At 37.9% G+C, this 144,179-nt stretch overlaps 1 protein-coding gene and 1 pseudogene across 3 annotated transcripts; one reads left to right on the top strand and one right to left on the bottom strand.

The window, feature by feature from the left end:
• Positions 1 to 6,779: 6,779 nt before the first annotated feature.
• LOC123391503 lies at positions 6,780 to 6,910 on the bottom strand (annotated as a pseudogene).
• A 59,973-nt stretch (positions 6,911 to 66,883) lies between these two features.
• On the top strand, positions 66,884 to 138,988 carry LRP12 (LDL receptor related protein 12). Of its 3 annotated transcripts, XM_004768833.3 has the most exons (8): positions 66,884 to 67,097; positions 99,153 to 99,209; positions 118,172 to 118,307; positions 127,828 to 128,030; positions 129,740 to 130,844; positions 132,619 to 132,751; positions 136,685 to 137,551; positions 138,274 to 138,988. In XM_004768833.3, the coding sequence occupies exons 1-7, from the start codon at positions 67,019 to 67,021 to the stop codon at positions 137,549 to 137,551; spliced, it is 2,580 nt and encodes an 859-aa protein (XP_004768890.1). In that variant the 5' UTR covers positions 66,884 to 67,018; the 3' UTR covers positions 138,274 to 138,988. The 3 variants fall into 3 exon arrangements, with proteins under 3 accessions (XP_004768890.1, XP_004768889.1, XP_004768891.1); XM_004768832.3 differs by having other exon boundaries at positions 136,685 to 138,988; XM_004768834.3 differs by lacking the exon at positions 99,153 to 99,209 and having other exon boundaries at positions 136,685 to 138,988.
• The last annotated feature ends 5,191 nt before the right edge of the window (positions 138,989 to 144,179 follow it).

The following is a 144,179-nucleotide window of genomic DNA, read 5'->3' as shown; positions in this document are numbered from 1 at the left end:
TGTGTCACTAGAATAGATTCAAATTGTGAATGATATTTTATTTTAGAGGAAAACTTGAACTTTTATTCTTATGAACAGTAGAGAAGCACGAAAAAGTTTTAATCAGATAAAACACATATCACATCGTCTCGTAATTTTCTGTGTTTGAGTCTGTGTCCCCGCTAGACTTGTCATAAGGGCCTTCATGTCATAGAGGCTTTATAAAGTTAAGTGAATCTTGCATTGTGTTAATAAATTGTTGGTTTTTAAGATAACTTGGTCAGCCACACAAACCATGGATTTAACTAGGGGTCAGTTGGAAGGCAAGGAGACCATGTGGAAAACTTTTATTTGTGCAGTTATGGCATAATGAGAGACTGAGCAAAACCATATCAATAAGAACCAAAATGGGAAGCCACCTAAGCACTGTGGTGAAATGGGCCACCAATCACTTCACTGATTGAACTTATAAAATCCTGTGAATAGGTGGGAAGAAAATCTTCCAGGGTGGGATAATATAGTGCCAGCTACCCAGCTTCTGGAGGGGAGGGCACTTACCTGTCCTACCACCACCTCCTTGGATGCCCCATAATCTTGTTTGGGGCCAAGGCTGCCAAACTCCTCATAAACTAATTGATACACACAAGTCTTCCTTGAACTTGAAGCTGTGTCCCTTGCCATGACCCCATTTTTCATCAAACACTTTTGTATAATCACATCGCTTCGATATGAAGTCTATCTGAACTGTTGAAATTCAAACAATGTCTTTTCCTGGTCTGACAATGATGACTTCCAACATCAGCAAAATTCCATAGTAGCAATAGCAGCGATAATATTAGGCCAAAAAAAAAAAAAAAAAAGCTTCTAAATAAGAGAAAGGCTGTGACAACACGTGGAGAAAGTAGATGAGAAGCTACGGAGAGGGCTTGGGCACATTTAAGTACCATGCTTTATAGCCAGAGCAGGAACCCCTGATGGCCCAAAGCACTAAGGAATAAATGAAACCATTGCAAGGAAAGTGCTTAGAGAATATAATAGACCAATATTAAAAACCATTACGAAGGGGAAACTGCCCTCTTACTACCATACTATTAGTACTATATATTTATAAAGATGAACAACAATTGTTCTTTACCTGATTCTTGGAAGCAGCTTTTAAAACAAAAGCAGTGGAAACATTTAAAGAAAAAAAAAAAAATGATGCTACTTTCCACCTCTAGAGTTCTTCCTGTGGACTTGAATTGTTCTCGGTTAAAACTTGTTTCCTCTCCAAACTCAAACCAGGCATAGAAGCAACTATTTTTGCCTCACCATCCTTAGCTCAAAGGGTCTCAAAATTATACCGACACCATATATCTTGCCGATGACGGGATATTCCTAAGTGTGAAAATACTCAAACGTTAAGAAGTGAATGTCTTTCCATTTTAAGCACAAACATGATTAATTCTCACATCACATCCTCACAAACAAAAGCACAATCAATATTAGACCACTGTGCTGAGACAGAGGCAAACATTTGAAAAATCATCAAGCTATGAGCAGAAAGAAGAAACTGAGAGAAAATAGCTGGTCTTGGCGGGAGATGAGTTTGACCTTGGACAATGTTTCCTTTTGAAGGAAGGAAAGCCCTCGTATCCGGGTAAATTGACTTTCCTCCTTCACTATTCGGTTTTAGGCAAGAGTACAACAAAATACAGAATAAAAGTTGAAATGCTTAACACCTACAAAAATGTGTTTTTAGTTTGCATTTTGAGAAATTAAATAAGCCAGAGCACTGCAAAACAGTTCCATTCAGATCTGCAACTTCTATGGAGGCCTGTCCCAACAGAAGTTCCCATTCATCCCTTGTTCCTGGGGTCTACAGCCTGGCATTGCCCTTGTTGGAACCACACTCATAACGATTCACAGGAAACAAGACATCTTCATATTTAAAACTTAAAACTCACCAACCTAAATATGTACACTGTGACAATCATGACAGTTCCTTAAGTTGATGAATAAAAACAGGAGTATACATCTGTTCTAATTGGCATTTCTATTTCACCCAACTCATTTGTGGGACCTGATGATCTGTGGTTTGCCAGCAGATTGACATACCAGAGACTGGGCCAGGGTGACACTGAATAACCTTCCCTTGAAGGAATCGGCAGCACATTCAGTTTGAACAAAAGTCCAGAAACACATGAACAGATTTTCTTACGAAGACCCAGCAGAAAAGCATATTGTTTCTCATTGCTTATTAGCATCGAACCATAATGATGCCTTTAATGATTGTTTTGGTGAAAGGATCACATTGATCAGCCCACACATTGGTCGTGAATTTTTTGTTTCGCCAGTGAATCGGTTAATATGGAAATGTTCTTTCATTTAAGTAGCTCGATGTCAACAGTGTCCTTTTAAAAATACCAACCATTCATACAGATCATCTCTCTCTTTCCCCCTTTCACACATGCGTGCACACACACACACACTTAAATGTTCTGTGTGTCTGTGTATGTATGTGTGAGAAAGATTTATTTCTGAATGAGAAGGGGGTGTGACAATGAATTCGAGATGTCAAACAAGTGGTGGGATATTTGGCCCTGGAGTCAAAGTGAGAGGTTCAGTATAGAGACAGAGGTATGGAAGTCATCTGTATATAAACAATTGAAGATGTATCTGTAAGGACCTATTTACAAGAGGCTTCCATTAAGGTTAAACAATAACTTGTTGTTTAAAAACTGTCCCTGCTCCCCTTCCCCAGGGGACTTACTTAAAAACAAGTCCTGGAAACCAGCCCCAGGTAACAAAGCTCAAATACAAGGGTGGGTCAGACCAGGTGGAGACGTACGATCAGTGGGGGGATGCATACTGTCTCCAGTTACGAAGGAGTACGGGCCCCGCCCTTTGGGCACCTTTTGGGAGCCAATTCTGACAAAGGTGATAGGCTGGTTCAAATGTCTACTAGGGTAAATTGTAATTCGATTGGTCACCTAGCATGACTGTGCAGCTTTCTCTGTGTGTTACAGTTTCATTGGCCACCTGTGTGTGGCCAGGCCCAACCACATGGCCTTTGCCCTTAAAAGCTAGTCTGTGAAATAGAGAAAGGTTGCCCTCTCTGTAAGAGGTGTAGCCCTGGCCTGTCAGTTTGATTCTTGATGCCTGGTACAAAATAAAGCTTTGCTTGACCTTTGCTGTATATCAGTCTAGCTCCTTTAATTACGGACCCATTTTTTGGGGGGGGCATAACAATGTCAGTGAGTTAAATCATAAATGGAAGAGAGAGTACCTTGGTGAGTGCCATTATTCTATATTTTGTGCTTATTTTAAATAAATGAATTCAGTTAACGATCTAGTGAGCATTCATTTTTTGTTTTCTCTTGGGAGGAGGGGAGGTGGTTCATGTGTTTTTGTTTTTGCCTGCCCAGTAGCCAATCTCATTTGGGGATCAGGTGGGATAACACTTTCCCTTCCCTTGGTGAGCACACCTGCTGACTCCAACCTGTGCCGTAAAAGTCAGTCCAAAGATTTGCCATCAGGAAAGATAACCCACTTTTATCTGTAGCTGCTAAGCTGGAGGGCTGTTGCTCAATCTCACCTTCTCTGCCCCTTGCCTAGGGATGATGTTAACAGAGAAGGAGGAAGTTCAGAGAGCTGAAGAGAGGCCTTCCTCTGAGAGACCTCCATTTGGTCTATCAGATCAAGTTGTGCTCAAAGTTGAACTACCTCTGGACTTTTAACTTATAACTGAAAATTTTCTGATTAATGTACATACTTGTGGAAAGAGTCAGTATCAGAATAGGAGGAAAATGAATGTTCTATCATAAATTCATAGCTGTTTAAAGAATGAAACAAAATGCAAGATTTCCACAAATTATTAGTGTATGGTTTTGTTTGTTTGCTTACTCAAGTCTTCCTCAGATCAGAACGATAAAGACACAAACGTTCAGAATTGTGGAGGAGTGACAGAAGATGGCATCTTCCAAGAGAAACAAAGGAAACAATGAACTGGTGATCTACTGTAAAGGCCCTACCTTTCTAAAAATGACTGCCTTTTAGGGCTGCCATCAGCAAGCAGACAATCATGGTTGGTCAACTTCTCCCCAAATCTTTAAGACTTACTTAAAATATATATGGAATTTTTTTTTGCAATTGTCAAATTCTCAGTTAACATATTTCTCCATCTCAAGCTATCAATCTACATAACCTCTCAGGCAAAATTCATACACTATTTGAAAAGTAAAGTAATAGATAAGAAATTTGAACTTTTTTGGTGGTTATAATATGTAGTAAATGCTCAGAAGAGAAACATCAACTTGGTTTCACAGGCCCTGACAACAATTTAGAACCATTAGAACCCAGAAAAACAATTGCTGTTATACAATGAGCCCTACTGTGTGCCAGACACCATGCCAAGTCCCAAGTTTAATCCCCAAACACTAAGGATGTATGCATTATCCTTAACCCATTATACAAGTATGAAAAATGAGACTCGGATAAATTGAGTGATTTTCCTAGATCATAGAACAGTGATATTATATTATCTAATATATTATATTAGATATCATAACATCTATTATCTATATAATATCTATTATCTATATAATTATCTATTATCTATATAATACCTATTATCTAATATAATATAATATTATGACTAATATGATGATATTAGTCATATCATCATATGCTAAATCCTAGACCAATGTTCTTAACCACTGTGTTATATTGCCTCTAGTGAACATGTCTTCCTGAGGGACTGTGAGATGACCACTTTTGCTACCCGGACTTGATCTGCAAAGCTTTCCCCAGGCCCTAGGCAAACAACAGGAAACAGGGGAAGAGATATTTAGAAGGTTTTCCAAGCCCTTAAATTATTGGAGCTTAAGACATTGCAAAAAGGGAGTGAAGAGCTCAGAATGCATCCCATAGAGTACAGTGTCACATCTTTACTTGAGCACATATTATATGATACAAGAATGAGTTATTCACTAGTTTTCTGCCCTATGTGAAGTACTGCAAGAGAGCCTGTACTCTATTCATCTCAGAATCCCTTGAACTTGGCTAAAGAGCCCACACAAAGGAATTTAATATAGTTTTGTTGACTAAATGTATATACCCATAAGAGATCCCTCTGTACAGTGTGCGTGGCTGATTCCCCTAAAACAAGGGGGAGTCAGTGGAAATTTTCCTCACCATGAGGCCCCAAGAACAGACCTCTCAGGCAGTCAAAGCTATGATACCATGTGGTTTTGAGTAAGTTTACTTATCTTCTGCAATGCCAAATGAATCAAATTTTTTTAGATTAGGAAAATAAGACCTGTTCACTGTAGGAAACAAAAATTTAAAAAATGAAGAATTTTTAAATCACCCATAATCTTACTAACCAGAAAAAGGCATAGTTAACATTTAGTGTTTTTCCTTATAATCTTCTTTATATACACATACATACAATGATATATTTATCCTTTGAAACTTATTATTTTCTCTTAACGTTATATTATGAGCATTTTTCATATGTTCACAAAATAATTGGAAACAATTTTAGTAACTGCATTAAATTCTATCATGCAGTGCCTCAAAACACATTTAATCTCTCAGCAACAATAACAATCAACATTTATTGAAAAATCTACCTATGTACAAGGCACCAGTGCTAAGCTCTGGAGTGATATGTTGAAGATATTATGTGCTTAGAGATTATAGTTCCCCCTTGTTGAACATTTTGGTGGTTTGTGATGTTTTACTGCTTTAAGAAATAGTCTGATGACTGTCTTTCTTAAAAATCTTTCTGAAAGATTTTTAATAATTGTAATCTAAGTCAATAAGGCATACATTTTTCATCACAAGTACATAGTTTCCTACATATGTATGTTGGTTTGTGTATGTTAAATGTGTAAGCATATAAATATATATATGTATATATATATGAATTTTAAAATGGCATTACCTCTATGAAATAATATCAGCTATTTCTACATAAAATATATTCTTATTTTTCTATCCTATAATAGTCTGGTCTTTTAAAATTTCTTTTTCAAAATGACTGGTCTTGACCTATGACACTGATTTAGTCCACTAATGAGTAAGGGTCTGCAGTGAAAACCACTGTCTTAAAGCATGGTGAAGCACCATAGTTTCACTAGAGGACCTGATAAGGACTCCAGCACCTACAAAGCATAGAACTCTATTATTAGCTATGGAGGAAGCATGGAGCTTTCTGGGGGGGGGGGGAACTTCAGCAAAATTTTTTAAAAGCTGCTGTTAAAGTTGTTACCATCCGCCGAAGAAGCCACTAGAAGCAGTGGCTGCTATCTCTTGAAGCTGTCACAGATAATAGGATCAACTGAAGGGAGGAGCCCAAAGGGAGGAGTCCTTGCCAAGAAGAATATGGCCGGGAGCCTTCAGCATCAGGTCCTTCTCTGCTGAGAGACATTGCCTAGAGTAGCTGAGGCATCCCTGACACCATCTGAGGTTAACAGGATGGAGGGATTTAAATGCCTAGAAACCGTTAGCTTTCTTTCTCTATACAGACCTCGTCATCTTTGAAATGAGGACAATTTTGAGTTTCTCAACACAGTTGTCACCAGGAGGAAGAATAACAATTCTCTGTCTGGAGATCCAATAGGGTTAGAGGCCCAGGAAACCATAGAGACACTGAGCTGTCATCCTTTTGATTTCCTGTGCCCACAAAGGGGGTAAAGGGGCTGCAATGTGTAGTGAGAGTCTCACAGTGAATACAATGGTGAGCAGTTGGCTGCTTTAACTAGCAGAAGAAGGAGGGGCAGTGGGTGAGTAAGGACTATCGGAGGGGATGGTGGGCTCAATATTTCAGGGAGAGCTAAATATTTTAGGGTCTGAAACAAAAGGATGAAGAGTATAGAGTTTCTATTAGCGATAATCGCTCCTCGGATAAACCTCATTGGCTACGATACTGCCACTGCGCAAAGCTTGAGTATAGAGTTTCTAAAGTCAGACACCTAGAGTGACCAACTGTCCTGTTTTGCCTGGGCCTGCCTTCCTTTTAACACTGAAATCCTACAGCCCGGGAAACCCCTCAGCCTTGAAAAACTAGGACAACTGGTCACCCTGAGTTTGACTCCAGTTAGTTTGCAGCTTACTAACCGTGTGACCTACTTACTCAACATCTCTGAGTCATTTGCTCAGCATCTATGTGCTTCTGTTTCCTCATCTATAAAATGGAGGTAACAGTGCTTACCTACCACCAATCAAAGGCGGTCATAAGTACTTTTTAGTAGTTCTTGTCCCACACAGATGCCTCAGAGCCTGCCCTAATCACAGCAACAGCTAAGAAAAGAATACAGAAAGCAGACTGAGGGAGATATCTTTAGGGAGGACGAGGTGCAGAGGTATGGGAGGACTCAGGCTCTAGCACCCACAGCAGCCCCTTGCACTCCTTATAAGTTAAGAATGAGTTGGGCAATACAAAATGGCCAGCAAGTCAACTTCCAAAAACATAGGAAGACCAAAGTTTGTAAAAATAAGAATAAATGTATTTTTTTAAAGACTTATTTATTTATTTATTTATTTATTTATGAGAGAGAGTGCACATGAGTGAGGGGAGGGGCAAAGGGAGCTAATCTCAAGCAGACTCCCTGATGAGGGGGCGTGGCGCCATCACAGGACCCAGGAGATCTTGACCTGAACAGAAACTGAGGTGCACGCTCAATGGACAGAGGCCCCCCAGGAGCCTCAAGAGTAAGTTAATTACAATTTTAAACCCATGCCCAAAATCTGTGACAAATGAGCAAACTATCCAACTTGTTTTGCCTTAAAAATAGAACAAAATTTATGGATAATTTCATGAGATGTCATCTGTCAAGTACAAAGAAAGTGATCTTATTCCAAGGGAGATATTATAGACAATTCACATTTGTCTTTCTCATGGTGGAGGTAGTTTCTTGCCTTGCTTAGACTTAGAGAGCCAGCTATTTTTTATCCGAATAGTTTCACTCTCAGATTTATATGCTCCAACCATATTAATGACCCTTGTTTTCATTACTGAGATAGGCCATATCCAAGCCTCTGAATGTCTCTACTTCTACCTCTTACTACAAATGTTTCTATACTGTGACTATAAAAATGATTTAAAACCAGTCCCAACTTCCTAAGATATTTAGAACATTCTCTCAAAGTCTTATGCCCCAACTTTTCAGAGGTGTGGTTTGAGAAGGATTCTTTAAGGATGATGTCAAAAGAAGCTATGGCATCAATTTATGAAGGGTTAATAGTGGTGAAATGTAAGCCATTACACAAAGACTATGGTCAGGGATGAAGGCTGAGAAGATTCAATGAAGAGAAAAAGTGAAACTATCAGCCACTCTATGGCCAAGAGATTTTCCAGATCAATGGTGCACGACTCCTAGGAAATGAATTAGGATATTAAACTATACCTGAGGCAAGATATGAAAAGAATAGAAATAACATTTTAACAGGAACCCTGGAAGAACATCAAATTTAGGGAAAAATAAAACTTCGCAACTAAAAAATTCCCAAGCATAATACTTCAAGTAAAGGAAATCATCTTTTGCCCTTCCTTCTACATGCCAGGCACTGGATTAGCCACTCTCCTTACAGGAATTTGAAGAAATAGTTATTAGAACCCATATTAAATCTTCAGAGGATTAAAAAAAAAATGACTGATGTTTACACAGGTTTTAAAAACTGTTGGGCTTTGAACCCAAATTGGTCTGTCTCCAAAATATGTATATAATTCAAAGTTACAATCCGTTAAGATCAGCTCTTTTCAAAAACTGATTTGTGTAAGACTTGTAATTTTCAGCAATTGAGTATGATGATTCAAAATTTGATTTTTTTTCTGAGCTCCTAAACCAAGTTCCGGCAACATCCCTCAGGCACATCTCAGGCTGTGAGGAGTCATTCATAGCAGGTAAACCTGATTTCCCAACAGGTTACAGGCCACATCAGAATGAGGTGTCAAATCTTCACCAATTAGACAGTGAGTATCAACTTTGGGAAGAGTCAGCCTGATTTGCATCTCTTCCCCACGAGCTGTGGGACCTAGCCAAGTCCCATACTCCAAGCGTCAATTTCCTCAGCTGAAAAACGAGGATAATAGTAGCATCTACTTCTAGTTGTGTTTGAAGATGAAATTAAATGGTATTAAAATAATTAGCAGGGTGCCTGGTGAATTGTAGATTGCTTTCTGGATCGGTATGGAGCTCATTTGCAGGGATCTGGAAGTTAGGTCATTTTCGAAGCAATCCGCAAATATACTACATTGAAACAGAAATCCCCGGGATTAACTCAGGTCGATTTAATCACAGGAGTTATGAGTAACCACTGAAGTTGCTGGGCTTCACACAAACCAGCAAAGGCTGCTGTAGGGGACCTAGATAAACATCTCTTCATGTTGGGACTTGGGCACTCGGTTAGAGAGAACAAGCTAATTATACCCCCCGAGTGGGCTGAGCTGGAAGGACAACACAGCAGCTGGCACACAGGGGGCTGCCAAATATCTTGTCTGTTACTGGAGCTGCCAGCATCTTGCCCTTGCCAATCCCACCATGTAAGGTGTCCTTTACCTTAGTCTATCTACATCCTGAAGAATATGCAATAATTCATCTGGACACTGTTCTAGGAAGTGGGGATGCAGTGGTGAATAAGACAAAAAGACAGTTGTCCTAAGCAACTCCCATTCCAGTTAGGGGTCCAAAGGAATAAAAAAAGGTGATTCAGGAATCTCGTCAATAACACTGTATTAACTTTCTCGGGTGGCAGATGGTAACTACCCTTATCATGGTGAGCATTTTGTAACGTATATAAATGTCGAGTCACTGCGTTATGCTCTTGAATAAAATATTGTATGCCAACTATATTTCTAAATATTTTTTAAAAATAAGATTTTGCTTCCTTTTTTTAAAAGGTTTTATTTGAGAGAGAGAGAACACAAGCAGGGGGAGGGGTAGAAGGAGAGGGAAAAGCAGACTCCCCACTGAGCAGGGACTCTAACTTGGGGCTCAAGCCCATGACCTGGATCATGACCTGAGTTGAAGGCAGACACTTAACCAACTGAGCCACCCAGGCGCCCCCCCCCCAAAATGTGATTTTGAATAGCAGTAAAAGTTATGAAGGAAATGAAGGAGGACATTGGGATAGAGGACATTGGGATAGAGCGATGGGAGTCATCTAGAATCATCTAGAGTCATCTAAGAAGGCCGATCTGAGCGATAACAACTGAACTGAGACCCAAATGCTTTCGAAAGAGAACAGTAATACAGGAAGAAAGGGAAGGTAAGCATGAACAAGTTCAAATTACACAGAAACAGCTATACAAGACCCCGGAGTAACTCAGAGATAGTTATAGGATTATAAAATAAGTGCATTTAAATATATTCGTAATGAATCATATCACAGATGGCAAGTTGACCACAATGGTGTGTCCAGTTGTGAAGTATTTTGTCTAGACGTAGCACCTGTCTGTCTAGTATTTCCTTCTATTTCTGTTAAAGGCCAAAATACTGTCCTTGAGGGAAAAGGACTTTGACATCTATAAACCTCTATATTCTTATCTGTAGAATGGCAATAACAAGGCCTCGAGGTATCCCGTGGGCTTGTGGTGAGGATTAAAAAAGAAAGTGTGTGCAAAATACCTAGCCCACAGGAAGTCAGTCAACAGCAGTAGCCATCTTCAGAGCCTATGCTTCTAATCCTGGAAAAAACGACAAATTTGTGTGGCTTTGAAAAGACATAGGAGAAACTCAGAGTAATGGTTTTTTAATGTTTCCATGTGGATTTTTTTCCCTAAAAGCTTAAATATCTGAGATCTTTATATTAACAAAAATATAAGAACCATAGGACCAAATTAAAAAAAAAAAAAAAAGAAATCAGATGAACATCAGAGGGTCAGCAAAGAATGGGGAAAATTTAAAAACAAAACAAAACAGTGACATCATGCCTCCAGAAAAAAGAATGCAAATCCCAGAAGAATTTTTTTAAGATTTTATTTATTCATTAGAGAGAGAGAGAGAGGGAAAGAGAGAGAGAGCAGGAGGAGGAGCAGAGGGAGAGAGACAAGCAGACTTCAGGCTGAGCACTGAGCCCGATGCAGGGCTTGATCTCAGGACCCCGTGATCATGACCTGAGTGGAAAGCAAAAGTCAGATGCTTAATCGACTGAGCCACCCAGGTGCCCCAATCACAGAAGGATCATGATGCTGTCTCGCATCCAAGAAAAGCACCATGTTCCCAATCACAGAGTCTCATAGGACTTGTTCCTGAAAGATGGATCAACAGGCCTTACTAGAAAAACTAACAGGCCTAGATTCATGTTTTCCCACATACAGCATTACTTTCCATCTCCTTCGGATTCCATCAATTTGGATGTTTTGTGAGCAGAAACATTATGACAGAGGATTGCGGTGGTTATTTTTCATTCATTCCACAACCACCCATGGAGCCCCTCTTCTGTGTTAGGTTGTATTCAGGGCTCTGAGGTCAGGAGGGCACAGCTTCAGGATGTTCAAGATGTGAGCTCCCAACGGAATGATATCAGCTTACACAGTGCTTGTGCATGAGTTCCTGAGTGAGTTGCGAAATCAGGAGAAGCAGAAGGTTACACCATTGTTGGAAAGTTAGGAGTGAATTAGCATATTCCCTTTGGAGTGTGAAAAAGGGAATAAGAAGCCTGGTTAATTCTTGGCCTCCCAGAGGAGCTTTGAGGAAACTAGTCAGTTATCTAACAACTTAACATTTTTCAATGCTGTTTAACATTCAACGACTGTAAATGAGAGCCAGCCCAGACTACTACTTAGTAAAACTAACAGAGCACTACCGACAAAGAGTTATGGTTTTAACATCATCAAAGCATGCATTTACAACAAAAATAAAAATCAAATGAAAAGAAAAAATGCAATTTGGGGCCTAGCAAATATTTTGGTATCATCTATAATTCACATTACATAAGCTTTAAAAACATTGAGGATATCAAAAAGCAAAACACCCACTCAATAGTGAAATCGATACAGCATATACCGTTTCAACATTATGCATTACAAATGCTTTAGCTTTCTTTGCACTGTCTTAGTGTCTGCATTTTCAATGGTTGTATTCTCACCCTGAGTCAGAGTTATGCATTTTTTCCCCAATTAATCCTTGGTAAACAGCAATTTCCCATTGTTACCACATATTTTGCTCAAATAAATCTAAACTCTGGTCTCTACTAAAAATGTACCTTCTTGGGGAGAAATGGAGTCTTATGGGCAAGAGATGTAACAAAAAGATTTATTCCAAGTTTGAAGGAGGGAGTCATTTTCACAAAAACATAACAGGTAATTTCCGAATCTTTATTTTTAACTAAGTCAATTTCATAGAACTTTAAGACAAAAACTGGAATTCCATGTGTCAAGTACATTTGATTTAGTATATGGTATTTCACTTGGTCTTTAACGATGGAAGAAGTATCGCTGTCCCCATTTTACAAATGACAAAACCAAAATGTTGAGTGGTTAAGAGGAGTTTTCTAGGTCATCTAACCAGAATTCAAATCCAAATTCAAATTCAAATTCATATCTACGTATAGTGTTCAATGTCACTCTACTCATATAGCCTGTGGCTTCTTTTCAAATCCCATGTGATGGCACTATGTCCGCCATTTTCTACCCCCATTGTCTACCTAGTTTGTTCTGTAGAATAAAGAATTAGAAGGGACTCTATAAATAATCTGGTTAACCATCTGACCTCAGATGAATTTATGGCATTTATCTTCAATGCTCAAAGGTAATAATAATACACTGGAGATTGCTATCTTCTTTCTGCTACATAGTATATCATTTTAAACATTGGAAGGAATATTGTAATGTTTTAGCTCAGGATTCTTTTTATCTCAATTGTGCACAGAAACTACATTCATTTCTCATATTTGATATTTGGCTTTTTAGCAATTTAGAGGAATCTTCAGTTCAGTAGCATTGAGTTTAGTTTTGGACTTCAAAAACTTCAGGAACCCATCAAATTTTGTCAGAAATCTTTTGACTGCAAGTGACAGAAATAAAACAGAAAGTGGCTTAAGCAAAACAATGCATTTAATGACCCATGCAACTAAAATAGTCCAGAGGCAATGTGACTTCAGGCAGAGCCTGGCTAAATGGGCCCTTCCCATATCTTGGCAGAATGACCATCAACACCTCCAGGCTTATGTTCTACCAGTTTAAATAACCATAGCAGAAGGAGAATGTCTCTTTCCTCATAGTTTCAGTGAAAGCCCTGGGATAAAATATCATTGGATCAGTTCACTACTGAACTAAGTGCAGTGACTAACAACTAAAATATGCTGATTGCCTAGACTTGGGTCACCAGCTCATCCAGCGGACTTGAGTGGGAGTTAGAGGGGGTTCCAAAAGGAAACCGAGAGAGTTTTTTAGAAAGGAAAATGGATTTTTAGCAGACAAAAAATAGCAAGTATGTGAGCTGCCTGGTTCTTAACTTTTATCGTTGTCACGTCATTGATTTTTGTTCATTTGTTTGCTGTTAGCAAGCAACAGAAATTCATAAAATACTTTCCTGAGAAGTACCTTCTTGTTCTCAGTACATTAGGGTCAATTCAGTCTAATCAGTTCAAGAGATACTTGGTATAGCTTTCAAGCAATGAATGCCCAATTATAAACATTGATAATGCCAACCTCTGAATGGTTCCCAATGTCTGTGGTCCTCTAAGTGATAGACGCAACCACTTCCTACCCAATAACCAAAGGAATCAATGGGCAAAAGAGTTTCCAGGGGTATGGGTTCAACATCCGAAGATTCAACATCAGAGTCTGGTTTTGGCTTTGGCCTCTTTCCTGGCCTGGGTCATAACTCAAGTATGCTTGACTGGGGATCATTTTGAGTCTTTATGAAAATAGATCAATAGACCAGAACTAGGTAGAGAGGGTAGCTTGAAATAGAAATCCAAGAAGAGGTAATTCAGGAAGTCAGCCCCACATCAAGACATTCTGGGCACTGGTGTTATTTGAAGTTAGGCAAATGGCAGACTCAAAGTATCCTATAGTTTTTCGAACCAACTACCCAAGAAAACTCTTGGCAGGAGATTACAGGAAATGAGGACATAGATTTAGATATAGTTACAGATCCAATGTGACCGCTGGACCGCTACTTAGGAAGGCAAGGTATTCATGGCACCCTGGAGACTGGGTTTACAACTGTCAATTCATTTCACGCATACCTGCTAATGTACCTTCTGTCACGGGAAAAATTCAGCAGTCTTCAAAATGCCAACAAACATTGTATATGTATATGACATGTGCCGCCCACTAAACCAAGACTTTGACCTGCAAGATAGGTGAAGAAACTGAGACCCATGAAGATAAAATAATTTATACCAAGTCAAAGAATTGGTCAGCATCAGGGCCAGAATTTGAAAGTAGGTCTGTGTGATCTAGAGAACCTAAACCTCTCCCAGGGATCCTTGCTTCCCTGCTGCCCAACCCTGTGGCTGGGTCCTTGCTTCTTTCTAACACTTGTCCCCAATGCCAACCACCTGCTTACTATTTTACTGGGTCTCCAAATTCCTCTGCTCCTGAATTCCCTCTTCTTGGGCTCAGCCTGAGGCCTCTCTGGTGCCACCAGCTCTGACCACTGCTATTCTGAGAGATTCCTCATTCCATGACTTACCATCTGTACCAGATGTTCTCCTAGAACCCACAGCTGGATTTCTTCTCCTGCTCACCTCCCACCTGGGTGGGCTCTCTAGATTCTAGCGTCTCACAGTCTCTCCTATCTTGCTGAAGTCAATGAAATTAACCTTTACCTAGTTCCAAGATGTTCACTGTATTGCCCTGGTGGCTTAATGGATATGTTTATCAACAGGGAAAAAAAAAAAAAGTCTTGAGGTTTTCTTTATAGTAAAAAGCTTCAACTTTAGGCTTTTGATCTACAAATGTAAAGTGTGAACGCCAGTGTAAGAAGATAAGATAGTGACCTATGTAACTTAAAAATATATTCTGTTATTGAAAAAAAAATCCAAGGGAAGAGAAGTACCACAGCTACTCTGGAGAGAAGCCTAGCAATAGAAAGAAATTTGACAGACACAAGGCCTTTAACCCCTCAGCCCTGCTTCTGGGACTCTTCAGAGACAAAAGCTTTAGTACCTAAGGATATAAACAAGGGTATTTGTTACAGCACTGGGGAAGTTGGCAAACACAACAGCCAACATAGGGGAAGAGTTGAATAAATTACAGCACATTCAGGCTAAGAATGCAGCCCTTTAAAAGAATGAGCTACATCAATAAATATTAAGCTCCCTTAGACCAGTCCGACCCTGCAATAATCACACACCCCCCCCCACTGACCAGCACACAGACGCCATGGGCCATCCCTGAATGTCCTTCACCCAATCTCACCCTGACCAAACTCCACTCAGTTCTAAATTCCTGGCTCATCCCCCATCTTGGATCCTATCCTTGGCTCTTTGACCTCCAGTGCTTGGTCATCCTGTGACTTAACTCTCAGTGCTGTCCAAGGGACTCGAAAGGCAGCCCTTCCAAAGAATGAGTTATATCTCTAAACCCTGAGCTACAACAAAGTCTCAGATATTGTAGACAAGTTATATTACAGGATCTCATATTGGGAAAAATAAACCATGGCCACAGATATAGATACAGATATAGATATAAATACATTTAGATATTTGTACAAGATTATAAAAGTTGTTGGAAAAATATTTTTTTTGCATCATATTATTTTCACTGACAACCTCAGATGGTGAGAATGGGAATGGATATGTGATGAAGGCATATCACTCTATTTTCTAAAATTTAGAAACCTTTCTTTCGAAAGTTAATTAATCATGTAATTAATATGATGGTTTGGGGAGAGGATTTTAAAAACAAACTTTTAAAAGAAATATATACATAATATATATATGTTATATATGTAAGATATATATATATATATATATATATATATATATATATGAGAAAGGAATCATAATGAAAAACACATTCTAGTACTTCAGGGACATAGTTCTCCTGTGTGGATGCCATCCTCCTCCCGCTTCCGGGAGGACAAGTCAAGAATACAACATAAATGGTGTTTTCTGGAGTCAGAAAATGCAGCAGTCTAGGATTAATCATTGTAGGTAAAGGAAGGGCAAGGAAAAGCAAGGAGAGGTGCATCTACAGAGTGTGATGAGTCTGGAACACCCAAAGAAGGGAGAGAAGGCGAGGCTGTACAGGAAAGTATATCAAGCTTGGCTTTTGCTAGCAGATTTTAACATGTTTTTCTCCAAGAGAGACATGGCAGATAACATTTTCACTCACAACACACACCTATAGACACCCCACAGTTTGATGAAGCCTAGCTCTAGAATAATTCATACATGTTTTGCTAATAACTATCAGCACATTAAGAAATATAGTAGCTCATGAAGTATTTTAACATACCCAGGTTACATTTATGTATATATAACCCAGGTTATATATATGTATATATTTTAGCAGACCTCAGGTTATATGTAATTTTTTAAGACCTACTTGTAACCTGTACCTGTCATTTCCATGAAAGAAAACACCCTCAAATGCAAAAGAAACTAACAAAAGATGAATTGGAGAGTCAATCTGCTCTAATTCATATTGGAAAAAAAACCTCCAGCACTTTATTGTAAGCAACAAATTGCATGAGACACATCTAAATGTAAGTGCACACACCTTGTTGATTGCAACAAGGCAAAATGTTGTTAGTTCCACATTGAAGAGCTTTACAGCAAATAGTGGAGTTTGAGCAGAAATCTAAGTATGTTTTAGAAAATCCCCTCTAACAATAGTGAAGAGAACAACATGTATCCTGACCAAGTTCCAGACTGACACTCCAACCACCATTGATGTACCCATCGACCAAAAACATGGCCCAGGGACCATCCATGTATGTTCCTCATGGAACATATATATCCACAACAGGATAGCACCCTGACCTAGCTCTATCCAACTCCAAATTCCTCAATCATCTCTCAGCTGTGACCCCTCTAGCTTTGGTATATGGATGCTTCAATATTTATCTCCCCACAGTCCCCAATGAACTCAGATTTCAACATGCCTATTTATTTCCTCCATTTCTAAACCACCCTTGGCAGGCAAGTCTGTTGCTCTCACTTTCTCATTCTCTGTTCCCACCACTGGCCCCTTGATGGAAATCTCAACTGGCCAAGACCCTGACCCTCCCTAAGGAAGTAGCTGGAAATGGTAAATTAAGGGAAGTGGAAACTGTAGGGGGGGGGGGAACACACACACAAAAAAAAACAAAGAAAACTGATAAGAGCAAAATTACAAGAATTCCAACCATAGATGATGAGGAATGAACACAACTTGGAAATGTAGCACACACAAAAAAGAGCTAAGTTGACAATGACTGATTCTGTGCTAAGAAATGAACTGTGAACTGTGAAAAGTTTAGTAAACTGCTAACTCGGGCAATACACACCATACACACACCATACACACACACACACACAAGATAAATAACATAAAATAAACTTTTGGTATTAACTCCAGTCCCTCCACACTTGGAACTTACTGGAGGGGAAAAAAAATCCTTTAGCCACGCATGCGTTTAAAATATGATTCTGATATATTCTTCTTTTATCTTGCTTGCCTCCATTAGAAGGAACAATTTCTGGTTTCGGGGCTTTTACAGTCGTTGTAGAAAATTCTCTCCCTGCATGCAATTGCTCAAGTTGAAACTCAGCACAGTATCTTAGGGGTCACAAATCAACCTCAGTGTGCTTTATAGGGCCATCTTTTTCTTTTAGCTCAAATTGTATCTTAAAAAGCATCCCAACTTGATGGGTATTATGCTTGGTGGCAATAAAGACACCAATATCTTAACTTGCAGCCTGCTTCGCACTTTTATAGGGCCCTCCCGGTCTCTGTTTACATTTTTGTTATTTGCTTGGCTCCTGTGTACATTTCAGTTTACTATCGCTGATATTTTCATAGCTTTACCTATATATCTTCCTATCTGCTGGTACTTTTTGTAGACAATATGGGGTTTAAAGTGGTTTCACTGGCTCCAGTATTCATGCCCCAAAGGTGTCTACTGCTTTTGCTGCACGGTAGCTAGAAAGTCTTTTTCCCTTTGCCCCATCTTGCCTCCCTCCATCTGCTTTTCTCCCTCCTTTATGCCTTCCCACACCATAACCAAGGATTTCAAAGAATTCAGCCCAAGTACTACCTGAAAAGTACCCCCCTAGAGTACCAAAGCCATGACACCCCCTCACTTGCCTGGGTGCTGGGCAGCCAACTCGCGGAGGCACATGACCTAGTAAGACCTCCCATCTACAAAGCCTGAAGGAAGCTATTTTTCAGACAGGCCAATTCACTACAACGTTGGAAAAGTCTTTCACCCAGCTCAGTCTGATTCTAAATCACATGTCTGTGCAGGATGAGACACATTTCTAATCAAGCATCTAATCTCATTGTATCACACACAAACCATCAGCATCACTAATTGCTTTTATATCACTTGTCCTCAGACATAACCTGTTTTTTTTTTTTTCCCAATTCCCAATGTTTTACATCTTTCTACTTAAGCAAAAGAAAATGTATCGGAACTAATATTTTTAGTTTGGGTGAGGGTGGATAGCTACTTTTCACTCTGACAATTACCTTACTCTCCCAGTAACAAATGTAATAATCGTAAAAATCAAAATTAATAAACTGTGGCTGCAAACCTAATGACTAGTCATTAGCCACATTAATTTCCCTATGTGCCAAACTAGCCATGTTGTTATTTGCTGATGACGCTGACTGAAACGGGCTGCATTAAGATGACCATCTGCTCAGTTTGATTTGATAAGTGGAATTAAGACAGGAAGCAGTCAGTTTATAGCCTGTACGACTTAAACTTATGTAACAGAAGGTAAATGATCTTTCATTTGAGGGACTGAACAGAATGTTCTCCAAGGATATAACTTAAATTAATGCTTGTTCCCATAACAATTTAAAGCAGATTTTTCATTCGGATCGCTTTGTCTCCAGTGGACATAATGAAAGCTGAATATTCACACTTTTGTGACCCATACGTTCAACGGTTGCATTTTATCACCCTTTCATGCTTCATCTGTGAGAAGAAGCAACAAATATTATATAAGATTTTCAAGGCCAATTAGGTTATTCAATAATTATTTTTACTTTCTGTTCCCTGTAGACCCTTGATGGTAACTTGTTTATAGAGCTTCCCATTGATTATGGTATTAAAGAATTCTTTGGGGGTGCCTGGGCGGCTCAGTGGGTTAAAGCCTCTGCCTTCAGCTCAGGTCATGATCTCAGGGTCCTGTGATCAAGCCCCGCATCCAGCCTGCTGTTCAGGAGGGAGCCTGCTTCCCTTCTCTCTGCCTGCCTCTCTGCCTACTTGTGATCTCTGTCTGTCAAATAAATAAATAAAATCTTAAAAAGAATTCTTTGGTTCTTTCATGGCAAGAGTGGACTATCCCCAGTTTTTAATATGGACGGCCATCCTCCTTCGAGCTCTTTAAATAGATTGTCAGTAGTCATTCTGGCAGAAATGGGATGTAACAGCACTAGGAACTAACTGGAAATAGCCGCTTTGCTGAACCAAACAATATAGAGCTCTCAAAATCAAAACATTGGACGAGATGTGCTACTGTTCATAATGCATTGTTCCAGGAGATATGATGAATTCTTAGATGCTGTATATATGTGTATATAGATTTTCACTATTTATATGGTTTTACTTCTTAGCTAGTTATAATTTTTCTAGAGCTTTAAAAATTATGTCTTTTTCCACTTTTATGGGTAATTCCCTATTATTGCCTCCAAGAGTAATCAAATTATTTTTATCACTTCTTCCAAGTCATTAAAAAGGACATCTAATGTAAGTGGCCTCATAATAATAATCCCACTAGCGTTCTCCTAGATAACCCCTTGCTCTCTCAATACACAACAGGACCATGTTTCATTATGTTTTATGTTCCTTGCCCCCACCCCCAACACCAATCCATTTTCCACACAGCAGTTCAGAGCAATCTTTTAAAATGTGTCACTCCTCAGCTTAAACCCTTTATGGGCCTCCCATTATTTTTAGGAGAAAGTCCAAAATCTTTAACTTTCGGAAAGGGCCTCCCGGAGCCTGTCCTTCCCTGCCTCCCCAGCCTCCCTTCACGCCAGTTCCTGTCTCATGTACTAGTCTAGAAACTTGGGCCCCCTTTCAGTTTTTAAAACATACCAAAGTCCGCTTCACCTGAGGGTCTTTCCAAATCCATGGAGAATGGAGACCGTATCCCAAGGCTTAAGTTTTATTAGCAGCACATTTATTTTCTCCTCTTCCCTGTGAATTTCTCTTTAACAGGTAATACAATTTAGGTTATTTTTTGCTGTCTCCCCAGTTTGACTGTGAGCTCTATCTATGAGAGGTGGCCTCTGTCATATCTACCAGAATAGCCTTTTGTACGTATCACAGCATTCAGTGAATATTTGCAGGAGTGAGTATTTTAATAATAAGCTTACTGAATCATTTAGCATTTCCCTGTAGGCTTTTTATGAGACTGACGTGCTACCTACTGTGCTAATGAGGCACCTTCCCTGTAGGCTTTTTAAAAAGATTTTATTTATTTATTTATTTACTTATTTACTTATTTATCTGAGAGAGAGAATGGGAGCAAGGGGAGCAGCAAAAGGATAGAGGGAGGAAGAGAATATCCAGAAGACTCTACTGAGCATAGAGCCTGATGCGGAACTCGATTCCAGAACCTTGAGATCATGACCTGAGCCAAAACCAAGAGTCGATACTTAACCAACTGAGCCACCCAGGCATACCCTCCCCCCCCATAGACTTTTTTTAAAAAGACAAAAAAAAAATTGTTTTGGTGACAGTAGCGAAGTTCTATTTCAGAAAAACCTAGCTTTCTCTTTTTGAGTCATCTTAGTAGAAAGTGCCCCCCAGATTGACACCATAGAGAGAACACATATGTGACATAAAAGCAGGGGGATATTTCTATTATACTTGAAATTTTTGAGTTTTGGCCCTATCCGAAGGAAACTGTCTAGTTCTCTCGCGCACCTGCCTACATACGTGACAGATTCCATTAGGTCATCTTTCATCGCTCATGAGGTTGTGAAGGACATAATAGTTTGTACAGTCTTTGAGCATAAAAATACTACTAAGTAAAACAGAACTGCATCTATTGATGAATGAGTAAATGTTTAACAGGCAGCTGGTGTTGGGAGTGGGGAGGTGTGACCTGTACACTTGCGGGTTTATGTGATGGAAATAGCCCCACCCTGGCTAATTTCAAACTGTGCCTAATACGTGACTTGCAAAACTCCTGAACACTTAACAGTTGGCTCTATGAGGCCAAATGAGCGTCTCTGGCACACCACTGGCTAGATCATTTCACGAAATTAGCCACACACAAGTGTGTGGGATACGGACTGAATTAGTTAAATTCACTTTTCAAAAGATACGTTCTGTGCAACCTAACATGGAAGAAGAGAAAAGAAAAATAACTTGTAGGTACAAAGAACATATTCTGTCAGTCTACTATGATAAAGTTTATTTTGCAATCACTTGATTTCCTCATCTTCCTCCCATCGAGAATTCACCCCAAGGCAATTTCCCAGCTTAGACCCACGTGTTTCACTTTATTCTAAACCTACAAATAGTCAGATTGCAAGTGTTAAATATCACAAAGACACTCTCCTTCTAGTTATTAGGAACAACAGCTTAGCATTCTCTATTCCTCTCCCCCGCCCCCCCACTTAATGTCTTGCTATAATCCATTCATTATGGAGCTATGCGGGTGCTTACCATGAGTCACTTACTGGGCAAATGGGCCCTGGGATTCAGACAGACACAATCCTGTCTTCAACGAGCTCACAGCCTGATAAGGAGATAGACCGGGACAATCTTAGGCAGAAAGTCCTAAGACGAGGTAATCACGGGGGCTTAGGGAATACACAGAATGTGTATGTCATGTCCCCAACATCGAAGATGCCAGCACTTAGCCTGGACTTGAAGAAGGACTAGGAACTGACTATGGAAGAAAGATGGGGAAGGGAAGAGGAAGAACAAGTGCAAAGTTACGTGGGGGGAAGGTGCACAATGTGTGGTTGTGAGAGCTGTAACTGAGCCACAGAGTGGAAGGAGGGCGGGAGGAATCCTGAGGCTGCAGTGATGGGGGTGGCCTGGGAGGGGCTTCATAAAGATCCTTGAGGGCCATACAAATGAGCTTGGTTTTTATAAGGAAAATGCCTTAGGGAGCACTGAAGGCTCTTAAGTGAGTAAGTGATGGGACTGATGCTTTAGAAAGATTATTCAAGCTATAGGGAGGACACTGGGTTGGAATGGGGGAAGAGGGAGGGGAGAGACCACCTACTGGGGCAAGGTCCTCGGTCCAATAACCAACTCTTTCTCCTCCACCTTTTTCCCCTGAGTTCTCTGCTCACCGAATTCTCTGCAGCTCCCAAGTCGCTGCTTTTTATATTGAAACATGGTGCCATTCCGTTGTCTCCTTCGGTCCCTAATTCTCTGTTGGGCCTAAAACATGATTCTCTAAAAACATTATTCAACAGGGGTCAGCATTTTGCATCACGAACTTCGAAGAGGGAAAAGGTACAGGCTTAACACAGTAAAAGGATCAGAAGCCCAGCACAAACTGAAGCTTTACCAAAAGAGTATCCTGGCTTTCCTGGTTATCTACTGCTAGATCACGAACCACCCCAGACTGAGTGGTGTCAGACCACAACAGTCATCATCCTTATTATCTCTCGTGGTTCTGCAGACTGACTAGATTCAGCTAGCCAACTGTAGGCCCAACACTCTCATGTGGTTGCAGTCAAATCAGTGACAAAGGGTAGTGACACCTCAAAACCCTCCTCACTCATGGCTGGTGGTTGTTGCTGACTGTTGGTCAGGATCTCAGTAAGAGCTGTCAACTGGGCCGCTTTGTGTGGCCTGAACTTCTTTTGAACGTGGTGCTGGATTCCAAAGTGAAAGTTCCAAGAGAGAAAGTCAGGCCTATTCTAACGTAGCCAAGTTATTCACATAGTGTCCCTTCCACCACATTCTGTTCTTCAGAAGTGAGCCCCTGTGGTCACTCCTTATGCGAGGACAGAAGAATTAGCATCTGCCTCTTGACATGAGAAGTATCAAAGAATATGCAGACATCTTTTAAAACTCTCCCAATCCCTTTCGTGGTTTTGACCAACGCAAGGGATATCCATTTTCATTTTGGTGAATCCAGCAGAAAGTAGCAAAATAAAACCATAACCAATAATTTCTAGAGTACATTGAAAAAGGAGCAAAACCTCTTTTCCATTTCCTCTGAGAGACATTTCAGATGTCATCATCAAGACTTCTCAGTCTTGAGAGATTTGACTGAAAGATAAACACAAAAGCAGAGACTGCAACGGGTCAGAAAGTTTCCTCTCAAGAAGCAAACATCTAGGGGACAGTACGAAGGGAATCCAAGACTGTTCCCTTAACACTATGGAAGAAGGGCTCATTCAATTTCCAAAGTGAGAAGAATCACAGAGTGGCAGCAGAAACCTCTCACTTTGAGGCATATACATATGTGTAACAAGTAGTTGTCACTGCAGGCTATGTATTAAATAAGTCTCAAAGTGATCCTTTTATCACCTCACAAAGGTGATAAATAAGGCCTCCAACTACCCTGTATATAGTTACCTGGGACCCAGAGTGAACAAAAGAAGGTAAGAGTCTTCCCTAACAGAATTTTTTCCTAACAAGATGTGTTTATGGGGCGCCTGGGTGGCTCAGTGGGTTAAGCCGCTGCCTTCCGCTCAGGTCATGATCTCAGGGTCCTGGGATCGAGTCCCGCATCGGGCTCTCTGCTCAGCAGGGAGCCTGCTTCCTCCTCTCTCTCTCTCTGCCTGCCTCTCTGCCTACTTGTGATCTCTCTCTGTCAAATAAATAAATAAAATCTTAAAAAAAAAAAAAAAAGATGTGTTTCTGTCCAGGTGTGATACACTTTTCACGTCCACCTTATAAGATGAGGACTATCTGAATTCACACAGCTTGCAAGTAGGTTAGACTAAGTAATTTACATTACCTAAATACTCAACAGTTTTTTTTTTCTTTTTTTAATTCTCAATAGAAGAGCAAAAAAGGGAACACACTAGTTACGAATGTTAAGAAAAAGCTGATGGGAGCTATTACTTCTACTTGATTTTGACAGGACCATTGGGAAATGAGAAAACACTTCTTATCCTTTTGTAGGTTGCCCTGTTTCTCAGTGCGTTCTTCAAATAAAGTGATCTGGGTTCAAAGAATAGAAAGAGAAACTATTTCCTAAATTCAGCAATACTTGGTAACCCTATATTTATTGATCTGGTAGTGATCGTTTTGACAAATGCTTCTCAAATTTTAAAGCTCATAAGAATCATCTGCAGTGGTTTATTAAAAATTTTCCCTTATACCATCACAGAAATTCTGATTCAATAGTAAGTTTGAGATGAGAATGAAATTTTGTCTGAGTACCTGCTGTGTGCCAATTCTGTGTGCTCATCTAGATGGATACAACCATGGACAAGATAAAATCTTTGCGGCGCTAACATTCTAGACAGGGAGACAGAAAATAAACAAACATGAAATAATTTCAGACAATGAAGTGCTATTAAAGGAAAATAAACTTTCTAAGTAGGTATGGAGTACTGAGAGATGTTTATTTTAAATGGCGTTGCCTTTATTGTTTATTATAAAGTAACATGTAAAGAGAAAACAGTAAAATACAAAACGTGTAAAACAGAAAGTATAAGTCCCTTGAAAGATAAAAATGACTAAATTTTACCACTTTTTTGTGCTTCTTCTTAAGAAGAAAATGATAGGAAATGTTTGAACACAATCATGCAGAGATCCCGGGATTCATTTATTCATTTAACAAATATTTACTGAACAGGTACTATATGCAAGTCACAGTTCTGGGAGCAGGGGACAAAGCAGTGAGGGAGACAAAGATGCTGCTGTCTCACTGTTTAGAGTCTTTTCAGTGATATAGAAATGAAAGTATGAAATAAATAACATAATTTCAGACTGCAAAAAATGTTATAAGAAAAGATTAAGCATGGATCAAGTAATGTGCAAGTTTGGGTCTAAGGGGTGTGAGATACCAATGGAACCAAGACTGAAAAGATTTTCAAAATGAAGACTTAGCTACCTTATAAGATGAGGAGTACTTGAAATTCTTGCAGCTTTGCAAGAAGATTGGATAATGGAACTTACAAACCTAAACACCCAACAGTGTCAGCTGCCCCTGGTTTTCTCACCCCGATAGACAGTCTTGTCCTTGGGAGTTGATCAGAAACTGGGAAGACCCCTGGGGCACCTGGGTCAAAAGAAAAGTTTTGAAGAGACGCAGTGGAAAAGGTGACTGAGAATCAAGATAGGAATTAAGAGACTGCTGAAAAGCAGAAAAGTTCTGGAAAGCATCTCCAACCCTGACTTTGGTCCTAGCTCCTGCCCCATCTCTCTGAATTATTCCTATCTGATCTCACAGCGACTCCATTCCACCCTCCACACTACAACTAGATGATGTGTCTTAGTGTGGGTCTTTATTCACCCAACAGGCTAATATTTCCCTGAGCTCTTCCAATCTGGAAACACCTGGCCATCAGCCCTGGGGAAATTTTTTAAAATAATTCTCTGATAGTTGCCTCCTTTCCATTTAATAAACTATTTTTACTATGAAATATGACATCAATTAACAACAGCGCTTATGATGTAACACATATTTTATAAGTAACAGTCTCTGTGTCCACAACTCGGGTGAAGAATTAGAACATTAGCAGCTTGTTAGAAGCCTGGGAAGGCTAATCAGATAGGTCTGTCAGGGAAGGCTTCTCTGAGAGAGAACATTGGATGAGAGATCTGATTTAAACTTGAAGATCTGGGAGGGATGGCATTCCAGACAAGAAGAATAATAATAGTAAGTTTTCTTAAATGGGAGAAATCTTGACATGTTCCAAGAACCACAAGAAAGTCCATAAGACTAGAGCAGAGTGAATGAGAAGTGTGTAGAAGATAAGTTCAGACATAGGTCCAGGCAGATCATGGGGCGTCAAAAACCATGATAGAAAGTTTAGATTTTATTTTAAATATAATAGAGACCACTAGAAGATTCTGAATAGGAGATTATACAATCTGATACACCCTTTAAAATTATCATTTCAAATCATTATCTGGGAAATTGACAGAAAATGCAATGGAGGAGCAAGGAGACCAGTCAGGAAGCTCTTTCGATAAACTAGACTACTGATGGCTAAGGGTGAGAATTATGGATGAATAGTGATTGGATCCTAGATCTTTTATAAGATAAACCGATAGGATTTGCTGATGAATTGGCTATGGGTTATATGAAAAACAAAAGAGGAAGGTCAAGATGGCTTTAAGAATCTGAACCTGTGCAATTAAATGCTTGGTGGTACCATTGGCTTGAATCGGGGCACCCTGGGGAAGGAGCATATTTAAGAGAAGACATAGGTAGAAAAGTTAAGGTTCAAATGTGTCTTAGATATTCAAGTGGAGATTTTGAAGAGGCAATCAAATATTAAAGATTGGCATTCAGAGGAAAGATCAAAGGGGCTCAATAGTGAGAATGTTCACCCAGGAAGTGAAACTAGATTGAGACAGCAGGGGGGAAAGCCCTTTGGTTCTCCACAGTTTACAAATAAGGAAAAGAGGGGGAAACAATGGAAAATAAACCGATGCAGTAGAAGAAAAACAAAGTCATCTCATTATCTCTGAAAACCGTGAAGGAAGATATTTGAGACTAAGAAAGTGATCGACCAGGGTGAAAGGCAGCTGAGAAAGTAAGAATTGACCATTGGGTTTGACAAGACTGAGGTTGTTAATAACATTAGTAATCCTAAAAAGATCAGTTTCTTGGAGTAGTGGGAACAAAAGCCTGATTAAAGCTGTCTAGGGAAAGAGTGAGACGAGAAAGCATACAGAGTTTTTCAAGGGGTTTTGCTAAAAAGGCGAACAGACATATAGGTCAGTAGCTACATGGGAAGAAGGGGTCTAGAGGTTATTTTAAGTCTTGAGCTAATACAACATGTTTGTATACTGAATAGACAGAGAGAATTTGTTGACGCAAGAGATTTCAGGGATAATTGTGAGGCACAGTCCTTGGGTGGGTTAGAAGGGACAAGACCCAGTACACAAGTGGAAGAATTGCCTTACATGGTAACAAGGACAGTTCATCCATCAGTAGCAGGAGGAAAGGCCCAAGAATACATATTTTTCACGACCCTATGTAATTCTGATATGGGTGGACCCAAACACATTTGGAGAAATACTAATTTAGATAAGCACTTCTCATACAAGGAAGGAAAGAAAATAGATTCATGCACGTGTCGACATGAGAACAGGAAGACAAAAGAGATATGAAAAGGATAAAAGGACTCCACAAAGGACCTCTCCACTTTAGGGCAACCTGGACTGTTGGCATCACCCCTAAAATGGAGATGCGACTCAAAAGCAGGAAAGGGTACAATGAGGTTTTGCTCCCACCCCTCAAATTCTATAGACAGCACATTCCAGCCCTCTGCCCGTCATCACCTGCTCCTAGAACAGTGCCAAATCCCTTCCCATTGCTCCAGACCAGCAATGCTTAACATTCTTGTGGTCACTGACTGAACTGAAGATCTAATAAAAGCTTTATACCTTCTTCCCAGAAAAATGTTACACAGTCACTAGAGCTTTTTATTTGCAAGCTACAGACCACTTTGTTTAAGCAAAAATAACCTATGAAAGCGTATGAAGGAGTTACAGATACAAAGGAGAAGATGATAAATTGACTTTAAGAATAGGAATCAGGCAATTCTAAAGGGTCCCAGGAATAGGAATTGCTTGGAGCACCTCTGCCAAAATGGATACACTCCAGACGATTTCAGTCTTGTATTACCTGGTTCATGATTTAAATCCCAAAAGTGACTATTTAATTAACTTAACATGGGTCATATGCCTAGACCTGGGCTGGAGATGTATGAGCACCTTTATTAATAGCCTACCGGAGTGTATCCAATGAGGAAGAACTTATAGTCCAAAAACCAATTAGTGTGATGCTATTATTAAAAGAATGTGGAATGCAGCATACTAGAGTACCAAAAAAAAAAAAAAAAAAAAAAGAATGTTTCAGCCACACATAAATACAAAATTTTATGTGTTTTGAAAGGTTCACAGACACTCCGAAACCCATATATGCATCTTCTGGGATTCTTGCATCCACCAATGAAAGAACCCTTAGTATAAATATAGCTAATGTATATTTTTTGTTATCACCTCACTGGATGCTTAGGTTATTGTGGAGAAGAAAAGAAAGTATTGCCTTCCCTTTCCCATCTCCTCTTAGTCGTCCCAGTTTTAAAAGGTTGCATTGTTACCCTCCTGAAAAAGAAAGATCACATTTAATCAGTGGCAAAGCATTATTCTAGCCCCACTAATACAGGAAAAGAGCTCAAGCTCTCAAACAAGAAGATCTGGGTTTGAATCTTGTTCCTACAAATTACAGACTAAGAGAATCTCAACTTGAGACCCTCTTTGAGCTTGAGGTCCTTGTCCATAAATTTACCTACTTGCCTCAAAAGATTTTGTGAGGCTCATTAAATATAGAACACAATTGGTGATCTATAAAGTTATGGACAAATTTTAGATATAATCTACATACATACATACATATGTATAAATGATAGATGATAGATAGATAGAGAGATGATAGATGATAGATAGAGTATTTCATTGGTGGTCAAACCTGATTAATAGTAGAAATATCTGGGAATATTTTTTTAATTCAAATTCTCAGTTTTCTTCCTAGACCTATAAAGTGAACATCTCCCGGGGTGGAGATACGTATCCATGTATAGATGAAAAGCCAGAATTATTCATAGTGCTCTCCTGTGTGTTTATGATTCTGAAAAGTCAATATTGCTTACTCTTTGTGAGACCATCTAGACTTTGACTGGATAAAGAAATATACTATTAACTTCTTTCACACCATAACATATAGCCAATCACATAGAGAATCCAACAACCTCACTGAAGAAGTGCCAGTGTAGCAATAACTTACTTAGAACAAATTCTCCTCTCATTTATATGCTAAGAACCATTAAAGTACGATTTTACAGCTCGTGAACATTTTATGCACCATCGATTTATGAGTATGGCTATTTCCACAGTTTCCAAACTTTGCAGAGAATCTACAGCTTCCTGCCGTGTTTTAATATGGAGGTGAAGTAATGTATTCCTCAGTTGGGGGGAAATGAGAGAAATTAATAAGAATGTAAAATAGAAAATAATTGTGCTGGGCTTAGCCATAACAACATTCTTTAACATCAGATGTGGCTTTCTAATGAAGGTACGAGAATTAATTTTTTTTCTTCAATCTTTAAGGGTAAAGAAATAGCAAAGTATTTAAAAACCAAGAAAGGAGCACTGATTTCTGCCCTGCGACCATCTACTAAACAGAAGGCCATCTTAGAGATGCTAATATGGAGTCAAGAATACGATAAGTCAAGATGCTGATCCTTGTTAATCAATGAGCTTATTGTTAATCAATAAAAATATTTCAAGTTTTAACATCTTTAAAAAAACTGACTAAAAGTATAAATTAATAAATAAAAATACCTCTTTGCATAACTAGGATACCCCCCCTTATAGATAGAGGTATAAAAGAGCCTCCAGGACTGCATCATACAACAACAAAACCTCCTCACCAGAGATTGGAAAGAGTTCAGTCTCTCCTCTTCCTGGATCCTCCTTCCCTGAATGTTCAAAAATCCCCCAAGACTGCTTTCTGGAATTCAAAGTTGCAACTGATCTACTCTTAAATCACACAGAAGCCAGAACTCCCTTCAGGCTGATAGAAACCCAGTAGTAATGAAGGTTGGAATTCTCCAGAAGTTGACACAATGCCGCTTTGCCTGCGTCATCGAAATAGCACACTGGCCCCTAATCTCACTAATTGCTGATGCTGTCATTGGTACCAGAATTCATAGTCACCACCCATAGAGACAGAAAGGGCCACTCCTGGTGGCTCTCCCCCTGTTGCTAGAGCCTGGATGATCCCAGGATGACCCGGGGGAGCTGTTGAAACACAGAATGCTATCTCAGAGATGTCGATTCAATAGGTCTAGAGTGGGACCCAACAACATGCATTTCTAAGCAGTTTCCAGGTGATTCTGACACTGCTGTTTTGTGGAAGTCTGTACTTGGAGAAGCTGCCAGATTTTCTATTTGTTTCTGCCGTTGCTTCTCTAAGGACATAAACCCTTGCTGGTCCATCCCAAAGCAAGACGTTTGGGCTGAACCACCATCATGGTGGGGACTCCTGGCCGAACTGCACTAGGTTCTTCTTGGAGTAAGGGAGGAAGATGCTTCTCTGGCCTGACTTCCCTGAATAGCAGGGAAAATCGGCCACTCAGACACCTTTCCAGACCCAAGTCTGTTACCTGGATGTAGGTATGGAGAGGTTCTGATGTATACTGCCTCACAGACTCTAGAAAACTCATGGTTCTTTCACAATCGGTTTTGTCACCCAAGCTGGTCCTCTGTGTTAAGGCTTTCTACCTTCTATAGTAATTTTTCTCATGATTTTCTCATTGACATTTTTATGCCTACTCTGCCACTGGGCCTTACTTGGGAGCCTCAGTTAAGTTTTTGTAACATTGACTTTTGTGGCATCTCAGTCCCTTCCCTCCTAGAGGATTGCAGGTTAGCTCACCTTGGTCATAACAACCTTTAGGATCCCTGTTTGAGGTGCCAAAAAGAGACACATATGACTAAGGGCTGTTAATAGATTTTATCAATTTGGGTGATAAACTCTATTTAATAATACAGCACATTTTTTATGTGTGAAGATAATGTGCACATGCACATACACAAGAAAAAAGAAATTACAGATTTTATAGTAGAACAAAGAAAAAACATGCACAGTTTTCCTTTGTAATGAGATTGCTGTACACCTAGCAAGCATTCCATGCGGAATAGTGGATTAAGCATTAAGTTATTCAGGAATCAATACAATGCTGGTAACATTGTATAATACATCCCAACTCCTGACACTTAGTGGTAAGCATTGTGATGTTAGCACAAATATGAGCCTCATTACCAAGTAGATAAGTAGACAGGTAAATCTTTTTTTACAATTGTTGACCTTTATTATTTCAGCATGGTATTTTATTATATATACACCCCAAGTAGGTTTGGAAAAAATATTAATAATAACAAAACCCTTCCATTCCAGCCAACATTTCCTTATTTGATATGTATAGAGTTTTAAATGCATAAAATGGCAAAATTTGCTCAAGGTTATTCACTACCAGTGTTTACTCCATTATGTGCCTTAAGGCATTCTCAGCATAAAGGATATCATACAAAATATTAGTTTCTATTTCTGTTGTTAATCTAACAGCCAGAACACCTTCTGATATGGTTTAAGGTAAGAATAAATCAATCTTCAACGTCTTCCACAGATAAATAACAATGAAGTAGCAAATAAAAAATTAATAAAGTATAAGACTATTCTTTTACAGATAAAAATCATATGTGTATTTAATAATCTAAACACATAAATACAACATAAAAATATCATTAATAATTTTTTAAAATTGCACCTTCATAATTATTTTCTTTTTTTAATATATGAAGAGTAAGCTTTGGTTTGTTTTCATTCTTTTGTATAAGTAGTACACATTTATGCAGGGTTTTGCTTTTATGAATTTTTTTCTCCTGTAAAAGATAACAAATAGTTATATGCACAAAATAACAACCAAGAAGTACCGCAGAGGGAAGACCTATCTAACTGTAATTCAGGTCAATGCAGACTATCAGGATAGGGTATCACCCTGCAAGTCAACAGACAATATCAGACCCCAAGAGCTTCCTACCTCTCTGTTTTTGAGCGCTAACCCCCTCTCCTCCATAGGTAACTACTATTCTGACCTTGAAAGTAATCACCTCCCTGCCACCTAAGCTTGCACCCCCTAAAGCCTGAAGTTTAACTTTGCCTCCTTTTTTATCTTTACAGAGATGGAACTACGTACCACATATTCTTTTGTGTCCGGCTTCTTGCACTTAACATTGCGTTTGTGACATTCCTCCATGATGAGTTTGTAGATGTAAGTCATTCATTTTCATTGGTTTTCATTGCTGTAAATTATTCCATTGTATAAGGTGACACAATTTATTCATGCATTCTATTGAAGGTGGACATTTGGGTTGTTTAGAGTTTGCAGCCGTCAAAGTGCAAAACACTGTAGGTGTTTGGAGGAATATATTTTTCAGTAAATCAACAGCAGAATGTACAACAGGTCCCAGCACCATGCCTTGAATATCGAGAGCTGTGAGGCTAGCACAAATGGAAGCATCATTACAAAGGATGTAAATAGACAGATAATCCTTGTACACAATTTTTGGCACAAACAGGATAGAATTTCTGTTGAGCATACACCTGGGTGAGGGATTTCTGAGTCACAGAGCATGTGTCTTCAACTTTGCTAGACTATAACAAAGTCTGGTATTAGTAAACACTTTCACCAGCATTAAAAATGTATTCTTCTTCTTCCTCTTCCTCCAAGTCTCAACTCAAATTTTATCTCTTTGTGCATCTTTTCCTGGCCATTGTAGTTAAAGTAGCTGTCCTGGTTAAAGTACTCAACCCCCTTACTCTTTAGACCATTAATCTACTTTATTTTCTTCAAGCCACTTCACACCATCTGAAGTCACTTTACCTGCTTCTGCTCCCCTCCACTGGGAAGTCAACTCCATGAGTCAAAGACTTTTTCTTGCCCATGACTGGCACATAATGTCTGGAACATAATAGACTCTTGATAAATATTTGTTGAGGGAATAGTTGGGAACTTCCTGTGAATCATAAATATTCACAATAATGCCAGTAGAAAATACTTTATAGAGTATATACTTTGAATCTCCTCTTTGCAAGAAACAATGCTTCTTGAATAAGAGTTTCATGCTCCATATAATATATTTAACAGCCAGTGTTTGGGAAAATAATGATCCATTTAGATTTTTCTGTAATCTGGCCATTGTGACGGGTTGAATAATTTTTCTGGTATCGTGAACACAAGTGGACACCAGCATTTCATATCCACTGTGAGAAAACAGGTACCTATGAATCAAGGCTTCTTATTTTTTTAAGTACAGTCTATAATAATCAATTGACAAGCTTGTTATAAATAATAATGCATGGTTTCTCGAGGAATCGAGCATGTAATTGATTCTCTGATCTGAAGAAGCTATATAGGTCTGTGATGTTTTGATATCTATGGAATCCCTTAACCATCTTTATTATTTTGCTTTTAACTAGCACTTGGAATAAAGTTTCATGAATCTTTATCGTGCATCTGGCCTCTCTTGAATAGAGAAGTAGTAGTGTGTGACTCTTGGAATATGCTCAGCCCTTATCTTTGCATTTCTACTGTAAGGTCACAGTGACAAATACCCAGGGAGGTAGCCAATCATGAGCTCCTTCTGTATCCAGACCCAACCCCAAGTAAATTCAAATACTTGAGGAAGGCAAGGAGGTATTAGGTTGTAAGCAAAAGAAAAAAAAAAAAAGTACAACAGGCTATCCCATAAGTCCCAAATCACCAAATTCTAACATGGCCACCTAATAGATGTATTTATGTTCTAAGTTCTTGACTGGTTCATAGTTTCTTCTTTTTAAGGAGAGCTGACCATACGACCTTGCTACCCTGGCCACAGTTAATTGGAACAAGGCTGGGTGCCTGACTGAAGGGAGATTGAAGGCAAGCCAGAGCATGAAAAATGGCATGAGACCTCTGCTAGCCCAGCTACTCTACTTGGGAAAGTGACTAACTGAGTAAGTTAGATTATTTCTCTTAGAGACTAAATGTAGGGCATACGCAGCGTTAGAGGAAGATGGGGGAAACATGCTGGAACATGAGATTTTATTACATAACTTGCAAAATATAAATCACAGTTTTATTTCTTCTATAATCCTGCAAATATTCAAACTACTCATGAAGATCAACAATAAGAACAAATGAAAACGATGAGCATTATCTTGTGCCAAGATCTACCAACCACTGACTCATGCATAACCTTGTGCACCAACTTTTGCCTGGACAATGACACAATTATCCGTTGGGAATATAGGTAGAGCAGACAGAAATCCAGAGAAAAGGTTGGGAGCATGAGCCATGAGGCAGTAGAAACAGGTAAGGTAGTAGAAACCATGACTCAGCAAAAATGAGGAGGTGGAACGTAGGAGATTAGAGAATACAAATTGTAAGAGCTGAAGAGATTGTGACTGAGAATATAAAGGCAGTCGTAATGGTGAGCTATTAAGATAAGCAACAATACTGCTAAAGAGACAAAAACAATCATCAGAATCACACTGAATCACAAAAGTTCATTTCTGTGAAGGCTGATGGTGCCGGTATGGTGTTTATTGGTCTTCCTTTCATTACAAATTCAGTATGCACAACCATCACTTGAGATGTGAAACAAAAATCTACTACCTCCAACTCCAGGAAGTTTCTGATCTAATAGATTAAGGGCATGACCCCGGAATCTTCATCTTCTCTATCTGAGCCTGATATCCCAATGAATCGCCCCTTAAGAAACATTAAGGTAAACTTAGATTGTAAACATCCCTTGAAATTGGAAAGAAAAATCTACCTAGTATAGATCCCATGTGTGACTTCAATTTTGCAAACATAGTCCTGAGTTGGAGCACCTAAAACGCATTGCTGTATTGGTTTTATAATTATCGTCTCATTAAATCTTACTGCTAGAAATGCTACATTGCAAGCATTTCAAGATAAAAGTCCCTTCCCATCTTGATCTCAACAGACTATGCCAAGCTTGTCTTCCTCTGTTCCCTCAAAGAACTCTTGCTCCAGCTAAACTCACTGACTCCCAAACACGGAGCACAATTTTTTTCACATCTAAACCCACACATATCCCCACATACCATATCCTACTCTTCGAAAAATGGTGAGGAAATGCCCTACATTTCCATGCTTTTTGCCATTTCCCAGTCAAATCATTTCAAGAACTTAGAGCATAAATATATCTTTCTAGGTTTTGCCTACATGGAATATTGAGTGAAGACAGTGTTGAGTCCCACAAAACTGAGTTTGGGGGTTGGAATGGAAACTAGAACTTCCTGCTGGAGACAGTCCAACAGGCCCAGAATCAAGACAATAGTTAAGCCAAAATCCGCTGGTAAATACATTTTAACACTAGAGAAAGCAGGCCCAAAGACCAATGCAGAAGCTGGTGGCAGCAATCAAGGCAGAGTCAGAGATAGAAGGGTAGAATAGGCAGAAATAGAGTACAAGTAAGAAAGTCTTGGGTAATTTCAGGCTAAATGGCACAAACACCCCTGGGTAGCTGTGACTTGATCCATGGGCTCATGGGTACACAGTAAATGATTCAAGCCAGATTAACAGTCCTTCTGTGTTAACCCATCTCCTAACAGCCTGTCTACTTAGATCCTCATGGGGCTGGGAGTCTGCCAAGATGGGCTTTGGCCAAATACCAGTGCTATTTGGGACAGAATTTCCTTATGCCATTTGACTGGTACCACCTACTTGTGGATCAATGTCTTAATACCCTCATCTGTAAAATGGGAATTATAATATAACTAATCTACAAAGTAGTGAGGATTAAAGAATTAAGAGATAATGGATATGTGCCTGGCACTTAGCAAGCGCCCCAAAATTGTTAATTTTTGTTGACTCCATTGTTGTTGCTGTGTGTCATGTTGCTGTAATTAACTAGCATCTAAGTACAAAGGATCTTTGCATCTTTCTTCTTTATGCTGGATCTCTTACTACTGATTTTTCTCAAGACCATGTTATTATATATTGTGTGTTTGTTTCCCTCTAGACGCTCTAGCACAAACTGAAATTCCTACCAGCAACTTCCCTGTCTGATCTTGGTGTTCATTCCATAATCTGAATACTTGTGTTCCCCAAAACTAGTATGTTGAAATCTTGATGCCCCTAATGATAATGATGGTATTAGGAGGTAGGGTTTTGGGAAGTGAACCTTCATGAATGAGAGTAATGACTTCATAAAAGAGAGATGCCCAAGAGAACTCCCTCACCCCATCTACCATTTGAGGACGGTACAACCCATATCTCACAATGATGTGAGAAGTCCACAACCCAGAAAAAGACCCTCATCCTACTCTTGGCATCCCAGTCTCAGAGGACCCAGTCTCCAGAAATGTGAGAAGTTAATTTCTGCTGTGTATAAGCTACCTAGTGTGCTGTATTTTGTTATAGCAGCCCAAATGGACTAATACAGTCTACTACCCACTACTACATCATAGCATTTCCTATCCCACCAGGTAATAGGTCATTCATGCTTTATGTCTCCTTCTCCCTTCCCAGACACTTTTGAAGGCTTAACTAAAATACTTTCTTTTTCATAAAACCTTACATTTACCCAAAGAGTTCTCCCCACTTTCGGAAATGACTACTGTGTGTAGTCTACATAATTACTGCCAATTAATGACTTACCACCTCCTGAAATCTTTTTGAGGAGTTTCTTGAATTGTATTTAAGTCATGTATTGTTATTTAATGAATCACACATCAGCCTTGTGTTCGCAATAAGGTAGTACTCTCCTTGATGGCAACAACTATATCTTATTCACCTTTGTACACCCCACAGCTAAGCACATTGCTTTGCATAGAGCTCGATAAATATATGCGATTTGATTTGAAATGCTTAAGTTAGAATACCATAAAAGACTACACCATTCCACACTCTGAGGAAGTCATTAAGATTTAAAGAGGCCATTAAGGACTAATCCTGTAACTGAGAGAAGAGTAAATTGCTTACTTTTAGGCAGATGTGCTAACTTTCAAGGCCACTAAGGTTCTATTTAAGCAATTTACTGTAAGTAAATTACTAAATGGATCCAGGTAGCTCCAAAAGGTTAATACCTGTCACTTCCTCTTATAAGGTAAGCTGTGTCTTTTCCTTGCCCTGAACAACTCAACCAAGTACATCTACTGTTTACAAGATATTGAAAATTATATTTACACAGAATAACTGTTTGGACTGAACTTGCTGGTATCCAGGTGCCACTGACTTGCTAGGATATTGACATCATTTTTCCCTCCCTCTTACCTTATAGCCTAAAATGCTCATGTGTAACATGGGAGAACAGAAAAAAAAAAAAAGAAAGAATTAATTCAATTGCACTCCCTGTTAGATGATGCTGGAACTGCACTCAGGAATAGGGAGAGAGATTTAAAACCTTTCTATGGAAACAACATACCTGCTTCAGGGAACTGCCATCCTAGTTGAGTGTGTAGGGACCGGGAGGGGAGTGAGCTAGAAAACACATGAGCAATTACATACAACGTGGTACATCCTATTACAGGGATGCTTGCAAGGAAAAGTAAGGAGTCCTTCCAGCTTCAGGGGAGAAGTGTGAGCAATGGATATTTGAGCCTTGCCTTAAGAGGTTATCAGGAGTTCTCCAGGGGAGACAAGAGGACAAAAGGCATCCCAAAAAGAGAAGAGTGGGTGAACAAAGAAATGACTTGACTGGGAAACAGCAAGAAGCATGGAAATGCAGGGCAGAAGAGATCTTAAATGTACTTTTTTAAAAAAAATATTTTATTTATTTACTTATTTGAGAGACAGCACTTGTCCAGGGGTCCGTGCGCAAGCAGAGAGGCACAGAAGGAGAGGGAAAGGGGAGAGAAAGACAGAAAGAATCCCAAGCACAGCCTCTGCTGAGCTCAGAGCCTGTGCAGGATGGGGGTGTGGAGGATGGGGGAGTGGGTGGGGAGTTGGGTAAAGGGGTTCGGAAGGGGATGTCCCATCCTGACATCATGACCCGAGCAGAAACCAAGAGTCCAACTCTCAACCAACTGAGCCACCCATATGCCCCTCTTAGATGTACTTTTTTTTTAAATTTTATTTTATTTTATTAAAAGATTTTATTTATTTATTTGACAGAGAGAAATCACAAGTAGATGGAGAGGCAGGCAGAGAGAGAGAGAGAGAGAGAGGGAAGCAGGATCCCTGCCGAGCAGAGAGCCTGATGTGGGACTCGATCCCAGGACGCTGAGATCATGACCTGAGCCGAAGGCAGCAGCTTAACCCACTGAGCCACCCAGGCGCCCCCTCTGAAGATGTACTTTAAGCTAAGTTCTGAATTTCATAGACCAAAAAACAAAAATGAAAATGAGATCAAGGGATGTTGGGTGACATTTTGTCACTAATGATGAAGAATCAAAGCAAATCTTGAACCTTCATCTATCTGACATATGTCAAGAATTGTGCTTAGCCTACCTTGATAAATGCGTACTTAGTAGATATCCAGTAAAAGAAGGAGGATTGGGAAGTGAAGCCTGTCCCAACTGGAAGTTCCCACCACTTGTGTTTATTTGCTCATTCACTCTCTCAACAAATACTTATCGGCATCAACCATGTGCCAAGTACTCTACTAAGAGGTAGAAAGCTAGGACTGCAGCAGTGACCAAGAGGGACATAACCAGGATTTCTCCAGAGTAACAAAGGAGTGGAGGATAATGCACAGGCAAGGAGGCAGTTGGAATGGGGTGTCAGAGTTGTGGTAGGGGAAACAGAATGTGCTATGGAAACACAAAGCACTTGGGAGAAACCTGGAGGTTGAAAGAAGTTAGTAAGTGTCCCATGACGTAATAATGACACATATAAGGCCCAAAGACATACAAGCAGCTACAAATTTAGAGAGCACAGCATACATAAGGAAAATTAAAATATGTTGTATACATATTTTATATATATGTATACATTTATATATATATATATATATATATATATATATATATACATATACATACATATACATAGAAAGTATGGAAGTACGGTGCTCCCACACCACCCTTTGACCCACTCATCTTTCAAGATGCCAATGGGGCCTCTCTTCCCTGACACCCTCAAAACCAGGTCCCCTTAGCTCCATCAGCTTTCTTCCCTGCAGACTGCAATTGCTGATTTGCCATCTGGCTTTCACACCAAACTGCCCTTTGGGAGAGAGCAGGTACGATCACCTGTCAAGGTTACCTTAGGGGGTAACTAATGGGATGTTCACAAATGCAAATCAATGAAGAATCTTGAGGTGGGGAGATAATCCCCGATGATCCAAGCCCTAAATGCCATCCCAGACGCCCTTAGCAGAGAGGTGCAGAGGGAGATTTGAGTACAGACAGAAGAGAAAAAGGCCATGCGACCAAGGGGCAGAGCTTTGAGTGATGCAGCCACAAAGCAAGGAAAACCAGCAGCTGCCAGAAGTTGAAAGGTGAGGAGCAGATCCTCCCCTGGAGACTTCAGAGGGAGTGCAGCCTTGCTGACACCAGGATTTCAGCCCAGTAATGACGACTTTGGACTTGCTGCCTGTAAAACGGGGAGAGAACAATTTCTGTCATTTTAAGCCACCAAGTTTGTGTAATTACTAATAGCTGCCATATATTAACACAAATACTAATACGCATCTTTTCCCATAAGGATTGTTTTGAGTCCTTTACCAATTAGTTCCTTTGTTTTTTTTTTTTTATCACAAAACTTGGACTCTTTCTTTCTTTAAGATATTATTTATATATTTCAGATATAGTGCAAGTAAGAGAGAGAACAAGAGTAGGGGAGGGGAGCAGAGACAGAGGGGAAGCAAGTTCTCTACTGAGCAGGGAGCCCAACACCAGGCTGCATCCCACAATCCTGGGATCACAACCGGAGCTGAAGGCAGATGCTTAGCTGACTGAGCCACCCAGGTGCCTCAGACTCTTTTTTTTTTTTTAATGATTTTTTAATTTATTTATTTGTCAGGCAGATATTACAAGTGGGCAGAGAGGCAGGCAGAGAGAGAGGAGGAAGCAGACTCCCTGCTGAGCGGAGAGCCAGATGTGGGGCTCGATCCCCGGACTCTGGGATCATGACCCGAGCCAAAGGCAGAGGCCTTAACCCACTGAGCCACCCAGGCGCCCCCCTCAGACTCTTTAATTAGATCATTTTTTAAACCTAAGTGTAGTTGGACCTAATCTTAATTTCATTTTAGGTGTACAACACAGCGATCCAACAATTGTATTTGTGATGCTGTGCCCACCGCAAGCGTAGCTACCCTCTGTCATTACACAAACGCTATTACAGTATCACTAACTATGCTCCCTATACTGGACCTTCTATCCCCATGATTTAACACATCCCATAACAGCAATTAATTCCTTTAGATAGATTCCTAGAAACAGAATTTTGGGTCAAAATATACGCCATCTTTTTAAGCTTGATGCAGATTACTAAACTGATCTCCAAAACCCATTTATATGAACACCAATAACGTAAGGGAATGTCTATTCACTATACCCTCTTTGTCACTAAGCATTTTCATTAATTCTAATGTAGGCTATTTGAAATGCAAAAAATAGTATTTCAATCTTGTTTTAATTTACATTCCTTTGGTTGCTCATGAAGACAAATTCTTTGTGATATTTATCAGTCTTATTTCTTTGGTATGTGTGAAGTTAATTTTTTAAGAGATTTTTGTGTATATTCCTCCCATGATAAAGGTATTTTGTTAAGTTTGCTAAAAATACTTTTCTTACTCTATGGTTTGCCAGTTTATCTAGGTTGGATTTAGGTGTGGGTGGTTTATTTATTTATTTTTTATTTATTTATTTTATTTATTTATTTTTTGATTGTTGTTGTTTTTTAAAGATTTTATTTATTTATTTGACAGACAGAGATCACAAAAAGGCAGAGGCAGGCGGCGGGGTGGGGGGGGGAGCAGGTTTCCTGCTGAGCAGAAAGCCTGACACGGGGGTCGATCCCAGGACCCCAGGATCATGACCTGAGCCGAAGGCAGAGGCTTAACCCACTGAGCCACCCAGGCACCCATAGGTGTGTGTTTTTTTTTTTTAAGAGACTGTGCAAAACTTTTATCTAAAGGACTAAGACAAAGTTTTTTATTTTTTTCCTTGGTGCTTTCTTTTGCTTCTAAACTTAGAAAGTTCTGCCTTTCTACAACCCAGATAAGAAGCTAATTCTATTTTCTTCTAGATGATCTATGGGTTGGCTCTAACTATTCTCTCTGCCTGATATTCACTTTTGGGTGCGAATGTATGCTGTGCAGTGAATAATTAAATCGATTGTCTTCACAGTACAACGATGCCAATCGTTGCACCATTTCCTGAGTTGACCCGCTTGTTCCCCTACAGCTTTGTAAGGCCTCTTTCGTCACCTATTCCGTTCTCTTGTATAATGGTACCGGTTTCGGATCTCTACAGTGTGATTCTCTGATCCTACCATCTATTACAATGTCATTCCCATACAGTTGTAAACTCTGCATTTTGAAATTTCTCAAAATGGTAGGTCTTATCCCCATCCATATTACATTTTTTTGAGGTGTCCCTTTACTTTTTTTAACCTTTCAATAACCTTTCAAAAAGTGTTTTAACATAATACATAATCTTTTAAAACGAATTTACTCCAGAGCTCTCTCCACAGCAGAAGGCATAGACACAGATCCATAAGTGTTTATAAATAGAACTATTATTAATAATTCTAAAGAATAACCAAAAATAAAGGCCACTTTTTCTCTATTTAGTGTCTGTGTTATTATAAAGTAGTTTTTTATCCTGCCAGTTAAAAAGGAACTATGTCCAGGAATTGTAGCCAATCTTCTTTTAGTGAACAAAATTATTGCTTCCACCCATCCTTCCTTGCTTCCATTCTCCACACACCCTCCCTCCCTCCCCAGACACACACACACACACACACACACTTGCTAAGCGACATATTTTTAAAAACATTAAGACATACGATTCAAAGAGTGGTCCTCAGAGTAAGCTGAACAGACCCAAAGTTTTTTTGTTTTTTTTTTAACTATGATGATTTTTTTTAAGATTTTATTTGTCAGAGAGAGAGCACAAGCAGGGGGAGCTGCAGGTAGAGGAGGAAGCAGGCTCCCTACTGAGCAAGGAGTCCGATACAGGGCTCCATCCCAGGATCCTGAGATCATGACCTGAACCAAAAGCAGATGCTCAACTGACTGAGCCACTCAGGCACCTCCAGACCTAGATTTTTTTATAGGGCTCTTTAAGTTCCCCCAAACTGCTGAGCTGTACTTGACTTGTAAGACCTGAAACCACATACATGTTATAAAAATTAGGTCAGTAGTGAGCTTTGACTAGTACGAGAAACCACTCACTTCCACATATTACTAAGCATCACTGTAACTTTCAAAATATCACTATACAACCTTGCTTATTAGAGGGAGCTAATCTTCTCGGCGCTTCCTTTTCATCTTTGCTGTGCATGAACAAAGATCTCCCTTAGGGATCACCTATTTATGTAGTTAAATGTTATTAATTCTATATCCATTTGTACCTTCGATGAGCAAAGTCCTGGGAATATAACAATTAGGAAGACATAGATCCAGCCATGAAGAAGCTTAGACATAGCAAGGGAAGTCGACAAGTAAACAACTACAATGGAAACCTGAGATAACCCCTCTCTTCCTTCAAATGGAGTCAGCAAAAGTTTTTTTTTTAATTTTTTATTTTTTATAAACATATATTTTTATCCCCATGGGTACAGGTCTATGAATCACCAGGTTTACACACTTCACAGCACTCACCAAAGCACATACCCTCCCCAATGTCCATAATCAGGAGCATAAGGCAGGGTAGAAACTACAAGAATCCCTTCTCCTAACCCTATTTCATGTTCTTTGAAATGATGACTGGCAATTCTTATAACAACATAATAAGATGAAAATTAAAACAGTAGACTACGGGAGCACAGAGGGGATATTTAAACCCTGCCCTAAAGAATAGTAGGAGGGTTTTTTAATTTAAAAAATTTTAAATGTTTAAAAAAAAACACAAAAATTATTTTTTAAAAAGAGCAAGTAGGAGTTTTGTTTTGTTTTAAGATTTTATTTATTTATTTGACAGACAGATCACAAGTAGGCAGAGAGGCAGGCAGAGAGAGAGAGAGAGGGAAGTAGGCTCCCGCTGAGCAGAGAGCCTGATGTGGGGCTCGATCCCAGGACCCTGAGATCACCACCTGAGCCAAAAGCAGAGGCTTAACCTACTGAGCCACCCAGGTGCCTGGAGTTTTTTTTAATGTGGAAAAATGAAGGGCGGCATTTCAGGAAAATGGGACATAAGGATGAGAGAACATGGAATATTCTGGGAAAAGAAACTGCTTTCCCTTAGCAAGTGTAAAATTTTAGTTATATACCTATGTGAAAAAGATAAAATATAATACGGGGGTCAAGTCTTAAAAAGTAAGTTGGAGACATTGTAAAAAAAAATCTTCAAATGCATTTGGTTTCCATAAATTAAACAAGAAAGATGACTTCTTAACCCAGTCTTTTCCAACAGTTAAAAGTGCCACCACTCCACTTAAACTATTATTGTCAAGACCACACAACCACCATGTTGCAGACAAGTTGGTTTTTTTTAATAGTTTATTTATTTATGTGACACAGAGAAAGCACAAGCAAGGGTAGAAGCAGATGAAGAGGGAGAAGCAGGCTCTCTGTTGAGCAAGGAGCCCAACGTGTGGCTCAATCCCAGGGCCCTGGGATCATGACCTGAGCAGAAGGCAGATGCTTAACCGACCGAACCACCCAGGTACCCCAATATTTATTATAAAGTGTTAGAAGAAATGGGGCACCTGGCTGGCTCAGTGGGAAGAGCATGCCACTCTTGATCTCTGGGTTGTGAGCTTGTGAGTTACACTTTGGGTGTAGAGGTTACTTAAAAATGAAATCATAAAATAAATAAATAAAGCATTAAAAGAAAGAATGCTGGTGGAACATACGGCAGTTTGATCAAAGAGGATCAAGACTTGTGGCAGCTGTGCTAAAGGGGTTGTTCCTCAGTTAAACCAAGAAATACTGAGGGTCTGAAGGAACAAATTAGCCCTGGTATATTGATTATAGGATTATTTAAAACATATAAAGGAGAGAAATCTGTGATGAAGGAGGGAAGGAAGGAAGGAAGGAAGGAAAAGACTGTAAGTGACCAGAAACTAAGGGTTGAATTTTCCGGAAAACGTACGAGCAAGTTACATAAGGAGAGTAGCTTCAGTTTTTGTAGTTCTTAAAGACTATAGCATAAGAATGTCTGTAAGCAGACTTTGGGATTTGCCTTATGACACCAACACTCACACAACTGAGAGAATTAAACCTGATAATTAAGGCTGGCAATCAGGGTTTTTCAGCTCTTGTGGATTTAATAACCCTTAATTTGCAAATGCTTGTGCAGAAAGACTGCATCTTCAAAAAAATAAAAAACATGAAAACATAATTAATAAACAAACACCGTCGTTTGATTAAATATCAGAGGAAGAATAAAAACCTGAAGAAAACACTCCAATGATTCAGCATATCCTAATAAAACAATAAGGAAAATGTGGACCAGAATGCTTTGCAGAATGCTTTGGAGAATTCTGGGAAGAACTGGGCTTGTGCCAAATCTCACTCCTTCCTCAAGAGTTCTAAGGAAGATATGTTGTTCTAGACGAACTCTCTATCTAGGTTCCTCAACCCATTTCTTCCCATCTCCCCTGATAACTTGCTATAAAAGTTATTTCTTCTTCTGGGATTTCAATATCATCTCTCTTGTTTCATTAGAGGCCTAGACAAGTTCAAGTTCCTGTTTAAAAATACACACCCTTTGGCTTTTAATTCCCCACTAGCAACTCTTGTCCCTTCTGCGTAAGCTACTCCAAAGAATAGTCTTTCTTCCCTTACCAAGTCTTCAGTGAACTGTAAACCAAGATTCTGCACTTTCTACTCCCCTGACACACCTCTGGCAAAGGTCATCGATGACAGCCTAACCCACTGCTCTCTTTTTGTTCAACATCTTGAACTCTCTGAATCACCCGACCATGTTGACATCACCCTGCTTGAAACAACTGTTCCTTGGTTAACAGAAAATAGCTCTCTTGAATCCCATGCTTCTAATCTTTTCACTCAATCTTGGTGGTTTTTTTTTTTCCCCCAGATCTCCTTCCTTCCCAGTCCTCTAATGTTGATAATTGTCAAGAATTCTTTGGCCTGGAGCATCTTAGTCTCTATTTACTGATAGAGCATTTATCCACTTTTCAGGAACATTTTAAGGATAACCTTCTCCGTGGAGATTTCTTCACCTTCCCAACCCCATGAAACGGATGACTTACCTTCCTACTCCCCTTGCATTCTGTGCTGATACATGTCACGCCACCGCAAACACTTCACTGTACCTGAAACTCATTCTGCCATATTCTAAGTTCCTCTAACTCTATTTAGGCTCCTTAATGTTGGAATTGAAATTTACTCACCATTCTACTCTCAGCACAGTCACCATGTGCAGCATATAGTCGACAAGAAAACAGGATTGATGAATGAGTGAGTAGCTCTTACACTGTCAGGAAAATAAACCACTATGCCAAAAGACAGTCAGTCCCTCTTGTCTAAAAATGGTAGTAATATAGCACATTAAAAATTGACCACATCAACACTCAACCCTACCTCAAAATTTAATTCTGCTTCAAACTACAACCCTAATTGTAATAATAATAATGAAATATTAAATACCCACTGAATAATGTATTCCAAGGCAGATAGATGGCATGGGTTTTCACAGTGGCCTGGAGATATGCTGTACAATCCACTAAGACACTTCCACTAAATGCAACCCCTCTCCTCCTGCTCTCTGCAGAAACCGTGTGTCCCTGCTGACCTTTGGGAGTTCCCTCAGGCTGAAGTTACACACCTGTGGGCCCTGAGCCATCCAGATGCTGCTGGTGAGCACAAAGCAAAGAGTAGGAGCAGCTCTGGTTTCCATCGATGCCCTGTGCTTTCGAAGGCAGCCTTGGTCTGCGGGCAAATTCACAATGGGGTTCTATGGAAGACGTTATCCTGTGCTCACATCCTGGCCTTACTTTCTTTTAACTTCCTCTTCCTTCCTGAATCTAGCCTGACTACCTGAATCTGACACATCTCTTCCTCTGGCCTTTTGTTCTGTCTCAGAGTTAATTCCAGGAGGACGTATACCGCATTCTACAAGGAAAGGAAGACAGCAGGCCAAATAAGGGGGAATTCACTGAAATTTGGCAGGAATAACAGAACAGAGCTAGCCATGGTGTTCCCAATGGCAGAGGCCAGAGACGAGGATGATGAAGAGTTACTCAGTTCCATCTCAGATATGGTTCCTGGGAATCAAAGATTACCTTACTCGAGGGGTGAATTTGCTGGGTAGAGCTTCAGAAGTAGAGAAGGGAGAGTAGCCATGTTAAAATTAGAGGCAAGATATTGTAGGAAGTGGCCTAGCTCCCAAGAACAGGCAGGGGTGGAGTCATGCAGGAAGCCCACTGTCAGACTCCCAAGCCTGTGCTCAGGGGACACGTACCGTGGGCCGTCAAAGGTATTGGTGAAGATCGGCACCTAGAATGTCAGACGAGGTGACTGTTCACACTGCTGTTAGTATCTCACACTCGACCCCAGAAAGTCATAAGCCACTTTTCCCTCCAATACTTACCTTAATTGGTTCAAATTTCACCCTCTGAAGAAGCTTTTCCTACTCTTCAAACCCTGCAACTTCATCGTGCTCACCTTCCGTGGGAAGTTTTCAAAAGATGTTGATGAACTACTGTAGTTTTTCCTAAGGAATTCCACTGCAAATCTTTCTTGTGCAGAGAATTTTCTGATACGCTCAGCATTTATCCAGTATATTTAAGTAATAACTATGATTTTGAAATGTCCTTATTCTGGGGTGACCCCATTTTGCTTTGTTTTGATGATAAGCTCTGGCATTCTCTCTGGACAGGACTTCTCAGCGTCCTCAATGGACCTCTCTTCCTCCACTTGACCTTGAACTCTTCGAATTCCAATGCTGACCCTCCTCACACTCTGAAGAGTTGGGATATGATGTTTTATCAGAGGCTTAATGAAGTTCTTAAATACTGTTTCTTAACCTGCTAAATATCCAGAGTGATCCATTCCAACACCTTTCTTCCTAACATGCTGATGCAGTAGTCGCTGTGCTTTGTTTCCTATAAATATACACCATAAATCCCACATAAAATCCATTTTATTAGTTTATTTGATAAAACAAAGAGAAACATTTATAGGATGAATGACCTTACTAAAAAATAAATATCCAGGATGCCTGGGTGGCTCAGTTGGTTAAGCAGCTGCCTTCGGCTCAGGTCATGATCCCAGCATCCTGGGATCGAGTCCCACATCGGGCTCCTTGCTCCGCAGGGAGCCTACTTCTCCCTCTGACTCTGCCTTCCACTCTGTCTGCCTGTGCTCATGCTCGCTCGCTCTCTGACAAATAAATAAATAAAATCTTTAAAAAAAAATCATTAAAAATAAATAAATAAATAGATAAATAAATATCCTACTGTAAGAACCGCATAAGGAAACAAAACAGCATTTAGAATTTTGTCATACTTACACAAAAGACACGCACAGGCATTTTGAAGGAACTTAGAAGAGATCAACAAGAACTTTGTTCACTTTGGTCATATTTTTTATTTAGAATTTAAAATAATTGATTCCACATAGAAACTGCAAGATCGGAGATTTTAAAATACATTCCATGTTATATCTATATCTATATCAATAATACTCGGTATAAATTTAGCAACACAGAATCCTTCAACTGCATTAATATTTTACCAGACTGATCAATTCCTTTTCTAAAAAAATTGCTTATAATATTTGGAGAGTTTTAAAATTGAAATCTGAACTCCCATAAGAGTATACATTTGTTATTTTTCCTTTGTCTCACTTTGTTGTGATTGCTCTATATGACATGAGCATGAATGGATGCAAATTTCCGTGGCCGCTGGAAATTGCAGCACATCACCCAGGTAATGAGGACTGAGATCAAGTCCTGCCTGAATGGTAATTTTTTTTTTATTGCTGAAGCTTATTGTTGTTAGTAAACAGTTACACTAAAGTGTTATACCTATCTCTAAAAAGAAAAAGTCTTAGACAAATTTGGAGTTCAGGAATGGACTCTCTTAGGTTCTTAAATTTGGGGTTACAAACTTCATAGCATTATACTGATGAAGTTATTATTGCTTGCATTTCAAATGTTGAAAATCACTGACCAAAGTGATTTGCCTGCTAAACATGGAGACAAGAGAACAAAAAAGATGTGGACTTAAAGACTTATACTTGTTTTACAGATTAAAAAATATCTTTGCAGTTGCTAGTGACATTTGTTTCCAAAGAGCAATTCATTTTCTGATTTCTGCATGCTTAGTTGGACTGTTTTATTACTGTTTCTCAATGGTCCACAGTTACCCTTCATGGTGTGAAACGGGTCTTCCGTGTTCTCAATGTTCCCTCTGCACCCCTTACTTGCATTTGCTTTGCTAAGGTTTTACACATAATGCTTAGAGTTCTCCTTACATAACTCTGACATCTTCCAAGACCCCTCAAGAATGCTATTTTTTTTTTAAGATTTTATTTATTTATCAGACAGAGATCACAAATAGGCAGAGGGGTAGGGGGGAAGCAGGCTCCCCGCCAAGCAGAGAGCCCGATGCCGTGCTCAATCCCAGGACCCTGGGATCATGACCTGAGCTGAAGGCAGAGGCTTTAACCAACTGAGCCACCCAGGCTCCCCAAGAACGCTTGTTTTTTAAAAGTAACAATCTGAGGGGTTTGAAGTGGCGGGAGGGGGTGGGAGGTCAGGGTACCAGGTGGTGGGTATTATAGAGGGCACCGATTGCATGGAGCATTGGGTGTGGTGAAAAAATAATGAATACCGTTATGCTGAAAATTAAAAAAAAAAAAAAAAACCTAAAAAAAAGAAAAAAAAGTAATTTTTATATAACTCCTGTTAAAGCCATGAAATTTGGACAGAATTTGGTAAATTTTGGAAATCTGCCACCTTTGAAAACAAAGACATCATCAATATCTCTGAATCTCACTTTCTTCATCTGTAAAATGGGAATCATATCAACATCTCCTTTACTTATCCAACATCCACTAATACCTGGTTGTTTGAATGGGCATGTTACTTAACCTCGCTGTGCCTCTACTTCCACTTTTACAAAGTAAGGGTAGTCATACAACCCACCTCGGGTTTAAAATTAAATGAGATAATACATGCCAAATGTATAAAACAGTTACACGGTAATTGTGTGATTTCTGAGAAGATAAGATGAATGAGTATAGGCCATATGACAGAGTAGAAAGAGGAAGGGCTCCATAGTTCAACAAACTTAAATTCAAATCCTGCCCTTTCATTTATTTGCTGTGATATCTTACATAAGGCACTCTACTTCTCTAAGCATCAGTTACCTCTATTGTAAAATCCAAAATTATGAATATTAACAATAACATGCATAAAGAGTAGAGGAAATATTCAAGATGCAGTGGTTATTATAAGATTAAATGAAAGTAATTTGCAAAATATATCATTACTCAAGTAGCATTTGTAAGATATTAGTAATATCAGAGACATGTGAAATCTCTGTCTCAATCTTTACCAGAAAGAGTAGGAAGACAGCTTATTTCAAAGAAACAGGGGGATGCCTGGGTGACTCAATTGGTTAAGTGTCTGACTCTTGATTTAGGTTCAGGTCATGATCTCAGGGTTGTGAAATCAAGCCTCGGGTCAGGCCCTGCATTGGGTGTGGAGCCCGCTTAAGATGGTCTCTCCCCTCCCATAAATAAATAAATATATATATATATATATATATATATATATATAAATTTAAAAATAAAGAAACAGAAAAACAACAATAACATCAGTGAAATGTAACAAATCTCCGACCATACAAAATAATGGAATGTGTCTGCAGAATTCACAAAATGGAGAGAAAGGTCATTGAACTCACAGCTACAGTCGTCTATTTGGTAGGTTTGCCAAATAGCAACTGGTAAGTTACACATAGATTTTGCTCTAAGAAAGTCAGACTTAGTCAATGGGTGGTCTTCATCGTAATCATGACAAACCTATTATTACGCAGAACTAAAAAGAGAAATATGCATACAGAATAACATAATTCCAAAAAGTCAGGATGCTAACTTCTGGTTGGCCTAGTCTGACATGCTAGGCTAGGATAGAGATTATATAGTGAGATACCCAGTCCTCTTTGCCATAGTAAAGTTGGTGGAATAAGACCTCACTTTAGAAATGGCCCATCAGGAGCACTTGGGTGGCTCATTCGGTTAGCATCTGCCTTCAGCTCAGGTCGTGATCCCAGCGTCATGGGATCAAGCCCCATGTCGGGCTCCCCATTCAATGGGGAGTCTGCTTTCCCTTCTGTACCTTTGCCCCCACCTGTGTTCCCTCTGTCCCTTTCAAGTAAATAAATAAAATCTTAAAAAAAAAAAAAAGAAAGAAAGAAAAATAAATGTCCCATCAATCAGTGCATGATAGAATTCATGGTGATATAGAAAAACTGCTCATGATCATTACCATTATTGCTATTATTGAAATCAAATGCCCAGTATTCACATGACGCTTGTCACATGACACTTTTCTAAGGCAAATTTTATATTTTAAAAACAGTTAGTAGGGAAAATACAAAAATACATATTCAATAAAAATAAACATAAAGGATTATTTTGTTCTATTCCATGGGACATATATCTTATTGAATGTTTTATAGTTGAAAAGACATGAGATAAAGTGCTCCATGAGGTAAGTATATCTAGTATATTGGCCAGAATGTCAATGACCACAGCGGTCATGCCCTAACTGGCTCTAACATTTGAAGACCGTGGGATGCCTACCTCCTGGGTTACCATGATTCCCGATTCTAGACCCAGTCCCATTCTTATGGAGACAGTAAAACTCTCTAGTTAAGTAGCTAATTGAGCCAGCACTGAGACAAACTGAAAGTTGCATGGGTGTCCTCCTTGTTCCCCATGGCTGCCTCCATACCATTTGTCCTCTCCCCTCCACTCCCTGTCCTTGGCACACTGATTCTTATCTCTTCAGACTACCACTGTGATGGCTAATTTGGTAAATATGGTTTATCAGGGATGGTTAATTTTGTTAATTCAGACTATACTACTGTGATATGTCAACTTGGTTAGGCGTGGTATCCAGATATTTGGTCTAACACCAGTCTAGACATTGCTGTGAAGGTATTTTTTAGATAAAATTAACATTTAAAACAGAATTTGAGTAAAGCAGATTTTACTCTTCATAATGTGAGTGGGCCTCATCTAATCAGTTGAAGGCCTTAAGAACAATGATGAAGTTCCCCTAGGATGAGGGAATTCTGCCTCTGGACTGTCTTTGGACTCAAGTCACAATATCAACTCTCCTTGGATCCCTAGCCAGCCAGCCCACCTTGTAGATTGATTCTCAAACATGCCAGTCCCCATAATCACATGAACCATTGCTTAAAATCTCTCTTTCTCTCCCTCTGTGTGAGAGGAGAGAGTGGTGATATGATTTTATATACATATACATATATTTATGTATATATAACAGATACACATGTAACAGAATATTAGAACATATAACAGAATACATATATATAACAGATATACATATAACAGAATATATATCTATATATATCTGGGTTATACATATATATATATATATATATTCCATTACTCTGGAGAACCAGGACTAATATGCCCTGCCAGGGGCCTATGATTAGGTCACATGTAATTCTCTTTAAAACCAATCAATTCAGATCCTTATCTCCGCTTATCTCAATAACACATTTACTTCAATAGAAAGCCTCTTCCTCACTCCCTGCCACAAAATAAGTCAAGAGCTCCAGTAGGCTGGAGAATGTGTCCTCCCTCAGCTGAGGACTTTGTTTCCTATTTCACTGAGAAAATAGAAGCAACAAGAAGAGAAGTTCTCAAACTCCTACCCCCACAACCTACCCATCTATCTGCTATGGGCCCACATTCCCCGCTTTCCTTCCAGTGTACTCCGGTGTGAGAGCAACCCCTCCACTTACCCCCTCTTTTGCCTCATCAAGTTTCCCTCATCCCTTTAGGCTCAATGACATCAGCATAGAAGTATGCTGTCACTTTTCCCATCTTAAAAAATGAGTTTTAAAAACCTTTCTAATTCCGCATCCCTTTTACCTCATATCTCGAACATCTCGATTCTCTGTTCCCCCTCACAACAATGTTCCTCAAAAGAGTTTCTGCACTCACGGTCTCCCATTCCTCTCTTTCTATTCTTTTTAGATCCACTCCCTTCTGCTTTTCATCCCTACCATGCCTTTGAATCTAATCCTGTCAGGGTCACCAAAGACCTTCCTGTTACAACTCTAATGGTCAAAGCTCAATCATCATTTTTCCTGACTTACTAGCAGCTTTTGTCAGTTCACTGTTTTCTTCAACTTGAAACTCTTTCTCTTGGTTTTCAGGATACTGACGTCTTCATGGTCTTCTTCCATTGGCTGCTCCTTCTCAATTTCCTGTTGTTGATTCCTCTTCCTTTCCAAAATGAGAAGGACCCCAAGACCCAAAGGCCCTCTCTTCCTTATTTTTCCGACTTCCTTTGTAATTTCATTGAGCCTTGGGACCTGGCCCACTTCACTCTTCCCTCAGACATCCATGTGCCTCACTCTCACCTCTTTTCAGTCTTGGCTGAAATGTTGTCACCTTCTCAGTAGGACTTTCACTGTATAAAGTGGAGCCTTCCTTTCCCTCACTCTTAGATCTGATAATCTGTTGTCTTGAGACCTCAAGAGCTTCCTGGGTAAAATCTGAAATGAGGCCCCTGTACATGGAGGTCAAGGAGAGATCAAAGTGAGAAACATCACTCTTGATAGTGGGTGACATGGGAACTTATATATGAGGCTTGTCTTGGGCAGCAGCAAGACAAAGAAGTTTATATAGAGGCCTTAACTGGGTCCAGTCATATATTCAGGCCAGATGGTCTGAATACAACTTACTCTTTCAAGACTGTGTCCTTGAAAGGGCCACTAGTGTGGCAATAGTAAACAGAATGTATTTTCCAAGGATGAGGAAGGGGAACGGGTGAGGAGCCTCTGAATGCCCAGATCCAGCTCTCTGGTCAACCATCATGTCCTCATGATGACCTGCTCCAACACAGTCTTTATCTCACCTTTTCTTCCTATTTATTATTCTTTATAACATATATCATGATGTCAAATATCACATTAGCTCATCTGTTTTATTTGATGTTCTCTTCCACTAAAATCTGCATTTCATAAGAACAAGAACTGGGGCCTTCTTTGTTTATTGCTTTGTGCCCAGAGCCTAAAACATTTGTCACATCACAGGTGCTCAGTATGCTTGCTGAATGAATGATCTTGTCTAGCTTTGTTAGATAGAGAAACTAAGATTCCTTGTTCGGTTTTCCTACAAATTGAGGTCTTCAAAATCTGTTGCTAGACTTCCCTCATTCTGAACATGCTCCTGCCACCTCCTTAATTGCCTGCCATCTGGATTATACTAAAAATGTACACCTTTTCTGCATGAACAGGCTCTTCTGAACATTTTACTAACAGTGCTCATCTCTGTCCTGAAGTGGGAGAGTCATTGGTCTGTTCAAGGAACAGCAACGTGGCCAGTGTAACTGGTTGGAACAGACTGAGCCAGGAAGACGGTAGAAGGTGATGAGGTCAAAGTGGGAACCAAGGAGCGTAGAGGGAAGATAGAGATCAAGTAGTGGCTTGGATAACTTGGAAAGACTTGAGCTTTTTCTCAGAGTGAGTCGAGAAGTCCTCACACATTATTGAGTAGGTGTAACGTGATCTGATGTGTTTTTAAAAATTCACTCCAGCTGCTGGTTGAAAATAAATCACTATCAAAGTTCGCTTAATGTTTCTGTACCTCATTTGCAAAACCAGCAAGCTGCATTAGAGATTCTTTTAGGTGGCTTCAACTTTTAAGAAATCATACAAATATGAGTGAAAAAGGATTTTTTAAAAAATCCTTAGCTTAATTAAATATTTTGTGATTGGTGGCAAATAATTAAATCAGTGGCATAACTTGACACTACTTTTTAAAATAAGTGCTTGGCAACAGTTAATTCATGGTGAACTAGGCTGCTCACCAAAGTGCCCTTCAAATTCTCAGACTCTCCTATTTGCCATGACCTCACAGATATTTTCACATATCCCCACTGAAACTTGGCTTGGAGAGTGCCTAAAAGGAAAAATGGCAGAGATTCATCAGATGCAAGATTTATGGTGAGTCAAATTTGGACAAAACTAATCAAGTCTTGGCATGGGAATGTGAAGTACAAAGATGTGTTGTTTTCCTGATAATACTTTTTTAAAAATGCAAATGCTGCTTGACTAACCAGACCAAACTACCTCAGATATTCAAGATTTTTCTGCATTTGATTGACTCTCAGTGTAAGAAAGGGCCATGTGTATTAGTGAAGGTTCTCCAGAGAAAGTGAATTAATAGGATAGCTGGCTAGGTAGCCCAATATTTATTTAAAGCAATTGTCTCATGATTGTGGGGGCTGAAAATCCAGAATCTGTAGAGCAGGCCTATGGGCTAAAAATTCAGGCAAGAACTGTTATCCAAATTCCACAGGGCAGCAGGATGAAACTCAGGCAGGGTTTCTAAGTTGCAATCTTGAGGAAAATTCCTTTCTCAAGAAATCTCAGTCTTTCTCCTAAAACCTTCAATTGATTGGACAAGGCTCTCCAACTTTACAGAGGAAAATCTGCTCTAGTCCAAGTTTACTGATTTAAATATTAATTACATACAAAACAAATAGCCTCGTGGCAACATCTAGGCTTGTGTTTGACCAAATATTTGGCACCATAGCCTACCCAAGTTGACATATAACATTAACTATTACACCATGTTAATCTTTAGTTCAAGGCTCTTTTACATAGTAAGAACTCAGTAAATGCTGAACTAAGTAATACTAATTCTTAGCCAACACAGATTATCCAACTTACTTGAAATTTTGCCTGCTATTCCAATTATATAGTCCTTCACTTCTCTCTTTTTGCTGGAAACAAAAGAAAGAGCCATGATTCAAAGTTCTATTATTAAATTTATACATGAGAACGATCAGTATTATTATTGAGGAAGGAAAGGGCAAATTTTCTTCTATTTCTCCATCCCTATGTTGTTAATAATATCAGTTATATTTGAGAATTGCTAAGGTAAAATCCCTAGACTGGGTTCATCGAATAAACGGGAAAAACAACCTGATAATGCCCAAAAGTGTTCTAAATGAAGTTGAACTTTCAATGTTAGAAGTGATTAAATGTATTTTCATGGGACTTGAAGCCTTCTTCTCCTCACAGCTGGAACCATAGATTTCTACATACCAGAGTTTCTTAGAAAAATATTTTCCTTAAGAGGAACTTAAGGGGGGGTTGGAACACACCATTGGAAACACAACCATTTCATCTCAGAATACACCATTTGCCTACATTGCTTTTGTCAGCTCTTACCCTGTGCCCTGGTACTAGGAATACCTGCAAAATACCCTTCTTGAACATCCAGTCTAACTCAAAGCTGATTATATATTTTTAGCCTAACTGGCACCCTAGTTAGGTATTCTTGTGATATTGGAGCCCTGTTTTGTTCTTGTTAGACTTCCCTTCCTTCCAGGGCAGAGATGGGACACCTGCTTCTGGATAACTAAGGCTGGAGTTGCCCGCTCAGGATCCCCTGCCTGCTTGGATTTTCCAGTCCCCAACTGCTGGACTCCTGGTTCCAGTTGTGTGCTACACACCTTCCGGAATATTCCTCCTGGCCCAGCCCTTCCAGCTGAGGCTACTTGTCCAGGATAAGACCTTCTCCCAGCTGCCATATGTTTCACATGCCATGCTTTTCCCATGAGATTGGACTTCCTTTTTGGAAACCAGTCCCTCTTTCGTCCCCCACCTCCACCCAAGTGTGAGGTCTAATTCTAGGTCCCCATTGCTCCCAGAAGGCCTGTCCTCCACAAGAATTCACAGAGTATTAGTACCCCGTACAATTGGGCCTGAGTTTTCTCACCTGTAAAATTAGGAGATTGGACTAGAAACGACCCTTTCAGCTCCGACAGTCTTATGATTCTATAAATGCCTTTCCTATTTAATGGTCCTTGACAGCACCTCAGAGAAAATAAAATCACACTAGGTCCTGAGTAGATTATTTTTATTCTGACATTTCTATGCCTAGCTCTCTTTTCTGGTGATAAGTTTCTCATCTTTGAATAATGCTTCTATTTCTCAGAGAGTACTTTTCCTTAAATACTATAGTTATTATTCGTTCACCCAATTTATTCTAGTCAGACCATTCAGGGATGTGATAAAGACTTTCCTTCTGTGTTTCTTACACAACACAAATTGAATCTACATGGAAGACATTGCTAATCTCCTGCTTCTGGTCCCTGGGACCTTGCCATGGAACTTCCTGCCCAGGATCCACACATGCCTCTGGTACTGGGCCTTTGCTGGGGAGAATTTGTTTTGGCTGGTCCACTTCTTTCTCTCTTTTGCAAAAGGAATACTTTAACACGATGTGTTTATTAGGAACCTTGTTCCCTAAGGCTTAAGTGTAAATAGAGGATTAAGAGCATAACTAATTTACATGAGATACAAACATATCCATGAAAGCATAACACATTTTAAATGATACACTGAGAAAATGTTAATCTGGCTTCCCACTGCATATCAGAATAGGCAAATCCTGTTGTCATTTACCTTCGCTTTTAGAAACAAAGTTCAGAACAATAAAATTTTTCACTCACTGAGCTATTCCTTATTCCCAAGCAAAGAACTTGAGCAGAGACTGTTGTAAGAAATGCAGTATCTGTGCCACATGCATAAACTGAACCTCAAAGAATGATTAATGGGATTGTTTCCCTTTCCCTAACAACTGAATTAAATTAAAAGCATGATCAAGCTACTTGGCTGTACAAAAGTCAGTCATTAATATTGCTTTTAAAAAAATTCAACAGGAAACAGCGGATTCAGTGGACATGGACACATGGCCTCTGTAGAGTTGAACTTGTCTGTCCCAAACCACATTTGAAGTTATTCCAATAGCTCTGAGCAAAATAGTGACAGGGTAATTGGCATTAAACAAGATAAAGGATATGTGTTCTTTGGCTATTATGTTAGCAACTAAGTACATTGAAATAGTATCAGCCAAAAATATAATTTCCAAAAAGAACATTACTGATATAATAAATGTTTGTGACCTTTATACCTTCTAAAGGTTTAGTATGGCTCCAGGAGGAAAAATGAGGCATTCTTGCACAGCCATATCTTCTACCTCAGGCAAGGATTGCCTTGTGGTAAGAGGTCACCTGAGATGGGCATTGGGAAAACTTCCCTGGCCCCAAATCTCTCCCCCATCCACTGACACTCCACCCTGAAATGTCTGCTTCAGATGTTTAACATTTTCTCCCGTGTACTCCTGGCAGAGAAACCATTTTTGGCTTCAAGATGGGTTCGCTTATGAAGGTGTTTCCTGAGAGTCATTTCTGATGCAAAAGATGAGGGTCAGAAAGCAGGAATCTGAGGTCAGAGGAAGAGAATGTGAGTAAGGCTGGAAAGGAAGAGGGGAAATAATGAGGAAATATTGGGTGAGGAAGAGAAACTCTGTCCCTTCAACACTGGGGCCCAAGCTGGACTTGGAAATTAAGTTGAAATTCAAAATGGATAATACTGTGACATAACGGTCTGAGGCAGGGAAATGCTAAAATACTTGATGAAGTAAGAAAAGAATATATGGGTCACCAAAAATTCATCTTGGATCTAAATTAAAGGCCTGTGGAAGCCTTCGGATATGTATGTTAGACTTTCTTGCAGCCAATTCTATTCGTTTCTCTTCACATCTTGACCTTTTATTACTTGCTCTCTTTGACATTGACACTCTTTGTCTTGCCTTTATCCTTTTTTTTTTTTTTAAGATTTTATTTATTTGACACAGAGAGAGAGAGAAAGAGAAAGCACAAGTAGGCAGAGAGGCAGGTGGGGGGGTGGGGGGGAGAAGCAGGCTCCCTGCTGAGCAGAGAGCCTGATTCGGGACTCCATCCCAGGACCCTGAGATCATGACTTGAGTCCAAGGCAGATGCTTACCCCACTGAGCCACCCGGGCGCTCCCTCCTTTATCCCTAACATATTCTTTGCTTGGTTTCTGTGACATTAGGCTTTTCTGCACCTCCTCCTACCCTCTGGCCATTTGTTTTCCCTCTACTACCTCTATTCCCTGAAATACTGATGCTTTTCATATTCTCTACAGGAAAACTCATCCTCTCCAAAAGCAATCCTATCGATGCTGTTAGTTTTCTATCTTGAGCCCATTTTTCTCCTCTGGGATATATGGCATATCCAACTGTGCATTGGACTTCTCTACCCGAATGTGCTGGCCCAAAGTTATACTCCCCTGATTCTTTGTCCTCTTTTCCCCATCTCACTCCCTCTCCCATATTTCCTGTCGCAGGGAAAGATGCTACCATCCAGGTGCTTAAACTTCAAATCTGGGAGTCATAGATGTTCATCTTCCAAACAACTATTGATTGCATTGATTAACTCCTTTCCATTCCTACGGCCAGTAAACACTCACCAGTCCATCTCATTCCTCAATGCTCTAATATCCTCCTGACTTGTCTCCAAATTCCCTCCCCAGCCCATTCCAGGCTCCATCAGAAGGGGAACGTGACTCCTCTGCTCACAATTCTTTCAAGACTCCCCATCTCTTGCATTTTACAGAATAAAACCTACACATACAGGCATGTCATTTAAGACCTCCTATGATATAATTTATGATTATATGTTTATTTCTTGCCTATCCCCAACACACGCACACACACACACACACAGTTTTATGTGAACAACACCAAACTATTTACATTCCCATATCACACCTTACTTTCCTCTCCCGTTTTTACTTGATATTTTTTGTCTGGAACCTTTTTCTGTCACCCCTGGCCTACCTCCTTTTTTATTGTCAATCTGTTGCTAATGCTTCCTTCCTCAAATCAAGTACTTTTCTCTGTGAGGAAAAAATACTTCTCCAACTCTCCCCTGTGGTATATCTTCTGCGTGTATACCTCTCCATGGCAGGTACCATGTTTGTGCCCATGTTTCCAGTCCCAGCACCTGGAAAAATGACTGGCACATATTAGGTGCTCAGTAAATATTTATTTAATAAATATTGTTACTTAATGTAAGTGTTTACTTATATTTATTGATATATATATTGGTAGATATATAAGCGTTACTTATGTTTATTGGTTTATCTGTTTCTCCCCTAGATTATAAGCTCCTTTGTATCTACAATGACTAGCCTGACAGAGTAGAAGCTCCCCCATTAAATAATTGAGCTAGGTAATGTGAACTTCCACATTTCACAATCTTTTGAATATTTTAAGTATTCAGAAATATGAAGTGAATTATTATGAAAATCCCAACAATATTCTAGTTAATTCTTAAAGAATTGATTTTAATTTGCTGAATTTAATCAATTTCAGCAAATTCATATTAATGCAGAGAACATTGAAAATAGCAAATGATAAATAATAAAAATAACTTACTTTGGAATCCGGAAGTTGCAAAGTGCTCTTTGTACTTACATTTTAAGGATTTTATTTTATTTCTCTAAGTAATCTCAACACCCAGTGTGGAGCTTGAGCTCACAACCTTGGGATCAAGAGTCAAAACTCTATCCACTGAGCCAGCCAGGCACCACTGTACTTGCATTTTAATATGGGAGGGACGGAGGACCCAGACATTCATGATCTCTTTAACAAATCTTGAATTCATACTGTGAAGTTCTCACCATCTGGGTTTCCTTCTCTGCCCTCTCTGATCCTGACTTCATGCTGGGCACTGATTTCATCACTTAGACTAACTCAGCTTAACTTCATAGATAATAGAATTGGAATCCAGGTGTTAGCTTACAGTTTCCTAAAGAAGAAAGTTTTGAAAAGCCTTCTTTTCTGAGGGTTTCTGCTGAGATGGAGAACAAAGGTCCTGTTTAATAATAAAATAAGTAGTGCCCAATTTACAGATATTACAAGGCTGGTTGAGGCCATTAACTACCCATTTAACCTGTGGTATACCAGAAATATTAAACATTGGCAATAAAATTGTACAAAACTATGGCCTCAACACCAGAATAGTTTTCCAAAACCTTACTAAGTAGTAGCTTGAACATGGGCACACAAGGTGATATGGTCTTCATCCTGCAGAGAGGGTTATTGGCTCTTCCTAGAAGATGAAGAATTAATGGTTCGCTCTATTTGTGTGTGGGCTCCGACACAAGCAGCCTTCTCTGCAGACCACATGGGCACTAATGTCACAGCAATTATTGGTTCTCTGTATTGCCCTGACAGCTTTGCTTCTTCTTTTCCCTGGGAATCTGTTTCATTCTTCAACTCCCTTATTCATTCACTCAATACATATTTACTGAGCATCTACCGGGGGCTGGAACTTCTTCTAGGGGCTAAGGATACAGCAGTGAACAAAACAGACAAAAGTCCCTGTCCCGCTGGACCTTTCTCTTCTTTTCTTTATCCACCTCCTTCAATGAAAAAGGGAGCAACCGAATATGCTAGTTTACTCTTCTGGTTAGCAAATGCACAGCAGTCCCTAGGCCATAGATGGCATGAGCGAATTCAAAGTAGCTCCCCCATCTTCAGAGATGGGTCTGTGTGTCTCAATTCTTAATATGCTTTCCCTGAGTTAATGAGGAGTGCCCCTGAGGCAGCTTGCCAAAACCGGTTTAAAGCCTGGACTAAAGGGAACAGATTAACTGCTCTGATGAGGGTGAAAAACACTGAGAACAGACTTTCTGGAAGACATCATCCACTGAATAGAGAGAAAGGAAGAGATTGGGAAAGAATAAATGGGCATGGCAGGCGGCCTGATTCTCTCTACTCTGCCTGTGTGAGGCCACAAGGAAAAAAAAAAAAGGGGGCAAAATGTCCTAAGGAGCCTGACGCCTACATATCCTCCTAGCCCCAGGAGTACTGCAGGTTAGCGCTGCTGGGAATCTCATCCAGAGACAGCAAAGTCAGCACAGCCTGCTGTGGGACTGCGTCCTCTTTCTCATTCACAGGCCAGCAGAAGCAGCTTCCGTGGAACTAGTTCGCTATCTGCTAATTGCCAGTAATGGCCCGTAAGTCCCACATTGAAAGGGCTAAAAGTATCTTATAAAAATTTGCACAGATGAGAATGTATAAATTGGTGTCTCCCCCTCCATCTGCACTTAAGCAGAGCTAATAATAAACCGGGAAAAAAAAGTTTTGGTGACCGGAGTTAAGTGACCTGGTGACCAGAACCAACGGACATAATGTTCCAAGATGCTTAACTCTTCTTCAGTTACTTAATTCATTTCATTGAGTACGAGAATACGATTTTTATACTGAAATGCTTTTTGACACTATTTCTCTCACGTCCCCTGCTGTGCAAGTGAGGCAGTAGACCACAGGAATCGAAAGGATTAGACTGTTCTTTACCATCACAGCAAGTACATATTCAAAATGCAAACCCACCTGGGTATTTCCAAGGAGAATATTCTTCTCATGATGAAGCTGGAGTAACCTATTCTTTAGTAGAAACGACCTCTGTTTTCATGGCCTGATAACTGAGCAGTTTCATATGATTTGATGTATTCTTCGGGATCAGAAAAATCTGTCATAGATCTTTTCTAAAGATTAGGACAATAAGCAACCTAAGGTTCTCTGATCTTCAAAGGAAACTGTAAATAATGATTACAAGGTCACTGAAAAAAAAATTAGTACAAGCATAAAAAAGCCAGGCTTATGCTTTATCTAACTGATACTCACTTGAGGTTTTCTAAAATTCAAGGAAATAAAACTTTAAAAAAGTGACTTTTCTTTTTAAAAAGAAATGAAGAGGCTTATATCTAACTTAAACTAAAGGTAGTATCAGCTACTTTCAAGAAATAAAAGGAAGAGAGAGACTAACTCTATAGACTTTATTTTAAATTGTATGATATGAGAAAATAAGCATTTTCTTTTGTTATGTCAGTTATAGTTTTAATATCAGTAGCTGCCATTTCTGAGTACTGACTAAGAGCCAGACATTGTATTAAGTGCTTTACCTAGAATATGGTAGAATGATTAAGAGTGTGTGCTCTGGAGTTAGATGGTCTGAGTTTTTTTTTTTTTTAATTTTTTAAAGATTTTATTATTTATTTGTCAGAGAGAGAGGAGCAAGAGTGAGCACAGGCAGACAGAGTGGCAGGCAGAGGCAGGCTCCCTGCCAAGCAAGGAGCCCGATGTGGGACTCGATCCCAGAACCCTGGGATCATAACCTGAGCTGAAGGCAGCTGCTTAACCAACTGAGCCACCCAGGTGTCCCATGATGGTCTGAGTTTAAATGCTGATCATTTACTACCGGTGTGATCTCTGAGAACACTACTGAACTTCTCTGTGACTGTTTACTCATTGGGAAAAAAAAGGATAATACAGTCTCAACATCACAGGATTCCCTGAGGACCAAATGCAGAGCATAAAACGTATATTGTGTGTAAGCCCTCAATATATATGAGCAACTATTATTATCCTGTCTAAGGCATATCATAATTTAATGACACCCCATTTCCCCCCTGATTTTGTAGGTGGGAATAAGAGACATTAAAAGGCTAGGTTACTCGACCAAAGTTAAGTCAGCTCTGTTAAACTCTTAAGACATAAATTTTAGCAACTACAGTCTACTACAAATACACTGGGAGACTGAAAATCCTTTTTGGACTTGGGCAAAATTTAAACAAATAAGTTATATATGTCTGAAATTAAGCAATAAAGAGCCATTGGGTTGCTAACACAATTGCCAAATTCACTTCTGGGGGCGCCTAGAGGTTAAGATTCCATTCCATTCCATGTGCATTTCCAGTTCACGACCTCAATCAGTCATAGGTAGAACTTAACACATGGAAGTACATTTGGAAATCTAGCAGTTAAACAGCAACAAAAATGCTCTGAGCATTTATAAGTTCCAACGTCTGTAGTTAATTCCCCCTTCGCTCTCTTTTTCTTGATAGGGACAACTGTTACATATGCCTACAAGAGATAGATGTTGTTAGTACTAGAAATTCATGCATGCTCTACAGTTGTTTGCAATTAAGAAGTTGGGTTTATGACGGCAAAACTAAATCTGTGTGGAATGGGGCTCTTTAATTCGGAGCCAAGATTACGTCTTTGACTACTTGGTACAATGCTGGGTATGCTGTCAGAGCAAGGAACATAATAAATAATAACCACAATAAATGTGCTTGAGAACTGGTAGAGAAGTTGCCTAGATTGATGGATCTCATTTGCTATCCTATATTACACAACTCCAATGGAAATTACAATTTGCTTGTAAAGATATCTCATTTATTTAACTTCAAGTTGAAAAATTTTTCTTTCCCTTTTAGTTATATGTGTTCATCAAGTTTGTTTTTCTTTTTTAAACATAATATTCCTTTGAGGAGGAGTTAAAAGATTTAGCTTTGCTGGCGACACGCCAAGCAGAAAAACCATGATAATAAGTTTTCTTTCCAATAAAAGATGATGCTCAGAGTGGTAGACTTAAATCCCCAGTCTAACCTCACAGTGTTGATGAGATTTTCAAATGCTACTAAATGCAGCAGGGTCTACACCAGGAAGGAAGGAGTTTTTATTGGTGACAAGAGTGAAAATTAAACCATCATATATGGTGTTAACCAAACAAGGAGGAAAAGGAAGATTAAAATCAAAACGAAAGGATTATTTAAAGGTGTGTCTCCATAAAACGAAGAATTGTGGCCCTTTTCAGAATATGACGGGAAAAAGAAATGGTCCATGTACTTCTCCACTCCTGAGGGCATGCCTTGAGTTTGAGAACCATTGGGAAAGCAATTAAGAGGCAACTCAAATAGCTGTTTCATTCAATTTGTCTTAAACTTTTTGTAGTGGTTGACACAGCCCTTTAAGAATCTCCCGAATATAAGGAAACTTCTGCCTATAAAAAGACATGAGCACAACATTTTAGTACAATTTTAGGAGGGTTAAGAGACCCCTTGAAGCCCACCTGTGGATGCAGGGACCCAGGTTAAGAACCATATCTCAGGAGCATGCTGTATGCTCTATGGGATGCAGATCAGAACCCTGGCCAAGCCAAGCCAGCAGTCCAACTGCAAAAGAACTGTTACCAATACTTACCACTTTATACAGTGTTTATAGATTTTTTTTTAAATTTTATTTATTCAGCATAGAGAGAGATCACAAGTAGGCAGAGAGGCAGGCAGAGAGAGAGGGGGAAGCAGACTCCCCACTGTGCAGAGAGCCTAACACAGCGCTGGATCCCAGGGCCCTGAAATCATGACTTGAGCCCAAGGCAGAGGCTCAACCCACTGAGCCATCCAGGTGCCCTTGTTTATAGATTTGTAAATGCTTTTTTTGTATATGAGTTATTTGACATATTAGCCCAGTAGACATTTAGATGCCTGGTTAGATAGATTAGGTAAGAAAAGGTAATTTTGAATAACTTTCTGCCCTGTGTTGCTTACCAAATGTCTGATATTCTATCAGAATTAGATTCTGTACAAATAAAAATGTTCCTTCTTGAAACATAAATATCTTTGGCTGGTGATTATTGAAGCACGCAGCCTCTAATATCTCAGAATGGGTATTTATTAATTCTTTGCAATGAGAAACAAAATACTTAGGTTTTGAAGCTATTAAGATAGACACCTAGATCAACATTCTCAAAGCTTTATCTGAGAACCCTGGAAAGGTACATGAGATTCTCCCTTTGCCAATTATGTATCTGTGTGAGTCTGAATCTTCCTCATATACTTCAACCAAAACAACATATTGTAACAGATTGGATGCAGAAGCAGATATGAAAATCCAGCTGTCCTCTGTTAAGCCAGGAGATTTACAAAGATGGAAACAATGCCACACTTTTCACCAATTTTTTGTTTTGTTTTGGAAAACAGAGCTAACTTATGATGAATTTTTTAATTTTAAATCAATTCACAAATATTTTAAACTTTTGCTTTAATTTGTAAATGGTAAATATCCCTAGATACGATCTATGTAAACCAAAGCTCTTTGGATTTCTCGCCAAATATTAAGTGTTTTCAAATGGACCCTAAGACCAGTTTGAGAACTTGGCAAGTCCCAGAAGACAGGTTTGGGTGGATGAGCAAGTGTAGGGGTGGGAGGGGTATGAGTGCATCTGTGAAGGGACTGGTGACACTGTATGTTGCATCTTGGGGATATTGCTCCTTGACTGGTACTTCAAAGTGGAGAGGAGAGGTTGCAGTCTAGTCTCTCTTCATGGTGTTTGTGGCCCATCCTAAGCATAGTCATCATGACAACACAATTTCTAGAAAAAGATCTGAAGAAACAAGAAAATAGAGTCTAGAATCCTAAAACTAGGTAAAACAACTGCAGGTTGTTTAATGAGAAAGTGAAGCTGCTCCTTTTTCTCCAATGAGAACGGAAAACATTGTTTTGGAGTTTGGTCGTTCTTTGTTTTTTCTTTATGTCAGCTGATACAAAATTTATTAATTATTGGATATCCTATTGTTTGCTAATAAACTCTCCATCTTTTGAAATACTATTTCCTATAAAAAATAAAAAAATTTAAAAAAGAAAAAAAGAAAAAGAAATACTATTTCCTGGGGGAAAAATCTTAAAGGGGACAATTCGGTAGGGGATAGAGGCAAAGCCTAAATGTACCTTCCAAAAGGTGTATCTTAAAATTTATCATTTACCTGTATTACGCATTAAGCATTGTGCTACAGAGTTTGTGATATAGAGGAAACAGTCTTGAATTTGGAATAAGAAAAATGGTTTCAAACCACTTATTTGCTATATTGTTATGGGTAATTTAACCTGAGTCTCATTTTCTTATTTATAAAATGTGGATAATAATGTTTACCTCACAAGGTTGTTAGGGATTACAAAGAGATAACCTGTCGATGGGACAGCATAGTGCATTGTAGGTCTTCAGTGAATAGCCAGGAGGGTGCACGTAAAACCCAGTAAGGGAGATAAGATGTGTAGACACACACTTTAAAAATAGACGGCGGAAGGTCAGGCGTGCCAGTATCACTACAAAAGTATTTAGAAAGTGCTTCGGAGTGCTAAAGGAAGGAGGCGTTTCACTTGCGGAGATGGGGGAAGGTGCTTAGCGAAATTAGGAAGCGCAGAAAGACGTGCCCCCTCTCCAGCCGCGCCCCCAGGCCGATTTCCCACAGCCCTTCCGCTCCCCGCCCGCCCCCGGCATGTCAAACTGCCTCCCGCGGCTTCTGGAGGAGCACCGCACTCTAGCCTTTCTGGACTCACGCCAGGCACCTTGACCGTGGGTGTCCAGCACCAGAACGGCGGCACGCGTGCACACTGGCCGGGCGGACGGCGGCAGCACTAACTGGCACCTACCCCCCACCCCCCCAGTTCCGTGCCGATTTTAAGCGGAGGCACGCAGGGGTAAAGGAGAGGATGTCCCAAGTTCCTAGACTCCGCTCACTCTCTCTCCCCGCAAGCACAGCCGCCCTCAGCCTCCCAACTAGTCCTCACACCACCCGCAGGGGATAGCAAGGAGGCCTCGGACTGCAGCGGAGCTCCGCTGCGGGCCCCCGCTCCCCCAGCTCTCGGGAACCTCGCAGCCGGCGTTTGCGTGCTCGCTCATCGATTGGCACTGCCTTACTCCTCCGGCTCCAGTCGCGGGGAAACGGGCCCCGAAACTGGGAAAGTCCGGAGGAGCGCGGGGCGGGAACCAAGGCAGGCGGGCCAGGTGATTACCGATCGCATGGATGAGCGCGGGTCCCGGCTGGCGCTCCGTCTGGCGGGTGGCGGCGCCGGCTAGCCTGTGCGGTGCGAGGCCGGAGTCGCGCTTCCGCCGCCCCCCTCGCCTCGCGCCGGTGTGCGCTCAACCAGCCCCTGCCCCCGGGAAGGCCGCCCGGCGCAGGGCTCTCGCGCCGCCCGGGGTGGGAGCTGGCGCGCTGCTGAGGGAGGGCCGGAGGGAGGGAGCGCGGGCGGGCGGGCGGCGGCGGCGGCGGCCCCTCCCCTCCCCCTCCCGCCGCCGCGGAGCGCGCAGGGAGCAGCCGGGGGCTCGGTGGCGGCGGCGTCTGGCCCCAGCTCCTCCTCCTCCTCCATCTCCTCCTCGCTCCCTCCATCTGCCGTGGTTATGGCCAGTCGCTGGAGCACAAAAGAGTCTCCGCGGTGGAGGTCTGCGTTGGTCTTGCTTTTCCTCGCCGGAGTGTACGGTAAGTGTCCGCGTCCCTGCGCCCCGCTGACCGAACAAAGCTGGGGCGACCCTGGGCCCCGAGGCCTCCAGGGCAAGGGGTTCCCCGCGAGAACCGGGGAGAGACCCCGGCCGCCGGCGGGACAAAGACCCGGCGAGGGCTGGATGCCCCGAGGGGTGTCCACAAGGGAAGATGCTTTCGTCCACTCACCATCTCCGGACCCTAGGGGTTGTCTGAGAGGGGTTTGGGCGTCCCGGCCGGAGCGAGTCCCGGTGGAGCGAGGGGGTGGCGGGCGCACTTTCCCGACCTGGGCTGGAGGGCCCCTTGCACAATCCACACACACAAAGATGTATGACTGTGTGAGAAGGAAGAGGAGGTCGCCCTCGCCGTGGTCGGGACGGTCCTGCCGCCCCCGACCCTGCCGGCGTCGGGAAGTTCTCTCCCCAGAGAAATTCCCACCGTACCCAATCCCCCATCTTCTCCACTCCCTGCAAAAGCAGCCCGCTGCTCTCTCTTCCCACTCCTGCCCCTCGGAGGCCGAGGCTCCGTGGATCCCGGGCGTGCTGAATCCTGTCCCTTCCCCAGAAGCAGCACGCGGGAGAAGGCCAGAAAATAGTTTCCAGCCCCACCTCAGTCTCTCCCTTAGGGCGTAGATGTCTGCCGTGACTCCGAGTTCATTTGTCATTTCATCCATCATTGGCCGCTAATGTTGTCACTGTTGCTTCGTACCAGTCTGTGGATTGCGTTGCATGTACTCCTTCGAGGTTCAGAGACGGCTGAAGCCTGTCTGCGAGGACTAAGCTTTCCATTACCACAGGGTCTATACTAGAGCTAAATGGAATTAATTAGCAAGAGCATTCATTGTTTTGAGACTTGAGTTCCACTTCTGACTTCACCGATCTTAGTTTTTGAGCGAAACACGTTGAAAAGGTGTCTCAGTGAACACAGTTAACCTTTACTCTTTAGAATGGGGTTTTGATATCTTCAGAAGGAAATAATTAGAAGTTACCCTTTTCACTTAGAAAACGTCTAAGTCCTTTGCCACAAACCCTCCATCCACTCATGGTGTGGTGATGGGAATTAAGTCAGCACGTGATTCACCAGCAAGCATTACTTCTTTTGAAAGAATTTATCTGTGGAACTGAATGATGGTAACTTTGAAAACCTGAGAAATTACAGTCAATGTATTTAATGAACATAAATTAACACTTACTGACAACCAAAAAATAGTTTTTCAGTGTGATTCAAAATTGTACTGCTTGCTGCCTGACCTGATTAACATATTATTTTTGTTTGTTCAGGGTAGAGAAAGGTTTAGTCCACATTCAGTGTGATCATTGCCAGTGGTATGCTTGTGTGTGATCAGAAAACCCTGTGCATGACTTTTGAGTGTTAGTTGCATCAAGTGGCTGGGATCCCTACTTGCCTGATGACTTGTGGGTTTGGGTCTACACCAGAGATCAATAAGCTATTATGTTGTTTAGTCTAGCCTGAAGGTGGGTATAATTCTGCTCTAGGTTTGGTGTAATGGCCCAGAAGAGAGAAGAAGGCAAGAAGGCATCTTTAATCTAGGGTGATTCGAAGTGTCCTGCTTTGTCCTGTGCTACAGTCAAAATTGAATCTTATGATGTCTGATCAGAATGAATAAGTAAATGAGCTCTTTTAGCTCTTTCATTAAAACCTGTGTCATTAGTGTTTGAACTAGAAGTCTTTTTGCCTCCAGGGATAAGAAGCTGTGAACCCCGTAATTTGTCTTGGTACATTTTTTTGTACTTGTACACAAAATGACTTTCTGGTAGGTACTTACCAAAGATTTATCTTTTTGGAATTTGTGTTCAGTGAGGAATTGTTAGGAGGCAAAGAATGAAACTTCTCTTCCAGCCCTGGGGGGACTTTGTAATAAAACTAGCAAGTAATTGTGCCATGGTTGATGTCTGAAGCCACAGCAAGTTTCAAAGTATAAGAAAAAAGGAGGTAGTGAGGCAGGCAGAACATTAAACTATGTGAGCAGAGATAAAAGGTACCCTTCACCCTGCAACCAGAGAAATTCTCTTTATAGCTGCACTTTTGTCCTCTTCTGTCTCTCCAGCCAAATGTGGGTTTATATGAGAGAGGGGAAAAAACCTATAACAATGTAGGAGATGTGCTTCTATAACAGTAGTGGGGTTTCTTTAACTGGAATATGCACTAGTTGTGAGGACTGGTAGAAGCGTCCTGACAAATATTCATTACCTTAGACCTTTAGAACAGATACTAGCTATAATTTATGAAACTGTCCCTTATGCACCAAAAAGTGTTATTCTTTTTAAATGGCCTCAAAAATAATTAGAAATCTTCGTTAAACAACTTAGTATTCAAGGGTGCCTGGGTGGGTCAGTCAGTTAGGCTTTAGATTCTCGATTTCAGGTCAGGTTACGATGTCAGGACCAGGAATCAAGCCCCACATTGGGCTCTGTGCTTAGTACAGAGTTTGCTTGTCCCTCGCCCTCTGCTCCCAGTCCCCACGTTTGGGCTTGCGTGTATGCACTCTCTCTCCCTCAAATAAAACTAAGGAACAACAGCCAAGTGTTCATAGTAACACTTAACATAGACTGAGTGAAAAAATGCAGGTTGGCCAATATTTAGGCACTTCCAATCCTAACTCTTCACAGAATGACTCTTAATTCATTAATGGCAATATTAAATGGCAACAAGTTCTGTCTTGAATCTTGGAATCTTTCATACATCTTTTTAAAAGATTCTGTTTATTCTGGTGTTCATGTTCTTCACATGGCCATTTCAGTGGTCTATGTACGTGACTATTAAATGTGATCATTTTAGTAAAATAGTGTGACTTTCACACTTCCACATTGCTGAATGTCAAAGCTTTATGTGAAATCAAATTGTGATATGAAATATAGTTAATATTTTTTAGAAGTTGTTGTTCAAGAACCAATAATTACCTTTCAAGAGCTGCTGTATCTTAGCTCCTGTGACTTAACTATTGTGCCTAAGAGTTAGTAGAAAGTAGAAGTTGACCTCTGCTTTTGAAAGTTTGAAAGGATAAAAACATTAGTGGGAGGATCTATGAACTCGCTTGGGCATTGTTTTAGGCCTCCTGTAAGAGAAGGTGTTTCTTCCCATCTCACATGGGGGTGTCTGGCTTTTGCAAGTGCATGGAGATTTCCAAAATAGTCTCCTGGTCAACAGAAGGTGTTGGTTGGTTGGCTCATCTCCGAGCCCATAAGTTGGTGATCGTAATAGTTCCAGTTGCTTATCCTTTTCCACTTCCGTTTGTCTCCCAGTTCATTGCTTTCTGACTTTTTTTTTTTTTTTTTTGGCTGAAATCCACCCTTAAAATACATTTTATGTTACTCCCAGTATACAGAACAAAACAAAGATTATGAAATAATACTCTTACTACCTGTGATGAACTCCAACATTTTATGTTCTATTTATCCCTCCTTCTCACCCTTCCTTTCTTCATTTGCTGGTTAAACTCATTAGTTTTGGACCCACTAATAGATTGCAGTTCTTAGTTTGAAAAACACTGCCCCAGATGAGACCTTCAAATGTAATTTGAAATGTTTGTGGTATTGAAATGTTTGTGGTATATATATGTGTGTGTGTATATATGCACACACACACATACATATATATATATATATATATATACCACATATATATATGCACACACACACACACACACATATATATATATGATCATTTTACAATAGCCTTGGAGAGTTGCAGATGGTTAGTTTCTGGCCACTTGGTGCCAGAGCATTTGATAGCAGTTAAGAACTCTTCCTGGCATGCACTGACTGGACTGTGATAAAATTCTTCTTTAAACTGGTATTCAGCTAATTATAGTCAAAAGTCTTTGCTATACACAGTACTGTTCTAGAGGTTGTGATAACATAAAATATTCTTTTTATTCTTGCATTTTATATCTAATAGTGAAGCCTTTCCCCATGAATTTTATGGAACATTCAGCAGCATTTTATAAATTTCCAGTTTAAGGATAGACTAGAAGTTCCAATTTTAGAAAGGTTGTAGAAATAACTGGAACATGAGAAAAAAATCTAAACCAGATTCCAATTACTTCTAAAAAAGTCAAGCTTGATTACATAAAATATGTTGAATAAAACTGAATTAATTGCTTAACATAAACCCTTCTTTGGGTTTAGAATCTAAATTATATCCATATCCTGATGACACTATGAAGGTACACAGCACATTCTATAAAATTCTAAGCGGTTATCAGGCAGAAAATATTAAATGTCCGCTTTCACAGGGCTAGCTACATTCTAGGAAGAATATGGAGGAGATTTGAATGATGTCTGATAAATGATTTAGAAGGTTCCTAGAAAGTAAAATCTCTGACAAACACATAAAAGTGATGTCAGGCTGAAAAGTGAGCAGCAGTTAAAGAGAATGGAAAGAAAGGACTGACTTTTGTGGTTAGACAATTTAAAGCTTATCAAGAAATTAAGGGAACAGTGAAACCTTTTTGTGTTTCTGATCTGAGGTGTTTTTGTAGTTGAAATTTTTTCTTTTTTTTTTTCCTTACCTTTTATCAGTGCTGTTACAGTTTAAAGAATGAAAGGTAAAAGAGGGGGTAAATAGATATAGAGGAGATTTACATAGATTTAAGCAAACAGAAAATGTTTTTATTCTAGAATGAGTTTTAATCTTGTTCTTGCTGCTAGTCTTTATAAGTAAATGATGGTTGTTCTGAATTTGGGAGTTGAAGTTGAGTAATGACCTATAATTTCCAAGGTTACCTTTCCCTCCTGTTTCTTCTGTTTTTCTCCTCACCCTCCCCTACCACCACTGTTTTTGGGGGGAAGAGTGAGTGATAGATATACACTACTTTTTCCCATTTTCTAAAGCACAGGATTAAATTCTGTTACCAATCTATCTGCTCAGTTACATGTCATTATGCTTTCTAGCAATATGTAACAATAGGTGTATATATAGACCTATCTCTATATTTTTAGTTTCAATACTGAATTACCCTAAGGAATTCTCACTGTCTAAGCTATAGAAGGAAGGGAAGAAAACTAACATCTATTAAATTAAGTGCAGATACTGTGCTTGGTCTGTATTCATTGCCAGTTAATCTTTAGTGGGTCCCATTTGGCAATCTTATAAGGTATTTGTCCCTTTTCTATAGAAGAAAAAATCTGAAGCTCAGAAAGGTTGTGACTTATCTAAGATCAAACCACTAGGAAGCAGTAGAACCAGGATTGCAACCTAATCCTGTCTCTTCACTCATTCATTCTGTTCGCAGATGTTCATTGAGCACTTGATTTTATCTGGCACTCTGTAAGGCACAATAACCTGATGAACGTCATAAGGTTGACAGTCTAGTGAGTAAGTTATAATAATAAGAAACCGATAAGGGGCACAGATAGTGAATAACAGACACAGGGTGATTAGAGGAAGACTTCTTTGTAGAGTCATTTGTAAGACCTAAGTGATGGCTAACCATATTATGATTGGGAAAAGAGAGCCTTGCCCTTGGGAACCATGGAAACATGTGAAAGACCCAGAATCAGGAAAGTGTTGATGTGGAAGAGCTGGTGTGTCACAGGTAAATGAGTAGACCAGTGCAGCTGGAGCACAGTGGTCATACAGGAGAGTGGCAAGATGAGCCATGTTAGGCGGGAAGGAGCTCAGGGCTTTGGAAACCATGGAAAAGAGTTTGGATTTATTTAAGTGTAACTATACAGGGAATTTAAGTGCTCACAATAGGATTTATGGGTTGAAAACAGTCACTTTTGCCCACTGTGTGGAGGATTGTTGTGAAGTAGACAAGAATAGATATGGGATGATCAGGTTTGGGCTGTGATCCAGGTGAGAGACACGGGAACTTGGACCAAGGTAGTAGTCATAGTGTGGACAGAAGAGTATGGATTGCCTTTTTGATAGAAAAGAAAGGGATGTTTCCTCTCGTCACAACAGGGAAGGGAGAAAATACTGGTGCCAGTGTACTTAGGTCTATTAAGTTTCAGGGTGGGAAGCTGGAGCTTTCCCAAAGTACTACGGCATGGAATCAGGGGAGAGTGATGAGAAGGGAGGAGAGGTAGAGGGTGATTTGCTTCTATAATTCAGTGGAGGACTTTAGACCCTTAGGAATGTAAGTTTCTGTTATTGAAGCTAGAAAAGGGAAAGCCAAGAACACTCAATGCAAGAAGGAATATTGTGTTGAACAGCTGTACAACGCGTGACAAGAATGAGGATTTCGGTTATAAGGGGAGAGGCTTAACGAGAGTCCTGTGGAGAACTCGGTTCTAAGGACTGTCATTTTTGTCGGTGAAATAAGTATAGAATGTAACTTTCTACAGTGTTCTAAGAGTATTTCAGGCAAAAGGAACAGGTAGAATAGACGTTAGATGCTTTATATTAAGTGGTCAATTAAAATGCTTTATATCTTAGAAGCGACAAGGGTGTATTGGTAGATTAGAAAGTTTCTGAAAAGTTTAGAAAAAGCAAGTGACCTTTTTACCTTTATTCCCCTGGATTGCATAGTTTATTTACAGAAGATACAACTTTAGAAGGTCCTGAAACCTCAAAATAAATGAAGCTGACAGAAGAGTTATCTAGTTGACTCTTAAATATGTGATAACTGACTGCCCTACTAGTATCAATTTAATGAAGAATTGAAATTGTTTTACACTCACATCCATTCCACTCAATGAGAGTAACTTGATATCTACCTTTAATTCACTTATATTTCCATTTCTAGAGAAATGGGGAATGGTGCTAATCTTTTAATATTGAATTGATTAAATGGAGCACAGTACCATGTTTAGTAGTTGGGATTTACCTTTTAAACATAAGTAAGAAAGTAAGCCTTTTCTTATCTGACTTAATTTCATTGATTATTAAAGCATTATTTAGGTTTTAGGTTAGTAAGTTGGGGAAGGTGAATCTTTGTATCCAGTATATTCTAAAATAGAATTCAATTCCTTGAATTAATACCTGTTCTAGTGACACTAGAATCTTTTACCAAGACTAAGAATACAGAACACCTTTACAGAAAAATGCCTTGCTTAAATCCTCAGAATATCTGTGAAGTAAGTGTAGTGGAAGCTGCATTTGAGAAGTGATTTTGCCTAAGGCTCACATCTCTCTACTGCTGTTCTCTTTATATAGAGCCCCATCATTTTGTTGTTGTTGTTGTGTTTTGTTTACATTGTTGTAACAGCTCCCAACTAATCTTCACTCTAGTCTTGTCCAGATTCAGTTACATATATGACAGCAGTCAGAGTGGCTTTTCTAAAGTACAGGTATAAATATGTAATTTTTTCGCTTAAAACCCAACAGTAGTGCCCTGTTCCTAAAACACAGGCATAACTCACTAGGCCCATTATGATCTGACTAGTTTTTCCTTTGTCTCGTTACTTCCCTTTACCACTCCCCTATCCTCTACTATGTCTCTGCTATACTAAACATATTTCTCTTATCTCCTGGCCTTTGCACACACTGTATCTTCTGCCTGGCTTTACCTTCCTTTTTGTATCACTTTCTTTGTTAGGCTAACTGCTGTCTGTCCTTTGGCCTTCCTTTAGTTGTTACCTCCTTTGGGCAGTCTTCCTTAAAAGGTGCCCCCTCAGGAGCATCTCAGACTTCCTTTTTTTTTTTTTTTTTAAGATTTTATTATTTATTTATTTATTTGACAGAAAAAGAGAGAGAGAGAGAGATCACAGGTAGGCAGAGAGACAGGCAGAGAGAGAGGAGGAAGCAGGCTCCCCGCTGAGCAGAGAGCCCGATGCAGGGGCTCCATCCCAAGACCCTGGGATCATGACCCAAACGAACCAAAGGCAGAGGCTTTAATCCACTGAGCCACCCACGTGACTCGCATCTCAGACTTCTTATATATAACAGTATTGGTATTGGTCTGTTTTACTTCTATTTCCCCATGTAGCAGCACTGTCCAAAATACATAATGTGAGCTTCAAATGGAAGTCATGTACATAGTTTCAAGTTTTCTAGTAGCCATATTTTAAAAAAAAGAGACAAGTGTCATTAATGTAAATTTTTTAACTCACTAGTGTATATCTAAAATACTGTCATTTTGACATGTAATCAATAGAAAATAATTACTGAGATATTCTGCAGTGTTTTTATATTAAGTCTTCAAAATCCAGTATAAACTTTATACCTATAGCCCATCTTAGACTCACCACATCTCAAATGCTTAATAGCCACTTTGGAAAACAGTATCTGTTAAAAGTTGAATGTAAACATGCCCTGTGATCTAGCGGTTCTACTCCAAGGTATAAACTCAACAAAAGTGGGGACATAATGTGTACCAAAAGACATGTACAAGATTATTTATAGCATCCTTATTTGTTATTGTCCGAGATGAGAAACAGCCCCTCTGTCCATCCCCAGTAGAAATGGATGAATTGATTATGGCGTATTAGCATAAGGGAACACTGCGCAGCTGTAGTCTTCAAACTTTGAGGTCTCAGGTCACCACAATGAAATTTAAAATGACAGTAGGAAAGCCATTATGTGTTACCATAAATAACATACATTAAATAAAAATATGTAAAATGATAACTATATTTTCCCAGACAAAAATTAGTGAGAAGAGAGGCACTACTATGCATTTTTGCAAATTAATGTCTGGTTTCATAGAAGACCACTGATTTCTCATGTCTGTATCTGCAGTGTCTGTTGTGACATGTTCTGCTTGAAGTATAGGAAGAAGTCTTGCCTCACGTAAATGGGTTACTGTAAAAGGAGAAGTATTTTAATAGCCTTTTCAGATAAATGTGAATATTCTTTGATTCTGCACCAGAACTTGACAGGTACTTGTTGTTGTTGTTTTTAAGTTTAGTTGCAACATGGAATCTGAAACCATATCCCAGTGAACTTTATTCTGTTAAACCCTGAAAGGATCTTGGAGATTCCCAGAAATCAACTGACCACATTTTGAGAATAACTTGCTTATAAAGTAATGAAAAAGAACCAATGACTTGTATTGTGGTAACATGGGTGGATTTCACATGTTGAGCAAAAGAAGTCAGACACAAAATTATAAGGTACTGTATGGTTACAATCCAAGAAGTTAGAATACAAGGTGAGTTGTTACCTATTGGCAAGAAGCAGGGGACGTTGTGATTGAGAGGATTGTTTAGTAGGGTAGCTTCTGGGCTGCTGGTCATGTGCTGTTTATTGACATTAGTGGTAATTTACACGGATAAAGTGAGTTTTCTGGTGATGGCTCATTGAACTGTAAACTTTCAATTAGTGCAATTATGTATATGTCTCAATTAAAAGTTAAGTAATAAAATTCTTTAAAAGTAAAACAGTATTCCCTAGTAATATCTATGGAAGATTTTCTGATCATTTATATTCTCTCTTGTGTTCGGCTTTTTGCTTTTGTTTGATTTTTTTTTTCCTTTGGGTTTGATAGTTAAAAACTGTTTTATAACTTTGTACTTTGGAAAATTCCAAACATATCCGAAAGTAGAGAAACTAATGTAATTAACTTGATATACCCAATATCCAGATTCATCAAATTATCATTAAATGTCCAGCCTTGTTTTATTTAGACTTGTACTCACTCCCTAAACACGAATGATTCTGAAGCAAATCCAGACATCTAATTTATTCATATTTTACTGTGTATCTTTAAGATGTAAGGACTTAAAAAACCTCAATACCATTATCGTACTTAGAACATTAATAATTCCTAATTACCATCAAATATCTATCTGTGTACATATGGCCCTGGTTGTCATATAAACATGAATTTTTAGACACTGAATCAGGATCCAGATAAGGTCTATACTCTGCAGTTGTTGATATTTATTAGATCTTTAATTTAATGGTTCCTGAACTCCATTTTTCTTTTTCTTTTTTTTTAAAGTGTGATATTTGCTATAGGTTTCTGTTATTTTTAATCAAATTAGATATTTTCAATTCCTATATTAATAAGTTTTTGAGAATAAGTATTTAATTTTGTCACATAAGTTTTTTCATTTCCAGGGTGATCATAAGGTATTTATGAGAGCAAGAGGTATGCAAGTGAAACCTACCTAGCACAGGGCCAGAAAATACCTAAATATGTGAGTTCCTTTATCCATGAATGGAATAAATTACATTCATGTGATTCCTAATGTTCAGCTATTTTTACATTTATGTAATAAGCCATAGCAAGTTGGTATGATGTATTTTATTTTAATCTGCTGGACTACATTTAGTAATTTTTTTAGACTTTGTGTTTATATTCATGAAATCAATACATTGTCCTAAATTTTTTCCTCCCTCCACTTCTTTTTTTTCTCTCTGCTATAAACTAACCTCCCCTCTCTTCCTGTCTGATTATCAGATCTAATCCCTAATCTGTTAGTACTTTAAGATGTACTTGTAAACTCTTTTGTTTTTGTTGATTTCAGTGGTCAGTGTAAAAGATTTTATTATTTTAGTTCTTATTATTTCACTTTTTAAGATTAGGAGAGTGTTTGTGAACTGTATAACAGGAAAGCAACAGTGAATAGCTTTGTCCTGCTGACAGGAGAAATGTTTCATTCCTAGTGTGGTTAAACTTTATCTCACTTAGCAAGATAATAGAGATGAGCCTATAAGAAGTAAATCCCTTCTTATGAAAGGACCTTAAATAAGCCAATTAGATACCATAGTAGAGATGGATTCACATCTGAAGGATAGGAGGCAAAGCAAAAGTTTTTAATTGGTGAAATTGAATTTCTCAGTTTTTTATTTATTAATTTTGCTTTTGGTGTCATTTCTAAAACTCTTCATCTAATCCCAGGTCATGAAGATTTTCTCTTATTTTTTTCCTAGAAGTTTTATTTTTATTTTATACATTTAGATGTAAGATCCATTTGAGTTTTGTTTTTTGTAAAGTACAAATTTTAAGAAGAAGCTCCATTTTTATGTAGGAAAACCAGTTCCAACAGCATTCGTTTAAAAGACTGTCCTTTTTCTATTGAACTACCTTTGCACTTTTGTCAAAGATTAAGTGTTTATATTTGCATGGGTCTATTTTTTTTAATAACAATTTTACATAATGAAGTCCAACCTTTTTAAGTGTATAATTCAGTTTTTTTATATGTTCACAGAGTTATCCCAAGTATTACCACTATCTAATTCTAGAATATTTTCACCAGAAGAAAACCCTGTGTATTAACAATCACCACCACTTTTCCCTTAACCCCGCACCCCCATTTGGCAACCACTGATTAACTTTATTTACATCACTAACAATTTGCCTATTCTGGACATTTCATGTAAGTGGAATCATACAATATGTGATCTTATATGCCTGGCTTCTTTCATCTAGTTTGTTTTCATGATTCAGTCCATGTTCTACCACGAGTCAATACTTCATTCCTTTTTATAGTCAAATAGTATTTCATTGTGTGGACAAACCACATTTTGTTTATCTACTCATCAGTTGACAAAAATTTAGATTGTTTCCACTTTTTATGAATGATGCAGCTATTAATATTTGTGTACATGTTTTACCATGGACATTTTCCAGTTCTCCTGTGTATATGCATAGAGTGGAATTGCTGGGACTTTTGGTAATTCTGCATTTACCTTTCCAAGGAAATGCCATATTGTTTTCCAAATGGATGTACAACTTTACAATCCTACCAGCAATGTGTAAGAGTTCCAGTTTCTCTACATCTTCACCAATGCTTGTTATTGGCCATCTTTTTTTTTTTTTTTTTTAGGATTTTATTTATTTATTTGACAGAGAGCGAGAGATCACAAGTAGGCAGAGAGACAGGCGGGGGGTGGGGAACAGGCTCCCTGCTGAGCAGAGAGCCCAATGCGGGGCTCGATCCCAGGACCCTGGGACCCTGACCTGAGCTGAAGGCAGAGTCTTTAACCCACTGAGACATGCAGGCACCTCTGGCCATCTTTTTCTTACAGGCATCTCTATAGGTATGAAGTGATATTTTATTGGTATTTTATTGTGACTTTTTTTGGGCATTTTTCTAATGTTGCAGGGCTTTTTGTTGGTTGCGCCCCCCCCCCCCCTATTAGCCGTTTGTGAATGTTTATTGAAATCATTTGCCATTTCTTTTTTTTTTTCTTTTAAGATTCTATTTATTTATTTGACAGACAGAGATCACAAGTAGGCAGAGAGGCAGGCAGAGAGAGAGGGGAAAGCAGGCTCCCTGCTGAGCAGAGAGCCCCATGCAGGGCTTGATCCCAGGACCCTGGGATCATGACCTGAGCCTAAGGCAGAGGCTTTAACCCACTGAGCCACCCAGGTGCCCCCCTTTGCCATTTCTTAATTGGTTGAATTATCTTTCTATTGTTGAGTTGTAAGACTTCTTTATATATTATGGATATTAACCCCTTATCAGATATATGGAAGGATAACACATGAGAACGTACTATTCTATTTTGTGCATGTTTGAAATTTTACAGAATAAAGCAAAAAAAGGAGGTATTAAAATACTTTGCCAAATTAATTACATTAAAATTTGCATCACCATTCTTAACAATTATTTTGATTTCTTGTTTTCTTTTCCCTCTCCCTTACCATTTTCTTTGTCCCATATTATTTTTCTTTAAGTCTTTAGTTAGTTTGATTTTTTAAATTTTGCTAAAGTACTTTCTTGAGTTGTATTCTCTGTCTTCCCAAGAAACATGTGTTGGGGTGTGTGTGTGTGTGTGTGTGTGTATTTAGGTGTACACAGCTGGAAATTTTCTTTTTTTTTGTCTTCATACTGAAATAACGGTTTGACAGGGGGAAGAGGGCATTCACGTTCCAGTGTTTTCTGTTCAGAACTCTATCTAGAATTACTTTATCATCTTTTAACTTTAAGTTGCCATTTTGATTCTCATTCCTTTGTTCCTTTGGAAGTATGTAATAATTTCCTTTTGGAGTTTACAGTTTTCACGAGTATGTGTTTAGGTGTGTATCTTCAGTCATTATCACTGTTTGGTATTGGTAGTGATTTTATCTGAACATATCTAGTTGTGTTGGAAAGGTATTTTAAGAATAAGTTGTATATGTTATATATATGTATGCATATGTATGTATGTGTATTTTAACTCCATTATCCTGTAAATTCTCTTTTAGAACTCCTCTTAACTGAATATTACATATCTTGGCCTTATCTTTTTTCTTAGAGTTTTATATCCCTGTGTTTTTGTTCTTGAATTTAAAGATTGTTCAGTTTAATCTTCTAAGTTATAATTGCCTACAATATAATTGTCTATAATTTAGAATGGTTTGTGATTCTTCATATAGTCTTCTAAGTGATAATTGTTGTATGAAATATAAAATATTTGTCTTTACAAATAATTTCCCTTTTTTGTAATCACAATTTTGGGGTTTTTCCGATTAGCTCTGGAACTGACATTTGTCTCTCCTGTGAATTCTCTTACTCTCTACCTGCCCTTTCCCCTACTCACACCCCCACCTCTGAGATTATGATAGGAATTGTGGGTCCTTTTCTCAGAAAATAATCCACAGAACCACATTCACAGAGAATTTTGTATATGATAACCTGTGATTCCAGATCTCCTTAAAGCTCATTCATGACCCCAATAGTGCCGTTCTTGAACCGGCTGCATTGGTAACACCTGGGAACTTCTTAGAAACTCAGTATCTCAGGCCCTGCCCCAGATACTCAATTAGAATCTCCATTTTAACAAGTTCACATAATCAGTAAGTGGAAGAGCTGGGATTTGAACCCAAATAGTTTGGCTTTATAATCTATGCTCTTAATCATTATGCTCTACTGCTTCTTTGTAGTTTTACTTAACAGACCTCCCTAAACTCAATGTTGCTTATATGCAAACTGATTAATTTATGATACATTTGCTCTTTTAAATTCATTACTGGAGCTCATCTGCTTGCAGTGCTGATAGATGAGCTACACATACCAGATCATTAGTGTTTTCTGAATTAATTTTGGTTTGCTATTAATTGAGATTTCTAAATGGCAAGATGCTGGATTATTGGTTTTATGCTGCCTACCCTCAAAGTTTGCTATGAGCCTATTAAATAACTTCAACAAATACTTTCCACATAAAATGTTCATTTTCTTCCTTCCTCAGTAGATGGATAGAAGAGAGCTTATAGAAATGATAATTGGACAACTAATAAAATTAGAAACAAAAAATTAATTTTAATTTTACAAAGAAATCCCAAATAAATATCACATACTAATTTAATAGTAAGTGAAAATCAACTTCTGTTATGTTCAGTAAAGACAGAAAAATCAACATGTAGTTAGGGTGCAATGAAAAGAGCATTCATACCTGACTGGTAGAAATGGTACTCCTTGGCTGATAATTTTATTGGTATTACTTGACATGGATTTGGGGCATTTTTTCCACATCACTTTTCCTCATAAACTGTTCCCATAATGTTGAACCCAAGATTGTCTGCAGTTTTGTCCACACTTATCTATACCTTAATAGTCACACTTTTATAATATTTATCTTAATTTTTTATTGTTTTCCTTGTGGTTAAGTCATAAAAATAGAATTACTGGGTCAAAGGTTGGAGTATTTTCAAATCTGTTCAAAAATAAAAATAATACCCAATTTAATTGAGTGCTTATCATATGCTAATCATGGCTTTAAATGCTATATGTATATATTATATGCTATATATATTAATGACTACATGTATTTTATTTTTCTGTGTAAATTATGTTTCAAAGTGAGCAAATAACATTTGTTGAGAAAATTTTTGCAGAATTTCAGGTAATGAATGTATAAAGAATATTTAGTCTATAATCATTAGTGTCTGTTGACAAAACTATGAAATTATTAGACAGGCGGTTAAATGGGAACCCTACAATGGAGGAATCAGGTTGCCCTATCTATACGTATTGATTAATCTCAGTCTCGTGAGAAGTAGGGCAAGCAGATAGTGTGTGCCTCCTAATGTGATACCTATAAAGGATACATACAGCAGAAGGTCTGAAGTACTCCAGCCAAAAACACACTGAACCTGTGTCAAATCAGCTGTCTACAGCAAGGGTTGGGAACCGTGGCCTTGGAGCTAAAACCAGCCTGCTGCCTGTTTTTTGTTTTGTCTTGTTTTGTTTTCTCATAATGTTCAAATGCAACCAGTCTGGTGCATTTAACTATTGTCTGTGGCTGCTTTCATGCTACGGTGTCAGAGTTGAGTAGTTGCAAAGGTGATACAGTTATGAAATTGTACACAATTGTACACTGTGTGACCCACAAAGCCCAAAATATTTACTATCTGGCCCTTTTACAGAAAAAGTTTGCCAGTCCTTGCGCTAGATGAGCAAAGTTAAGTGACACCAAAAGGAAGTGTCATCGCAGAATAGCAGCCTCTTAAAGGACAACTGATCTAGTTTCTGAATCCAGTCCACTATGGAAAGTAAGGGAGTATCACTCTAGATTAAGAGAGACTTAAACACACCCAATGAAACATTGAGACTTTGGTTGGATCCTGCTTCAGCTGTAAAAAAAACATTTGTGAGACAATCAGAAAATCTGATTATGGCCTGGCTAGATTAAATGATACAAGAGTTATTAATTTTGTTAAAGGAAAGTATTGAAGTTGGGTGAGAGAGTATCTGTCTGCATCTTTAGAGATGCGTATTGAAGATGCATATAGAGGTGAAATGATACGTGGCATGTATTTTAACATACTCCACACAAACATACAAAAGGAAATGGGTAGCAAACGTAGAAAAGTCAAACTCAAGATTCTGATATCAAGGCTTATATACTTTGCACTGTATCATCATGACATTGTATTCTAGCTCTGGTAGAATTTAGTATTTCCTTCTCTGTTGCTTTTAACCATTACTGACCTATCGTTTTAGAATTCCCTCATCTCTTGGAATCCATGTCAGTGTGTGCACATCCTTGGCCTTCCCCTGTTCCACTGTATTTAAGCATCATTAACAGAGGAGCATCTATCAAGGATGAATCTACATCTTCTGGCCTTAGTGGGAGAAGAGCCCGGTATTCCATACATCATTCTGCTCCTCAGTAGCTCTGAGATTTTATTCCTGTCACTTAAATGCTGAGTCTCAACTTCCTGGGCCATAAAATGGGATTGTTTTAAAATTAAAGGATGTATATTAGGAAAGTGCTTTGTACATGATGAAATTATTACCCAAAATATGACCCATTTATATTTTGGAAAATACAGTGGGGAAGTTAAATGCATGATCTTTACAATAGGACAGACCTTGGTTTGTGTACAATTTCATAACTGTATCACCTTAAGTGAGTTATTTATTCTTTCTAAAATTTAGTTTCTTAATTTGTAAACTAGGGGTAATACCTCAAATATTTGTTCTGATGATTAAGTAAATTAAAATTTGTGGAAGTACATAGTATAGCACTAATACATACTAAGTAGATAAATACTTTTTTCTCTTTGTTCACTTGGAGAAACATACCAGTATATCAGAGATAGGTATGTGTATGCTGCATAATATTTTATGGTTATGTAAAAAGGATAATCCTCAACTTCGTTTATGATACTTCTATAGGGAAATGCCGCATTGACAGAATACATGGCAAGGCACTATATTAAGATTCTGTGAAAGAATAAGTTTTGAGATGAGCTTTTGTAAAGTAAAGAACCAGCCATTTGCTCAAAGACAAAAGAATTCTTTAAACATATTCATTAGATTGATGAGCTATAAGCTATTAAGAACTCAGGAGTCACTGATGATCAGAAATGTAAAAGCATCAAAGGCTTTGGTTTGGCGTCTCCCCTAACACCCCCCTGCCCCCCAGCAAGTTACTAAAGCTAATGCAGAGTAGAATCCCTTGCAGTCTGTAGACTGAAGCTGCTCATGAGCTTTGAACAGTCGTTTACCAAATATTTTACATATTGAAGGACAGTGGTAAGGAATAGCTCTCTCTAAAGCCCACAATCAGATCTGAAATCTTGCTTCCCCCTTAATAGCTGTCTTCCTATTTATATTCCTCCATCTTCTTTCCTGTTAGCGCTGGAGCAAACTATAACGTGAAACCAGATTATTAATTATACGAGGGTATTTCATGCTTAATTTCAAAATCTGATAATTTTGATTCATTAAACCAACAAACATTTACTGAGGTCTAACTCTGTCAGAATCTGGAAGATAGTTGTTGGGGAATAAGAAGGCAGGGAGAAAGAGTGAAAATGAGAAAAAGAGGGGAGAAGAAAGAGGGGAAGATTTTCTTTGCTATAAAGACACTCAGAATTTGATGTGGAAGATGCCCAGTTAATAACCCAAAACAAGATGATAAGGACTGTGGTGGTAATGTGCTCATAACTCAGTGCTGACACGGTGTACTGTGGGGACATCAGGAGTGACTCTTAACTCACTCCACAATTGATAGAGATCTGTTTCCCAAGCCCAGCTGAAGGAGTTAGGCAAGGAACTGGTGATGGCGCAGTGGACTGTTTCAGGGAGAGAGAACATCATGTTCAGAAATACCACAGTTTCAGAGACTGTACTTTGGCAGTGTGTCAAAACCAGAATATGTATGTATGAAGTAAAAGTAGACAAGGAGTAGTAAAAGTTAAGGGTCAAGAGATCGAGAAGAGCCAGATTCCAGTAGGCCCTGGAGGCTCTTACTACATATAAGGAGTTGAACCAGTTACAGTTTTATAAGCTGAAGATTAATATCAGATATGCCTTTAAAAAGGGTCTCTAGTAGCGCTGTGAAGAATGGATCAGAGAACTACAAGACCAAAAGTAGAAAGTTTGCAAGCTAAGTCATTTATTCATACATTCAGCAAATACACTTGACCCTTGAACAATGAAGAAGTTAGGGTTGCCGACCCCTCCCACACACACAGCCAAAAATCCATATATTGGGGCGCCTGGTGGCTCAGTGGGTTAAAGCCTTTGCCTTCAGCTCAGGTCATGATCCCAGGGTCCTGGGATGGAGTGTATCGGGCTCTCCGCTCAGCAGGGAGTTTGCCTCTCTCTCTCCTCTCTGCCTGCTTGTGATCTCTGCCTGCTTGTGATCTCTGTCTGTCAATAAATAAATAAATAAAAAGCTTTAAAAAAATCCATGTATAACTTTTGACTCCCCCAATATATTAACCACTAATAGCCCATTGTTGACTGGAAGCCTTGCTGATAACATAGTTGATTAACTTATTTTGTACATCATATGTATCATATACGGTATTCTCACAATCAAGTAAGCTATAGAAAAGAAAACTTAGAAAATCACAAGAGAAAATACAGGTACAGTACTATACTGTATTTACCCCCTCTCCCCCCACCAATCCATGTATAGATGCACCTGTGCAGTTCAAGGTTTTTGATCTGCAACCACTATTGTCCAAGAGTCAGTTGCACTTATCAAAGTCTGCTGTGGACTAGTCACTCCTCTGTGTTTCTGTCCTTGTGGAGCTTATTATTTAATGCAATAAAATAGGAAAGAAATATCAGTAACACGAAGGAAGGATAGAGCAAGTTAGGGAAGAATCGAACTTAATATATAATGCATGAGCAGAAGAAGGGGATGGCGAAGAAGAAATCTGAAATGGTTTTTATGTGGACAACTGAGAGATGCTGGCGTCATTCACCAAGGTAGAGAGTATAGGCAGAGGAGCAGACTGAGAGTTGATAAAAGGAATTCAGTTTCGGACATGAGTCTGAAATACCTAGGTAATATTAAGGTAATACTTAATTCCTGTTCAATAGGAAGTTAAAAGACAATTTTTAATATGGAAATAATAATAGCAGCTCCTTTATAGGGTGATTTTGAAGATTACATGTACTGAAGCATGGAAATGGCTTAGACCATCATCTGGCAAATTGTACTCCTCCTATTAGTTGTTCTGTCGTTATTTCAGGAGTATGGGCTTTGAGCTAGACAGATCTGCCTAAATCCTGGCAATGCCACCTCGAGCAATTCTCTTAACCTCTTTAATTTTGTTTCTCTGCATGTGAAATGGGGATAGTATCTATTTTATGAGGATCTGCAAGAATTAGTAATAGTGTAAAACACTATTACTAGTGAAAAACACCAACCACTGTGACAGGCATAAGGGGAATGTTGGGGAGGGGATGAGTATCAGGGTAAAAATTTGCAGCTCAAGAGAAGACTCTGATTAGGAGTAGAAATTGAGATTTATCAGCATGGAGAACTTCAACCTTTAAACATATATGCTAAAAAGAAGCAGTTTCTAGAAAGAGAGAAGATAATATGCCAAAAAAGACCTCTGAATGGTTGGCAGGGGAGATGACTTACTGAGAGTACTGGTTGAGTAAGTTGTTTGGAGAATAACGAATAATGATGGACTCATTTAGTTTTTGAGGGAATTGAAGGTAGAGATGGATAAGGCTTTATTAAAAGATTTTGCTCCTTGATGAATTGAAACCATGAATTTTTAGTGACGCTGTCGTTCCTCCTAGTTATGTGATTTTTTTCCCAGCTATCAGAAAACTGGATTCAGAGTTCGTATTCCTGAGGATGAAGTGTTTGATGGGTGGGTCGTTGGTAATCTTTGCTTGAGTTTCAGAGATGTGCTGGAGTAAAAGCTAGATTGAGGAAGGGCTTGAGCAGAGGGTAAGTAGGGAAGCTCCGTTAGTGAGTGTAAATTCTTTCAAAAGGTTTGGCTGAGAAAGGAAAGAGTATGAAAAGAAATGGAGAGGTGCACTAACAAGAAAAAGGTTTTCTTTTATGAATGAGGAAGATCTGAATACATATGTTATCAAGAGAAGACAAAGGAACCAGAAGAGAGGAAAGATCAGAAGGGAAGGGAAAGAGGGGGACTAATGAATGACTCCAGGACCCAGAGTGATTTTAGACACTGTCCTCAACTCCTACTAGGGAGCCTCTGATAAACTTGAGAATTATCTTCCCACTCAATGAAAAACTATTCATAATGTCATGTTCTTTGGTCATTGATATTACCAGAAGTAGAAGCAAAATACTCACTGTCTCATCTTGCATAAATAATAAAGGTAAGTAAAAAACAGCAGTATGGATATTTGATACAAAAAGAAAAGAAAAGAAAAGAAAATATGGAGCTGATGTCAAGAAAAACTTAAATTTATAAAAGATACTATGATTTTAACAATTTAGTAATTTCTTTTAAGCTTTGTCAAAAGTATACTTTAAAAATGTAAATGGTTACTGATTTTTAAATTCTGCTTTCTTTATATTTCTACCTGTACAGGGGTATTTTCCTATAGCCTGACACATTAAAAATCATTTATCTTTATTGTTATTATCTGCAAACACTGTTTCTATGTGTTTGCTTTGCTCTGTTGGTAAATAACATAGTGTTATCCATGAAGTCAGCAAAAATAGGAAAGCTGCAGCCATACATTACTCTTCTCATTACTGAGTCTCATGTATAAGAACGTTTTTGAAAGTGACCCATTGCTATAGGGGAGGGTAATGTATATACTTTAGTATTTATATTAAGTGATAGTTCTTGTACCATTTTGTCAATAATATTAAAAAAGGCATCACCTTTATAATTTCTTAATAAAGAAATTAATTTCTTTAATTCTTAATAAAGAATTAATTTCTTTAATAAAGCCTTTATAATGTTACAACATTATAAAGAAAAACTTGAAACTAAGTAGCTATGTAGTTTTATGTAGTGTTAATTTTTGTCAGAAGGTAGTATTCTAGTACTTAATATTCAGTCCACATGAATTAACTTGCAAAAGTAATATATGCTGTAATGAGTCAGACAAAGAAATGTGTCAGCAACAAAAGCTTATCATTTCTGTCTTCCTTTCTGTCTTGGAGATGGGGGTAAGTAGGTAGGGTAACAGTGGTAGCAGTTTATTTTGTATCCTTCCATTCATTTTTCTATACTGTAACTTGGATTCACAAAATAACACCAGAGGTCACAAATTCAAATTCTAACCAAGACCAAGAAAATAATACAAATGAACTAAGAGGGTGGGGTATCAGTGTCAGAATGACAATAGAAAGTCATGGGCACTTGGTCACCTAAGAAAAAATATGTCCTTATTCTAAAACAGATCAGTTCAGTAGGTTTGCATGCACGAATACATTTAGACAGATATTCAAGGGAAGCCAAGATATTTATTGTTTTTGAGTGAAAACTCGATTTTTAATGTTGGAGTTAAGATCTTGATTTGAGCATATCCCTCCCACTTAACTAGCTGAAGAATCTTGCACATTTTACTTAATCTGAGTCAGTTTCCTCATCCATAACGTGGGGGATAACAATATCTATTCTTAGGAAGAAGATTAAAATAATACTTCATGAGTTCAGTGCAGTGGATAATGCCTTGTAAATGTTGACTGTCTGTGAGCAGTAGTTCTCTGACTTTAGGAGTGTGGAAAGGGAATTGACTGCACAGGGTCCCAGGGAGCTTATTTGGGGATGAAATATGTGTCTTGATTGTAGTGGTTGTTGCAGAACTGTGTGCATTTGTTAGAACTCATCAAACCGTATACTTGGAATTAATGAACTTTTTGCATGTAAATTAAACCTCAACAAAGCCAATTTTTTTAAAAAGACTGCCTTTCCCTTCTATCTGTACTTCAGTTATGTCAGCTATTAAAAACAGAGCTGACATCAGAGTTTTCCAGCATGTTTATCTCCAGTATCCCTTTGCAACCCTGGTCACAGGCTCCCATATTGCAGAAGATTTTGCCTGTTGAGAAACAAGAAAGAAAGAACTTCCTTTATTTGTCAGTTTCACTTTTCTGTTGTACTAAGCTTACCATGTACCGGGTTATCTGTTTGGGTACTATGCCTGGTACCTTAAGTAAAGCAGCCACTAGTCACTTTTCAGGAATGTTATAATGTAATCAACAAGCTAATTACCTACTGTTGAGTAATAAGCTATGATATCTAATAAACACAAAAAATTAGAAGCAAAAACAATATCTTGGTGTTTCCTTAAATGAGAATACTAGTAGCACCCAGTGTGTGTGCATATGTGTATACACACATCCCAACTTGTTCTGTGAGGCCAGTATTACCTAAATACGAGAGAAAGAAAACTACTAATTTCCCTTACTGTATAAATGCAGAAGTCCTCTACCAAATACTAGCAAACCAAATCCAACAATATGTAAATAGGATTATAAACTATGACCAGATGGGATCCTTCCCAGGAATGTGAGGTTCAACACAGGAAAATCAGTCAGTGTGCTATAGCATATTGATAGAATAAGTGACAAAATCACAGAGAAATCTCAGTAGACACGGGGAAGACATTTGACAATAGCCAACACCATTTCATAATAAAAATGCTGAAGAAACTAGGAATAGGAGGAAGCTTCCTCAGCCTAATAAAGGGCATCTATGAAAAATGCACAGCTGACATCATACTTAATGGTGAAAGACTGAAAGCTCTCTATGATCAGGAGCAAGATAAGGATGTCCACTCTCACTTCTTTAATCAGCATCATATTAGAGGTTCTAGGCAGGGCAGTTAGGCAAGGAAAAAAGGCATCTTAATTGGAAGAGAGGAATTAATCTTAGCTCATGGATTTGACATGCTTGTACATTAAAAAAAGTTTCAGGGAATTCACAAAAAGTTTATCAGAGCTAATAAACAAGTTCAGCAAGGTTGCAAGATATAAGAAAAATATGTATTACTATATACTAACAATGAAGAGCTGAAAAATCTAGTTAAGAAATTAGTTCCATTAACAATAGAATGAGAAGCTCCTGGCTGGCTCAGTTGGTAGAGCATGCAACTCTTGATCTCAGGATTTGAGTTCGAGCGCCACATTAGGTGTAGAGATTACTTAAAAATCTTTTAAAAGTAGCATGAAAAATAATAAAATATTTGATAGACTTAACAGTGCAAATCTTAAACTCTGAAACTGCAAAATATTGTGGCTGGAAATTAAAGATGTCCTAAAAATGGAAAGACATCCCCATATGTATGTATTTGACATAATATTTGTTGAAGATTGGTATTAATACTCCCCAAGTTGATCTGTAGATTTAACACAGTCCCTATCAAAATCTCAATTCTCTTTGAAGGAATTGACAAGCTGATCCTTAAATTCATATAGAAATTCAATGAATCAGAGTAACAAAAAGAATCTTAATGAAGAACAAATTTAGAGGAATCATGTTTCCTGACTTCAAAACATATTGCAAAGTTTCCAGAGGAAGACAGCATGATACTGGTATAGGAATAGACAGATCCATGAAATAGAATTGAGTGTCCATAAAAGCTTACATCCGTAGTCAGTTGATTTTTGGCAAGAGTGCCAAAATAATTCAGTAGGGAAAGAGTAATCTTTTAAGTTGTAATGAGACAACTGGTTAAGCCATATGCAAAAAAGTGGAATTTGACCCCTTCCTCAACCGCATACAATACTTAACTCCAAATGGACTAAAGGCAAAATATAAGTGCTAAAACTATAAAATTCTTAGAAGAAAACATAGGAGTAAATCTTTGTGACCTTGGATTAGGAAATGGATGCTTAGCCATGACAGCAAAGCACAAGTAATAAAATTAAAAGTGGGTGAATTGGACTGGTTCAAATGAAAAAAAAAACAACACTGTGCTTCAAAGGATGCCATCAAAAAAGGGAAAAGTCAAACTACGGAATGGGAGAAAATATTTGCAAATCATATATCTGATAAGAAGTTAATATCCACACTATGTAAAGAATACTTACAACTCAACAAAAACAAAAGACAAATCCAGTCAACTGTGAAATAGACATTTCTCCAAAGAATATACAAAGCCATCAAACACACGAAAAGAACTTCACCATCATTACTCTGAATTAAAGAAATGCAAATCAAAACCACAGGGATACCATGTCATACCCATAAGGATACCTAAGATAAAAAGGGACTATAACAAGTGTTGGTGAAGTTGTAAAGATATTGGAACTCTTACACATTGCTGATGGGAGTGTACAGCCATTTGCAAAACAATTTGGCATTTCCTCATCAAGGTAAATGTGGTGTTACTAAAAGACCAGGCACTTCCACTCTGTATATACTCAAGAACTGAAAACATATGTCCACACAAAAACTTGTACACAAGTATTTATAGCTGCATTTTTCACAAAAAGTGGAAACAACCCAAATGTTTGTGAGCTGATAAGTAGCTAAGCAATGTGTAGTTTATCCCTACAATGACCATAAAATGGTCATCCCTACTTGACCATAAAATGGAGTGCAGTAGTGATTAATGGAACAATATGAATGAACCATAAAAACATTAAGCTGAGTGAAAGAAGCCAAACTCATAAGATCACATATTGTATGATTCTGTTTATATTAAATGTCCAGAATAAGCAAACCCATAGAGATAGAGCCAGAAACTAGTTGTTGTTAGGGGCTAGAGGAGGACAGAAAGACAAGTAACTGCTAATAGGTATAAGCTGCTTTGTGGGGGTGAGGAGAACAGTCAGTCATGTGATATTGGTAATGGTTGCATAGCTTTTGAACATACTAAAAACCACTTTTAAAAGTTGAATTTTGTGGTGTATGAAGTATATCAATCTCTTATAAGAAGTATAGGTGTATAATTTCTTCTGCTTTTTCTCCTGAGTTCTGAATCCCTTCAAATTTTCTTGACTCTTGTGAACCATAGGAGTCACAGGTAGGAACCTTTGAACTTAAATAATCTTTATGGTTCCTTTCTAGTATATTTTGTGAGTTCCTACATCAGTGGTTTAAGCTATTTTAGAATAAAGAAAATTTTTTCCATTTGTATGAACAGTGTCGCTGAGGTTCTCAACAGTAGGATTCATATCTATCTTGCATGTTCTTTAAGGGATTGATTCATTCACTGAATATTAAGAACTTGGGTTTGTTTGGCATTTGTACTTTGACTAATAGTTTATTGTTATTATACCCTTATTTGAAAACCTTTCAAACATAAAACCTTATTAACATAATACTACAGGAATTCTAAACATACAGAAACATTGAACTCACAAATGTCTGTTAAGACTGGTTTGAAAATTTAAAAGTATATTTTTCTAAAATGTAATGCTATAAATGATTATTACTCTTATTTTAAGGGGTGGGTAGGTTCAGGCCAGTTCATAAAAGATTATTAAATACATAAAGAATGGCTGCAATTAAAATGATTAAAACAATACTTTCAAAATACAACTAATTAAAGAAAGCAGGAAAATATCTCAGTCTTCCAGGAGTTTCTTGATCTTTTTTTCCATGAAACATCTCATTATAGGTATTTGTTAGACACTACAGAGCCTCTCTTGAGAAGAATATACTGAATTTTTCATATACTTTGAAGGTATCTTGGTCTAGTAAACATTTGGGGAAAGTGTGTGTATTAGTTTCCTCGGGCTGCCATAATGAAATACCCCAGACTGGGGGGTAGGGGTGGTGGAGGAGGGTAGAACAACACAAATTTATTTTCTGAAAGTTCTGGAAACTTACAGTCCAAGATCAAGGTGCCATCAGTGTTGGTTTCTGATGAGGTTTTTCTTCCTGGTTTTTGGTGTCTTTTTCATTGTGTCCTCACATGACCTCTTTCCTGCACAGATGGGGAGAGAGATTCTTTATAGCTCTTAAGGAAATTAGTCTTATTAGATTAGGCTCCCCACTTTATGACTTCTTTTAACCATAATTATCAGCCCACATTGGGGTCGGGGTTAATATATGAATTTTGGGTGACACAATTCAGTTTTAAAACAGTGTGCGAGTCTTTACCTTACTTTAACCAGACCAAAAGAAGTGACTATGTTCAGTGTTCTAACTGGAGGAAAAAAAAAAAGTGCCTGGCTGGCTCAGTTGGTAAAACATGCAACTCTTGATCTTGGGGTCATGAATTTGTGCCCCACGTTAACAGTAGAGTTTACTTAAAAAAAAAAAAAAAAAAAAAAGATGAAATTGGACACTATCAGAGCTTAATACCTACAGATTTAAAAGCAATTTAGAAAAATATTACTATGACTTTACAACATGAAAATCTGGAAAGAAAGATAGTCCAGGGAGGTTATTAAGATCTCAAAAATAATTTCTGGTTATTAAAATTCTAAACAATCCCAAAAGGATTGAATGGAGAAGAAATTAAGTGGTTGTTCAATGACTTCAGACTAAGGAAGAACATATTCCTAAGATAGGATATTTAACCAATAATAGATTATAAATATTACTAATGTAGAGAAAATTCAGGATTGAGCAAAAATGCCAAGAAAAATAAAATGATCTTTGAAACACTTATCTGTAGGATAAAGAATTAGCAGAAGGGCATATAGAGATATTGCTTGGGCAGATACTAATACTGGTATGTTCACGTCTCCTCTATCAACATAAGAAGCTCTTCAGACCAAAAGGAGGAGTAGCCATTTTTGAAAAGCTTCTTGAAGGACACAGTTGCAAAGATTATAGGAGTTCATTCAGGCATTCTAAACAACTTTAAGAGTTCTGATTTGGATACTAAAATATTCGCAAGGAATGAGAGAAGGAAAGGAAGGTCAGAAGAGTGGAAACAAAATGCAGCTTTGGTTTTCCAAACCAGGATGGGAGAGGATGAGAATTCCTTAAGTCAGCAGCTACTCATGGTGCCCTGGGGAAGATTATAAATAGAGAATAGAAGATAGGAGAATACAGAAGAATATACAGGAGAGGAAATAAATCTTTAAGTTATATGGATTTGGTAACAAGGTTAGAGGAACTATTTCCTTCTCTGATTGATAAACTAGTAGAAATGTTGGAGACAAATGCTTGTTATCTTCTACGAGGGTCAACAAGTTGTCTTATACCCTTTACGCAATTTAGAAAAATTTGGTCTGGATACTAGAACAATGAATTTAGGCTCTCCTGAAATGTAGCAGTGTTCAGAAAATCTCCAGGAGAAAGCTAGTGCAATAATAGGGCTCCTCTTCATTTGCTTACCTTTTCTCAGAAATCATAGTCTTATACTGCCTATTGTCCAGTGTCTGAATTTTTTCCCACATTTTTTTTCAATTTTTTAAGTTGTTCATAGCAGAATTACTGACCCATTACCAATTACTCTGTCAGGAACAACAGCAGGATTTCTGTGTCAGGGTTTTGAAATATCATATTTTATTGCTACTAAAACTGGTCTCTATCTTCTGACTCTTGTTTGTATTTACAAAGGCTTTTGACTTCTGTATGCTATATTTTATATCCTGCTACTTTACTAACTTTATATTGCCTAAATTATTTTTCTGTTGACTGTTTTCAGTTTTCCAAGTAGATACACAATTATATCATCTACAGGAAGATGTGGTTTTACCTCCTTTTTTCCAATTCTTATGTTTATAATTGGTCTATTTGCATTAGCTAATAGTAGTAACTGCAGTGGATACCCCTGTTTCCTGTTCCTATTTTTAGTAGAAAAGTCTCTAGGGCTTCCCACCTGAATAAGAAGCTTGCTAATTTTACTTTGTGTCTTTGTTTCTATTTCATATATTTTTTATTATTTTCTCAATAGATTGTCAACTCTTTGGGACAAGGACTATGCCTATTACTTACGTACTGACCTACCATTCGTTTATTTGAGCAGATGTGAACGAAGTATCTCCTAATATGTATTATGTTCTGTGCTAGTCACTCATCAGCAAAACAAAACAAACCCAAGTTGTGTCCCATCACCACATCACACAACCCCCCAACCCTCTGCCAGCATTAAGATTTGGTGGGAAATACAGACATTACACAGATAACACAAGTGTGTTAAATTTTAATACTATAGGAGCCTATAACAGAAAGATCTAACCTAGTACAGGGAGATCAGGAGATAACCTCTCTAAATAAATAGTATTAATAAATAGTATTAAATAGTATTAAAGCAAAGTCTAAAGACAAGAAAGATAGCTGACACTTTTGTAAGAGAAATCCAGTGTTTCTGGAAAGAAGAAATAGAGTAGAAAAGTGGATCATAAGAGATGAAGCCTTTGAAGTAGTTAGGAAGAGCCAAGAGTGTGGAGAGTCTGGAAAGCCCTGTTAGGTTTTGGGACTTTTCCCTTCAGTATAGTAGCAAAATAGGAATGATGTTTGCTTTTGTGTGTAGCTATGTATTTATGTTTGATAACTGTTCTCATGACACATAGAAAATGAGATTGCAGGATGCTGAGTACATAAGTTACTTGTAAGTGATGCTCATTAACTTTTAAACCAATGACTTTCCCACTTATAAACTGTAATCGCTGTGGCAGTGGGCTTTAATTCTGAGAGCTAAGTACTATTTCTTTTGTAAACAAGAAATATATTCATTCCGAATTCTTTTTAAAAAGTAAGGAACACAAACTTCTTATTGTCTGTGGATTTGAATTTTCAGTTCATCCAATTACTAGCTTTTTGGAAAAAAATCACTAATTGCCAGAAGTTTTTGTTTTCTTATCTCTAAAATGAACTGTTGTTACAAGGAATAGCTGAGGGAGGGGTTGTAAAGCATTTAGGATTTGAGCGACACATATTTATCAAATCTTAGCTGTATTTATTTAAGAACTTCCGTTCTCAAAAAGAATAAACACACAGAATGTTACCAAGTAATAGGGATGCAGACCATGAACTTGGGCAATCTCTTAATGATGACATCTGATTATTCAGGTGAGTAAACCATGTCTGAGGAGAAGTAGTTTAATTAAGGTTCGTGACTGAATAAATAGTAGAGCTGGGGATGATTCCAGAGTGTCTGGTCCCAGAGCTCAGACTCACTCATGCTAAATAGCCGCTTTTCTAAAACAGTATCTCTTTTGGAAGATTCTTTCTCTCTCATTTGATTGCTGCCAAAACCTGAAAACTATCGTGCATTTTGGAAAGAAAAAATGATAAATGGGGGAGCTTGATCATCTTTGTAATTTGGTTACTGGGACTAAAAAATTTTAAGCCATAATACATTATTTCCTGATTTAGGTGATAATAAAACTTTTTCTTACTTGATCACTGTTTCTTTAGGAGTTCTAATTAATTTGCTGATCCATTAGTGAGCTACTAATGTTATAAAGAAGTAATGTTTTATCAGACTGTGTGTTTTTCCAGTGCATGTTACTCTAAAGGGGACTCCTGCGAGGATATCTAGTATGACCTGCATTTGAACCCTGTCGTTTTAATAAGGAGATGGTGTGTCTGCATCCTCACATGTGGGGTATTCTTCGGTTGGGAGCCCAAGGAAGGGCATTTGGGAGAATGTAATTTGATTTGGGAGCAGTTTGCTTATAATATCGAAATAATTGTGCTACATAACTGCCATCTTTGTAAAAATACTTTCAAGAGTGGTAGTGTACATAAAGTAACTCACTTCATGTGATACTTATTATAAGAAATGGGATAGTTTGTTTGATGTTAACAGAAATTATCACTGATTTTTTTAACTTCTAAATAGGGTTTGTTTTTTGTTTTTTTTTTAAGGTAGAATACATGTATGGGAAACTACCAGTATCGTGTTTTATGTTTTTAGGTATTTATCAGTTTTTAAAATACTTAATAATACATTTATGAAATTGTAATATTTGATATTATTTCACACTCTATCAGACTAATGTTTATTTAGAATGGTGGGGGGAAGAATGGTGGGAAATGAACTATCTTTTCTCCAACTATTTTTTTGATCATATTAATAAAATTTATGAAGCAGTCCACACCTGTTGTGCAGAAACCAGGTCTTCCTCTCTAATTCCCATTCCAGAGGTTTTCTTCCACAATTTGTCTATATCCTTAGACTCTTCACATATATAGAGAGTATATCTATCTATATATATATATATATCTCATGTGCTTATAGAAACATATGCATTTAACTATGCATACATCATTTTAAAGTTAAAATTAGATCATAGTTCTAATCAGATCATATTTTAATGTTACTCTGAAACATATAACTTAATGTGCAAATCTTTCCAAGCTAATATATATAGAATTAATTCAGTTTATTGGATATTTTACTACAAGGCTATATTAGCTTATTCATTTGCATGCTGATGGAGATTTAGATTAAATTCTGTTTTTCTTTCTATTTTAGAGAATTTTACTAAGCACTACAAAATAGATAGTCTCCATTTTAGAGGGGAAACTAAGACACAGAGAGGTTAGTAAACTTGACCTGAGTTGCATAGCAAGTAAGTGGTAGAGCTGGTATTAGAATCCTGGCAATCCAGTCCAGGGTTCAGTCTTAAATACTACATTATGTTATTCTTTTCCTTCTGCCTATCTTTAGTCTATCTGCTGAATTAAAAAAAAAAAAATCAATGTATGAAATGTATTTAATATTAAAAACTTTCCTGAGGATAATTTAGTATGCTACCTTAAGGATGTTGGGAAAAACCTTGGGGTCACAGACTACACAGCTGTAATTTATGGTTATAATATAGGAGTAGAAGATTCAAGCCAGTGTTACTCAAATGTTAATTGTGCATACAAATCTCTGGGAGTAGGAGAAGCATCTTTTTAAAATGTACATTCTGATTCAGTAATCCGAGACTGCATTTGTAATAAGTTCCTTAGATGCCAGTACTGCCGATCTGCTTGTTGAGTAGCAACTCTTCGGGCAGTTTATACCGCCCTTTGGCAAATCTTGTTAGTTGTTTTATTGAATCAGTTTTTATGTCATTTTATTTATGCTACCAATTATTATAAGTTGTATGTGTTGAAGAAATAGGTGGGAGTTTCTTGTTTCAGTTCTATGTCTGTATAGCATTTAACATTGCTGGGAAAATTAATCATGGCTTCTGTAGTATTAATGCACAATACTTAAATAACAACAATCAGATTCATTTTTGTACTAAATACAGCTAACACACCTATGTCACCATTTCCTCTGTATCATTTATGATGGAGGGATACACATTTTCATTATGAAGGCTATTGCTGTGGTTGAACTGAAAGGCTGTTTGATGGCTATTTTTGTTTTGGTAATAACATATTTTACACAGTTACAAAAGTGAATACCTTTTCAGTGCTATGTCACGCACTCTATCAATTGGCGTGATTTGACGTCATGATCATGACCTCCCTCATTTATTCATTCATCAGCTCTTTGAGCACCTGCTCTGTTCTAGGAACTGTGCGTGCAAGGGTGAGCCAAATAAACACAGTCTGCCTTCTTAGGGCCTAGTGCATTGCGGGGGGTGCTGTACAATATTCAAGCAATCGTGGAAGTGTGATGGTTGTAAAAGATAAGTTGTTACCTGCTGTGCTTGCTCTTGTCTCTACTCTTTCAACCATCAAAGAGAATCCCGCCATAGCTCTCTAAGCTTCTCCCACTCAGCTTCCTCCCTTGCCCCACTGCAAGAATTCTTTCTCTGCCAGCTGGATTCCTGAGCTGTTGTAGTGCCAAACCTACCTAATAACTGGAGGGAGACTTTACAAGATGAAGGGACACCATTATTATTGGAGTAAATATCCTCGGCACTTTAAATGGGAGTTTGAGGTGATCCTTAGTAACTTATTTCAGTTATTTTCATGTTTCCAGGTGCCCAACTTTGTAGGAAGAGGTATAGGAAATTGGCAGATATGAAAATAGAGTATAATTCTGTCCCTGCTCTTAAGACTATTCGAGTTGTTGATGAGAAGAAGTTGAAAGATTTAGAAGACAGTGCAAGACTTTATTATTTGTTTTAAGTACCAACAGGTAGAATCCTTAAGCAGTAGCCACATTGTGGACTGACTGAACATGCTACTAGTGGAATGTTGTTTTTAAGAAGGATGTGATTCTTGGGGCCCTGGGTGACTTAGTTGGTTAAGCATCTGACTATGATTTAGGCTCAGGGCATGATTTCAGGGTCTTGAGATCAAGCCCCACCTCAGGCCTTCTTCTAAGCGAGGAGCCTGCTTGAGATTCCCACTTCCTCTCTCTCTCCGCCCCACCCCCTTCTCACACACGCATTCCCTCCCTCTAAAAACAAAAAAATAAGAGATTCTCTCTTTTCTAATAGTAGTTCCGAGTTTTCTTCTGAAACAGTTTTTTTTTATAGTAATTACATCTGTATATTTGATCTTCATGTATATTACACTGCATGGTTGTGATTTCCAAAATGTTATCCCTGATACTACTGTAATTTGGGGCTTCGTTGTATTGTTTTGAAGGTTATTGTAAGAGAATTTAGTTTCTGAATATTACAAAGCAGTTCTGTGTAGTTTTTCTTTTAAAGGTAGAATCTGAAAAACTTTTATAAATTTTATCTTGGAAATTAGTTTATTATTATGTTTAATTTTAGGAAATGGTGCTCTTGCAGAACATTCTGAAAATGTGCATATTTCAGGAGTGTCAACTGGTAAGTCATTTTTTGGTAATGTTTAAATTTCATGCATGACTTATATGGTAAATATTGAAAGCCACCTGGTATCTTACAAAGTGATATTTGGCTATAAAAATCATTACTGCTTTTTGCAGCATGTAATAAGGAATGAAGTAACTGGAACATGGAGAGATTCTCATAAGATAAAATTGGTACTTGCGTGCCCGTGGATTGATTATACTCTTCCAAACAGACGGCCTAATTATTTTTTCATACAAACATTGAGCCAAAAAAAAATTAACTCAAGTTGAATTAGTATTTTCTTTCCTCACGAAGTTATATGAAATGAAATTTATGAAAATGTAATTTTGAATGCTATTTCTAGTATTAGAGCCTTAGAAGTTAAACATTTTGCTTGATTTTTATATTTGAGTACAACTATATATAAAATTGTTGGTCTGGAGTACACAACTTATATGTTATTTATTAAAAAAAAAAAACCAACCAAACAACATATCTGTACCATGAAATTCAGAAACCTTGTTGAGGTAAATGCATTTTTTCCACTCATCTAAACCTTTATAACTTAATAATTATGTAAAAGCCTGTAACTATTATAATTTTCCTTCTTAACATGCCTTTCACAGCTTTGTTTCCATTTGTGCTCTATCAACCCTAATTACTTAAGGGAGCAAAATCTTTTATTTTTGCATATACTGAAATAGAGTTTCTTACCATTATGTTATTATTTCCCTTTAGTCTTGATAAGTTTTATGTAGGTAAAAAAAAAATTACACTTTGTGTACTTATCAAACTACTGATTGACTTTTTTCATGGCATCTTGTACTTTGGTTATTTTTTCCTCACATGAAGCAAAACAGAGTTTCCTCTTTTTGTTTTATGCCTGATTTTATATTCACAAAGTTAATAGACTTAACAAAACTTCTAAGCGATAGTTTACACAGCCAAACACATTGACAAGTGTGATTTTCTGAAACTGGAAGCAAGTGCCTTTGTAGCCCACCTAGACCCTTTCACAGTTTGTCTCTCTGTTCTCTTATCTTTTACTTGTGTGATTTTACACATCAAGCAAAAATAAGCTTATTTGAAAGATAACCTTAATTTTCTCCCTTTTCTATTTTGAATACTAATGAAAATTAGGATTATCTTTCCAAGTTGTCACTATGAAATAAGATTGTATGCAAACATTTTAACTTATACAATCAAATGATATTGTCTAATTCAGTGATTTTTTAAAATGTTAGTCTAAGGACCCCTTTTAAGCTTTTAAAATACTGAGGACCATGTTAATCTACTTGGGTTTCCATAACAAAATACATTAGGCTGAGTGGCATACATAACGGATATATTTATTTTCTCATAGTTCAAGAGGCCAGAAGTTCAAGACCAAGGTGTTAGCAGGGCTAGCTTCTGGTGAGCTCTCTCTTCCTAGGTCGCAAATGGACACTGTCTTGCCGTGCCCTTACATGGCCTTCCATCTGTGTGCAGAGAGATTCCTGGTGTCTTGCTCCTATAAGGACCCTAAGTCCTATAGGATTTGATCCTATCCTTAGGACCTCATTTAACTTAATTTTCCTCCTGAAAGGCTCTATTGCCCAATATAATGACATTGGGCTTCAACAAATGAGTTTGAAAGAGGGCCCAATTCAGTCCATAACATGGACTTCAAAGAATTTTTTTATGTAGGTTATAGCTACTGATATTCACTGTATTTGAAATTAAAACTGAGAATTTGTTTTAAAATGCATTATTTGCAAATAACAGTAATGAATCTATTGCATGTTTACATCAATAAAATAATGTTATAAAAATGAATTTTCCAAAACAAAAACATCAATAAGAAGAATGGCATTGTTTTATAATTTTGCAGTCTCAAAGAATGGCTTAAAACAATATAGCTGGATTCTCACATCTGTTTCTGCATTCAGTCTTTGGGTAATATGTTATTCTGTTTGAAATATATGAAAACAATTTAGTCTCACACTTATGTGTAATTGAAAAAAGGAGGAATATTTTAATAGCCTTTGCAGATAATTGTGAGTGTTCTTCTTTACTACCATACCAAAATTCAATAATTTGTACTTCAAAGTTAATTTTGAGTAGAATCTGAAACCATTTTAGTGAACTTTTTGTTCTCTGTTACATAAAATCCCAGTTGGCCTTTCTTGCCCTTGGGATGAATTTTTTTTCTTACCATCCATCATTTTATTTTTTAATGCCTTAATAATTTACAAAATAATGGTGTTCTGAGTTATGCAGATTTATATGGAGCACGAGAGTTATAGCAATTTGGACAGATAACAGTATTTGGAATTTTGCTTCAACTCATCAAGATTAGATTCTACTTCTTAATTTTTATGTTTGCTTGAAATTAGACTAAAAACTACTAAGCTTTGATGTTTGTTGAATGTCAGAATTACCATTATATAGATTCCTGTTTGAAAAAAATTCAGTTTAAAAATTTAGCACTTAGAATATGTAGAGTGTGTTTTTCATATATTAATCCTGTTTATTTTATTTTTTAAAAGGATTTTATTTATTCATTCATTCATTCATTCATTCATTTATCAGAGGGAGAGAGAGTGAGAATGCCCACAAGCAGGCAGAGGCAGAGAGAGAAGCAGGCTCCCCGCTGAGCAAGTAGCCTCATGTGGGACTGGATCCCAGGACCCTGGGATCATGACCCAAGCTGAAGGCGGTGGCGTAACTGACTGAGCCACCGAGGTGTCCCTGTTTATTTTCTTTACTGTTGATTATTCTACTTCTGCATTTCAGACATATATTTAGAAATGTGCATTCATTTGATAGGGTTGCCATAACAAAGGACCATAAACCAGGTGACTTAATAAAGGTTTGTTTTCTCACAAGTCTGGAGGGTAAAATCTGAGATCAGTGTGTTGATAGAGCTGATTTCTTCTGAGATCGCTCTTTGGCTTGCAGGTGGCAGTCTTCTCCCTGTATCTTCACAGGTCTTTGTTATGTGTCTCTGTGTGCTAATCTCTTCTTATAAGGACACCAGTCCTATTGGATCAGTCAGTATGGTCTACCCGTATGACCTCATTTTAATTTAATTACCTCTTTTATGACTCTGACCCCAAATCCAGTCACATACATCCATACAAAAGGTTAGGACTTTAACATAGGAGTTTTGGGAGTGAACAATTCAGCACATAACAAACTGTATATTTTAATTAAATGTTTATGCATCAATAAAATGCTTAATTTCAGAGGTCAGTGAACCTTATTACGGCTCATTGTTTATCCTGAAAGTTATTCTTATAAAATCTTTCTTCTGTGGAAGGAGAATAGTATGAAATCCAATTATTATGGGTAATATGGAAGGGGAAGAATAATATGAAACCCATTAAAAAATAAGTTGAGGGGCACCTAAGTGGCTCATTGGGTTAAAGCCTTTGCCTTCAGCTCAGGTCATGATCCCAGGGTCTTGGGATCTAGCCCTGCATCAGGCTCTCTGCTCAGCGGGAGCCTGCTTCCTTCTCTTTCTCTGCCTGCTTCTCTGCCTACTTGTGACCTCTGTCTGTCAAATAAATAAATAAAATCATTTATAAAAAAAAAAAAAAAGGAAGTTGATACAGTCTCAAAATGTGCTTTCAGATATACAGACTCATTGTGGTTTTGCTGTCTATCCATCTGTAGAACATGTAATGCTTCGCACAGTCTAAGCCGTCTGATTTCTGTGCATCCCCACATGAAATGAGAGTGCCTTGGGGGCTGGTCTAAATGAACTAGCCTTTGGAAGAATCTCTAAATGTAGGACTTGCTTTCTCTTGAGACCAGCAAGCAGCAGAAGTGGCTTCTACTCCTCACCTGTTCTCTTTACCTCTGCTGCTGTCTCTGACGGTGCTCAGTGCTCTTGTCCCGTCATTCTGTGCATTTTGGAGATCGTACTGACAATTTTAGAAATAACTCTAACTTGTCTACAGTTAGTGTTTCCAAGTTGTTTATTGTCCACATCAGGCCACTTTCAAATTGAAAGGCTACACTACTTGTAATTATTCTGGCACTACAGACAGAACCAGAACAGTCCTGGACAGTACAGGATATATAGACACACTGTCTGTAATGAATTAAATTCACTTAGCGTGTGTTGAGCACCTGATGTGGACCTTACGCCAAGAAGGGTGGGAGTGAGCAACGAGTAAAATATTCTTGTCTCAAGGAACTTATTTAATGGAGAAAATAGACATGTGCAAACCATACCTCTAATGTTGTCTTCAAGTGGTAAATCCTATGATGAATAATAAGCATATTAAGTAAGATGATGAATTTATAAAAGGCCTATTTATAGTATCTCATAAGTAGTAAATGACAGTATTCATTTTTCTTATTTTATCATGAATAACACCAAGTACTGAGTTTTATTTATTCATATGAATTTTGAGAATTCATGTGAACTGTGAGAATTATTTCTGATTTGGTTCTTATGCTTGGGAAAATTTATTTCTCTTTCTAATCTGTTCAATTTTGTCTTCCTCCTCCTCAAATCTCTACTGAGAGAGTTAAGTGTTAATCCTTTTGCTTGTTCTTACACCACAGAGTTTGGCATAAGAAAATGTAAAGTATCAAAGAGTATTTACTAGATGATTTTAAATGGGGGAAAATTATTGGATACAATTTTATTTCCTATATGTTTTTTATTTAGAACTTCCCATTGTCCAGAATTTTATATATATGATTATGATAAAGGAGAAAAGACAAATAGTATTTTTGTAAATCTAATAGTATGTGAAAATTGTGAAATTACATCCTAGAAACTGCCAAGTAATTTAATTGTCTATGTCGTGAGAGTAGGAAGGCAATTTTAACGTTCTTTTTAAAAATGTCTAGATCAAATGTCTCATGTTCTTTAAATGTCTAAACTTTTCAAACATCTAAGTTACAGCTCATCTGCTGCATAGAATGAGACATTTTTTAGGTTAGATTGATTTATAACAAGACCTTTGCATAAATTAAATCTACCTGACTTTTTAAATTTATCTACTTCAAGCTGAATTTTACTCTATCATCTGTGATATTTATTTAAATCAATAATTCTAGAAATAATTTGATTATGCCCTCCCTATTAATTAATTCCAAATCAGGATTTTTATTCGTTTCACAGATTTTATTTATTTATTATACAAGGCTCATTAAACATTTAGAAAACATGGGAAAAGAGCAATAAAATTAAGAAAGCTACCCATTTAACCCTGCATTAGTATAATTCATAATATTTTAATTTGTCCTTTTTCTATGTATACCTTAAAAATAATTGCATATCCATTAAAATTATAACTAATTTTGTCTTCTGCACTCTCTATTTAACATTTTACAGACTACATTTTTTTTCATAACCACTGTTTTAATGCCTGTATAAAGTTTCCATTCAGTATCTATGTTGTAGTGTTCTTAAACATATCAATGGATTGTTGTCAACTGGGTTTTCCCTAGTCTCAGCCATGTTACAAGGGATATATTAATTTATATCTTGTCTTTTATTTCTAAGACTTTTCTCACAAAGATTTCTAGAAGTGGAAATTACTTTATCAAAGATGATAAATAATTTAGAAACCTTTTCCTAGATAGCTTTGAAAAAGGATTGTATCAGTTTACATAGCTATCTGCAATGAGTGAGAACACTTCCTTGGGTATGATCATGTTTTTCTATAATTTAACTTTTCTTTTAGTATGTTTCCATTGAAGTCCAACCTTTCATTTTCCCCAGACTGTTCAGAAATGTAATTGTTTACTTCTCTTTTTTGATTTTTTGATTCATGGCCTAGAGTTGTGACATTACAAAGAATAAGAGAATGAAATTGGCTTTCTTACATATACGTTAGGCAAAACTACCTTGAAATTGAAAGGCTTTTCTCGTTGCTAATAGGAACAGATGTTGGAGCTTGCTGCTTTCTCAAATAGAAAGCTTTTACATATGAGGATTAACATGTTATTCCCAATTCATCCGTGACACAGCTTCAGAATGTTCCTACCTTAAAACATCTGTACCGAGGTTAGCTTATCTTGAGACTACTTTATATTTAACATGGACTTCTTTGTCAGGCAAAGACATATTTCTGGGAGCAGAGAAAGAGAATATCAATTAGGAAAGTTTCTTTCTTAATCCTTGTTTATATTAACTGAATTAGCAGAGTATATAAAATAGACTTCAAGTAGTTTTTAAGTATTATTTGCACTTTGTTTTGTCAGAATTTTTATTCTATGAAAGTCATCATCATGGCAGCTGGGTGGCTCAGTCAGTTAAGCTTCTGACTCTTGGTTTCAGCTCAGGTTGTGATCTCAGGGTCATGATCTCATGGGTGCTGGGATCATGCCCCAGGTGGGACTCCCTGCTCAGCTGGGAGTCTGCTTGAGATTCTCAACCTCTGCCCCTCTGTCCACTCACCCATGCACTTGGTCTGTCGCTCTCTAAAATAAATAATTAAAGAAAGTCATCAGAACACCTGGATGGCTCAGTTAGTTAAGAATCTACCTTCAGCTCAGGCCATGATCCAGGGTCTTGGGATCGAGCCCTATATCGGGCTCCCTGCTCAGTGGAGAGCCTGCTTTTCCTCCTCCTCTGCTGTTCCCTCTAGTTTTGTGTGCTCTCTCTCTCTCTCTCTGTGTCAAATAAATAAATCTTTTTTGAAAAGTCGTCATCTTTGTGTTTGTGTATTTGCATTTTACAGTTTGTATTTTAGTACTCAGAGACCTAGCACACTGCTGATCCTATAAGCCTTTAAAGTAAATATTAGTTGTGGCCTTTTTAATTAGGATATATTATTTTCTAAATTGCAATTATTTTGCTTACAATTTAATTAGTAATATTTTGCATTAGTGTGGAGCACTATAGTAAAGTGTCTTTTGTTTTTAGCCACTATTTTAGGCTTAAATACTATAATGTGGTATTTTGAAGTATCCCTGGAAGATCATCCAGTTTGATAATACTTTTATTATCCTAGAATTTTCAGATCTTCTGAAAAGAAATAAATCCTATACTATAATTATTTGATAGCAGTTTACAATTATTTTTTAAATATAGAGAAGTTGCATGAATAAAACAGCAAGTATAAGTGTTCCTTTATACCTTTCCTATGTGATTTTAATATTATTTTCAATTACTCAGTCAAATACTGGACCTCCTACTAAACTTACTAAAAAGAATTTCACCAGTTCTTTTGACTGGTATTAAGTGGTATGTCTTTTACCCGTGTTTTAAATGAAGAAAGGGAAGAAAGTTTATTATATTTTAGGTGATACTGACCCCATTAGGGTGTTTAGGATTTCAGAATATGAAAAAATAGAACATAACGTGAGGCCAAGAAACTGTCCTTCAAATGAAAAAGTGAGTAGAGAATACAAGACGAAGCACATTTTATAAAAAATAATACACATACTTAGGACACTATTAATTTTTAAGGCATTGCCTATATTGGGAGAGTTTATTTATGAGACGCTTAAGCTTCTGGAGTAGAGCGCTCCCTGAAACTTTTAGAAAAGAAAGTAATGCTAGCATCATAATTGACTATATTGTACTTTTATAAGTAACATTACATAGGATATAATTAAGTATTACTTACAGTGTTTTATTATACAATAATATATTTTATATGAAGCATAGGTCTAGGTTATATAATCATAGTATTTCATGTATTATCAAGTCTGTTGAACAACTGCTTATTTATAGCAAGATTATTATATGGTATAATTTTATATTATTATAAGAAGCAGTAAATAAATTCAGTGTCAGAATAGTTAAGTATGAGCACCCGGACCATGGGCAGAACAGGTGGTAATGTGACAGCCGCGTGTGAGGCTTAGATGGTGGAGGTGAAACTCACCCACTCGAGTGCGTAGGCCAGATCCAGCGAAGGTATAACACATTGCATTCAGACATTTGACATTTTCTTTTCTACTCTGTAACTCTGAGGATAATTCTTCCTACTTTGAGAATAATTCTTCCAAGTGTGATAGCATGTTAATTATTTGTGATTTTGCTAAGGCCTGACTTTGGATTGGATGTACTACGCAGCTTTTGTGCAAAAGCCAGTCACTTGGTGGAGGAGCAGAGTGGACTTTGGATTCCAGGGGACTAATAGCTCCGTGTCTGTTAGAGCTCATTTGTCTTAAACTACAGTGCTGGAAATCCAGTATCCAGAACAAAGTAGATGGAATTTGTTATTCTTCTTCTTTTCAAGATTTTACTTACTTGAGAAAGAGCACAAGTGGAGGGAGGTGCAAAGGGAGAGGGAGAAACAGGAAACCTGGTAGGGGGCTTGATCCAGACCCCAGGATCGTGACCTGAGCCGGAGGCAGACCCTTGAGTTCTTCTTTACTCCTCTTTTAAACACTCTCTGGACAGTATGTTTATTTCTGGGTATCACTCTTGACAAGACACTAAGACAAGAATTCACCTGGAAAAAGATGCAACATATACTAAAAGAACTATGTCAAAGGTGATTTTAAAAAATGGCTTAGAAAATCATGAGCGTCAAGACGAATTTACGTTTGCTCAGGTGCTGATTTTTGCTTTGCCTCTTCTATTTTCCCACAAGAATCACAGTTAACTTCAAAATTAACATTTTTTCCCATTCAGGAAATAGAAGTAGTAGCTTGCTTAGCATTTTAGTCTTCTGTAGTGCTTAAAATTGGGAAATAGAGGTACCATTATCAATAGTTTCTATGCCCTTACAGGAAAATAATTGCCATTTCAGGCCCTTAGGAAAAGGTATAAAAAGGTTGAATCTTCCACCATTTACCTTATCTTGTGCTTTGCTGGCAAAATTCAGAATTACTCTTACTACTTAGAAATTTTAGGATAAAGCTGTTTGGATCGTTCTATTAAGGGCACCCTCCTTATCTTAGTCATATTGTGCTATGACCGTTTCGGAAGTGGAAAAACTGTGGGGTTTTCTTTTTTTCTGTTTTTCCTTCTTTTTCTATATTTTGTGCCTCTTTTAACTTTTTAAAAATATATATTCTATTTTACTGCCATGTCACCCTTGATCATTGTTTGTTCTGAACTTTAGTGGCCCTCAAGAAACTAAGGGGTTACCTGCCTTGATTAGAGTCAAAGACCACATGAAATATTTTGGTCCTCAAAAAACATTTTTTAAAACAATAGGAATAAATAGATTGCTGCATTCATTCTTAAGTATCTGTGCTAATGCAAATGAATATTCATTTAATTATAAGCAGCTAGATGTAGGATTTCCTGCTTAAAGTAGAAATATGTGACTTCTAGTAACAGGTTTGAAAATACTGAGAGTCCTGAGTGTGAGTGATAGATTTAATATAAATTTTCCTGCTTGTACTGATCTTACCTTTAAAAAAAAAAAAAAGATTTTATTTATTTGTTTATTGGAGAAAGAGAGCCAAAATGGGAAAGAGAGAGCATGAGAGGGAAGAAGTCAAGGAAGAAGTCCTTGCCGATCTGGGTGCCTCACGTGGGACTCGATCCCGGGGGTCCGGGATCATGACCTGAGCCAAAGGCAGTTGCCTAACCCAACTGAGCCACCCAGGAGTTCCTGATCTTACCTTTTAAATAACAATTAAAAACCTTCCCATCTTAGACTAGTAAATATTGCTATTAGAGTGTCAGTAATTGGTTCCATAAAAGGGGAAGTTCAGTTTTCAGACTTTCTGAAAACGTTGGAATGAAATGTGGAGTAAATCTAAGGGATCACCACCCATGTCCAGTCGCCTTCTCCTTCCAATGCTGTCCACCCTCAGCGTGCTGACGGTTCTGGCACTTACACTGTGTGAGAGCTCGGCTCGGACACCAGGTGTTCAAGGAGTCTGGGCAATAAAAGGTCAAAGAAATTAGGACACTGGGACGAGCGACAAACCCAGTCAAGTTGCAAGAAGAGAACTTTCAAACTGAAGTTGTTTCTTCCTAATGGTTGATTTCTTGTTTTCTGTGGAAGTTGCTGGGGCTTAGCTGTGTTGTAGAGGACAGCCTGACAGAGGACCAGTCTTGCTCTTCATTCATCTTTGGATTCTGTTGCTCTCTTGAGACTTGCCCATTGTTCTCAGTGGCCCGTAGACTTCATACTCCACACGCTTGCTTTCTACACTCTGTCTTAACATTAAGAATACTACCATCTTCTGGGGCACCTGTGTGGCTCAGTGGATTAAAGCCTCTGCTCTCGGCTCAGGTCATGATACGATCCCAGGGTCCTGGGATCGAGCCCCACATCAGGTTCTCTGCTCAGCAGGGAGCCTGCTTCCCTTCCTCTCTCTCTGCCTACGTCTCTGCCTACTTGTGATCTCCTTCTGTCAAATAAATAAATAAAATCTTTAAAAAAAACAAAAAAAGAATACTACCATCTTCAGTTAGTCCTCCAGCCTTTCCTGCTTTTCCCCTTCTCTGTTCCTCCTTCCTTTGAAATACCTCCTTCAGCCTTCACTGCCTCCCCTTGTTGCTGCTGTTCTTCCCCGTGCCCCAGATATCTTGCCTATAATTAAGTCCTGTCTGTACATTTTTCTTATTAAAGTTGGGTCCTGAAACACTCTTCCAAAGAAACCAAGAAGCAGATTAGTCCTGTCTTCAGTCACTACATAGATTTGTAGCAAATAAGAATCAGTCTTGACAAGTTTTAAAATCTTTTCTCTTTGTGTTAATACAGGACCAAGAGAACGTTTTTACAAAATAAACTACTTTTATCTTCCCTGAAATTCTGTTGAGGCAGCTCCTGCTGTCTTCCTGATAATTATTCCAAATGTCATAGGGAATTCGCTAGGGCAGTAGTGTGTCTTAGTGACTAGGACTGCAGACCCTGGAGCCTGTTGCCTGGGTTCAAATCCCAGTTGTGACACTTCACTAGCTTTTTTGTGATCTTGGGAAAATTCAGTTCTCTGTGCCTCCATTTTTTTTTTTCTTCTCTGTTAAATAGGAATAAGAAGAGAATTAAATAGTACTAAGAATTAAATAATATTAAGAATTAAATACTAAGAATTTAAAGAAAGTACCTGAGAGGTGCCAGGGTGGCTCAGTCAGGTAAGCATCCGACTCTTGATTTCACCTCAGATCATGACCTCAGGGTCATGAAGTTGAGCCCCACATTAGGCTCTGTGCTCCACAAGGAGTGTGCTTGAGATACCCTCTCTCCCTCTGCCCCTTTCCCCTACCCCTCTAAATAAGTAAACATTTAAAAAAGAAAAAAAAAGGAAGTACCTGACACATTATCATTATTAGTGATTATCATTATTACTAATGCATTATCATTAACATTATTAGTAATGAGACCCACAAGCCTGACCACACACTCTTCCCTTTGATTGTGTGCACAGTCCTTCAGCTCATGAACCATAAACCTCTGACTTGCAACAAGTCAGTCTGTGCACCATACTTAACCTTTAAGTTTCAAAGTGCTTCCCTTCTCCTACACTAACTGGACCAGTAGGTGTCGGGTTTTCATGCTAATCATCTGTCTGCATATCCTAATTTTCCATGTCTCAGTGCCTGACATTTCTCCTTCAGGCACAGTCTTTTCCATATATCATGTGATTTCCTCGTCAGCCTTCAGAATCTTCCTTCTCGAATCCTAAGTCCCATTCGGTAGGCACCCTTTGCTGCTGCTTTATCTAAGAGATGGCACTTTTTTTAAGTACCTCTATTTCCATTGGAATTAATTTCTTCTTGCAAGTGTTTTCAGAATTGCTTTTGTATTATCAGCCATAATGAAGTTAATATTTATAAAACACCATACTCTGAAAAACAAGACAGTCAAATGATGGTGACCACCACTGATTATAAAGCTGTCCTTTGCTTATGAACAGACGGAGCATGCTCTTGCTCATGTTAGATAGTGGAACTTAGGTGAAGGAAAAGTTTACAGTTTAGAGGAGCTTCTTAGCTGACCTCTGTGCCTCACCAGTTTCTTTCTTTGCATCACATCACTTCTTTTCATAGTAGCCTACGTTGGCTTGACTGGTTTCTACAGAACTGGGTCATTAAATTTTTCTGATTTGGAATGTGCTCTTTCTTTACTCTGGCTCTGCCTACTTCCGTTTTGTGAAAAAATGCTGTGTTAATAGTCAAGTAAGCCCTCCCTGTTCTATACTTATATAAAGCAGGTTTTTTGTAAGTGTAGCTCTTTGTGTCTGTTTAATAAGACCATATGCCCATATGATGCATTGTTTATAATGACTTTAAAGTATACTGTATCATTCAGGACCATATTGTTTTGTATGTTCTCATAACTATTTATAAATTTCTTGGATTAAATGAATAAGCATATCTCATTCCAAAACTGCAATTTCCATGAGAGCATCAATTCCCTACATGCTCTTTTCATGTGTCTTTCATATGTATTTTATGTACTTCAGTGGTCAGTACAGCATAGTTGATTTTTCTTTGCATTTCAGTTTTGTGGCTTATTAAAACCAAAGGCAAAAGGTACCATGTCACTTTCAGTCTAGGCTACTTATAGTCATAAAGTGTCAGCTCTTGTCAGTTTTGAAAAGAAACCCAGTTCTTCATCTTTAGAACAGGAAATTGTCGTTTTGTTTCCTTTTACAGGTAGTTCGGTTCTAATCATAAATTTCCTTGCCTGCTTCTTTTTTTCCTTGGGCTTTAAAACCATGAAATCTCAAATTGAAGGGCAGTTTCTTTAACATTATTTTGAAGTCATTCTCTCCTCTCCTCTGCCATGTGTCCTGTGAAATAGCAGTTGTTTGCACACTTCCTATTTTTTAAATGATTTCTTTAAATTTGATAGTTATAGTCATTAATCTAGCTTAAAACCGTAGCTCTTTGCTTTTCTTTGAGATTAAGAAATAGTATCAGGTTAAACCTGAAGAAGTCTTGAGTATTTCTCAGTTTTGCCATTTTCTGAATTATGCAATGAGATCTTTGTATTCTAAACCTGAAAACTAATATCAAAATCTTATTGAGAGCACCATCAGAGAATCTCTACCTATTCATTCCTCAGTTAATTCTCCCTTTCTTAATTGATAACAAACAGGCTAAGTTAAAAGCTGTATATATTTAGTGTAGCTTTTGAGTATAGCTTAACCACTAGCATTATAATAATTTCAATTTTGCATTCCAGTTGTCCTCTTAGAACCACTATGAATTAAATAGGCTTTTTAAAGCTAATCAGATAACCTAATCACTACATAATTTTATGGAGAAGATGCTGTCCAAGTGGAAAGTTGCTGTCTTTTGAATTGGAACCTCCTTAACTTGGGAGTTTCTGTTTCTAGAGTTACAAGAAATTTATCAAAGGTAGATATAATGGATTATCATCATCCAAAATACTTGAATGCTTCTTTACGTCTAAAGAGCAAATTAGGTAGATATGTTTTTTGTAGATATTTTTATTCCGAGAACCAAAAGTTGATACTGGTTGTTAAGAGGTCTATTAAGGAAGCAAAATGAACAAAGACTAAAATATAATCATTTCTGGAAAATCTGACAATCTTCAAAATTAAACACTAAACTAACAGGGCTTATGAGAAAAGTAGTGTTGGTGCACATCACTTACAACTCTGTAGCTTTGTAAGGATAACCCTGACAAAATAGCAATCAAAATGCTAACAACAGTCAGTTATCCCTGACACTTATACCTAGAATCAGTCCAGACTTTGCATCCATATCCTCTGGGCTTCACACTTACTCCTTGAAGACATTTGCTTCTCTAATGGGGAACAATTTAATCAAAAATAAAAATATAATTCAGGACACCTCACTGACCCAGTTGGTAGAGCATGCCACTCTCGATCTCAGGATTATAAATTCAAGCCCCACATTGGGTGTAGAGATTACTTTCAAAGGAAAAAAATAATAATAATATTTTATTTTTTAAGACTTATTTATGTATTTTAGAGAGTTTGTGTTTTAGTGAGCTGGGGTGGGTGGTGGGAGATAAAGGGAGAGAATCTTAAACGAACTCCCCGCTGAGCATGGAGCCCTGTGCGTGGGCTCCCAACCCTGAGATCATGACCCACGCTGATACCAAGAGTCAGACACATAATCAAATGAGCCACCCAGGCACCCCTAAAAAGAAAATCTTTAAAAAAAAAAATATGTAGGGCATCTAGGTGGCTCAGTGGATTAAGCCTCTGCCTTCAGCTCAGGTCGTGATCAAGGGTCCTGGGATCGAGCCCTGCATTGAGCTCTCTGCTCAGCGGGGAGCCTGCTTCCCCCTCTCTCTCTGCCTGCCTCTCTGCCTACTTGTGATCTGTCCCTTTCTCCATCAAATAAATAAATAAAACGTGTGTATATATGTACATACTTATATAGAGATTTATATATATGATTATGTATAAGCATTAGAGAAGGAATGGGTAGAATAAATGTAGGTAAAAGAATGTCAGGTTTGGTATATCCCAAATTGGGAGTATAGTCAGTCTGGAAGGATGACATTCAGACTAGTAGGATTATAGAAACAGTTTCGTTGCAAAACAAAAAAAGATTCACTTTCTAAAGCACTGTTTTGTGGGTATATATCCCAACCTTATCCTTACCCTACCTTCTGCCCATGTCATCAGATAACCAGTTAATTGGTGGCATAATTTCTCATTCTTTCCTGAGCATGATGGTGCCCAGTACGTATTAAATGAATAGTCACTGCCTCTTTCCACTTAATCTGAACACATCTCACTACAGCATTTCAGGCCTTACTACCAACCAGTCTGACTAGGGATCATGTGCTGTTATTTACTGACACTTTATTATAATCCAAGCAGTGTGCTAAGTCCTTTACCATAATAGTTGTATTTAACCTTAGTAACACTAGGTGGTAGGTATAGTGTTTTAATCCCTATTTACAAGTGAGGGGATCGAGGCTTAAGTATTGTCCAAGTGAATATCTCACCACATATCTTTCATATAAAATATAAAATGAATAACATTAATGTAAATATAACAAACTAAGAAAAATTGAAATTACAGTTGATGGTATGTACTTGAGCTGAAGGGTTATGGTGAGTTAGGAATGGGGAATCATTAGAAGACACTGAAATAATGAAAAAATAGAGGACTCAGAAAAAGTCAATTGGAAGATTGGGGTAGATGTTAGGAGATAAAGCAGGCCTAAGAGGTGAGGAAGGCAGTATCAGTGTTTAATTTGGAAATTTCTCATTTTAGTTGCTCTTAAGGCCTGAGTTACTTACTATGCTTGGAAGTCCTTAAAATTGCCTGTAATTTTTTTTTTAAGATTTTATTTATTTATTTGACAGACAGAGATCACAAGTAGAGAGGCAGGCAAAGAGAGAGTAAGGGACGCTGAGCAGAGAGCCTGACACGGGGCTCAATCCCAGGACCCCAGGATCACAACCCAAGCCAAAGTCAGAGGCTTTAACCCACCCAGCCACCCATGCGCCCCAAAATTGCCTGTAATATTAAAGTAAATTTCCCTTTTATTCGAAGAAAGTAAAGTGACTATTCCTTTAACCAACTGATGCCTACGATAATAAGGTTTCAGAATATACGATAAAAAGAAAGATTTGGGAAATACATTGTTCTGATCATGTTGAATTTGAGGTTGGAATGTCCAGTGGGTGTTTGATTATGTAAACTCTTTGGACTAGAGATCTTCAACCCATGAACTGTAGAGCATAGTTGAAATTGTAGGAGGGAATGAGACCTTCCGTGGAGAGCGAGAAGAGCAGAAGGCTTGAGAATGAACTGCAAACACCAGCCTGCCAGAAGCTGGTCAAAGAGGATGATCTAGAGCTAGAGAGCTAACACAGAACAGTCAGAGGTAGGAGGTAAGCCAGAAGAAGTGATGTCAGCAAAGTCAAAGTACAAGAGTATCAAGAAAAAACAAATCCCTCTTAGATACACCAGAGGGATCAAATAGGATGGGGATGAGCATCCCTTTGATTCAGCAGTAAGGTCAGTGATGGTTTTGCCTGCTAGCAAGGCTTTTATGGAGTGAAGAATTGAAAGTCTGGTTTCAGTAGGCCAGAGAGAAAATGAAAAGTAAGAAAACAAGGCAAAATTTATTAGTACATCCTGATAAGCCATCAGAAATGTAGTAGAAATATATCTTGATGATGGGAGATGGGGATGGGCACGATTTAGGGCCAAAACAGACTTTAGAGGTATTCAAGTAGCAACTTCTTATTTTAACACACAAGGAAGCCAAGACCCAAAGAGGTTTCATAGCTTACACTATGACAAAGCCAGTAAATGACAGGTTGAACAGATAGCATCTAGATTTTATGATTCCAAATCTACCTATATATAGATAGATCGATAGATACCTATCTATAGAGGCCAAAGAGTATGGCCTATCTCTTTGAGGATCTAGAGGATCTATCTATCTATAGATAGGTATCCATCGATCTATTGATCTATCGATCTATCTATATATGATAGACCTTAAACCAAATTTTTAACCCAAAGGGACAGAAACTTTTTAATGGTTTCTAATGTTAATCTTACTCTTTTGGCATTTGAATTTACTCTTTCTTAAATAGAGAAAGGAAGAAGTTATGGTTGTTCTACAGTATATTTATCTACATGCCCAATGTGTAACAAGCACATGGAAAAATGTGTTGATAAAAAACCACCGGCTGGATTGGAAACGAAATGCCAAACTCAGTCACGTCACATGTTGCAAATGTGCAAAGTTAAGTCAAAATATGTGTTCATAACCAATTAAAGGAGCAACATGATACTATCATTTTGTTTTTAAAGTACTTACTGAATTAGAAATGTGAAATACTAAATCTTAAAATATCCATTCTTATTTATGGCTGGTGTATCTTATTCTTGGGCCGTTGTATGAAAATAAAATAATCACAATAGTATTTTTGAGCATCCATATCAGAACATAACATACTTAGCTTTTGGTATAAGAGCACCACCTATGGGTTTCTCAATATTCAGGGGGTAGAAATTTAAAACAAAACCTAATGAAATTCTTCCTGGCTTTTCCCCTGAAGGTACTCTATTCATTTATTTAAAGGCTAACAAATTGTCTGCTTTGCCATAAGTTATTACTTCCTGGTTTTTTGTTTAGTATACTACTCCCAAATGCTTTGGCAAGAGATAATGAAGAAAGGAAAAGTTCTGACAAATGACTTAGGATATCTTTTCTTTATTATCATGATAATTCATTAAATTTAAAAGCAAACCTCTGGCACGTCATTGTCAATAAGCTCACATTTAGATAAATTTAGTCTTTTCTCCAAAGTATCATCAAAATTTTTAAAAAATTGTAAGGGAAATTTTACTCTTAATGAAAGCTAACCAAAAATAATTGGAAGTTTCAACTCTGAGTGGGCAATAAGATGTATAATAGGCTTTTGATATATTATATCCTTGAAATATTTTGTGTTATGGGTCTGTTCTCTAAAAGTGATTGAAAACAAGATCCTTTTGGGGCTATGTACCCTAATTCTAGGGTAGATGCATTTTAAGCATGAACAGTTTTTCTTCAGTAAAGTATACTTTCAAAACCTAGATTGCACTGTTTCTTCAGGGAATGGGTTATTCTATGGAAATAAGGATTGACTCCTTCAGCAATAAAGCTTGCTTTATTTTGATCATTATAGATAAATCTTTTTAAAATTGCATAATATGCTTCTTAGCATTCTAACCTTAATTGAGTGGATTGTAACCTCTGTTACAAAAAAAAATGCCATTTTTACAAATTGTAGTTATAATTATACTTGTCTATCTGTTAATGGGGTGAACTAATTTTTAAACTAACAGCAGAACTCCAAAAGTATGGAAGTTCCAGTCACATACTACACTTTGCGTGCAAGGATTCCTGTACTCACTCAGTAACTCTTTTAGCTAGGTATGACTACTAAGTATTATGAAAGGAGAGTCTTCTCTCAGCTTCTGGAAGATAGGCAGTATTATACATGTTCTGAGCCGTCATGGTTATTCACTTCAGCACATACTTTTTTTTTGTTCTGAAAATTGCCCACATTACTTCTGGTAACTGTTTTTGGACCCCGAGCAGCTATTTTCCTTACTTCTAATTTGCTGCTTCTAATCTCCTGCTATTTTAAAAATCAAATAATCTAATATGTTGAAATTACATCAAATAAGAGGTTCTAAGGTTTTAAATTTTACTGAAAGCTTACAACATTCATCGTGTATTTTTTTGGACTCCAATGACTATCTTCTAAATTGAGGGAGAATGAATTGTCACATTATCTGCTGACCTCTGGATAGGTAAGATGTGAATTATATCACTCTGAGAGTTCAAGATCATGCAAGGAGAATAAACCAGGAAAGTGCTGGTAGGAGTTTAAGCTTGTTACTGTATTTCTTCATGATATTCAGATATCTAATCACATAATGATATTTTAGTCACCTTTTCAAGCCTTTATTTTTAAAATAATTTAGGATTCATTTATCACCCTGTAATAAAATTTAGAAATATTAACAGAATAAATTAAAGAACTGCTATGTAGTACTTTTGAGGTATAGTGCTTTGCGGTCTTGATCCAGTCACCCACTATCTTTGTAACAATCCGGCATCTTGCTATCATGTTTATATGTGCTTTTCGTTTTTTATTTTGCTCAGAAGACTCTTTATATAATAGTTTTTTAATTTAAAGTGTCCAAAAACCAAAGTGGTACTCTTAAACAACAGTAATTCAGTAAACATTGAACTTTATAGTTAGTTTGTAATAAAGTAAATGAATTTAAAAGGTGAGTTTTGAAAAAAGATAGATGAATCAGATGATCAATAGCCATGGCTAAAGCTAATAATCCTGACTTTTATACTGTTATTCAAAGGCCCAATTTGAAAACTTTCATGCCTCCCCAAAATGTGTACTTAATTAGAATGAAATACTTTGACTAAAAGGGAAGAAAATAAAATATCTTATAAATAATAAAAGATATTTAAGGTTGATGATGGCATATTTTATTGCGTATGATTTGATGTCTGATGTGTGGGCTGTTTGGGTTTGTTTTTTTTTTTTTTTTTTTAATAAACACTGATTTACTTAGTGCTTTGTTTTAAAGTATAATAATTAGCTAAGATTGCTTTGGCTTCTTCCAGCTTGTGGAGAGACTCCAGAACAAATTCGAGCACCAAGTGGTATAATCACAAGCCCAGGCTGGCCTTCTGAATATCCTGCCAGAATCAACTGCAGCTGGTTCATACGGGCAAACCCAGGGGAAATCATTACCATAAGGTAATTCTGATAACCCTTCTGAATTACTATATAATACTACAAAATATAAATTCACTTTCCAAGTATCCATCACTCAGCATGCAGTTATATAAAAGATAATTTTCTAAAAAATGTAATAAACTATAGTTACTAGTACCATATCAAGGGTCGGAATAATGGTCCATCCTTCCGGTACTATAAGGGTATGTGTTCTGAATATTTTTCTGATGGTTGTAATGGATTTCCACTGAGCCATCCATATTCTTGTAGATTACCTTTTAATAAAAGGTGCATATTTGTAAAATGGCTTATTAGGATCAAGAGTGTAATCTTTGGCTGTGGGACAAATAAACAGAACGCACCAATCCACTTGGAAATCTAGCCCATAACCTTAGTCTTATTAGTAGAGTCCTCTGTCTTAACAAGCTAAAACATGATTGTAGTGTTTACCTGTGTATATGTATGTAGATAAGACTTGAAACAAGCTGATAATGTGTCTAGAAAAATCTCTTTTATAACTTCGAAACTCAAGAACTTTTGAAAGGTATGCCTAGGAGAAATAAACAAAAGTTTAAGATTCTAATAAATATAAATAAAAATTGAGATTCATTTTAAAAAGATTTAAAATTGCAGAAAAACAGTATGGGGATAAGATACTAAGGAGAGAAGATTCAGTGGAAGTAGATAACGCTCGCTTAAGGAAATTATATCAAGGCTATTAGGAAAAAAATTTGCCCAAGGGGAGAAAAAGAAAAAATTACTGTGCCTTAATAAATAACTGTGGTTAGAACTGAAACACAAATCAGAAAGTCATGCCTGTCACAAAGGCAGTGTCTGCAACAGCTGAAAGGCATCTTCAACATTGTTTCATTAGTAATATTTTTATAGGTAGTAGGTATGGGATTTTAGATTTAGAAGAGACTTGGCAGATCACAGATGAAATCCCTTCTTACATTTTTAAAAAGTAAGATTATAAGTTTAGCTTACTTTTGCAGGGGTTTTTGAAATATATTTAATGAATGTACAATGTTATATTAGTTCAAGTGTACAACATAGTGATCAACAATTCTCTACATTATTCAGTACTCACCATGGTAAGGTAGTCACCATCTGGCACCTTACCAGTGTTACTATAATATATTGACTACATTCCCTATGTTGTACTTTTCATCCTGTGACTTATTTATTTTACAACTGGAAGTTTGTACCTCTTAATCCCCTTTGTCTATTTCATCCATCTTCCTTATTTATATCCCTTAACTAATGAGACAACCAGTGTCTCTTGAGGAACACAACTGTGTTCAATCCCCCTTTTTCTGTGGAAGCCATAAAACAGGGGCCATCTGGTTTGTTTTCCTCTGGTCCCTTCTGCCCCAAGCCACATCTTCTGCAACACTGAAGCTGAGCTTGTATAGAAACTGTTCTCTGAGAAGTGTGATTCTCTTGCTTGATGGATTGTTAGTATGTGCCACTAAGATGAACCTTGTGCAGTAGTGCCAGTGTTGGAACCCGGACAAGAGGCCTATTTTCTGTTGCTTATGACTGAGTATAAATATGTTTACAAAATAGCATTTTAACCATAGGGATTCCTTGTATTGGATTTCTTTCAACATAAAACTAGAGTTTTTAGAGATTCTTATCTTTTAACTAAAAATCCAACCCCAAAATTAAATTTGCCGCCTACCAGCTCAGTTCCATAAGACTTGGAAATTCTTGCCATCACGGAGGAGGCGACCTGGAGTACTGCCATTTGGTTCTGAGCATGTGTTGGACCCTTCAGATTTTACAAAGAAACACTAAAACCAAGCACAATACTAAAATGCAGAACAAAATTAGACATAGGCTATACTTCTAAAAGAAAATTTCCTAAATTCCAGAAGAAGTTAATGAATTTGGATTTACACAGCCCAATGAGATCAGAAGGTGATTTTAGTAATTGTCCTAGTTCTTACTGAAATCATTATCATTAAAAATACCAAACTTTAAAAAGATCACACACACACACACACACACACACACACACACACAAGGACAGTCAAGTTTTACTTGTGAATATTGGTGTAATCTTAAATTGTTCAAAAGCAATTTGTACCATGATCAAATGCAGCTCATTTGGACAGAAAAGTAAATCTATTAGAAAATTCTAAATTAATTTACTATATTGATAAGTCAAAGAAAGTGTATGATTATCTAGAGTAGACAGATGTTTTAAAGCATTTTGATAGGGGCACCTGGGTGTCTAAATCAGTTAAGCATCTGCCTTTGGCTCAGGTCATGATCCCAAGGTTCTGGGATCGAGTCCCACATCACGCTCTCTGCTCCTTCCCTCTGCCTGCCACTCTGCCTATTTGTGCTCTCTCGCTCTCTCTTTCAAATAAATAAAAATAATTTTAAAAATAAAGCATTTTTGATAAAAAGAAAACATCCATTTCTGAGTTTAGATAAAATTAAAATCCAGATAAAAGAGAGAGACTAAAATTATATGAATGATGTATAAGCAATACTTAGAGCTCTCCTTATAAAACTGGTTAAAAATGGTAACATGAAGACATTTTTACCTTATTCCTCTCCCTTGAAACTTACCAAAATCAACAAAAGCCATCTTAACAAGAGGAGATAGAGGATTGGATTTTAATTCCCTGCTTGAAGCCAAGAATTGGAGTCAGGGTGTTTTGCTCAAGAAAGAAGCCTTAAGGGGGTAGAGGGATGGGGTAACTGGTGATGGACATTAAGGAGGCACGTGATGTAATGAGCACCGGGTGTTATAGAAGACTGAGGAATCACTGAACTCTCTCTCTGAAACTAATAATAAGCTATATGTTAGCTAAATTTAAATAAAAATTAAATTTTGGGGGGGACGCCTGGATGGCTCAGTTGGTTAAGCAGCTGCCTTCGGCTCAGGTCATGATCCCAGCATCTTGGGATCGAGTCCCACATTGGGCTCCTTGCTCGGCAGGGAGCCTGTTTCTCCCTCTGCCTCTGCCTGCCATTCTGTCTGCCTGTGCTCGCTCTCTCTCCCTCTCTCTCTCTCTGACAAATAAATAAAATCTTAAAAAAAAAAGTTTAAAAATTAATTTAAAAAAAAATTTTTTTTTAAAAATGCTGAAACAAACTTGCATTAATCACTGTCCACTGCCTGAACTTGAATGGGACTGAAAGCTTAGAGAGATGGAGGACATACCCTTATACATCAGAATTTAACCAGGGTACCTGCTGACTCCACAACAGGCTCTGTAATGCTCTGAACCACCTCTGGAATGGAGGCCCAGGTGAACGTAGCTACAGCACGTAGGACAACACAGATGAGGGAGAACAGAAAGAGAGTGGATGAAAAAAGGAGCAAGAGAGAACCAGAAGAGCTTCTACAGAATGAGCCCTATTTCCAGAATGTATGGAAAATATTAATACTAACAAAAAGCCAACAAAACCCAAATACAGATTTACTCCAGATGTGATAAACTTTATTATTTTGTTTTTATTTATTGTAATTCCAGTACAATTAGCACACAGTGTTATATTAGTTTCAGGTGTGTAATACAGTGACTCAGCCATTCTTCACATCACCCACTGCTCATCACAAGTGCACCAGAGTTTTTTTTCCTTAATTTTTTTTTAAATATTTTATTTATTTATTTGAGAGGGAGGGAGGGGCAGAGAGAGAGAGAGCATGAGTGAAGAGAGGTCAGAGGAAGAAGCAGACTCCCCACCGAGTAGGGAGGCTGATGTGGGGCTCAGTCCCGGGACTCCAGGATCATGACCTGAGCAGAAAGGCAGTTGCTTAACTGACTGAGCCACCCAGGTGCCCCTTCCTTAATTTTTTTTATGCTGTGAACACTTTAGTAGTAGATCCTTTCCTAGAATGTTTTTAAACTCACAAATCAGAATACATATTATCACAAATGGAGCCAATTATATCAAAGTATCGCTATGAGATATTTTTACCTGTTTGTATTATAGTAATATATGCTTATTAACATATTAGGAAGTGATGGTTCTAATGGTTCTAATAGCTACTGTAGTAAGTTCTAATGTTCTAATAGCTAAAGTAGTAAGAGAAGACCAGAAAATAATTAAACAAAAAGAATAAACAGGGGCGCCTGGGTAGCTCAGTGAGTTAAAGCCACTGCCTTCAGCTCAGGTCATGATCCCAGACTCCTGGGATGGAGCCCCTCATGGGGCTCTCTGCTTGGCGGGGAGCCTGCTTCCCTCTGCCTCTCTGCCTGCTTGTGATCTCTGTCTATCAAAAAAATAAATTTAAAAATCTTAAAAAAAAAAAAAAGAATAAACAATATGATTCAATAAAATAAAAAAACTGGCTTTCTGGAAACCTTGGGAAAATAAATCTCAAGGCAAGACTGAAGAGAAAAGAGAAAAGGTACTAGTAAGAATGAGCAAAAATGCCTATAAATTATAAATATATATTTTGACTGTAAATAGTTATTCTAGATATCTATTAAAGCTGAAATGTAATGTGTAATTATCTATGATCTGTGCTAGTGACATGTACTGTAAATACTATCGTGGTTTGTTGTTTATATTCATAAGTGGAGTGCAAAATTTCAGTTAGAGATTGGTGAAAGTAAAGTTGTAAATTTTTCCACCAAACTGAGAATTTGAGAGGCAAATAGAAACACAGAATACTCCCACTTGGGCTTTATTAGAACAGAAGTTCGTTTTAGTATTTGAATTACATCGAAAAGATAACTACTGAAAAAATAGAGCAATCTTGAGTATCTGGTAAAGTAAAAGAAACTTGAAGAAAACCAAAAACAAAGCCTGTGAATACAAAAGAACACAGGAAAGGAGGAAAATGAAGAATCTCCCCCAATAGAAGGGTGTTCAATAAAAAACTCATTTAACCTTTAAAAGACAGTCTGATCAGGTTTATTGGTTCGTTGATTGGTATGACCCTCCTATAACGGGCTTCTAAGAACATACCTAAAATAAACGTAGTTTGGAGACGGATAATAGAAAAAGATTAGCTTTGGATATACTGATAAAGAGAAAGCTAGTGTAGGAAGATTAACATTAGGTGTAATTGAGCTTAAGACACAAAATACTAGTAACAATCCACTAGGGAATGGAATCATGATAAACTTTGTATACCTCATAACATAGCCTAAAATGCGTGCAAAACAGAAAAATATGGAGAATTACCAAGTTTGATCCAGTTAGTGGAAGTTAATAAACATATCTTTAATCAGAATTCCTTAGATTAAACAAAAATAGTAAAGTCAGAATATTTGATAAACAAAAATTAACAAGCTTGATCTATTAGGAACATGTATTTTACATATGTGTATGTTTATATTTATTTCCGTGAATAGAGAATATACATTTTTTTCAAAAACATAGGGAACATTTATTAAAAAATTGATTATGTGTTAAACCACAAAGGAATTCTAAATTCCATTTCCCAGACTTTGCATCATTCAGATTGTGTTCCCTGACCACAATGCAGTTATATAAGAAGCCACAATAAAAAACTAGGGGGAAGTAACAACAAAACACATTATGTTTGAAAGCATATTCCTAAATAACTCCTGCACTAATGCTGAAAATCACAGTAGAACTCATAAAATATTTTGAAAATAGCCATAATGAAAGTATTACATATTAAAACTGTTGGAACACATTGATAGAGTACTTAGTGAAAAATCTACAGCTTGAATGCATTGACTTAAAAATAAGCAGAATGGAAAATAAATGAGCTCAGAATTTACATAAGCATATAGAAGGAAACTATAGGGTGAATCTTAAGTAGAAAAAGTAGTAAGAGAAGACCAGAAAATAATTAAACAAAAAGAATAAACAGGGGCGCCTGGGTAGCTCAGTGAGTTAAAGCCACTGCCTTCAGCTCAGGTCATGATCCCAGACTCCTGGGATGGAGCCCCTCATGGGGCTCTCTGCTTGGCGGGGAGCCTGCTTCCCTCTGCCTCTCTGCCTGCTTGTGATCTCTGTCTATCAAAAAAATAAATTTAAAAATCTTAAAAAAAAAAAAAGAATAAACAATATGATTCAATAAAATAAAAAAACTGGCTTTCTGGAAACCTTGGGAAAATAAATCTCAAGGCAAGACTGAAGAGAAAAGAGAAAAGGTACTAGTAAGAATGAGCAAAAATGCCTATAAATTATAAATATAATAATAGAGACTTCTGAAGTCATAAGGTAATATTAGGGTATTATGAATGGTTTGTGGTAACTCTGTCATATAATTTGATGAATTGGACCATTTTCTAGAAAATGTAAATTACCAAAAATGATTTAAGAATTGATTTCACTAAAGAAATTGAATCAGCATTCAGAAAAAGATGCTAAACCTAAGTAGTTTTCCAGGTGGTTGTTACTAAATGAATAGATAAGGAATTCTTTAACCTGATAAAAGGTATTTGTTAAAACAATTTTTAATCAAATTTAATATTGAAGTTAATTTTAGTACCAAGGGCCAGGAAGACAATGCTTGCTTTCACTGCTTATACTAGAACACCGAGTCTCCATGCAACAGGACAATAAATAGAAAGGAACAATATGAACAATAGGAAGGAAGAGATGAAACTCTCCTTGTTTGCCACTACTGGGCTTATCTCCATAGAAAATCCAAGCAAATATAAAGCCCACAGATACGGGGGAAAAAAGATTTTAATATAAGAAAATGCCATTTGCAGCTTTGTAGTGAATTTTACTATCAAGATAAAATGATTTCAACAGAAATTTAAATTCTCAAAAGTGACTCAAAAGGTTAGGGAAAGCTGATTAAGGCAAAAAACAAAGAAATTGAAAATTTCCACCTTAGAGCTATTCTTTAAACAGGCACAGGGCACGGGTATGTGATCATTGTCTTTGTTATATAAACCTATGAAGTATTAAAAAAAAGAAAACCTGAAAATTAATTTTACTTTTAAATGTATTTTAACAGTCCTAAAGGAAATATTAGCAAACCAAATCCAAGAGTGTATATGTGAATAGGTATTCATTGATCCTTTCTTTTGTTCTGGGCAAGGATCCTGCTTTCCTCAATCTTAAACATTTTAGTGGATAAAAGTGTATTAAGGGATTCCTTAGGCTTAAAACTGACTAGCCCACTCATAAACCATTATCAACTTTGGATAAAAGTTTTTTAAAAACTACTCATAAGTCCTGGAAAATAATCAGAAGCTGACAGAAACCAGAGGGAATTAAGCCCTTGAAAGAAGGGATCCACCGTGGTGAGCTACGTTTTCTTCCTGTTAGCTCCCCAGGCAGAATGGAGTAACTAGAACTCGGTCTTGTGTGCTTGAGGTGGTGGTATCACAGGTTGGAGTTGAGGCTATCAGAGTAGCTGGAAATTGAAAAGGCAAATCCCGCAAAGGAGAGAGCCTCAGTGTAGGAAGCCCTTATATCTGCGTATAAATTCTCCTCAGATTTTTTTCTCTTTTCTGAGCTGTGCATGCTTAAGAGACGCTAAGGAACCTGGTAGAAAAAGCTGCTCCAAGATTTCAGCAGCTGTGCACTGCTGCTGAGGCAGAGTTTGGAGTCTGGAGCCTGCTGAGTTTCAGGACCTTGGTAAATACCTTGGGATTTTATTGAAACCATGGAAATGTCATACATTATCAGGAAAGACAACATCCTAAAATTAAGAATTCACCTAAGACTTAAGGGCAAACCTGAACCAAACTTCCACAAGTGCGTGGTGACCAGACCAGGATGTTCCCTGCATGATAAAATGAAGTAAGTGTAGAAATCTTGACCCATCCCTGAGAACACACAAAAATGAATTCAAGATAAATCCTAGATAGGAACGTAAAAGCTAAAACTCTAAAATACTGGAAGAAACATTATTGAGTATCTTGGCTCAGGCAAAGGTATTTTAGAGAGGACACTAAAAATACTAAACATAAAGGGAAAAATAAATTAGGCTTCATCAAAACTAAAATTAAAAACCTCTGTTTTAATGATACCATTAAGAAAATGAAAAGGCCATCCATAGAAACCAGAAGAAAATATTAGCAATATACATATCTATATAACTTGAGTCCAGAATATAAAATTCATTTTTATAACTTGAGAAAACAACCCAGTTTTTTTTTAATGGGCTAAATGCTTGAACAGACACTTCACGGAAGATGTAAGAATGGCCAATAAGCACATGAAAAGATGTTAACATTAGTCTTCAGGGAAGTGCACGTAAAACCAGTGAGAGAGGTCAGTTCACAGGACTAATGGCTGAGGTTAAAAGGACTGACATCACCACCTACTGGAGAGAATGTGGGGTAGATATCTGTACATATATCTTGCATTATAGACATGCCCCCTAATAGGTACATGTTTATACCACATAGAGAATTTTTAAGTAAATAAGAAAAATTTCTGATAGATGAAGGATGATATAACAAAGCAATTCATAGGAAAAGAAATAGTAAACATAGGAAAAAGTGTTTCAATATCAGTAAATAAGGAAAAGCAAAATAATTGGCAGTTTTTTAAAAAGAATATCCCAGTTTTCCAGAATCATGGAGTATAAGGTTCTTTCATAAAACTCAATGGAAATTAGTTGGTATAAATATTTCTGTCAGTGTCTGTCAGATTTAAAGTGGAATTTTGTCTTTGACCTAGCAATTCTACTTCTAGAAAAATTTGTCTGAGAGAATTATTTGCTCGTGTAGAGATACCTGTATAAGGATTCTTTAAAGCATTGTTCATAATAAAAACTAGAAACAGTCAAATTATCTGTCAATCTTTGTTATAGTTACTCAGACTATTTAAAGAGGAAATATCCTGATGTAAAAATCCTTTGAAAATTAATTTCATTATCACAGTTTAAGACAGAGGCAAGAAAATAAATTCACATATTCCTTTCTTGGTGGAGACATGTTATTAGAGAATAGTATTTTAGTTTCTCTTTTTTCATAGCAGTAGCTAAATTTGTATGTGCTTTTGACTTCTTTTGCATGCCCATATTTTGTGAACTACAAGTCAATCTTTGACTTTTACAGAACTTCTGGAAAAAATATATATTCACAAACTTGGAGATTTTTTTCTCTGATAAAGATTGTTTGTTCATTTTTACTTTTTTTACTTTCCTCGTGCTATTTGCTCTCCTGAAAATGAAAGCTGTAAACTTTTTACTAAGCAAGCAAATGAACCAGTCTAATCTAAGAAGAAGCTGACTTTCTCTGTGTATACTTCAGTTTATCAGAATACGGAGTGGCATTTCTAGTTCAAATACAGGACAATTAGGATATTCTGAATTAGAAGTGATCCTTCCTAAACACAAACAGAAGAAAAAGAAACAAGGTGCCAACTATTTTACCTGAGGGGTTTTTTTAGCATTATTTTGGAATCGGGTATTACTTATGAAGAAGTATTCTTTGAGAATCTGGTAAAGAGATATAAACATGAGGAACATAGAAACAGTGTTATTGTTTGCTGATGATGCCCGCAAAACCCAGGAGAATCAATCAATATGGAGGCTTATAGTAAAGTCCTCAGTAATACTGTATTATTATAAAATGTTTTCCAAAATTGCCCTTATTAATAGCCTTTTCTGACTTTTTATTTCTAGTTTTCAGGATTTTGATATTCAGGGGTCCAGAAGATGCAGTTTGGACTGGTTGACGATAGAAACCTACAAGAACATTGAAAGTTACAGAGCTTGTGGTTCCACAGTTCCGCCACCGTATATTTCTTCCCAAGACCACGTCTGGATCAGGTTCCATTCCGATGATAGTATCTCTAGAAAGGGTTTCAGACTGGCATATTTTTCAGGTGTGTTTTTAAAAAAGAAGAACGATAATGAACAGAATTCCATTTTATTAAGTACTGAGTCACTTTGGGGCCAGTCTTCTAAAACAATATCCATTTAATTGTGACTAAGCCTCAAGGCTATTGACATTGAAGAAGGTTCAGATGCCCTAGAGCACAGTCTTAGAAGAGTGTTTTGTATATTCTAATAAAATGATCAATTTTATAATCTGAGGTCAACTTTCTTTTTAAATATTTAAATGCACTTATTTTAAAAGTAACTTTTTTTCCCTTAAGTGTTTACTGAATACTCTGAAAATTACTTCAGAATGTATTTTTGTGTCTGACCATTGTCTTTACAGCTTCACAGGAAAGACATTTCATCTCACTTCTGTGACTTATAGTATCAGAAGTCTTCCTATACTACTCTGAATCTCTGAATCTTTTCTTTCAAAAAGTGTAGCTAGATCATACATACGTGTATAAATCAGAGTATTAGAATTATATATACTTTTTGCTGAAAATCATTTTACATCTTCTAAAATTTGTAATCGTCTTTCACCAAATATGCAGCTTTTTCTCTTTTTTCTTAAAAACCCACTCTTTGTAATACATAGCTTCTGAAGCACATTTTCTGTCACCTCTTTACCAATAAGTAAATTGTTAATGGAGAAGTAAGTATTATCTTAAACATTGTTAGTTTTGGGGACCATAAGTACATAATGTTTGATTTTCTTCCCCTACCTCGTTATTGGTGTATGTTTAGGATGGGACACTTCAATAATTAGAATTTTATAGGCATTTCAAGTTTTTTTCTCTTTCCCCTTACTATTTTGATGATAAATTTTTATCTTTAGCTGGGATTCATGCAGCATTTATGTAAAACAAGAGAATTATAAAATGGAAGTGTTGTGTTATGATACATGAAACATTACCAACCATATATAAAGTTAATCTTAGGATAATCTTAGCAGAAATTTGGGTCTAAATAATAGGATTGAAAACTAGTATATGCTGTATGATACATAGCAAAATATTGTATACATATAATAACTAGAAAAGAATATGAAAAATGAAAAAATTGATTTGGAAAGGTGATTATTGTGGGTGAATTTTTCTCTATTTCAATATGTCTACCATTCTAATGCTGTTTATACAATAAATTATTTTAAAATTTTAGGCAGTATAGTCTATTGGCTAATGTATCTTAGATTACCAAGTGTTCTACAATAAAATAGCTGTCTGTAAAAGCAAAATTGTTCTCCTCCCCTTTGTTTTCCCAAGTTTTTATTTCAATTCCAGTTTAACATGTTAACACAGCATAAAGTTGATTTCAGGAGGAGAATTTAGTGAGTTGTCACTTATATACAACACGGGGTGCTCTTGTCACAGCAAGTGCCCCCTTACTCCCCACCAGCCAGTTAAGCCATCCCTCTGCCCACCTCCCTCCAGCAGCCCCTGGTTTGTGTGCTCTTCACTTGAGGTCAAAACACAGAGGTCTTCATGGAACAAACAATAGGTGTTTAATAAATTGAATTAAGCCAATATTAATTTGTTGAGCTGATATTAATTTGCCATTAGAACCTATTTTTTTAAATAAGATTTTTTTTAAACCCCAATCATTGGGACTTAGTTAATGTTTATTATAAAAATACCACTTGCTGTTCGTATCTTTTAAAGAGTGGTTTTTCCCCCTTTCCCTGTCCATCTCCGTCCTCCCCATGCCCTCCCAGGGAAATCCGAAGAACCCAGCTGTGCTTGCGATCAGTTCCGCTGTGGCAACGGCAAGTGTATCCCTGAAGCCTGGAAATGCAACAGCATGGACGAGTGCGGAGATGGGTCTGACGAGCAGGTCTGCGCGCGGGAGGCCGACCCCCCGACGGCCGCTTCCTTTCAGCCCTGTGCCTACAACCAGTTCCAGTGTCTGTCTCGGTTCACCAAGGTTTACACTTGCCTCCCCGAATCTTTAAAATGCGACGGCAACATTGACTGTCTGGACCTCGGAGACGAGATCGACTGTGAAATGCCAACCTGTGGGCAGTGGCTCAAATATTTCTACGGTACTTTCAATTCTCCCAATTATCCAGATTTCTACCCTCCTGGAAGCAACTGCACCTGGTTAATAGACACGGGTGATCATCGTAAAGTCATTTTACGCTTCACCGACTTTAAACTCGATGGGACTGGGTATGGCGATTATGTCAAAATATACGATGGATTAGAGGAGAATCCACACAAGCTTTTGCGAGTCTTAACGGCTTTTGATTCTCATGCACCTCTTACAGTTGTGTCTTCTTCCGGACAGATCAGGGTCCATTTTTGTGCCGACAAAGTGAATGCTGCAAGGGGATTTAATGCCACTTACCAAGTAGATGGCTTCTGTTTGCCTTGGGAAATACCCTGTGGGGGTAACTGGGGGTGTTACACAGAACAGCAGCGCTGTGATGGGTATTGGCATTGCCCAAACGGAAGGGATGAAATAAATTGCACCATGTGCCAAAAGGAAGAATTCCCATGTTCCCGAAACGGTGTCTGTTACCCTCGTTCTGATCGCTGCAACTACCAGAATCATTGCCCAAATGGCTCAGATGAAAAAAACTGCTTTTTTTGCCAGCCAGGAAATTTTCACTGTAAAAACAACCGTTGTGTGTTTGAAAGCTGGGTGTGTGATTCCCAGGATGACTGCGGTGATGGCAGCGATGAGGAGAATTGCCCGGTGATTGTGCCTACCAGAGTCATAACTGCAGCCGTCATAGGGAGCCTTATCTGTGGCCTGTTACTGGTCATTGCGTTGGGATGTACCTGTAAGCTCTATTCTCTGAGAATGTTTGAACGAAGGTCAGTATCGAGACGAAACTGTAGTGGTTGTGCCTGCTACAGTAAACATGGTCCCAGTGTTTGCAACAGAACTTTAATGTGATCAGCAATAGACTTTGGTTTTATACTATTTTTGAAAATAATTATCTTTCATGATTTATGAAATGACTATGAAAAGATTAGGACTCAAGAGGCTAAACACATTTTAAAAACTAGTAAATAGGGCGCCTGGGTGGCTCAGTGGGTTAAGCCGCTGCCTTCCACTCAGGTCATGATCTCAGGGTCCTGGGATCGAGTCCCGCATCGGGCTCTCTGCTCAGCAGGGAGCCTGCTTCCCTTCCTCTCTCTTTGCCTGCCTCTATGCCTACTTGTGATCTCTCTCTGTCAAATAAATAAATGAAATCTTTAAAAAAAAAAACAACTAGTAAATACTTTGAGTTACAAGGGGAGAAAAGCCAATCTGTAATTACCAGTTTCTATTTTCAGATTAATCTGTTTTATAGAAACTTTGCAAGCTGCAGTTCTCAGTTTGAAGGTTTTACCCTGTGTTTTTATACATATGAAATCAGCAATTGCAAACATTTGAGAACCTATTATGTTCAAAGCACTATACAGATGAGTAGAAAAATGGACAAGGCATAATCTCACAGGCACTTTACTGTTAGCAGAAAGTCACTGGCGGGTGGAATAAGATGACAAAAACATAAATGATGTAAGAGCTATAAAACAAAGTGCGAAAGATACTCAATTTGATGAGAGGATTTGGAAAGGCTTTTATTGAAGAAGCGCCATTTGAAATCTGTAAGTAGAACGTAGATAGGGAGAAGGTATTGTAGTTGAAAAAATTCGCCTGGGAAAATGCGTAGAAGTCGGGATCCCCAACATTGCTTGAGAAAGTTGCACATAGTTCAGTGTGTCTGGAGCCAAAGCTACATATGAAGGGCTAAAAGGTAAAACTTGGAACACGGGGCCAGTGTCATGTTGTGGGCGACCATAAGAGCCATGTTGTCAGAGTTCTCAGTTAAGTAAGAAATGGTCAAGTATTAAAGGGTGACCTTCAGGGAAGGTTTTCTTCCATGTAGTACAGGATAGACTGGACCTGGGAGAAGCTGATGGTGGAAAAAGAGGTCCCTTAGGAGGCTATTATGGAGACAGTGACCCTATGTTCCAGGAGAATTATAAATGTAAAAAATATTGTAAATTTGTAAATATTGTAAAATTGTAAAAAAAAAAAAAAAAAAAAAAAAATTCATGTCCCAGGCAGCTAAGCAAATAGATGCACAGAATCAAAGTAATCATGCTGACTCTTTTCTTTGGACAAGTATAAATGGTCAGAAGACTTCTTACTACGTTGCAGCATAAGAGGTCAGAGAAGAATCTGAGATCTTGAGTTTAAGAACAAGCTGTGCCAGAAAGTGTATTAGTGACTCCTTTCACTCTTTTCCTCATCTGTAAACTAAATGTATTGAATCGGATAATTACTTTCACCAAAATCCAACGCCCCTTTATGTTCTTAGGGGTTTAAAGATCTAAATACCTTTACCGTTTGTGGGGATTCCTAATTCATTAAAACTTAGTGATTCAGGCTCCTGGTATAAAGCCCCATGAGGATAGACTGTCTTCTTTATCTTTGTATTTTCAGTGTAGAAACTGCATAGTCAATAAATGTTGGTGGACTAAGCTTAAAAAATGGCCAGAATACTAAGGTTCAGATTATCTTCATCGTTGATTAAAAAATTATTAGTTCAACTTGCCTTTTTTTTAACCCTTTTTATCCCCCTGTTTTCTCTCAAAGGTCATTTGAAACACAGTTGTCAAGAGTGGAAGCAGAATTGCTAAGAAGAGAAGCTCCTCCCTCCTATGGACAACTGATCGCTCAGGGTTTAATTCCACCAGTTGAAGATTTTCCTGTTTGTTCACCTAATCAAGTATGTTGCAATTTATGATTTCTGTTTCATAAAATGAATTCTTTATTTGTGTATATAATAAAGGACTTTTGTCTTAATATTTGCAGTAAAATCAAGGATTAAATATATGGAGAACTTGAAATTTTATTTGTTTCATTGTATTTTAACAAATGCTACAAAATCAGTTTTTTATTCTTCTGATTTAGTTATGCAATTCTTTTTTTTTAAGATTTTATTTATTTGACAGAGAGAGATCACAAGTAGGCATAGAGGTAGGCAAAGAGAGAGGAAGGGAAGCAGGCTCCCTGCTGAGCAGAGAGCCCGATGCGGGACTTGATCCCAGGACCCTGAGATCATGACCTGAGCCGAAGGCAGCGGCTTAACCCACTGAGCCACCCAGGCGCCCTAGTTATGCAATTCTTAAGCATTTTACTGTTTAGGATGATTTGGTGCATTAAAATTCAGAAGTAAAGTTTGGTAAGTTATTTTCTTGAACTAAACATCTAGAAGATTAAGAATGAATATTAAAATCAGGATGCTAGTAATATATTAGTAACATGCTAGATTAACCAGTTAATAAGTACAAGTAGTTGCAATTAAGTAACATTTCCACCTGACTTGAGGGAAAACTTCACAGCTAGATCTTATAGTGTTTAAGAATTCATTTCCTTTTCTTTAAATAGTCACTTATTCTTTATTAATGTTTCTAAATTTTTTAAATTTCTATTAGCACTTTGTAAAAAATTTCTTTTTCAGGAATGACTGGGTGGGTGGCCCAGTCCAGTTAAGTGTCCGAGTCTTGATCGCAGTTCAGGTCTTGATCTCAGGGTCTTAAGTTTGAGCCCCAGAATGTGCTCCATGCAGAGCTTGGAACCTATAATCAATCAATCAGTCAGTAAAATTGTTTCTTCCTTTCTTTCCTGTCTTTCCCTTCTTTTTCAATGCTTCAGTTATACCAGGGCTCATAAGAGCATAAGAATGGGGTGCCTGGGTGGCTCAGTTGGTGAAGTGTCTGACTCTCAGTTTCAGATCAGGTCATTATCTCAGGGTCATGGAATCAGTCTCCACTTCCAGCTCCTTGCTCAGTGGGGAAGTCCCCTGGTGATTCTCTCCCTCTGTCTCCCACTGTACCCCACCCCCCTGTAGCCAGTTGTGGAGTTAGAGGAAGCACAGTCTACACAAGGCAGGTCTCATCTTTGTAGAAATTACAAGTTCAGGGGTTCCCAAAATGATTTTCAGTTTTGACAATCACTGCATGGACTTAAAACACACAAAAAGCTGTTATACTCACGGTTATGGTTTATTACAGGGAAGGACCTAGATTAAATCAGCCAAAGGAAAAGACACATAGAACAGGGTTCAGGAGGGTACCAAACATGGATCTACCAGTTCTCCTCTCCCCATAAAGTCAAGACAGTGTTACTCTCTCAATGCAGGGGTATGACGGTTGTGCACAGAATATTGCCACAAGGGAAGCTCACCCAAGACTGGGCCTCCAGAGTTTTTGCTGGGGCTCCATCACATAGGTACGATTAACTGCACAGGTGGCTGATCTGCTGACCCAGCGCACCAACCCTGCCTCACATTGCTGGTGTGGCTTTGAACCTCCCCCTCAGACAGAGCATTCTCTGTATCTGGCTGGCCCAGGACCCTTGGCAAGGACATCCCGTTAGAGATGACATTATAAGGGCTTAGAGATCCTGTCCCAGAAGTAGAGGGCAAAAGTCAGACCTCATCTGGGGTAAGGTTTAATTCTTTACTACATACTACACCATTCTTTAGGTTTATAATTTACCCTTATGAGGGAATTCTTCAACAAAGTTTTAAAATAAAGTACATTTGTGAATAGTAAGCTAGATTTTATTCAGTTTATGAGATTAAACTTTCAAGTTTAAAACTTTTGGTAACAAATTCTCAAATTTTCTTAAGATTTTAAAAAGAAAAATATTCTCAATTACTATCCCATTCAAAAATAGAAATGCTTTGTTTTGCTTTTTCTTTTTTAAGATTTTATTCATTTACTTGACACAGAGAGAGACAGGGAGAGGGGAACACAAGCAAGGGGAGTGAGAGGGAGGAAGCGATCAGGGAACCCAGTGTGGGGCTTGGTGCGGAGCTTGATCCCAGGACTCTGAGATCATGACCTGAGCGGAAGGCATACGCTTAACGACTGAGCCACCCAGGCACCCCTAGAAATGCTTTCTAAAGAAGGCTTTCTTCTGCATCATAAACTGAAGAAGGATATAAAATTATTCTTAAAACATTCACGATATCCCCATATAGAATCTGTTAAATTAATTTTAATTAAGCAGACTTGTAAGTAAGTAAAGAACTTCACCTCGCTGTGACAGACTGTAATGTGAAAGTCAGCATTGTTGATCTTGATGGGACATAGTTGCATAGAAGGCCAGCTTGTCTTCAGAGCCTTCTGTTCATTGCTGGGTGTAACAGTGCTCACACAAAAGCCTCAGAACTTGAATACTGAATGGTGAGGACCACATGTATGAAGAAGTTCCTTAGGGATGTGAACCTTTTTTTTTTTTTTAATTTATAATTAGGTACTTCTTAATTTGAGAAAAATCTCAATTTGTTTAGCAAATCTATGTATGCTAATATTCAAACTTCTTACTGACGATTTGTGGTTTACTAAGGCTAGATTATTAAATATTCCTATGAAAGTAGTTTCTTTTCTTTCTCTAAATTATATTCCTGAGTTTATGTTTTACAAGTAAATTTAATAACCATCTTGAAGAGGTGAAGAGCACATGCTGTCACATATTTCCTTTCCCTCTTTTCTTCTGTGAAGGTAAAGACAAAAGCTATTCATTTTGGCAGAGGGAAATTATATCACCATTGAAATGGGAGCACATCAACTCACCATTCTTACCCGGAAATACTGTGTGTTAAATACCAAATGCCACTAAAACTGTCTGTTCCAAGTTTGAATACTCCTTTTAATAACCACTAGATGGAGCTTAAAAACTGTTTTAAATAAATGTTGCATGTCTTTAAAATAATCCATAAATGTATTCATCTAGGAAAAAGCAAATTTTCAAAGAATAAAGATATAATTTATGCATAATGCTAAGCTGTAGAAAATAAAACTTAATCTTTAAAGACTCAAAAGAGTCCACATGTCTCAAATACCATTGTGTAGTGCTATAAGCAAATTGTGTTTTTTAGTTTATTTCCTGTGCTGTATTATAAATTAATTCTCTTATTATGATAGTAAAAATCAATCTTCAATGTTCATTCATTCAACAGATCCTTGAGAACCAACTGTGAAATGTCACTTTCATTTATTTTAGAAAGTTTCAGTCTTGTAAATCAAATCTAACTTGTTCTGTGTTTAAAAAAAAAAGTTGGGGGACGCCTGGGTGGCTCAGTTGGTTAAGCAACTGCCTTCCGCTCAGATCAAAATCGCAGGGTCCTGGGACCTGGCTGCATCGGGCTCCCTGCTCAGCCGGGATCCTGCTTCTCCCTCTCCCCTACTTATGCACTCCTGCTTTCTCTCTGCCAAATAAATAAATAAAATCTTTAAAAAATTAAAAAAAAAAATTTTAAAGTTGTAGAATAGATAAAGGGCCTAGTTTACCTTCCTAGCTAGAGTATCAAATAATTTTGTTTTTCAACTTTGGTACACTTTTAGAATTGGATTACAATGTACAGTTTTAAAATAAAACAGTTGTAATTGGTATTAAACATCACTTTAAAAGTCGCATATATAAAGTGGAGTGTCAAGAAATTCTAAACCAAGTCATCAGTGGTAACAAGTTATAGATTAGATTCTGTAGTAAGATGAACCTGTATAGTTGAGAGAATTTAATTCATCTTTCATAGACCCTAGCAATCAATAATAGCATTTTTAACCATAACACATTCTTACTCAAAGGGTGTTTTTTATTTTCACACTTCATTGTTAGCTATCTTAAGATCTTTTCTCTTTTTTTGTAGGCTTCTGTTTTGGAAAACTTGAGGCTAGCAGTACGATCTCAGCTTGGATTTACTTCAATCAGGCTTCCAATGGCAGGCAGATCCGGCAACATTTGGAATCGTATTTTTAATTTTGCAAGATCACGTCATTCAGGGTCATTGGCTTTGGTCTCAGCAGATGGAGATGAGGTCGTCCCTAGTCAAAGTAACAGCAGAGAACCTGAAAGAAGTCACACTCACAGAAGTCTGTTTTCCGTGGAGTCCGACGACACAGACACAGAAAATGAGAGAAGAGATATGGCCGGAGCATCTGGTGGGGTTGCCGCTCCTTTGCCCCAGAAAGTCCCTCCCACAACAGCAGTCGAAGCAACAGTGGGAGCGAGTGGAAGCTCCTCGACTCAGAGTACCCGAGGCGGTCACACAGAGAACGGAAGGGATGTGACAAGTGTGGAGCCCCCGGGTGTGAGTCCGGCCCGTCACCAGCTCACAAGTGCACTCAGTCGTATGACTCAGGGGCTGCGCTGGGTACGTTTTACGTTAGGGAGATCCAGCTCCGTAAATCAGAACCAGAGTCCTTTGAGACAGCTTGACAATGGGGCACATGGCAGAGAAGAAGATGATGATGTCGAAATGCTGATCCCAGTTTCTGATGGAGCTTCAGACTTGGATGTGAACGACTGCTCCAGACCTCTTCTCGATCTTGCCTCAGAGCAAGGACAAGGGTTTAGACAGCCATACAGCGCGACAAACCCTGGAGGAAGGCCAAGTAATCGAGACGGTCCCTGTGAGCGCTGTGGCATCGTCCACACTGCCCAGATCCCGGACACTTGCTTGGAAGCAACGCTGAAACAGGAGACGAGTGATGATGAGGCTTTGTTACTTTGTTAGGTACGAATCGCAGCCAGGGGGGTTGTGTACAAGGGGGGGATTGCTCCATTCGTTGTTTTGTAACTTTACAATTAAACTGGTTTTAATTTAAAAACAAAAAAAGATGCAGGGTGATTTCTTATTACCATATGTTAGCCTGCATGGTTAAATTAAACAACTTGTAACTCTATGAACTTTAGAGTTTACTATTTTAGCAGCTAAAATTGCATTATGTATTCATATTGTTCAGCAATGTTCTTCCATTTGTTCCTAATTGTTTCTATCCTGGTACTGTAGTCCACAGTAGAAGTATGGCTGCTGAAATTCATCCGACTGTCAGTCTCTCTCTCCTGTGTTAAAACATTTGTTTGTACAAAATAATACCTTCTTTTCATTGAACTCTTTATGCTTTTTGCCAATACATCTTACAACTTAATATACCAGATGTTAAGGTTGTTAATGTACAAAAAAAGGCCCCTTATATTCACCTATGTTTTTATTTGTGTAACATTGGTCTAAATATTAATGGATTTCATCATAATAGGAGCTTGTCAAAGGGAAAAACCTCGTCTAAAAATTTTTCTCTTACATTTAACATTCAGTGATGTGAAATTTAGATAGAGCTAGACAAATTAATGGCAAAAACAAAACTTTTATAGATTTTCTAATGTTGACTTTAATACTCAAATATGGTACAAGCCAAATGGTAAAATCCCATCATTTCTTTTTTCATTTCTATTTAGGTACAGAATTAAACAGATGAAGATATTCTACTATGCATTAAATCTTGAACTTTATAAAATATGTACAAAAATTGTACAAGAGAAGTTCCAACTGGTAATGTCCTTCCCTGGTACAGGGTTATGCTTGTATTGGACCCTAGGGATTTGCACTAAAATCATATCAAGGTCACAGATGAGTTTAGTGCACAAGCACTATCACTTTAAATACTGTCATTTGCTATCACAATGACTATATATTTCCATAGCTTTGGGGGGGGGAGCATTTTTATTACAACTTGAAATTGCTTTGCTGGTTTCATATTTATTTGTTGTATTTAAAGACTACATTATTGTAAGAGTGGTTTTCAATATATTTTATTCATGGGGGGTCATGCTACATGTCGAAAAGCAAATTAAGAAATCATTCGGATCGACCCCCCCTTCTTTTAAGTAGAATGAATTGCAAACCCCGCATATTTTTTTATTGTCAATTCTTGTTTATTTATTCTTTAGCTGTCTGTTTTAGTAGCTTAATGATTGAGTATGGAAAATGTATTTGTGTGTGATTATTGCTATTTATTAAATTTTCAGTACTTTGCTGAATGTCATTTTAAAGCATGTTTGAGGTCTTGTGTATCTGTCGTGTTATGCTGTCAGGAAGAACTGACTGAAATGTTTTAATATGTATCAGAAATTAAAATCATTTTTTTTGTATTGCCTCGAGGTACTTTTTAAATCAGAGTTGCTCTTTATTTTTCTTGCAATATTTGGGTACAGATACAGCTGCAGGCTGTAAGATACGCAGTGTGTCTAGAAGAAAACTCGGAGGGTAGATAGTCTTCCTTAACCACTTTATAGTAAAGTAGCAGGTTGTACCAGCACTCGAGGGTCAAAATTCCTAAGGAACTGAATAAATTGGCCTTTGAGAACACTGTTTCTTAATTAATATTTCTTTAAAGATACAAGAACTCAATCAGGTCTCTTTTTTTATGATTCTCAGATGCATTTCAGACCCCTAGAGAATATTGTCCTGGCCCAATTTACATTACCTAATTAATCTTGTTTAGGACCTGCTAATTAATATACTATATTATATAGGCTTCTTGGTTTTAATTTCTGGCATGTGTCTTAATTTCTTTTTTTAATTAACTAATACATCTTCCTGGTTCAAACAATAAAAAGTAAGTCTCTCCCCTATCCCTGACACCCACCCTTTAGTTCCTTTCCAAAGAGATCAGTACCAACCCAGATTCTGTATACCTGAGATAGATACTGTGTTGCTATATAAATGTATCCATACGGATAAATGCCATATATGGTAATACAAATTGTATCATACTATGCATACTTTTTCTGCACCTTTTTTTAAGGGAAAAATATATCTACTTGAGTTTAAATATTAAAGTTGGCTATTTCTGTTACTTGATTTTTCTCATGTAAATCATGAACTGTCCTGAATTCAAGGCTCCATTTTTTTCCCCAGTTACTTTTATCCTGAAGCTCTTTACTAAACAATGCATTCTTTCCTTACTATTTGAAATGACCCTTTTAGCATATGATAATTTACATATTGCTTGGATATATTTCTGGACTCCTATTCTCTTCAATTGATCTACCTTTTTTTTTTTTTTTTTTTAAGATTTTATTCATTTATTTGACAGAGAGAGAGACAGCAAGAGAGGGAACACAAGCAGGGGGAGCGGGAGAGGGAGAAGCAGGCTTCCCGCCAAGCAGGGAGCCTGTTGATGCGGGGCTTGATCCCAGGACCCTGAGATCATGACCTGAGCCAAAGGCAGACAAGACAGATGCTTAACCACTGAGCCACCCTGGTGCCCCTACCCTTCTTTCTTTACATATTAGCCCTACACTGTTTCAATAATTGATGTTTACATATTTCAAATATTCTTGCTTATTTTTCTGTTTCAACTTTAGAATCGACCTACTGAGTTTCACAAAACAAATGCATTAATAATTGGGGGGGACAGTTTTAATTTTATAGATCAACCTAGGAAATTTTAACATCACATTAAAGCTCCTGTCTTAATCATGGTACTTATCTAAAAATGGTGCCCATTCTTTCAAGGCTTTTTTTATTGTTTCCTTCAGACATGTTTCACATCTTACTTTATGGAGCTCTTATACATTCTTAAGAGTTTAATCTTTGGAATCTCATCAGTTTTGATACCAATATTAAGGAAGTCATTTCTGTTTATGAATTTTCTACCTAGTTACCAGACTGCCATTTTCTTATGGTTAGTAATACTATTTAATTCTTTTGTGTTTTCCAGTTACACAATTATCTCCCAGTTTGCATTATCTCTTTACATTTTAATTGCATTGTAATGCAATTCAAGAATCATGTTAAATATAGTACTTCTAGAATCATGTTAAATATAACCATGTTATATTAAGGAGTTAACCATGTTAAGGAGTATCCATTGATCCCTATGGTTTTAAAAAAAAAACACGAATGAAGGTTGAATTTTATCACATGCCTTATCACTACAGAGATGATCATATGATTTTTCTCCTTTGATTTTGTAATTTTGAACCATTCTTGCATTCCTGAAATAAACTACTTGGCCATGTGTATTATTTTAATATATTGCTAGATTATATTTTATTTCAGATATTTGCAACTGTATTCATCAATGAGATTAGTCTATAGTTTGTGTGTGTGTGCTGTCTTTACAAGGTCTGGTTATTAATTTTATGCTGGAGAATTTACAAACTTTCTTTCTTTTCCTTTGCTCTGGAACAGTTTAAATTGCACTGGAACGAATGTTCCTTAAAATTTCAGTGAAATTATCTGGGTCTGATGGATGTTTGGCAAATAGCTCTTTGACAGCTTTGTCGGTATCTTTGGTAATTGGTCTGTGTAGTTCTTCTATCTTAGCCGAGATCATAAGTCATCCATTTCACCCAGGTTTTCAAATTTAATTGCCTAGAGTTGAGCAGTTATCTCTCTTTTGTGCATATGGCTCTCCCTTGTGTATTAGGTTTGCTCCTTTGTTTTCTTAATTAAGATAGCTTACATTTGACCTTTTAAAACACTCTTTGTTTCTCTCAGAGTGGTATGTTTTGAATGTCTATATTCTATAATTTTTCTGTTTTCCAATTAACTGACTTTCACTTGAATAAATTTCCTACTTTTTGCTTTTCTTAGTTCATTTGCTGTTTTATTCCCTAACTCTTTGAGTTAGAACTTCATTCATTCTTTCTTCCTAATTATTAACATGAGATTTAAGGTGTAGACTTAATTCTGAGCACGGCTTAAGATGAATCACTTGGATGTATTGGTGTTGGTTTTTATCCTAGGTGTTGTGAAGTTTCAGTATTTATTTCCTCTTTAATCTAAAAGTTGTTTTACAGAGGAAAGTTTGTTCCTTTTTTCTTTGCTTTGCTCTTTTTTTTCCCTCAGATAATAGGATTTTTGGTGTGAGCAGTAATCTTGTTTTCTGATTCTTGCATTAATTTTCATTTTTATGGTATCAAGATCAGAAAATGTAATGTGCATTATTTGGGAATATATGGGGAGTTTATTATCCTTTCTCATTTTTTTTAAATGTTCCAGGAACACTTTTTTAAAAAGTACATTCTCTGTTTACAAGATACAGATCTTAGTAGATTTCACTCAGATTTACCATGTTGTTTAGATGTTCTCCACAGTACTTCATCTTGTCTCAGTCTGTCCGAGCTCCAGGATTAGTTTGGACGAGACTAGAAACCAAAGAGGCTGCGTTAGGGTTCCATGGGCCCCAGCCCTGCCTTGGGCACCAGTCCTTATGTTATCAGCCAGGACTGAGAACATAAGCTTAGGATGAAGGGAGATCTTTCTAGAAGCTCTTGAGGTTTTAATGCTGTTTACCACCATCATCCACTGTTAAGCTGGAAAGAAATGGGCAAGACAGGTTAAAAAGAGTACTGTACATTCAGTATACTAGGTATTCGTTGAGTACCTACCACAAACCCAGTGATGTGTACCTGCTTGCTTGTCCCCTCACACCCTTGCTCCTGACCTTCAAGGGAGAAGATGACAGCACCTTCATAGGACCTGTTTTCCTCACCCTGTTGAAAAAGTACTAGAAGCAGGCAGTAGAGAGAAAGGCTGGGTTCTAAGAGTAACTACACCTTCCTTCAGAAATAGCATACAAATTACAAATTGTGGATATTGGCATGGGTTGGATGTTGGTTGATTACATTTTTTTCTAAGGTCCTCGACATTCAAAGTAGAATGAGGCAAAGTAAAATTCACAAGAGTTTTAGAACTGGAAGGAATCTTTAAAAAGGGAATAACTAAAATAAATTAAATAAGAAAAATAAAATGAAAGTAACGGACAGCTGACTAATCAAAGTTTTCAACTTCAATGAAATATGTATTTACATCTTATAAACCATCTATGCATACATGGTTTTAACATTATGTGATGTTATAGATTAAAAAAAAATTTTTGACACATACCTGACCTAAATGAGTATATCCCATGTTCACATTATCGAAGACCATTTTTTTTTAATTTTTTAAATTAAAATTCAATTAAGTAACATACAATGTATTACTGGTTTCAGAGGTAGAGGTCAGTGATTGTTCAGTCTTACATAATGATGCTCATTACATCATCGTGAGCCCTCCTTAATGTCCATCACCCAGTTACCCCATCACCCCCCTTCCCCTCCAGCAACCCTGTTTGTTTCCTATGATTGAGTCTCTTACAGTTTGTCTCCCTCTCTGATTTAGTCTTGTTTTATTTTTCCTCTCTTCCCCTACTTTGTTAGCAAAGACCATTTCTAAGTCCTTTACCACCAGCTGCTTTTTCATCATAGGGAAGAATTCTCAAAGCATGTATTCACCCATTTTTGAGTGCCTACTGTTTGCCAAGTCTTTTATATGTATCTTTGGATCTTTATAGTCCTCTGTGATGTAAACTACATATTACTTCTAGCTACCCAAGGACACAACTAGTAAGGACAAAACTAAGAATGGACCTTACTCAGTCTTATCTGACTCAACAGTCCTCTTGAGAATGAGATGAATCATAAAATGAAGTAATATCAGTAAAGAAAAATACCCATCTTCCAAGTGGAGCCAAAAGACCTGGATTACTTGCAAAGTCACTGACCCTCAGCATCCTTGATTTAAAATAAGGACAATCCTAAGATGATTGGGAGAAATAAATTAAGGTAATATTTGTAAAAGCTGTGTAACAAACTTTATGCTTAGAGCAGCCACAAGTTACTCGGTTTGCTCACAAATCAATAACAGGCAGTGCTCAGGGGAACTGGTTCGCCCTGCTCTTGGCATCCATCGGGGCTCCAGGACATCCTCCTGGGGCTCACCTATGATTGACAAGTCTGTGCTGCCTGTGGGCTGGGAGTTCAGCCAGGGCCACCAACCAGGAGGCTTGGATCCTCTCCATGTGGCCTCTCCAAGAGCTGCTTGTGTTTCCTTTCAATATGGAAACTGGGATCCAAGAATGAGTGTTCCGAGCACCTGCAGAAACTCCAAGCCTTCTTACGACCTAGTCCCAGAAGGTCCAGGATGTCACCTCCTGTCAGTCAAACAAATCCCTGAGGCCAATCCAGATCCAACAGAAAGTAATAGACTTCACTCTCAGTAGTGGACATAGCAAAGAGTTTGTGTAATCTTTCTGTATCTACCACAGCACAGTAGCTGAGACATAAGAAACATTAACTTGCCAGGGAATATTTTACGATAAACAGTGTTACAGTCCCAGTAAGAAGCTCATTTGCCAAAAGGACATTGAATCAACTTGGCTCAATATGTCAAGTACATCAGTTGTGCTTATGTTGATTACAAATACCAAGTTAAAACAATCAGTGCAAATTTAAATGGGTACCTAGGCAGATGATAAATGGTAATGAATTGTTTTTCAGCTATATCTAAAATAACTTCTATTTCGACATGA

This window comes from Mustela putorius, unplaced genomic scaffold, assembly GCF_011764305.1.
Source record: "Mustela putorius furo isolate JIRA1106 unplaced genomic scaffold, ASM1176430v1.1 tig00000228_pilon_pilon_pilon, whole genome shotgun sequence".
NCBI lineage: Eukaryota > Metazoa > Chordata > Mammalia > Carnivora > Mustelidae > Mustela > Mustela putorius.
Note: the sequence above shows the minus strand (reverse complement) of the source record. Positions and strands in the feature narration are given on the sequence as shown.

Excerpts from the sequence above, each read along its gene's own strand:
- LRP12 (XM_004768833.3), top strand. The coding sequence starts at position 67,019 with ATGGCCAGTCGCTGGAGCACAAAAGAGTCTCCGCGGTGGAGGTCTGCG. Across the intron at positions 118,308-127,827 it reads GGGGAAATCATTACCATAAG|TTTTCAGGATTTTGATATTC; the intron begins GTAATTCTGATA and ends TTTTATTTCTAG. Across the intron at positions 128,031-129,739 it reads CAGACTGGCATATTTTTCAG|GGAAATCCGAAGAACCCAGC; the intron begins GTGTGTTTTTAA and ends ATGCCCTCCCAG.